This window comes from Sus scrofa, chromosome 6 (assembly GCF_054392235.1).
Source record: "Sus scrofa isolate SSC_HxYL_T2T_F1_AM1 chromosome 6, Sscrofa_HxYL_maternal_Yorkshire_Landrace_v2.0, whole genome shotgun sequence".
In the NCBI taxonomy this organism is placed as follows: domain Eukaryota; kingdom Metazoa; phylum Chordata; class Mammalia; order Artiodactyla; family Suidae; genus Sus; species Sus scrofa.
In genome coordinates this window covers 35,553,717-35,697,895 of record NC_139388.1, presented here as the reverse complement: position 1 = coordinate 35,697,895, position 144,179 = coordinate 35,553,717, and the positions used below count along the sequence as shown (strand labels likewise).

At 49.2% G+C, this 144,179-nt stretch overlaps 1 long non-coding RNA gene across 1 annotated transcript; it reads left to right on the top strand.

Annotated features, from left to right (window-relative positions):
- The first annotated feature begins 35,887 nt into the window (after positions 1-35,887).
- LOC146402300 (uncharacterized) lies at positions 35,888-93,569 on the top strand. The gene is made up of 2 exons (XR_014805923.1): positions 35,888-35,993; positions 88,426-93,569. It is a non-coding gene; the product is annotated as an uncharacterized LOC146402300 (long non-coding RNA).
- Positions 93,570-144,179: the final 50,610 nt, after the last annotated feature.

Genomic DNA, 144,179 nt, shown 5'->3' with positions numbered 1-144,179 from the left:
TTACAGCATGTGGTATTATCAAATGCTTTTCTAGATTTGTCTTTCATCTTTAGCTTCTTAGTCTGGTAGGAGGTTATGTTTATATCTGATTGAGGTAGGGAATCTGACTTTTTTTTTCTCTCCAAATGATGAACAGGATGTCACAATCTCATATATTGAAGACTCCATTATTTTCTTGATTTTTCTCTGTATCCATGTGTCTATCTCTGGACTTTCTATTCTGCTGCTTTGATTTCTTGGCCTAGTTCTATCTGCTTCACTTGCTTTAAAACACTTTATGATCTGTAATCATATTTGGTAGAACAAATGCCCAAACAATTTTCTTTTTCAAATTTTTCTTGCATTTTTCTCTTTCAAATGAAATTTAGCGTGGGCTTGTCCTGTTCCATAAAAACTCCTGTAGGGATAGTTCTTGGGTTGGGAGTGAATTTTACAGTTTAATGGGAGGAGATTTGACTTCTTTACCGTATTGAGTGTTTTCATCCAGCCCTCTGGTTGTGCTGTTCCATTTATGTGGGTCTTCTTTCATATTTCACAGTAAACGTTTCTAGTTTTCTTCTCATAGGTCCTGAGTGTTTCTTGGTAGGATGAGTCCCAGGTATTGTATACTTTTTGGTTTCATTGTCAATGAACTTGGAGGGTTTCTGGGATTGTTCAGGTTTGGTGAAAAGTTTCTAGCGCCTGAGTAATGGAGGCTGTACCTCCGCTTGGCAAATCAGAGGGCAAAGTTGCCCATGGAAGTGGGTTCGCGTCCCTTTGACCTGAAATGCCACCGTGGCCCCCTGCCCCATGCCACCGTGGGGCAGACCGACTCCATAGGCTGCAGTGAAGCCTTCTTCTCAACACAGTTATTTTCCTGATGCCTCTGCTCATTTTTCCACCTCTTGCTCTCTGTATTTTTACTCCATGAACACAAGGTTTCTTTGGGTCTTTTTTTCCTTTCTCAGTGGCTCTGGCTCTGGGGGTTTGCACTGTGGTTTCCTCTGCTCCTGTCAACACCGTTCCATCTGCTTCCCATCTTCCAGGAATTGTGGACAAGTTCTTGTTTCTCTAGCCTAGTGATGGATTGGCTCTTTCTTTTTAACTTTTTTTTGTCTTTTTTAAGGCATATGGTTGTTCCCAGGCTAGGGGTTGAATCCAAGCTGTCCCCGAGGCCTATGCCACAGGCACAGCAACTTGAGATCTGAGCCACCTCTTGCAGCAACGCTGGATCCTTAACCCAGTGAGCGAGGCCAGGGATCGAACCAAATCTTTTTGGAAAGTTTTTTAAATTAAAAAAAAAATTTTTTTTTTTTGGCCATACCTGTGGCGTGTGGAAATTCTACGGGCCAGGGATTGAACCTGAGCCACAGCTGAACTTGTGCCACAGCTGCAGCAATGTTGGATCCTTCACCGGCTGAGCCACAAGGGAACGTCCCACTCTTTTTTTTTTCTTTTTTTGGTCTTTTTTTGCTATTTCTTAGGCTGCTCCCTCGGCATATGGAGGTTCCCAGGCTAGGGGTCCAATCGGAGCTGTAGCCACCGGCCTACGCCAGAGCCACAGCAACGCGGGATCCGAGCCACATCTGCAACCTACACCACAGCTCACAGCCACGCCGGATCGTTAACCCACTGAGCAAGGGCAGGGACCGAACCCGAAACCTCAGGTTCCTAGTCGGATTCGTTAACCACTGCGCCACTACGGGAACTCCCCACTCTTTTTTAAATATGGATTTTCCTTTCAGGGATTTGGGGCAGGAAGCCAGGGATATGGGAATGCCTAACTTGTCTTCTGGGCCCTATTGTTCTGTGTGTTAGCCTGTCCTTTCTTTCTGTCTGTCTGTCTGTCTGTCTTTTTAGGGCCACACCCATAGCATATGGGAGTTCTCAGGCTAGGGGTCGAATCAGAGCTACAGCTGCTGGCCTGCACCATAGCCACAGCAATGCCAGATCCAAGCTGCATCTAAGACCTACACCAGAGCTCATGGCAACCCCAGATCCTTAACCCACTTTGCGAAGCCAGGGATCGAACCCATGTTCTCATGGATACAAGTCGGGTTCATTGCCATGGAGCCACCACGGGAACTCCCGTTTTTCTTAGGTCAGGGAAATCTTAGACATGCTTTCATGGTGGTGCAGAGGCCAACAGAGCCAGGAGAGTTGAAGTGCAGGGAAGAGGCGATGCCTAAGGCAGTGTGGGCCCCTGGGGAGCTTGAGGGGCTGAGCTCAGAGGTGAGTGGTGGGGCTGGATTCAGACAGGCAGCCGGGGTCAAGGGCAGGCACAGCTGGAGGCTGCCCATGTCTGGTGGTAGAACGTGACCTGTATTCTTAGTGGTTCCTCTCGTGTCCCCTGAGAGCTAGGACGTGAGGTCATTGTGGGGAGAGGGAGAGAGTTGAAGAGAGGTGCCAAGGGCTTCTGGAGAGAAGCGAATATTCGAAGTTATCAGCGAGGAGCGTGTGAAAGGGAGCTGATCAGGAAAACAGGCTTCTTGGGTTGAGCTGGGGGCCAGCTCTCCATCAAGTGTCCAGCCCACAGAGGCTGCCCCCTGGCCGGGCCTCAGCCACACGGAGCCGTGCTGGTTTGGAAGCTGGAGGACACGGTCAGGCTCTGGTTAGCCTTTTCCACCCCTGTGATTCTCTTTGCAAACCCAGGGGGCCCAGGACTCAGAAGGTGTGGGTTCAGATCCTTGTGCGACCTCTTGGAAGCTGTGGGACCCTGGGAACATTGTCCCCCTTCCGAGCCTTCCATTCTCGTCCGTTTGGAGGTAATGGTGACATTGACCTCACGGGGTGGCTGTGGGTGACACAGGGCATGGTGTGCATGTTTAGAAATTCTGGGGATATTGTAGTAAATTGGGCTGTAATGATACCTATGGCTGTAGCATTCCTTTCTAGCATAAAAAAAAAACATTGCTGGCGTTCCCTGGTGGCCTAGCAGTTAATGATTCAGCATTGTCCCTGCTGTGGCTTGGGTCACTGCTGTGGCAAGGGTTCGATCCCTGGCCAATTTCTGCATGCCATGGGCAGGGCCAACTCCCCTCCCCCCAAAACATTGTTGAGATCAAATTTGAGAAGAGAGATTGAGATGGGTCATAAAGTCACCCTCTGGTTAAACTGGGACACTGACTCTTGCTTCCATCCCACATTGAGGTCCTTTCCCCCGATTCCTAGGTGTCCCCCCAACTCATTGGCAGTTTAGGGACAGTTTCTTTTTTTCTTTTTTCTTTTTTTTTTGTCTTTTTGATATTTCTTGGGCCGCTCCCACAGCATATGGAGGTTCCCAGGCTAGGGGTCCAATCGGAGCTGTAGCCACCGGCCTATGCCAGAGCCACAGCAACTCGGGATCCGAGCCGCGTCTGCAACCTGCACCACAGCTCACGGCAACGCCGGATCGTTAACGCACTGAGCAAGGCCAGGGACCGAACCCACAACCTCATGGTTCCTAGTCAGATTCGTTAACCACTGCGCCATGACGGGAACTCCCTAGGGGCAGTTTCTTAGACGCTTGGGTCTGGAAGGGACACAGAGGGTCTTCCTACTGATACTGAGGCTTGAATCACGCTTCTGCCCCTGGCGGTGCCTTCAACGTGGAAGTCTCTCGGGGCTGGGTTCCTTTGGGAGATGAGCAGAAGAGGGTGCTGCCTTGTGCACAGCATTTCTGTTCCAGACACAGCAGGGTCCCCCTACAGATACTTCTTGCCCCTGAACCTGAGGATCTGGCTGAGCTGTGGTGATAGGGCGTGCTCTGGGCATAGCTAACCATATCCATGGAAATCTTTACCCACTGTAGATTTTTTTTTTTTCGTCTTTTCTAGGGCCATACCTGTGGCATATGGAGGTTCACAGGCTAGGAGTCCAATCGGAGCTGTTGCCACCGGCCTATGTCACAGCCACAGCAATGTGGGATCCGAGCTGCATCTGCAAACTATACCACAGCTCATGGCAATGCTAGATCCTTAACCCACTGAGCAAGGTCAGGGATTGAACCCGTAACCTCATGCTTCCTAGTTGGATTTGTTAACCACTGAGCCACGACGGGAAATACTTTTTTTTTTTTTTTTTTTTTTGTCTTTTTATTTTGTCTTTTTAGGGCCGCATCCACGGCACATGGAGGTTCCCAGGCTAGGGGTCGAATCAGAGCTACAGCCGCCGGCCTACACCACAGCCACAGCAACACCAGATCCCAGCTGCGTCTGCGACCTACACCACAGCTCATTGCAATGCCAGATCCTTAACCCACTGAGTGAGGCCAGGGATCGAACCTGCGATTTCATGGATGCTGGTCAGATTCATTTCCGCTGAGCCATGATGGGAACTCCTACTCACTGTAGTCTTAAATCCAGAGAGGGCTCCAGGGTAAACTTTCCAGATAAGTGTGGGGCGTTGCTGGCTGTGTCTGGACCTCACTCCTAGAAAGCAGGAGATGTTGAAAGAGAAGTTTGTGCAATCGGCGGGGAAGGTGGCGTTTTGGATGGCAAAATCCGCAGCTTCTGCTGCCAGCTCTGAGCTGGGGCTCTCTGTCTGCACCAAGTCTACCACGGGGTGGGACTCCCCGGAGTGTCCCCATGGAAAGCTGTGACTTCACTGGAGGAAGGAGAAAACTGTGCCCGGTGCGGGTAAGTTGGAAAAGTTTAACGGGCAAGTTTAACGCGTGATTCGTTCTTTCCCCCCAAATTCCTCTTTCTCCCCTTATTTAATTTTTTCCAGAAAACGTGTGATTTCATATGCTTTTCTCTGCATGTATTAAACAAATTGCACAGCTGAATAGCTTTTCTTAAAACCTGGACATTCACCAAAAAGAAGTTTGCCAGCACAGACAATTAAGCTTTCTTCTTTGAACAATGGAGTGACTGACTGGCACATTTGAAATGCAAGCCTGTTTTTTTTATTCCACTGTTCATCCTTCAAGCTGATAAACAGCAACAATGGGAAACAGCTGGGACAGGAAAACATTTGAGTTTGTATTTTCAAAGCAAGCAAGAAAGAAACCCGTCAGTGTGGGCCAGATCCCGTCTTCCGCCCGAGGGCGAGTCGGCATTTGGGGAGGGAAAAATACTATACATATTTCTAATCAAACATTACATATTTATTAATGTGCAGCTGGTGCATTGTATTCCGAGGGCTGGTGGGGGGGGGTGTCTCCCCCCCGCAACCCCTCACCATCCGCCTTGTTCCTCTAATGTGTCTTGTCTGGCAGGCTGGTATTGTTCTGTAACTGACATTACTTTATAAGAATCCAGAGCTGAGTACATTTCATAGGAGTCATGGAGACAATTGCTCTCTGAGCAGTTCGGGTCCGGTGACGTAGGTGCCACCTGAGCCTCAGTTTCTGTTCTGGGAGCAGGACAGGTGGGCAATGGAGGTATTTTTAGGCAGGTGCATCATGGGTACTGTACATGGGGAAGCCACCAGCACCTTCTTGCCCCCCACTACCACCTGCTGGGGTCCCTTCTACACGGGCCACGCCTTCTGCCCATGTGTCCGTGTCCTTTCTAAATGTGGGAGCAAATTTCTTTTGATGCTCGTGGAGATACAACTTGCTGGGCGTTTCATGGGGAGCAAGGGTTGCATCTGTTCATTAGGTGAGGAGGCTCACCTTGTCAATTTCCATTGAGCGCCGGCCGCAGCGATCACTTTATCATCATTTGTCAGCAGCCTCGACAGGTTTTACTCAGCTTTGATTCCTCCCGGGCTCTGCTGTCATAACTTCATTGGCTTTATGGTAGCAGCAGGGCTCCCTTGTGTAATCGTCTAATAGATCGACTTTGCCTTAATATTGCTAATACGTTAAATGCAAAAGAACGTGGAAGAGAGGCTAAAATGTTATACTCCAGACACGCCACACATCCTTGCAACAACCCCAGCCCCACCCGCAACTCGTGGCCCCATCCATCTCTGGAAATCCCATTATACTGAGGAAGGCAGAGACTCTGTCTCTTAGAGCTTGGAAAAATTGGAGCTGAGACTTCAGCCTCCCTCTGGTCTTGTGGCCAAAAAGAATTTAGGCGGGGTGGGTGGAAAGGGTCCTGGGCCAGTGGTTGGGTGCCCTTGGCTGCTGGGGCCTCAGTCTTCCCATCTGTTTACCGAGAGGAGTGAGGAGGATATCAAGGCTCTCATACTCGGATTCATACTGTGGCCAGGCAGCCCTGGAGATGAGCGAGTGGGCTGGGTGGGGACTGTGGCAAGCTGCAGCTGAATATTGCCAGGGGTGAATGCAAGCCCACAGATCTGGAGGTGTGGAGTTTTAAAGAGACACTGGAATTTTGAATTTTTAGGTCAGCTGTTTGATTTTTAGTGTTGGCACTGAATTAAAAAAAATTGAAAAACCCCACTCTGTTGGCTTTGATGAATTACGCTGATGATGAATGACAGTTAATATTATTGAGAGCTTGTCACATATCAGAAACTGTTTTAGACGGGTTTTATCCTCATAACGATGCTGTGAGACGGGTACTGATGCCATCCCTGGTTTACAGGTGAGGAAACAGAAGCACAGCAAGTAAACTGTCCACGGTCACTGTTCCTGCCGTCCAGCTTATCAGGTAATGGACTTCCTGTGTGGGAAACAGGGCTTGTGTCTGAAGACAGAGTTCCTGGCAGAGGCCAACCTACTTCAATATTCCATTTAGGAAAAAACTCCATGCTGTCCTTTAAAAAAAAAAACAACAAAAAACCCTATTTTCTGGAATTTTCTATGTGATCACCATCCTTCCGGGGTTTCCTTAAATACCAGGGAATAACCATGTCAGTTTCAAAAGCTGAAGGGCAGAGATTAAGGGACATACTTGTGATTTCTTGACTTCATTGAAACATACCTGCCCCCCCCCATTTTTTTTAAGGCTGTACCTGTGGCATATGGAGGTTCCCAGGGTAGGGGTCGAATTGGAGCTGCGGCTGCTGGTCTATGCCACAGCCACAGCCACGCCAGATCCGAGCCACCTCTGTGACGTACACTGACACTTGAGGCAAGATCGGATCCTTAACCCACTGAGTGAGGCCAGGGATTGAACCCACATCCACACAAACACTATGTTGGGTTCTTAGCCTCTGAGCTACAACAGGAACGCCTTGAAACATACTTTTATTCATAGCCTAAAGCTCCTTTTTGGGTCTGAAGAAAATTCCAGCTTCCTGCTCAGCTCCCCATAACGGAGCCTTAGGCCTCTTCACTGGTCAGTTACCTGAAACTTGTTAATCCCTTAATACACATTTGTGGGAGGAAGGTTTGATGAATTAAAAATTGGAATGTAAGGAGTTTTGAACAAGGATTTCTTTTGGGGGGGGCACTAACTGTGCTTAATTTTTCCCGGTCATTCTCTATGGCTGTCACTTTTGGCACTGACTCTCACATACCAACATACCCATGTGCAGTCACTTACCTGTGGTTCAACACACACCTGGGCACCGGCAGTGCTTACATGTCGACCAGTGTACACACGTGCCCACACATACATACAGTCCAACACGAATGTATGTATGCTTACATACGGTCCACCACACGCGTGTGAATGTACACACTTATATGTGGACCAACCCACACACGGATGCACACACCTACAGGTGGTTCAATACACACATGTGTAGGCACTAACCTTGGTCCAACATACAGATTGCAACACGCTTACACGTGATCCCACATGTGTGTGTTGCGCGCTTGGAGTGGTTCAGACACATCCGTGAGAGGGGAGTTTCATTGTATCCCCGAGGGACCCCAAATCCTGCCCAAGCTTCAAAGGGATGAAGTAAGTTCCTCTTGCAGGGGGAGAGGGTAGGAGCTGTTCCTGTTGCTCACCTGAGCCAGCACCTGCGGCTGCCCCAGTGAATGTTTGATGTTCACCCTTCCCAGAGGGTGGTGGATGAGGTTCACTGGCCAGTGTGACATCTCCAGGACAACCCAGTGCGTCCATCGGGGAAGACCTGTCCCAACCTTACAGGTGGGCAGATGAAGGTGGGGTTTTCTGGGGTGTGATATGGAGGTGGACCACACGGAGGGTGGCCTTTGTGCCTGAGCATGCGTATGCATATGTGTAAGGCAGAGGGTATAGACACACATGTGCTACCGAGGAGGGGATGCCTGGAGAAGGAAGGAGGGTCCCTTTTCATGCACCTGGCCAGGTGTGAACGCCCCCTGCTGGCTTGACCGGGGAACAGCATCCTCCTCCTGCCGAACAGGGGTCCCACCTGCCTGGCTGGCGAATGGCCTTATCTCCCTGGGGGGTGCGGAGGTTGGTCAGGGCCTGTGGACTGGGGGCCGTTAACCTTTCACCTGGGCTCATATTTCATTCCAGGGGTTTTGCGGAGGCTCTGTCTTTGTAAAGATGTGATTGAAACTCAGGCAGGTGGCAGGAGGTTTTGTTAGAGCGGGGAAGTTGGCAGCGTGGGGGATGCGGGCTTCCTGTCCCTCTAAACCCACTTCCAGGGCAAGGATGGAAGCAGGGACTGATGAGGGGAGAATAATTGAGGATAATCATCAAGGATAACAACTGTTGGTGATGCAATTTGTGCACTGACTATTTCCTTTTTTTTTATTTTTTTATTTTTTATTTTTATTTTTTATTTTCCCACTGTACAGCAAGGGGGTCAGGTTATCCTTACATGTATACATTGCAATTACAGTTTTGTCCCCCACCCTTTGTTCTGTTGCAACATGAGTATCTAGACATAGTTCTCAATGCTATTCAGCAGGATCTCCTTGTAAATCAATTCTAGGTTGTTGCACTGACTATTTCTGTGCTAGGTGATCTCATAGGTAATTTCTAATCCTGGCAACCACTCCAGGACTCATAGCTTGAACATCTAGGTCCATTTCTCAGAGGATGTAACTGAGGTTCAGAGATGCCCAATCAACTCATGCCAACTTACTTACACCACGTGAACGTGGGGAGTCGGTGTTTAAAAAACCTAGGGCTCTATGATGGCAAAGCTCTTTTCTGTCCGAGAGGAACCTCACCTCCCATGTGCGCCCAGCCCCCGCCCCCCACCCCAAGGCTGGGCCTCCCGGGACCCGCCCCACCTCCTCTCTCCTGGTTCTGAAAGTTGACAGAAGGGCAAACTTCGTTGGATCACCAGCCTGTCCTGCCCAGGACCCCACAAGCCAGAGGGGTCCCTCCACGGTGTGGGGAGGGCGGGCAACGCCAGCCTTTGCCGATCCTTTGTCATTTCCGGAAGGAGAGGAGTTGGGAGCGGCCTCGGGCTGCGGTCCAGCGTTCAAGGTTATCCCGATAGCTCGGGGCCTCATTTGCATGGCGGGGCGCTGCGGCGAATGCCCAAGCAGCGCTGGCCGGCAGGGCGCGCAGATAAGGTCTGGCGGCCCAAGTTTCGGGGTTGTTCTCGCATTATCACCGGCTTCCTTAAGCGCGGATGAATATGTAAATCTCTCGCCGCTGCCTCCTTGTTCCGCAGTCCTGGGGGCCGCCGCAATTCCGAGGGTAAAATTGATTAATATTTGTTTTCAAAATGACACGCGGTGATGTATGGGCCCTTTTACAACTTAAATTAATACTTTAAAGAGATGAATGGTCTCTACAGCGGGTGTTAAAGTTCAAGCCCGGGGAATTTGCATATTTATATTACAGCCAACTGATAGTAATTGTGGGAACGGGCTGTAATGCTGTTCGTTTGTCATTTTCAGCCGGGTGTGCTTCAGCCCCGGACCTCATTAACTCCCCAAGCCTCAGCCCCTCCGCCCCCGCAGGACACTGGCCGGTGGCTGGGCACCCAGGGCCTGTAGCCAGGCCAGCGTCTGGGCTTTTGGTCCCCAGGAGGCTGGGCCCCCTTCAGGCCTGGCCACCTGTTTGGGGGAGGGGTCCAAAAATGCAGACAGGGGTGAAGACAGGCAACTTGAGACTCTAAACCCACATCCTATTTGTCTTTTTTTTTTTTTTTTTTTTTTTTTTTTTTGGGCTGCACCTGCTGCATATGGAAGTTCCTAGGCTAGGGGTTGAATTGGAGCTACACCACAGCCACAGCCATGCTGGACCCTTAACCCACTGAGTAAGGCCAGGGATTGAATCTGTATCCTCATGAACACTGTTGGGTTCTTAACCCGCTGAGCCACAAGGAGAACTCTCCATTTGTCCGAAATGTATCCCCATTGTAGCTAGGGTCTGACCCCTTCTTACTATGTGCCATGTCCTCCCTTCCCCAGCCACCTTTCGCTCTCACCAGGGTCCTGCCATCCCTCTGTCTGAGTGAAGGGTCTCCCTGAGGCTTATCTCAGACAAGGGTGGGTGGCTCACGGTTTCTCTGGGAGGTGATCCCAGGCAATGATAGTAAGAGAAGAGGAGGTAGACCCTAACAGGTAACCGCTATGGTCTACTGCTGTCGGGCATGTGTTGGGAGTGTCCCAATCGGAAGTGGGCACATTTTTCTGTAACTTCGTTTGTCACAGGCTGAGGGCTGCTTTGTGGGTAGTTCCCAGGACCTCCCGCCCTCTAACTGCTGGCTGCAGAAGCCACCGAGATTCATAGGTGTCGCCACTGGATAAACAGCCTGGACCAGAGCCGCACAGGGCAGAGGAAGGCCAGCCTCTCCCAAGTGGCCTCCCTGCTTCTGCCCTGGCCCCCTCCATCCCCGTCTACTCTCCACTCAGCAGCCAGTTTGATCTTTTGGAAACACTAGTTAGGCCAGATCATTCCTCTGCCCCAGACCTTCCCCTGGCTTCCCTTTCTTCTCTGGAGTAAAAACCAAACTCCTTGCCAGCTCCAGCAAGGCCCTGGGCATCTGCCCCATTCTTCCCTCCTTCCTCTCCGACCTTGCCTCCTACTTTATTCCCCTTGCTCCTTCCTCTGTAGTCACACGAGCCTCCTGTTCTGTGGATACTCCAGCCTTGCTCCTGCCTCAGGGCCTTTGCACTAGCTGTTCTTTCCTGGATTCTGCCCCCACCCCAATTCCTTGGCCAGAGATCAGTCCCTCACTTCCTTCAGGTCCTTCATCAGAAGTCATCTTCGGAGTTCCTGTCGTGGCGCAGCAGAAACGCATCCGACTAGAACCATAAGGTTGTGGGTTCAATCCCTGGCCTTGCTCAGTGGGTTAAGGATCTGGCGTTGCTGTGGCTCTGGCATAGGTTGGCGGCTACAGCTCTGATTGGACCCCTAGCCTGGGAACCTCCATATGCCGTGGGTACGGCCCTAAAAAGATGGAAAAAAACAAAACAAAACAAAACAACACCTTCTCTGTGAAGCTTTTCTTGTCCACTCTAATTAGTATTCTGCCTCCTTACCAGCCCCTGGAGCTCTGCCCCCTACTTAAGTGTCTCTTTGTGCTTTGTTTCTTTGTCATAGCTCTGCTCAGTGTCTGACATAGGACGTATTTATGTATCTTATTTGTCTCCCACTCTGGAATGTAAGCTCCCTGAGGGCAGGGACTGATCTGTTCACTGCTGAATCTCTGGTACTTAGAACTGTCCCTGGGATGTAGAAGACACTCGATAAACCTGTATTGAATGAATGAATGAAGGTGGCCAGGCCAGGTGAGGAGGCTTGGTGGGCAGGGCTGGCATCATGAGCATGTGACCTGTGGGGGCCACTGCTTAGCAGGGCTGTGCGCTTGGTTTAGTGCTCTGCCGTCACTGTCTTTTGAATAACCTTGGAATAAGGGACTCTGCATTTGCATTTTGCAAGGGTCCTGCAAATTACGGAGCCCTTCCTGCAGGCAGGGTTACTGGAGGTTTATTCGTTCTACAACCAGGCTAAGCACTGGGTCTGGGTAGGGACTTTGCAAGGAGTTTCAAGACAGTACTGGCATCGGCGACAGGACTTTGCTTCTAAGAGGGGTTTGGGAGGATGGAAAAGTCCGCGTGAATAATTCCTGAGTGTGGGAAGCCTGCCGTGTGGGAGAAACCGTTTATTTTTCATGTACACGCACTTTACGTACGCATGTGCATAAAGACAGACCCAGGGTCCCTCACACCTTTGGATAAATTACTTGCAAACATGGTCCCCATTCTCCGACCTCTAGGGCAATGGGATTTTTGCCACTCCTTCTGTTGGAGAGCAGATTCCACTTCTCCACCCTTTGACCTTGTGAGTTGCTTGAGCTGATGGAGTCCAGGGGAAGTGACTTACCTGTTCCAGTTTCCACTTTCTTTTGCTTGGAGGGTGTCTCTGCCAAGAGAATGAGCTGAGACTAGCCTGCTGGAGCGCGGGAGACCACACAGAGCACAGCCGCCCAGCCGAACTGTCCTATCAGTCTTGGGAGGGAGCCCAGGTCGGATGAGCAGGGTTCCTTGTATGCAGAGAACAGCAGATGTGTCAGGAGTCTGGCTGTGCCTGGCTTCGATCAGAACTTGTGAACAGTAGGAAAGTGTTGTTAGGAGTTCCCATCGTGGCTCAGGGGAAACGAATCCTACTTGTATCCATGAGAAACAGGTTCAATCCCTGGCCTCGCTCAGTGGGTTAAGGATCTGGTATTGCTGTGAGCTGTGGTGTAGGTCGAAGATGTGGATCTGATTTGGCGTGGCTGTGGCTGTGGTGTAGGCCGGCAGCTATAGCTCCTGGTTCGTTCGACCCCTAGCCTGGGAAACTCCATATGCTGTGGTTGTGGCCCTAAAAAGAAAAAAAAAAAAAAAAAAAAAAAAAAAGAGAGAGAGAGAGAGAGAAAAACCGTTGTTAGATTAGCCACTGAGTTTTAGGGTAGTCCCGTATAAATCGTTATTGTAGCAAGAGGTGGCTCGCTGAGGCATGACTCCCACCTGATAAGCGGTTGTTTGCACAGGAGCAAATGGCCACATATTTGCACATCCGGGCAGAACCATTCCCGATCCCGAGCGGAAGGTGTGGGCAGAGCAGGGCGCGGGAAAGGGGGAGAGGGGCTGGGTGGCACCCCTCTGCTTGCCGGGAAGAGAGGGGTGGGATGCTTCCTGTCCAAGGGGCTCGGAAGTAGTTCACCCAGGGGAGGGTGTGTCACTCTGGGGGCTGATGATGCAGGGGCTCCCAAGTCTCTCCCTTATGTATCCAAGGAGGGTAAGACAGGCTTGAAAATGCTGGAGGGGCGGGTAGGAGGAGGCTGAGGAGGGGGAACGGTGACAGGTAACTAGCGCTGGGTGGCCACACCCCTGAGGTCAGACCCACTGGGACCGGGTGAGTCAATCCTCAAAGGGGTGGCTGGTGGGGGAGGACACCCACTATGAACAGGACAGAAGGCTGATGGCATTTTCTACTTAAAAATACTGTTTTGGGGGAAAACGTTCCTGCCTCTATAAAGTTGCAAGAACGGGCGCTCCCATTGTGGCTCAGTGGAAACGAATCTCACTAGGATCCAGGTTCGATCCTGGCCTCGCTCAGTGGAACAGAGATCCGGCGTTGCCATGAGCTGTGGCTGTGGCTGTGGCTATGGTGTAGGCCGGCAGCTGCAGCTCCGATTGGACCCCTAGCCTGGGAACCTCCATATGCTGCAGGTGCAGCCCTCAAAAGACCAAAAAGAAAAAGAAAAAGAAAAAAAAAGCATAAAGTTGCAAGAATGTACAGTGAAGGCTGGTTACTGTCACCCATAGTTACCAAGTGCTAGACTGTTGCTATCCTTGGGTTCTCGCTCCTTCTGCATGTTTCTAGTATTCTTTTGATAACTGCTGGCTCCTTTGAGAGAAAGTACAGGTGTGACCACCCTTCACACATTACCTATTTCAGGGAATATCTACCATCAGGCACTTTCCCTTATATAGCCAAGTATCATCATATAGGGAAGTGAATGCTGACACAGGATTGTGGTCTAACATACATACTCAGTGTTCACCAGTTATCTCAGCCAGGATCTTGAAAGCATTCCCCCCCCCCCCCCCCGCCCCCAGCATAGTGTTCAGCCGAGAAGCAAGGGTTGTATGAAGACGTAGGTGTGTCTCCTTTACTTTATGTTACTTTTTAATTTTATTTTTTATTTTTTTATAGCCACACTTTCAGCATATAGAAGTTCCCAGGCGAGGGGTTGAATCAGAGCTGCAGCTGCCGGCCTACACCACAGCCACAGCCACAGCCACAGCCACACGGGATCTGAGCTGCACCCGCACCTGCACCACAACTCCTTTAACGCCAGATCCTTAACCCATATGATTGAGCCTGGGATGGAACCTGCATCCTCATGGACACTATGTTGGGTTCTTAACCGGCTGAGCCACCACAGAAACTCCCACGGGTGTCCCCTTTAACCGGGGGCAGTGCCTCAGCCCCATCCTGCTTCCCCTTTTCTTTCACAACAGTGGTGTTGAGATGCTCAGGGCAGCCGCTTTGTAGAACAGCCCTCAATTTGGGTCTGTCCAATTGTTTTCTCCTATTATAGTTCGGGTTATACACATCTGGCAAGAATACTGGCTACACCATGTGGTGTGAGAGCATCCTTCAAGGCTGTGGACTGTGTTGTGCCAGCAATGACAGGGCTTTTTGATCATCAGCTCAAACATCCCTCCCCAGACCACTTTCTGGCCCCCAGGCTCCCTGGACGTTTTTCTTCCTTTGAGTTCATTCAGCAGAGCGATGTGGTTAAGTGGCCCAATTCTGGAGTCAGAATCCTGGGCTCAAAGTCCAGTTCCAATACTTACACCGTGACCTTGACCGCATGACCTCATCCCTCTGGGCCTCACTTTCCTCAATTTTATCTATTTATTATTATTTATTTATTTTTTGTCTTTTTAGGGCCGTACCTAAAAAGGAGGTTCCCCTTAGGCAGCGAATCGGAGCTGTAGCTGCCCACCTGTGCCACAGCCACAACAATGCGGGATCCGAACCCCGTCTGTGACCTACACCACATTCACAGCAATGCCGGATCCTTAACCCACTGAGCAAGGCCAGGGATTGAACCCACGTCCTCAAGGATACTAGCCAGATTCGTTAACCACTGAGCTATGACCAAACCCCTCAATTTTATAATGGGAATAATAGTCCCTGCCTCTTACACTTGTTGTCTGAATTAAATATGCTAAATATATTGTTATCTGAATTAAATATGAGCATTATGGGTAATGCATTTGGACAGTACCTGAAAGGGTGTTTATGGTGGTTATGAAGGAAGTTTAGTAAAGATTTCTGGCGCCTGCCTTATGGAAGTGTGGTAGAATCATACTTCCTACCCCACTTGAAGATGGGTGCATGGAAGTAGCTCTAGCCAATGAATTATTTGCAGAAATTCATTTGCTCTAGCCGATGAATTATTATGTCACTTCCTGGGGCCAGAGTGTTGAAATGCAGATGTAGGATGCCCCTTGAACTCTCACTGGCACCGTGACCAACATTTTTTGAGACAGAGGTGGCTTCCCTGTCCTGGGTTTTTAGAAACCAGGTCTTTTAGTCCCTATAATAAACAGTGTCTCCTCCTCCTTGCCTCCCCCCCACCGACCCCATGCCAACCTCCAATGAACGAGCATGAGCAGGCAGCAGTCCTTGGCCATTGAGATTGTGGGTTGGTTTGTTACAGCAGCATACCCTGGTTTATCCTGACTAATGCGGTGCTACATGAACGGTGGATGCCATCCTCATTATGATTCGTAATAGTATCATGATTATTTCCTTGCTACTATGTTATGATCATCTGTTTAGATTCTAGCTCCCTCTTCTTATCCCTGCTTGTGAATTTCTCAAGCACGGGCTCCGTGTCTTTCTGTCTCTGGGGTCCTAAAATTCCAGCTCAGGGCCAAACAGAGACTTACTGCTCAGTGTTCAGTGGGTGTTTGTTTAAGTCTGAGTTATAAGTAGTCTTAACCAGCATGGCTTTGATTTTAGGTTTTTTTTTTTTGTTGTTGTTTTTTTTTCTCTTTCAGGGCCGCACCTGTGGCATATGGAATTTCCCAGGCTAGGGGCTGAATTGGAGCTGCAGCTGCTGGCCTATGCCACAGCCACAGCCACAGCAACGCCATATCCAAGCCACAGCTGTGACCTATGCTGCATGCCGCATGTGGCAATGCCAGCTCCTTAACCCAGGGCTCAAACCTGCATCCTCGTGAACACTATGTCAGATCCTTAACCCGCTGAGACATGATGGGAACTCCTGGATTCAGCATTTTTAATTGCACAGACAATATTGTAGCAACAACCATGAGAATAAAAGACAAAAAGAGACATTCCAATCTCTCAGATGTTAAGGGTCTTTCCATGCTTTCTTTTGTCTGTCCTCATGAACTAGTGTTTATTTAAAGCTGCTCTTCCAGCCAGTTAGCATTTTGTATCCTGCTTCTCTCTCTGCTTAGAATACTATCGATAGGACACATTTCCGCGGAGCTTCTGAGACCTTTGTTCCAGAAGTTGCATATGTTCTGTGGAGTGGGTGAACCTCTGTGGCTTAGAGAGGCTTTGATTTTTTGCATGTTTAAACCTTTTCCGATTCCTTGCTGTTTCAGCCAACACTTCTGTGAGCATCTTGTCTGTGGGCTCTTCCCTCTCACTTCTACATCTTCAGGAGTGATGCATCTCAGGTCCCCCAGTTTGAGCACAACTTTCCACTACATTATGTTCCCTCCCCACCTGTCCCCCTGTGAGAAAAATATGTCTTTTCAGTGACTGTGTAGTCACATGATTGAATAATGGTATTAAAATAAGCTTTTTCTTAAGCTTTCTTCCTTTTTTTTTTTTTTTTTTTTTTTTCTTTTCTATAGCTGCTCCCATGGCACATGGAGGTTCCCAGGCTAGGGGTCCAATCAGAGCTGCAGCTGCCAGCCTATGCCACAGCCATAGCAACACCGGATCCGAGCCGTGTTTGCGATCTACCCCATAGCTCACGGCAACACCAGATCCTTAACCCACTGAGCGAGGCCAGGGATTGAATCCGCATCCTCATGGATCCTAGTTGGGTTTGTTCATCACTGAACCACCACAGGAACTCCAAACACACGCTTTCTTTCTCATTCGATGAGCTGTTTCCCAAATTTTTGAGCCCCTTGCCCCCAAAGCCATTTGCAGCAACGGTGGGCTCAGCATTGCTTCCTGGCCAGGTTGGGGGGATGCTGTGCCTTTTAATGTACCTTCTTCTTTGCTTTCCTAAACTGTTTCTCTCTTCATTCCCACCCCAGCCTTAGCAGGTGGCTTTTTGGCTTGGGACGCTTAGGGAGATAAGAGCTCTCATCTTTTCCCTAGAGTTATCCTTGATGGGTAAATGAGTAGAAGCCACCAGGACGCGTGTCCTGGGGCTGCCAGCCGCTCACCCTGCTCCCTCCTGCTCTGCATGCTCGGTGACACGGGACACCTCTCTGTGCCCCAGCCAAATGGCACATCAGCCACCTCATGGCTCCAGGGGCAAGAGGCCCGGTAGAAGATATTGTGTGCTGTGTCCTTAAAGTACCGAGCAGAGTCTGTACCTCCGGGTAGAGCGGGAGGCCGGCACAATGGAAGGGCTCTGGGCACAGGGCTGGTGTCTCTCCTGCTTCCTGCTGTGTCCCCACCACCCAGCTCTGGGCCTGGCCTGCAGCTGATGCTCAGTGACTGAATGCGGAGTAAATCATTGAATGAGAGGAGAAGGCTCCCAGGAAGTGCAGCATCTGCCCTGGGTCTGGTCAGGTGGAGTCAGTCTGTGGATGGAGGAAGGGAGGATGAAGAGGGAAGGGGAGCTTAATCCATCCATAGCACTGATGTGTTTGTGTGTGTGTGTGTGTGTGTGTGTGTGTGTGTGTGTGTGTCTTGGTTTCAGTTGCATGTGAGATTGGACAGAGAGATCATTCATTCATTCACTCATTCATTAATTCATCAAACATGAAGTGCCTAATACATACCAGGCACAAAAATACATCCTAGACAAAAATTCCAGCCCCCATGAGACTGACTTTCCTGTGGGGTTGGATGGAAGGGAGCACAGACAATAATTTGAGCAGTAAACCCTGGGGCACCGTGCACGTTGAGTGAGGAAAAGCACCACGGAGGCGATGACGTGGGCGCCAGCGGCCAGGCTCCACGCCCTGCTTTGGTTGCTTTCTCGCATTTTCCTTTGGTTTAAAACATGATACAGAAGAGAATGAAAATCTTTACAGGGTAAGAACTTCATCCAACACAGAAAGAGTGTGAAGGCCCTCAAAGCAAAGGGCCCTCCAGCCCTGCTCAGACCCTCTCTCTCCCCAGGGATCAGATGTCCATCCTTTCAGACCTTTCTCTCTGCATGTGTATCAGTATCTCCACACCCATCCAGGCATGGCAGGTTTTTTTTCCCCAAACAAATGTGACTGTTAAACGCATGGCTCTCGCTTTTTTTTTTTCACTCAACAAGATTTCCAGGACCCCCTTTTCATGTCAGAACACACACGCTCACCCTTTCTTGAAAAATGCTGCAGATTGATTTAACCCCTTCCCCACCGAGGGACCTTTGGTCGGTCCCTAGCCTGTTGAGATCAGCGATGCTGATGCTGCCATGAGCATCCTTGGGATGTGCCTTGCAGAGTGGATGAGAGCCTCCTGGTAGGATGGCGACCAGGATGGGGACTCACTGGGTTCAAGGGCGGGAGGGGCTTGCATGCAAAATTACACTCCAAACAGACTGCCCTAATTTCCGTCTCCACCCAGAGGGTCTGTCTGCCCTAGTCCCCCACCAATCGGCACCTCTTTATTCCCCTGTGTGCCATGCTGCCGGCTAAGCATCAGCGAGAAACAGTGCAGCTCATAGGGACTTTTGTGTCCAAGAAGGCTCACGTGGGCTCATGTGCATCTCACAGAGGTCAGAGTTGGAACGGTCTTCCAAGACCATCCAGTCCAACCTGCTCACTTTGAGGACGGAGAACCTGGGTCTAGAGAGGAGACAGGACTTCCCCTGAATGCAGAGCATGTGAAGGGCAGCCTGGGACTAGAAGCCAGATCTCCTCTCTTTGCTTGGAGGACAAACATCCAGACAGGCTGTGCAGATTCAGACTTCTGTGAGACGCAGGAGGGTATGATGACGGAGGGCCCGCGCTCCAGAGCCAGAAAGCCTGGAGTCAAATTCCAGCTGTCACAGCTGGGCAACTCAGGGCAAGGGGCTGAACGCCTGTGATCCTCAGTTTCCTCGTCTGTAAAATGGGTCTGACAGTAGTCCCTGTCTTAGAGGCTCTTGTGAAGACCGAGTTCAGACATGCAGCTCGCATGTCAGGCCAGGGCTTGGATACTTCGGGTTTTCATGGTTAATCCTGCTCCTGCAGGGGAATCGCCCTTCATTCTACATCAACTCCCTAGGTAATTACTCCACGCCACACACTGTGTGTTTCACAGCACATCAGCGAGGAGAGAGTGAGAAAAGTGGGCAACTGCTGAATCCAAGGTCATGAGTATGTACCTTTTGTTTTCTTTTAAATGTTTTGTGGTTTTGCCCTTACATTAAAATTTAATCCATTTTTGAATGAATTAAAAAAATTTTTTTTGTCTTTTTAGGGCCACTCCTGCAGCATATGGAAGTTCCCAGGCTAGGGGTTGAAGTGGAGATGTAACTGCTGACCTACACCACAGCCACAGCAACACTGGATCCTTAACCCACTGAGCAAGGCCAGGGATCGTACCCGAATCCTCACGGACACTAGTTGGGTCTGTTACCCCTGAGCCATGATAGATACTTCCTTGAATTAATTTTTTTAAATGGCAGTATCTATGGTATTTGAAAGTTCCCAGGCCAGGGAATCCTGGCTGCATCTGCGACCTACTCCACAGAGGTGGCAATGCTGGATCCTTTAATCCACTGCATCTGAGCCAGGGATCCAACCTGTGCTTCTGCAGTGACCTGAGCCACTGCAGTCAGGTTCCTAGCCTATGGTGCCACAGCAGGAACTCCTGAATTACCCTCATTCTTTTGCTTGTGGCTGTCCACTTGTTCCAGCACCATTTGTTGCAACAACTATTCTTTCTTCCTTGGAGAGTCTTGACACCCTTGTTAAATATTAGTTGACCATAGATGGATTTATTTATTTCTGGAGTCTCAGTTATATTCTATTGACTTAAATGTCTGTTTTTGTGCCAGTGCCATGCTGTCTTAATTCTGTAGCTTTGTAGTAAGTTTTGAAATCAGGAAGTGTTGCTGTACAGCACAAATTGGCAGAACATTGTAAATCGACTATAAATAATGATTTAAAAGAGGAGTTCCCGTCATGGCACAGCAGAAATGAATCCGACTAGGAACCATGAGGTTGCAGATTTGATCCCTGGCCTCGCTCAGTGGGTTAAGGATCTGGCGTTGTGGTGAGCTGTGGTGTAGGTCACAGATGTGGCTCGGATCTGGCATTGCAGTGGCTCTGGCATAGGCCGGCAGCTGTAGTTTCAATTAGACCCCTAGCCTGGGAACCTCCATATGCCGAGGGTGCGGCCCTGAAAAGACAAAAGACATACACACAAAAAAGGAATAATAAATGCACTGTAATAAAGATTTATAAATAAAAAAGAAAAAGGAATCAGGAAGTATGAGTCTACCTACTTCGTTTTTCTTTTTCAAGAATATTTTTGCTCTCTGCCATGATCCCTGGCAGTTCTTTATAATTTTAGAATCACTTTGTCAATTTCTGTAAAGAAGTCACCTGAGATTTTCATTGGGTTTGTGTTGAATCTGGAGATCATGTTGGGAAGTATTACCATCTTCATGATGTTAAGTCTTCCAACCCATGAACATGGGTTGTTTTTCCAATTATTTTAGATTTTTAGAAATTTCTTTTAAGAGCGTTTTGCAGTTTTCAGTGTGCAAGACTTGCACTTCTTTTGTCATTTTATTCCCATTTTATTCATTTTAATGCTATTACTAATATACTTGTTTTAAAATTTTGATTTGGATTGTTCATTGCAAATCTGTAGTAAGACAATTGGTATTTATAGATTGATCTTGGGTCCTACAACCTTTAATTTGTGCTAAGAGTTTTTAGTGGATTCGTTAAGATTTTCCATATGCAAGATCGTGTCATTGGTGAATAGAGATAGTTTCACTTTTCTTTTCCAATCTGGGTACCTTTTATTTCTTTTATTTGCCGGATTGCCTTGGCTAGAACCTCTAGTACCATTGAATAGAGAACATCCTTGCCTTGTTCTCAATCTTAGGGGGAATTCATCCACTCCTTTACCACTGAATATGATGTCAGCTATGGGTTTTTGGTAGAGGCCCTTTAATAGGTTGAGGAAGTTCCTCTCTGCTCCTAGTTTGTTGAGTGTTTTTTTTTTTTTAATTGTGAAAAGATGTAGGATTTTGTCAGACGCTTGTGTTGTGACAATTGAGATGATCATGCGATTTATGCTTTTTATTTTATTGATACGATGTATTACTTAATTGATTTTCAGGTGCTGAACCAATCTTGCATTCTTGTGATAAATCGCACTTGGTTATGGCATACAATTTTTTTATATGTTGCTGTATTCAGTTTGCTAATATCTCTGTTGAGAATTTTAACATTCATATTCGTAAGAGATATTATCTGTAGTTTTCCTTTCTTGTGATGTGCCCCCCCTGCCTCTAGCCTTCTCAGAATGCCCCAGAGTTCAGATTAGTCATCCAGCCTACCCTACTTGGGCCAAATGATCGGCTGCCCCCTGGGAGGGGCACCAAAGTATCTTTGCAAATATCTACACCACTGCCTGTGGAGAGAAGACCCACTGGCATCGGCTGAGTGCAGGGGCCTTTTGCACTCATTCTTTTATTTGACCCTCTTAACAACCTGCTGTGAGTATTATCACTTATGCCCATTGCACGGATGGGAAAACTACATGGTAGACCTATAAACTGCCCTCAGAATGGATGCTTTTGATGACATCTCATGATACAATAAAGGTGAGTTTATGTTGGAGCCCCCAAATCTATATGTTGAAATCTTCATTCCTTAAGGTAATGACTTTAGGAGGTGTGGCCTTTGGGAAGTAATGAGGTTATGAAAGTGGAGCCCTTATGAATGGAAGTCATGTCCTCCCATGTCCCATCTGCCGTGGGATTACAGTGAGAGGACAGTGGTCAGTGAAGCAGGAAGTGGCCTTTTACCAGACACGACCCTGCTGGTGCCTTGATCTTGGACTTTCAGCCTCTATGACTGTAAGAACTAGATTTCTATGGTTTATAAGTCACCCAGGTTATGGCGTTCTCTTACAGCAACCTGAATGGACTGAGACAGGATGCATAGTCAGAGTTATTTCACTTTCTTGTTTTTATTTCCAAGAATAATATCTTTTTTTTTTTTTTTTGTCTTTTTGCTATTTCTTGGGCCTCTCCAGTGGCATATGGAGGTTCCCCGGCTAGGGGTCTAATCGGAGCTGCAGCCACCGGCCTACACCAGAGCCACAGCAACACGGGATCCGAGCCGCGTCTGCAGCCTACACCACAGCTCACGGCAACGCTGGATCGTCAACCCACTGAGCAAGGGCAGGGATCGAACCGGCAACCTCATGGTTCCTAGTCGGGTTCGTTAACCACTGCGCCACGACGGGAACTCCCCCAAGAATAATATCGTAAGCATCCCTAGTCTCCCTACTCAGCTGTTATCATTTCTCATATTTACTCATAGTTTGCTTTTCCTCCAAGAAATAAGGTATTGCAAATAAAGCTCAAGATCATGTAACCGGCCTTCCCCAGCTCCCTGGTGACCACAATTATCCCTATTCTGGCAGTTAATCCTCTGAAAAGACAATTTTATGTTTTTTCTATGTATAATTATGTATCTAAAAATAGCATATACTTTTTTGCATTCATGGGTTTAATACATTTTATTTCATAAACACAAATATTTACGCAGCTTCGTGAATTTGGAGTGTTAATTTTACCAAAAACAGGATTATTTTTATACATATTTTCCTGCTTTTTGTTTTTCTTACTCTTCCGTATCTTGAAGAAATCCCTCTAACTTTGGCATGGCTCTAATCCAGTCTTTTTAATGGATGCAGAAGATGGATGTATTCATTGATTGATAATTTGATGGGGATCTAGTGTCCAGTCATAGTGAACCATTGTGCCACAAGCACAAGTGTATGTTTTTAGGTACTGGAGTTTTTATTTTTTAAGATATATTTCGTGGAGAGAGAGGGCCAGGTCAAAGAATATATGTATTTTTACATTATAACAACTGTTTCTGGAATGCACTCCAAAAAGCCTGAAATACAGAAATGAATCCGACTAGGAATCACGAGGTGGCGGGTTCAATCCCTGGCCTTGCTCAGTGGGTTAAGGATCCAGCGTTGCCATGAGGTGTGGTGTAGGTCGCAGACGTGGCTCGGATCTGGTGTTTCTGTGACTCTGGCATAGGCTGGCAGCTACAACTCTGATTAGACCCCTGGCCTGGGAACCTCCATATGCCGCAGGTGTGGCTCTAAAAAGACAAAAGACAAAACAAAAAAAAAAACCCAAAAACAAAACAAAACAAAAAGGTTGAAATAATTCCCACTTTCTAGCTTTGAAGAAGGGAACCCATTTTCTTATGTCCTCCTGGCAGTAGATGTTACTTCACTTAAAATATATCATCAGTCTGATGGCTGAAAAATAACAGCCGCTTGTTATTTCAATTTATATAGCCTGGAGTTTGAACATCTTTTCATATGTTTATTGACTTGTTCTGCGATTTGCTTATTCATGTGCTTATCCCAATTTAAATTTCAAAATAATTCCTTCTATTTTTAACAATTCATCGGCATATTATAAATATTAACTTTCTATTTTCTTTTCTTTCTTTCTTTTTTTTTTTGCTTTTTAGGGCCACATTGTGGCATATGGAAATTCCCAGTCTAGGGGTCGAATTGGAGCTGCAGCTGCCAGCCTAGGCCACAGCCACAGCAGCACAGAATCTGAGCCACGTCTGCAACCTATGCCACAGCTCATGGCAATGCCGGATCCTTAACCCACTGAGGGAGGCCAGGGATCAAACCCACATCCTTGTGGATATCAGTCAGGTTCATTTCCACTGAGTCTCGATGGGGACTCCAGCCTTCTGTTTTCTGTATTGTATGTATTTCCCCCAGACCTATTATTTACCTAAATTGATTTTATTTGTAATCTGACGCTAAAATAAAATTTTAATGTTACATCATCAAAATTTTTTGATAATAAGCAATTATTTTTCTTGTATTGTTTTGGGGTTTTCAGACTTCGGAAAATCATCTCTATTTATTTTTGGAGTGGTTTAAAAGGTCAATGGAATCATGCACTTTTGAGTTTGTTATGTAAAACTGTCAACAGTCATCAATCCATTTTTAGGGTGTTAGGGCCAATTCAAAAATAATGTAATTCACTTTGTAAATATTTATTCAGGCCTTGCTATTTATCAGTTTCCATAGGACTATATATATATTCTTTGCTGACTCTTCAAAACCTTCTCTGAGGTTTGGTACCATTATTATTTCCAGTTTATAGATAAGTAGAACGAGGTACAGAGAGGTTAAGTACCTTAAGATTACAAAGCAGGGGAGTTCCCATCACGGCTTAGTGGTTAATGAACCTGACCAATATCCATGAGGACGCAGGTTTGATCCTTGACCTCGATCAGTGGGTTAAGGATCCAGCGTTGCCATGAGCTGTGGTGGAGGCCACAGATGCAGCTCAGATCTCACGTTGCTGCATCTGTGGTGTAGGCCGGCAGCTATAGCTCCGATTCGACCCCTAGCCTGGGAACTTGCATATGCCACGGGTGTGGCCCTTAAAAGACAAAAAAAGATTGCAAAGTGGATTAAGTGGCAGAACTGGATTCCCAGTCTTCATCCCTGCTCTGCAGTCCACGTTCACTCCCCCTGGGCACGTAGCTAGAGAGGGAGGTGGGGTCTGCACAGGCCCCCGAACAGACACTGATGCTACCCAGGTACCAGAGGGTGGTTTCTGAGAACCATTTGGGAGATGTATGAGCAATTGTTGCCACTTAATAAGGTGGCCGCCTAGAAAGGCTCATGCTTTCCTCCCAACGCTCAAACACTCCTGCTAAATTCCAGAGGTGGTGAGGGGTTCTCAGGGTCAAGGTCAGATGAGTCCACCAGGCTTGCCGGGGGGGTGCAGGGGGGAGCGCCTCCTGGAGTGGCCCCTTCCTCTGTCAGAGAGAGCAAAGGGAAGGGATTTGAGGTTCCTGGAGGGAGAACTCCATTCCAGGCCCCGGGGTAGGTGCTTTTCCTCACCTTGATTCTCACATCATGTCTTTAAAGTGAATGCTGAAGTGGGTGATGCTGTCACCCTGAAAAATAATATTTGTAAGAAAGGGAATATGTTTATATATATATGCATGTGTGTGTGACTGGGTCACTTTGTTGTACAGCAGAAAATGACACCACATCGTAAACCAGCAATACTCGAACAAAAATTTTTTACATTTATTTATTTATCTATTTTTGCCTCTTTTAGGGCCACACCCAAGGCATATGGAACTTCCCAGGCTAGGGACGGCACTGGAGCTGTAGGCCTACACCACAGCCACAGCGACGCAGGATCCAAGTGTTGTCTGTAACCTACACAGCAGCGCATGGCAATCCCGGATCCTTAACCCACTGAGCGGGGCCAGGGATCGAACCTGTGTTCTCATGAATACTAGTTGGGTTTGTTACTGCTGAGCCATGATGGGGAATTCCAAAATTAAAAAAAAAAAAATCCGTATTTGTTTGAGTTACTTATTCCTTATAACGGGATGAAACAACTTATAAGTATATAAAGTAAAAGGAGACACTCCCACCTCCCATTCTCATCTCCTACCCTTTCTTCCCATCCGTGATGATGCAGAATGCAACCTTTTAACCTTTCCATAATATGGCTACAAACATACACACATGGGATTAAAAAACAAAAGTTTGGCAAAATATACCTAACATAATTTGCAGTTTTAACCATTTTTGGGTGTGTGTAGTTCAGTCAGTAAATCCTGTCACGTTGTTGTGATACCATCACCATTATCTACTTCCAGAACTTTTTCATCATCCCAACCAAAAACTCTGTACCCATTCCACTCAATTCATTAAATAAAAATGAAAATGCCCGTGTAATAAATGGGTGAATAAATAAACTACCCATAAAATAAAAATGCAACTATCCATATGGTAGTTTAATTTTTTTTGGAGGAACTGCCGTATCATTTCCCACAGCGGTGGCACTGTTTTGCCTTCCCACCAGCCATGTGCAAGGGTTCCAACTTCTCCACATCTTTGCTAACCCTTTTCTTTTTGCTTTTTTGTCTTTTTAGGGCCACATCTGCGGCATATGGAGGTTCCCAGGCTAGGGGTCGAATCCGAGCTGCAGTCACTGGCCTACGCCAGAGCCACAGCAACGCGGGATTCGAGCTGCGTCTGCAACCTACACCACAGCTCACGGCAACACCAGATCCTTAACCCACTGAGCAAGAGCAGGGATCGAACCTGCAACCTCATGGTTCCTAGTCGGATTCGTTTCCACTGTGCCATGATGGGAACTCCTGCTAACCCTTTTCATTTGCTTTTGTTGTTGTTGTTTTGTGATATCTCATTGTGACATACACAGGTTTTAATTTCACAAAAAATGGTGCCATACCACACACAGTGGTCAACAAACGTTCACTTAAAAAACCTAGCATGGTGCCTTTTTGTGGTAGCACATGCCTCTTTATTACCACTCTTCATGTGTCAGATGAGGAAACTGGGGGATGGGGAGTTCAGAGAAGATCCCTCTAGGAAGGCTGGGGCGGGGACCCTGTCCTGTCACTAGGGCTGCATAATGACAACCTCCATCAGACACAGTGGCACAGAACAGGCATTCGCTCCCAGGAATGGGGCCGGCTCGCCTCTTCTCTGGGAGGTCCGGGGCCTCCGAAGGGAAACGTTAAGGCTGCTGTATTTTCTACCGCTGCCGGAACAAAGGACCCCCGAATGGAGAGACTTAAAACCACACAAACTTAGTATCATACCTTCTTAGAGACAAGTCTGGTGGGGTCAGCCTGGTCTCAGCCTATGGTGTCCCAAGGCTGAAATCGAGGGGACAGCAGGCTGTCTGTTATCTTGCTCCTTCTGCTGGTTGGCGCAGTTCAGTTCCCTGCGATTGTAGGACGGAGATTCCCATTTCCTTGCTCGGGGGTTGAAACTTCTAGAGGCAGCCTGCATCCCTGACCTGTAGCTCTTTTCTCCATTCCAAGCGAGCATCATTAGGCTGATCCCTGCCCGGCTTTAACTCTCTCCTGCCCCTCCCTCCCTCTGCTGCATCTCTCTGCCAGTCTCTCCCTGATGGCCTTTTCGGCCCCTGGAGAAAGGGTCTCTGCTTGTACAGGAGCGTGCGGTTAGATGGAGGCGCCCGTCTAATCCATGATGCTCTCCTTCTCAGAGTCCACACCTCTCACTCCATCGGCAGTTCTCTTTGTCGTGTAATGGAAAATCTTCGCAGGCTCCAAGGATGAGGGCAGAGAGATCTTTGGGGAGCCAGTCTTCTGCTGGGGGCCGGTCTCCCTGAAAGGCTCATTCACACAGGTGTCTGCTGGCTGATCCTGCCTGGTGGCTGAGCCATTCCTGGGGCAGTCAGCTGGGACAGCTCTGCATGGTCTCTCCACACGGCCTGGACATCCTCACGACACAGTGTCTGGGTTGCAGAGGTGAGTGGAGAGAGAGACAGAGAGAGAGAGACAGAAGCTGTATCATTTTTACGTCCCAGCCTTAGCCGCCCAATAGCATCACTCTCTCCCCTCCAATCCTTGGTGGAAAGTGACAGATTCTTCAAAAGCACGTCGGACTTGAAAATAGTTTGGAGCTTGGGGTTGGTTGATGCAAAGTTTTACATTTAGAATGGATGAGCAATGGGTCCTGCTGTACAGTGCGGGGAATTCTATCCACTTTCTTGGGATAGACCATGATAGAAGATCATATAAGCAAGAGAGGAGTTCCCGTTGTGGCTCAGCAGGTTAAGAACCCAGCATAGTGTCCGTGAGGATTCGGGTTTGATCCCTGGCCTCGCTCAGTGGGTTAAGGATCTGGTGTTGCCCTGAGCTGTGGTGTAGGTCGGAGATGCGCGTAAGATCCTGTCTTGCTGTGGCTGTGGTGTAGGCGGCAGCTGCAGCTGCAGCTGCAGCTCCGATTTGACCCCTAGCCTGGGAACTTCCATATGCCACGGGTGTGACCCTAAAAAAAAAAACCACACACACACATATGTGAAAGGGAATGTGTATATACATATGTGTGTGTGTGTGTGTATATATATATATATGTTACTTTGCTGTACAGCAGAAATTGGCACAATATTATAAGTCAAGTATAATTTTTAAAATGAGGAAAAAAAAGAAAATACACTCTGCCATCCACTCCTACTTAGTACTTTTTTTTTTTTTTTTTTTTTTTTTTTAGGGCCGCACCTGCAGCATATGGAGGTTCCCAGGCTAGGAGTCTAATAGGAGCTACAGCTGCAGCAGCTGGCCTACACAACAGACACAGCGAAACAGGATCTCACCCCCATCTGCGACCTACACCACAGCTCAGGGCAACACCAGATCCTTAACCCACTGAGCAAGGCCTGGGATCGAACCTGCAACCTCATGGTTCCTAGTCAGATTCGTTTCCGCTGCGCCACAACAGGTGCTCCATCCACTCCTCGTTAGAGTCCCAGGACCAGGAGTAGCGAGCACAGCCATAATGGTAGTAGTATTTTTTCTGAGTTCTGGCAAAGTGTCGGGCTCTGTTCCAAGCATCATGTCATTTGAATCCCCACAGGCACCCTAGGCCAGAGTTACTGTCCTTATTCACCCTTGCAGATGGACACAGAAATGAACTTTAGCAGACACTGAGGTACAGACAGGGACTTGGAGGGAGCTCAGGGAAGAACGGGGTTTGGGGGAACAGATTGCAGAGGAAGCAGACTTGGTGATGGAAGCTGGGCTCGGGGAAGTGGAGGAGAGAAAACCTGCCTGGTGGGCTTGGGATAAGAGTAGTGGCTAAGTCCACACAGTCCCAGCTTGGGTGAGGCTTACACAGCTGGACTGGACTGGGGGCAGCAGTGGTGACAGGAAGGGCATTCCATGTTTGAGGCTCAAGTTGAATCAAAGGCCTGGAGGCCAGACATCCCATGGAGAGTAGGGGGGTGTGGGTATTTTGTCCGAGGATAGAGGGAGTGCTGGGATGTTGGGGAGATACAGGGAAAGGCCTTGAGGTCAGCTGGGATGTGTATACTTCTGCTGGGGACTAGGGAGCTATGGCAGGTGTAAGAGCAGGCAGGATGGCGAGAAGGGCTTTTCTGTTCTGGAGGGGCAGTCTTAGAGGAAGAGACTGAGATTGGACCCCTGGCAGGCCTGAAGTTTTCTCTTTTATTTACAAGCAATGCTCCAGCCACCCACCACCCCTTCTCTTCTGTCCTGGAGAGAGGGCCCCACAGGGCCTGAAGGCCAGCTAGGCAGTGGGCCAGTGGGGAAGGCATTGTGAACTGGGGGTTCCTCCCTCCCCTGCTCAGCTGGGAGACCCCTGCCCCACCGTGCTCCAGGGGCGTGCAGGGCTGTGCAAGGCTGTGCGCATCCACTGGGTTCCACGGAGCTCTCTCTCCTCTTTGAGAAATTCTCTTTGGCGCTGTGCCTCTGTTTTCCTTTATGATTCTCATCTTCCTGCTCTCATGCATCAGCATGTCTCTGGCTCTACTCTGAGCCCCTTTTACAGATGAAGAAACTGAGGCCCTGAGAGGATGCTCTTTTTTGTGGCTTTTTGCTTTTTAGGGCCCCACCCACGGCATATGGAGTTTCCCAGGCTAGAGGTCTAATCAGAGCTGTAACCACCAGCCTACACCACAGCCACAGCAGTGTGGGATCCGAGCCTCAACTGCAACCTACACCACAGCTCATGGCAACACTGGATCCCCAACCCACTGAGTGAGGCCAGGGGTCAAACCTGCATCCTCAAGGATACTAGTCTGAATCATTTCCACTGTACCACAACGGAAATCCCAAGAATCCTTTTTAGGAAAGTTGACGCCAGGGCTTTGAGGAGGTCGGTGTGCTGAAATCTCTGTAAGGCCTTCTGCTGCCAGAATGGATGCCATTCAGCAAAAGCTCACAGTACCTGCCTGGGCTTGTGCTGGCCTGGAGGGCAATCAGATGGCTCCCCTAAGGACCTTGGCCAGACATGGGTACAAATTGCTTAAATTCTCTGTGCCTCTGATTCTTTGTCTGTAAAATGGGAGTAATAAATGGGAGAGTACATGTAGAGTGAATGCTCTGGATATTCCCTGGCCCCTAGCATGAACTACATATGTATTTATAAATAAATAGGAGATTTTGTACACAGTTGAACATGGTGATTAGAGCATAGGGTTTAGAGTTTAATGCAGAATCACCACTTCCCAACTGTGTGGCCCCAGGTGGATTCTTTATTTTTTATTTTTATTTTGTTTTTTTTTAGGACTGCACCTGCAGCACATAGAGGTTCCCAGGCTAGGGGTCGAACAGGAGCTGCAGCTGTTGGCCTACATCACGCCACAGCAACGCCAGATTAGAGCCACGTCTGCGACCTATGCCACAGCTCACGGCAACGCCGGATCCTTAACCCACTGAGCAATGCCAAGGATCGAACCTGAGGCCTCATGAATACTAGTCGAATTCATTTCTGCTGAGCCACGGCAGGAACTCCGTAGGTAGATTCTTTATCCTCTCTGAGACTTGATTTCCTTTTCTGCAAAATAGGGATAGGTCAGATTTGGAATAAGGATCAAATGGATCATGCAGCTAAAGTGCTTAGTAGATCGTGAGTGCTCAATAAACAGGCCCATTGGGATCATTTTCCACCCCAGGTAACGGCAGGAAAAGCTGCAGCCCTTGGTCAGCAGAGAATGGGGGGGATGGTGGGAAATCCTTTTGGAGCATCAGTGATAGTCTTGCATGCCTTCCCCAAACCTCATTCCCAGGCAAGAACCTTGGCCCAAAGCAGCCTTCAGGTATTTGTCCCTCACAGCCCTCTCCCCTCTTCTCTTTTTTTGGGGACTGCTCACCAGCCCCCCCCCCATCCCCCCGCCCTCAGGCCCCACCCTGTGGTGATTCTGGTGGGACTGCCAATCAAAGGTCCTGCCTTTCTGCTGCAGGGCAGATCATATGATTCCCGCTGACTAATCAGGAGACCTCCCCTGCCTGGAAGCAGTGATTGGTCCAGAACTGGGCGTGTGATTCAAGGAGGGCCAATCAGAGTTCCTTTGGGAGAAAGTGCTTCTGGTGCTGGGAGAAAGCGGATCTTCTGAAATCAGAAGCTCTAAGACTGAGAAGGACCATGGTTCCCATCACTTGGATCAGGCCTCCTTGACATTTTAACTGACACAGAGGAGAGCATAACTAAGGCTTGGAGAGAGACACAAGTTTTCTTTCTTTCTTTTCTTCTTCTTTTTTTTTTTTTCAGCTGCACCCACAGAATATGGAAGTTCCTGGGCCAGGGATCCATCCGTCCATGCAGATCCATCCATAACAACCCCGTGGATTTACACAAGCCTATGGATTTGTGAAGCTGATAAGCCATTTTCATACCGAATCTCCTGCCTTGGATCCTTGTGGTGATTCTGCAGTGAGCCTGCTTATTTTAGAGAGGACAAAAACTGACTCAGAGAGGGTGAGTGACTTGTTCAAGGTCACACAGCCAGGACCAGGGTAAGAACCTGGGTTTTCTGGCTTTAAATTTCATCCTCACAAAACCTCAGACTGTCAGAAGGGAAAGGCTCTCCCTCACTCAAGCTTCCACATGTGCAGATAAGAAAATCTGAACCTCTGATGCAAGAGAGCCTGGGTGGTTGTTTGCCCAGTAGAGTAGTGATTTGCTGGTTGCACAGAACAGGTGTGAATGTGCGCACACACACACACACACACACACACACACGCAACATCCTTTCTCATTTGTGTGCTCAGGGAGTGACTAAAACCATTCAGGGTGATGGGGATGCGTGAAGCAGAGCCTCTGCCAGGAGCATAAACAGCAGATCTTTAAAAAATATTTTAGACCATAAAACAATGTTGTGTGGCTTCCCATGCAAAGCCCAGCCTCCTTCCTTTCTGCACGGCCCCAGGCCTGCTCCCCAGAGCCTCCACCCTCACTCCCAGCCTGGTCTCACTCTCAGCGCTGCCCATATCTCTAAATAATGCACGTCTGCCACTATTTCCTGATTCATCAGTTTTAGACATTATCTATTGACTTTCTGCTATGATGGATGAGGACGGCCCTCACACTCGGGCCACCTCCACTGGCCACAGCATCCCAGGGTTCATTTCCAGCACTTCCGGTGCTTAGCTTTCTAACTTTGAGGCTGCCACCTCCCCCTTAGTTTCTCAGTCTTGCAGGGCTGGCCGCTCCTCCTGCAGCTCCCAAAGCCCTTCTGGGTCAGAGGAGGCTCTCCAGGCCCCCGCCTTCCCTGCAGCTCCATACGCAACCCCCCACCCCCTGCCCCCACCATCCAAGCGCATGCCTGTGGGGACTGGCGGTCACGGCCATCCTTGGATCCCAGGGCTTGGGTTCCTCCTCCCATCACTCTGTTCTTCCCCTTGTGTTCTGTCCCCGACCCCAGGCTCCGCTACAGTCCCCTGCAGGGAGGTGGGTGTCAGCGTAGCTGGAAGTCCTTCCTGTGGACATTAAGCTTCTTGGAGTCCTATGGCCAGACGGTCTCTGATGTCCAGCTCCCCATCCTCCCCATCAGCGCCTGGAAACAGAAGTGACGGTCTCCGGGGGCTTTCTCTTATGAAATTATCTGGCTTTATTAGGTCAATGGCAAAAGAGAGACCCCAAACACACCTCCGGCCGAGGGGCATTTGACAAGCATCACTGGACAGAGCCAGAGTTTGCGATTGGGTAGTTCCCCCCCTCCACACCGTTTACCTTGAAAATCTGAACAATGGGGCCTTTTGTGGGGGCTGTCGCTTCTGCTGGGTCCTTCTGAGTCACTGCATATTTTTATGTGTTCAGTAATATACAGTGTGAGTCATTCTCCAGCTTGGGGGTATTTTGGGACTTGTGCTGTTTTCCTTACAATTGCAGGAAAAAAAATCAAATATTACAGAGGTGATAAAAAATACAGCAAATTCATATGACCCAGCTCAGTGTGTGCACCATGCCAGGGCTGGGAAGGGAGCTGGGGCGTGAGGTCATTGCGAAGAGGTCTCTGGGGTGGTGGGGGATGGTAAAGTCGGATGCCAAACATGACCCCTTTTTGCTGAAGTCAGAGGAGGGGGCGCGAGTATGACGTCGCTAACTAGGAAATCTTATGCCCAAGGCAGAATGTGCTGGCTTCTTGATCCAGTTCCTTGAGGGTCGAGGGAGAAGCAGTGGGTCCCTCCCTGCATAAGAACAGTGCCTTCCAGATTCCCTACACTGGTCGTATGGGATGGCAGGTGCTGGATGGAAGTGGGGATGGAGGGAAGGGTGCTGAATCTGCCCCCTCTCATGGTCCGAGGCTTCAGTGGGTGGTGCCCTGGCAGAGCCCCTGTCCTGAGGCTTGGGGGGCTCTGTGGCTGGCCCCAGCTGGGGAAGAGCCAAAGCGAGTGCATTTGCTTTGATAAGATTTATGAGGACATGGAGAGATGTTGAGTGGACCCTTCACAAGAATGGAGAGACTGAGCTATGGCGAGAGAGGCACCCGGGAGGGTGTCACGGAGCCAGTCCCTAAGACTGGGAAGATCATTCCCTCCCTCCCCCTGAATGTCCCCCTGCTGCCATGTTGCCTCTGTTGTCACTAGCCTTGGGTAGGTCACCTGCTTCTATGGACCTCAGTCTGCCCATCTGTAGTCTGGGACTAGAATAGGAAAGGCTGACCCAGCCTGGATGTCTTGCTTCTCTGAGGGCATCTATTTATATCAGGCTCCGGGCCACCGAGGTCAGGGCCCCTGTCCCTTTGGGAACCTGAGTCTGCAGGGCCCTGGAGGCCGGTCCTAGAGAACGAGGCGTGGCCCAGGTACTAGGGGTTCCAGTAGTAATTGCATTCCGAGCACATGTCTACCTCTCGGAGCTGCAGGGCCTGTCTCTTTCTATTAGTTTAACAAGCCCTGGTATTAATGAGATTGCTCTATAATTGAACCTTTTCACGGGTCCCTCGGTAATGAAATTATGCTAATTTGCATTCAGCACCACCAGGCATCCATCACGCGGGATCAGCCGGGAGCGGCCGGTGAGGCGGCGTGAATGCACCGCTAATTATCACCGAAATGAACAAACCCAGCAGTATTATTATTTCATCTTCTGCCCCTTCCCTTCCTCACTACCCGCCTCCCCCGCCCCATCCATATTTTTGTCTCTTCATCCACGTGATTGCCCAGGCCGAGGAGGGGAAGCGGGGGTGGGCGGGGGCGCGGGGACGATGTGGTGTCTCCACTGTGTGGCAGCACCGGCCCGGGAACTGCGTCTGCGGGTGTGCCGGTGTGTGCGCGGGAGAGCTCGCTGTTCCTCAGCACATGTGCAGCGTGTGCTGGTGTCTGAGTGTGCAAACACATCTGCGTTTGTGCAGGAGGCTGGGTGTGGACCTGTGGGTGTGTGTTTGTGCTGTCTCTGCCTGTCTGTGTGCTCATGTGCCTGTGTGACTGTGGTGCCTGTGTCAATCCTGTGACCCAGGGGGACAGCGTGTGTCTCTGATGTCTGGCTGAGAACGTGCGTGCATGTCATTGTTTGTGAGTGTACACATCTGCAGGAGCCACGTAGGGGAGGTCTCAGCAGCTATGGGCCATTGTGTGTGGTTGTGGGGTTTAGATCTAAGTCCGTTCGTGCATGGAGCCGAGTGAATCAGTGTATGTCCATATGTGTGTGTCCGGGATGCCTGGTGTAGTGTATCTTGTGTGCTGTGTCAGTGTGAATGGGGCTGCCGGTGTGTGTCTCTGTGCTTGTGTCATGTGTGAATTTCTGGGACTGCCTGGATGTGTGTGAACACATACATATGTGCATATGTCTGGCCACGTGTTTGAGAGCATCCCGGTTTCCCGGGAAACCCAGTGACTTGGGAATGGTGGGTGGCTGGAAGATGCAACACCCGGAGTGGTTCGCCCTAAAGCTGCAGGGGAACCACGGAGGAGGAGAAAATGGGACCGTCCCCCATACCCACCATCCAAATTTGCTGGGCCCCCCTCCTGGGCTCTTAGGTGAACCAAGAAATAGTTGAGACTGACTTTTGGCCAGGCCTGCTGCATGGGGACCTGGAGGAAAAGCTTGATTTAATTTAGAGAGCATAATTGGATGCAGTAAGACTTCTGGCTTCACTGGAATGTATCTGTTGGGTGTCCCTCTGCGCCAGGGCCCCCCGGCCAGTGCTTGGGGGCTATTGAGCTGGGAAGAAAGGAGGCCACCGAACCCTCTTCTGCCTGTCTGCCAGGAAAGAACATGTGCCAGCTGTGCCACCAGTCATCCCCTTTGGACAAGGCTCTCCCTTCTCTGAGTCTTCCCAGCTATCACGTGAGAGTGGGAGAGACATGCAGCTAGTTTACTACGGCAAGTTTTTGAATGGGTGTTACATTTTGTCAAATGCTTTTGACAAATCTATTATGATGGAATTTTTCTCCTTTATTTTGTTAGTAAGTTACATTGTATGCCTTTCAAATATTAAATCATTGCATACAGAGATAAATCCCACTTTGTTGCCATGATGTATTACCCTTCTTAGGTATTGCTGGATTCTGCTTGCTAGTGATTTGTTAATTGTTTCAGTGTGGAATAGAGAGATGATATATATTGCACAGGTTTATTGTATTATCTGTGTCTGTTTTGTGGTCTCATCATTTTTATCATATTTATAAAATTCACCATTTTAACCATCTTCAAGCGTACAATTCAGTGGCAGTTAGTATATACCTGATGTCATGGGGTCATTACGCCCATCTAGTTCCAGGATATTTTCATCACCCCCCAAAGAAAACTCCATATACATGAAATAGCCAATCCCCATTGTCTTCTGCTCCCTGGCCCCTAGCAAGCAGTAATCTATTTTATGTTTCTGTGAGTTTGTTTATTCTGGCTATTTCATATAAATGAATTATACAATAAACCTGTTGTGCTGGGCTTCCCTCACTTAGCGTACGTATTCAAAGTTCATCTGTATTATAATGTGAATAAGGACTTCATTCATTTTTCTTGGCTAAATAATATGCTATTGTATGACTATATTTTGTTTATCCATTCATTAGCTTCTGGACATTTGGTTATTTCCATCTTTTAGCTGGCAGGAACAGCGCCACCATCAACATTTGTGGACAAGCCTGGTTTTGAACACTTGTTTCCAGTTTCTCTCAGGTACATACTTAGGAGAAGAATTTCTGGGTCATATGGTTTAACAACATGTTAACTACATTTGACTTAACTGTGCGACTGCCAAACTGATTTCCAATGTGGCTGCATCATTTTCCATTTCCACCAGCAATGTGTGAAGACTCCAAATTATTATCATCATTGCCATCGCTTCTTATTTTCCAGGTTTTTTTTGGTTAACTATAGCCAAGTTATTTGGTATGAAATGCTATGATGATTTTTGACTTGCACTGCCTTGTCCCCTGACAGCTAATGACATTGAGCTTTATAGCATGTGCTTATTGGTAATTTACAAATATTCTTTAGAAAAGTATTTTTTTTTTCTCTTAGGGTCATACCTGTGATATATAGAAGTTCTCAGGCTAGGGGTCGAATTATAGCTGCAGCTGCCAGCCTATGCCAGCCACAGCAATGTGGGATCCTTGACCTATGCCACAACTTGTGGCAATGCCAGATCCTTAACCCACTGGGAAAGGCCAGAGATAGAACCTATGTCCTCATGGATACTAGTCGGGTTCTTAACCCACTGAGCCACAATGGGAACTCCCTTTTTTATTTATTTTATTTTATTTTATTTTTATTTTTTTGTCTTTTTGCCATTTCTTGGGCCGCTCCCACAGCATATAGAGTTTCCCAGGCTAGGGGTCGAATCGGAGCTGTAGCTGCCAGCCTACGCCAGAGCCACAGCAATGCAGGATCCGAGCCGCGTCTGCGACCTACACCACGGCTCACCGGCAACGCCGGATTGTTAACCCATTGAGCAAGGGCAGGGACCGAACCCGCAACCTCATGGTTCCTAGTCGGATTCGTTAACCACTGCACCACGACGGGAACTCCCCTTTTTTATTTTTTATCTTTATTTTTTAGAAAAGTATCTAGTCAAGTCTTTTTTGTTTGTTTGTTTGTTTTTTAGGGCCCAACCCAAGGTGTATGGAGGTTTCCAGGCCAGGGGTCCAATCAGAGCTGCAGCTGCTGGCATACGCCACACCACAGCAACGCTAGATCTGAGCAGCATCTGCATCCTACACCACAGCTCCCAGCAGCACTAGATCCTCAACCCACTGAGCAAAGCCAGAGATCGAACCCACGTCCACATGGATGCTAGTTAGGTTCATTAACCGCTGAGCCATGACGGGAACTCCTGGCCCATATTTTAATAGGTTTGGTTGTTGATTTGTAAGATAATAGTTACTGGATACCAAACCTTTATCAGACATATGATTTGTGAATATTTTCATCCATTTTAAAGGCTGGTTTTTTTCACTGTCTTGAGAGTGTTCTTTGATGCATAACATTTTCTCATATTTTTGTATATTCTTTAGAGTTTCCTATCTACAAATAGAGGTAGTTTTCCATCTTTTCCATTTTAAATGCTTTATTTCTCTTTCTCCCCTACTTGCTCTGGCTAGAGCTGTTTCGATGTCGAATAGAATCCTTGTCTTGTTCCTTGGTGGGAAACCTTTCTTTCTTTTCCCATTGATTATGTTGTTAGTGGTGGGCTTTTCATAAATGCTGTTTATCATGTTGAGGGAATTCACGTCTCCTCCTAGTTTGTATCATGAAAGTATGTGGGCCTATGTCAAATACATTTTCTGCATCAATTGGGAGTATTATGAGTATCTTCTCTTTCACTCTATTAATGTGATGTATTATATCTATTGATTTTTGAAGGTTGAACCCCCCCTTGCATTCCTGTGTTAAATCCCACATGGTTATAGTACATAATTCTTTAAATATGCTGCTAGTTTTGTTTGCCAGTATTTTGTTGAGGATTTTTGCACCTGTATTTATAAGTTATATTAGTCTATAGTTTTTTTTATTGCATTTGATTGGCTTTGCTATAAGGATAATGCTATAAAATGCAGTAAGAAGTCTTTCTTTCTCTTCATCATTTTGGAAGGGTTTGAGAAGATCGGTATTAATTCTTCTTGAAGTGTTTGGCATAATTCACCAGGGAATCCATTTAGTCCTAGACTTTTCTTTGTTGGGAAGTTTTCATTACTGATTCACTCTCTTTGCAGGTATAACTCAGAGATATTGCGGGTTCAGTTCCAGACTATCACGATTAAGTGAATATAACAATAAAGTGAATGACATAATTTTTTTTTGGTTTCCCAGTGCATTTAAAATTATGTTTATATTATACTGTGGTTTATTGTGTTATTATATCTAAAAATAAGTATCATTATATCTAAAAAAACAATGTACATGCTTTAAAAAATAATTTATTGGAGTTCCTTTGTGGCTCAGCAGGTTAAGCATCTGATATTATCACTGCAGTGGCTTAGATAGCTGCTGTGGCATGGGTTTAACTCCTGGTCTGAGAACTTTCACGTGTCATGGGCAGAACCAAAAAAAAAAAAAAAAAGAAGTACTTCATTGCTGAAAAATGTTAACCATCATCTGGCAATGCAGGGCTACCAGAACCCTTCAATTTGTAAAAAAAACACAGTATATGCAAAGCACAACACAGTGAAATGCAATACAATGAGTTTAGCGTGTACTTGTTATTGGTCTTTTGAGATTTCTATTTCTTCTTGAGTCAGTTTAGATAATTGTTTGGACAGATAGTTTAGATGTTAGATATATGTTTCTAAGATTTGTCCAATTTGTTCATGTGTTCATATACTCTCTTTTAGTTCTTTTTATTTCTATAAGTAATCATTTCAGTAGTAATGCCTCAATTTTTTTTTTCTTTTGACTTTTTCGGGCTGTACCCATGGCACATGGAGGTTCCCAGGCTAGGGGTCCAATAGGAGCTGCAGCTGCCGGCCTAAACCACAGCCACGGAAATACCAGATCTGAGCCGCATCTGTGACCTACACCACAGCTCACAGAAACGCCAGATCCTTAACCTGCTGAGTGAGGCCAGGGATCAAACCCATAACCCCATGGTTCCTAGTCAGATTCATTTCCGCTGCGCCACGATGGGAGCTCCTCAATTTTCATTTTTGATTTTAATTATTTATATATTCTTTTTTCTTTGTCAGCCTAACTAGAAGCTTGTGAAATTTTTTAGATCTTTTCAAAGAAGCAACTTTTGATTTTATTGACTCTCTCTTTTTCTATTTTCTCTTCTATTTAGCTGACTCTAGTATTTGTCATTCTCTTCCTTCTGCTAGCTTTGGATTTATTTTACTCTTCTTTTTCTAATTCTTGAATGTGTCAGGTTAAGCTTTTGGTTTGGGAATCTTTCTTTTTTTTAAAATGTAGACATTTAAGGCTGTAGATTTGCCTTGAGACTGCTTTTGCTGCATCTCATAACTTTTTGTAATGCTGTGTTTTCATTTTCGTTTCTCTCAAAATATTTTCTAATCTCCTCACTCGTGCTTCTTTGATCCCTTATAGGGGCTGCTTACTTTCTCGATGTCTGAATTTTCTACTTTTCCTTTGTTATTAATTTATTTCATTGCATGTGGCCAGCGACGATACTTTCTATAATTTCAGTCTTTTCGAATTTATTGAGACTGGTTTTGTGACTGCATATGTGGTCTGTGCTAGAGAATGCTTCATGTGCCCTTGAGCACATGTTTAGTCTGTAGTTGGGTAGCGTGTTCTGTGTGTCTCTGTTAGATCGAGTTGGTTTTTAGTGTTGGTTTAGTGTTCAAATCTACTTTCTTATTGATCTTCTCTCTAGTTGTTCTATTTATTATTGAAAGTTGGTATTGAAATTTCCAACTATTATTATAGAACTGCCTATTTCTCCCTTCAATTCTGTCAATTTTGTCTTCATATATTTGGAGTATGTGAAGACACACACACACACACACACACACACGCACACACACACACACACACTTGCACAACAATAGATACATATAATTGTTATATCTTCTTAATGGATTGACTCTGTTACCAACGTGTATAATGCCCCTCTTTGTCTCTGGGAAATTTTTTTCTACTTAAAAGTCCACATTGTGTGATATTAGTTTAGCCACCTCGTTCTCTTTTGGTGGTTATTTTCATGGATGATTTCCCCCCTACCCTTTCACTTTTAACCTGCTTGTGCCTTTGGATCTAAAGTGAGGTGTTTGTACATGGCATTTGGTTGGATCACGTTTTCTTAATTTATTAGGCCAAGGTCTTTCTTTCAATTGGAGGATTTATCCATTTATATTTACAGTGATTCCTGATAAAGATTTTCTCCTACCAAATTTCTATTTGATTTTTATACGTTATGCTTCTTTTTTGCTTTTTCGGTTCCTCCTTACCAGCCTTCTTTTGCATTTAACTGCTTTTTTTTTTTTCCTAGTGTGCTGTTTTGATTCCTTTCTCATTTCCTTTCCTGTATATTTCAAGTTATTTTCTTAGTGGTTACCCTGGGAGTTACAATTAAAATCCTAAACTTACAACAATCTAGCTTGAATAAATACCAATCTAGCTTCATGGTGTACAGACCTCTGCTCTTCTACAGCTCTGTCCCTTCCCTCTTGTATGTTGTTATTCTCAGAAATTGTATCTTTATGGGTTGTGTCCCCTTTAACATAAATATTGCATTTATATTTATCTTTTAAATCATATAAGAAAGAAAAAAAGGAGTTCCAAACAAGAAATAAAGTAATACTGACTGTTGTATTTCCCTCTGTGTTTAGGTATTCTTTACAAGCATTCTTTTATTTTTTCATATGGTTTCAAGTTACTATCTAGTGGCCTTTCATTTCAACTGAATATTGTTACTCTGATTCAGACAAGCACGGTTAACTTTATTCCAGCAAAAGAACATTTAAAATATTAAAACCAATTACCGCAAACAATAAAAGTGAGAACTTTTGTGCAGCTACATCAATATCAAAAAAATAGACTCCAAGACAAAGAGTATTTCCAAATAAAAGTAGGTACATTTCATAATTATGAAATATAAATTCATCAGGAAGACAACAACCATACATGCCTATAAACTTAATAACAGAGTTTCAAAATACATGAATCAAAAACTGACATGACTAAGAGAACAACAGACAAATCTGTAAAGATGGTAATTTATTTTAAAGCCCTTTGCATAGCAATTAATAAAAACACTAGACAAAAAAGTAAGGATATGTGAACAGGAATACCAACTACCTTGATTTAAAAGAGATGTATAAAAATTTACCCTGAACAACTGCAGAATTTATATCTCTTTCAACAGTCACCCAAATAAACCATATATTTAGCCAGATAATAAGTCCAAATAATTCCAAGATTAACATTTTATAGTGTACAGTCTCTGACAGCAAATAAGTTAATTTGGAAATCAATAACAAGAAGATATCTAGGAAATCCTGAGATGCATGAGAAGATCTTTGGTATTTACAGATCAGGCAGGTAATAACACTCTAGAAGAATCCACTGCTTGAATGGATTCCTCTAAAGAACCAGCTAGATGACTGTTTTTTGGAGTCACTCTTTGCAAAGTCTCTACTCCCTGCCACTGCCTCTGTGAAGCCCTCTATGATTGCATAAACTCAGGAATGGCTTGGGGTGGGTGGTGGCTACCCAGGGTGGAGATGTGAGGCATCTAGATACTTTGGGGGTGCTTGGCAGCCCTTGATGTCTCAAGGTACGCTTCCTCTTGAGATGCTACTGATGTCCAACCCAATTCTCATTTACCTGAGATTCCTTTTTTTAAAGCCTGGAATTTTATAAAGGCAGTAGAAGGTCGTGCTGCAAAAAGTGACCTCTCGTAGCGAGGGCTATCAATTACCCATGCCTTCTCATGGGGGTAGCAGAGTGGTGTCTATCTGAGTCCCCTCTGGATAGCCTCCTCTTCTTGCTGACTGCACATTCTGCATCCATGTGGACAGGACTTTGCTGGTAGGTGTGGGGGCACCTGCTAGTCCCTGAAATTCCCCCTTGACTTGTCTTCATCTCTTGCAGGGCCACATGAGAACATGTCTTTCCTACAGCCAAAGTCAGACAAGCTTGTGGCAAGGTTACCAACATTCTGCCCCAAATTGCTCAGAATTAGACCTCCTGACCTAGACTGCTGGAACTGGGGGTCTGAGCCTGTGCCTCTGTCTGTTCCAGCCTATGCTCTGGATGGCTAGTTCCAAAGACTGAATGGAATTCCCGAGTCAAAAAAGTTTAGGAACCTCAGGTTAAACAGAGTGAAACAGGATCATTTCTCGTGGGATTAGTCTTGCTCTGCTCACATGCATGGTGACTCTCCCACATGCGGGAAGCCGTGTTCCCTTGTGTGTCTACATGGTCACAGCATCTTCTTGCGGGATTCATGTTCGGCCCAACTCACCTGGGGAAGTGCTGGATTGAGTAATAACCATTGTTTACCTTTGGGGAAGCTGAATGCCAGTGGCTCTCTCTCTCTCTCTTTCTCTCTTTCTATTTAAATCCTTTTATTTCCAATAAATGGTTCTCTGTTAGTTCCTAAAGTGCTTGGAGGGCAATATTTCCTTGTCTTGTTCTGAGGGTTTTTGTTCTCCAGCACTGAGGCCAGATCTGCACACATAGGAGTCGATACAAACATTTGGCAGGAAAAAAAAATGGGACACAAACAGCCTTGCTTTGCCTCACGCTTCAGGCTCTCTCTGCCTGCCGAGCCCTGGAGGGATCCCACCCCACTTTCACTTGGAAAATGGAGCAAGTGAGGCCCACAGAGGGGACCCTTGGCCCAGCCTGGGCAGAATCAGAGGCCATGTGAATGTCCAGGTATAAGCCTATAGAGCAGTGCTCCTCGAAAGTGGCTGCATTTTATTTTATTTTTTTTTAATTTTTCATTTCATTTCATTTTACTTTATTATTTTTTAGTTTCTTTAGGGCCACACCTGCAGCATATGGAGGTTCCCAGGCTAGGGGTTGAGTGGGAGCTGCAGCTGCTGGCCTACACCGCAGCCACAGCCATGCTGAATCCAAGCTGGGTCTGGGACCTACATCACAGCTCACAGCAATGCCAGATCCTTAGCCCGCTGAGTGAGGCCAGGAGGGACTGAACCCGAGTCCTCACGGGTACTAGTTGGATTTGTGACTGCTGAGCCACAACGGGAACTCTCTGTGGCTGCATTTTATTTTTTTTTACTTTATTTTATTTTATTTTTTGCCTTTTCTAGGGCTGCACCTGCGGCACATGGAGGTTCCCAGGCTTGGGGTCCCATTGGAACTGCAGCCGCTGGCCTACACCACAGCCACAGCAATGCGGGATCCGAGCCGTGTCTGCAATCTACACCACAGCTCACGGCAATGCCAGATCCTTAACCCACTGAGCAAGGCCAGGGATCGAACCCGCAACCTCATGGTTCCTAGTCGGATTCGCCAACCGCTGCGCCACAGCGGGAATTCCTGGGGCTGCATTTTAGCATCACCCGAGGAAATTTGAAAAATCCTGGTGTCTAGACTGTATACCATACCAAGGAAACCAGAACCTTGGGTGAAAGACCCAGGTGTGGCAATTTTCCAGTCTCTCCAGTGATCCCAGTGTAGGGCCAAGCTTGAGAACCAGTGCTTGTTGTTCACAGGGTTCGAAGTGGTATTTCAGAGGGGCTGGGGCTGTGGGAAAGGGCAGGGGTCTCCAGATGCTCTTGTTTCCGCTTTCTCAAAGCCGCTCCGCTTACATGTCTTTATTTATTGCTGCCCTGCACACTATCACCAGGAGGAAAGCCCCCTTAGAGCGTCTCCAAGTCAACCCCTCCAGCTTCACTGACGGGGGAGTGGGGGGACCGGCTCGCCATCACAGGAGACCTTGACGTCCGCAGGATTCGAACCCCGCCTCCTGACGCCCAGCCTCAGGCTCTTCAGCCACCTCTGGCCCTCAGAATCTTTCCTTTTGAAATGATTCACCTTCCCACAAGTTATCCTCAAGCATCCTCACCTCTCCTTTTAATCCCACCGGCACAGCCGTGCTCTCCTGAGGACCGAATTCTTTGTCGTTTTGGGTCCTGCAGATTAATCAAGGATGCCCGCTGGTCATGGGGCACTTTGGGTAGAGAGAGTATGTCAGGGGCTGTGAGTCGGGGTGGGGGGGAGCAACTGACATCGAATTAGTCTTCATTTTGAGTTTTGATGCAGCAATTATGACTTCTGAATAGCAGTGGTTGTTACTGAGGATGGTCGCCTAAGCAGTGCACATAATTATTGTAATTACTGTGTACCTAATGATGCCTAATAAGAAGCAACATCACACAGAGGCGCAGTGGCTGCTCAGCCTGGTGGTCTGGGCTCTGGAGGGGGAGCAGCTGGGGTTCCGATGCCTGCGTGGGGCTTTTACAGGGACGCCAGGCTGCCTGTCTGCTGGAGACCAGGGGTTGCAGAGTGTGCAGGAAGAGAAAACTCCTGGAAAGAATGTGCTGGCCTCAGCTCAGAGGCAGCCAGCGTGGAGGTGGCTGAGCTGGAGCCGCCCTTCATCAGTCATTGACTTCACCGTCTTATGTCTGTGATAAGTTCTGGTCCTGGGGGAATCAGCTTAGGGAAGGCGGAAATGAATAGCACCTCAGGGACTGGGCGTGAGTGTTTGTGTGTGTCTTTATAAAAAATAATCACTTATGTTTCTAGAGGGCTAGATGCCAAGCAGTTTCCATTCATCACCTCATGTCATTCTCACATCATCCCCAGTTGACAGATTGGGAAGCTGAGGCCCCCTGATTGTCCCAAGGATAAACGTGGCTGCCATTTATTAAGCATTTCAACAGCAGTCCAATACTAGACATGGATTATCTCAACTGATTCCCACAATAATTTCATTAGATAAGTCTTTATTATCATTGTTTCTTATCTATCCCTATAATATAGATGAGAAACTGAGGCATGGGGAGAGAAAATGACTTGTCCAAGATAATACAGCTCTTACATGGAACAGCCAAGATTTGAATGCAGGCAGCCTGACATCTTTTCTCCCTTCCTTGTTTAATACGTACTGAACAACTAGCATATGTCAGGCGCAGGCCAAAACCGATTCCGTTCTAGTTGAGAAACATCAGCCAAAGTCAAATAAGCAAATAAGTAGATAATATTTCGGATATATGCAGAATAGCAGGACAAGGAGATGGAGAGAGGAAGAGGATCTGTTTTAAGTAGGATGTCAAATTTGAGTAGAGACTTGAACATAGTGACAGGAGGAGCCAGGAAGATATTTCAGGGAACAGTGGTCTAAGCAAGTGCTGCAGCCAGTGCAAAGGCCCTGAGGTGGGGCCATGTGCGGAATTTTTAAACAATAATGATGAGGAGAGACTGTTGTGGCTCAGCGTGTTAAGATCCCATTATAGTGTCTGTGAGGATGTGGGTTGGATCCCTGGCTTAAGGACTGGGTGTTGCTGCAAGCTGCAGCCTAGGTTGCATTTGCGGCTTGGATGTGGCATTGCATGGCTCTGGTATAGGCTCCAGCTGCAGCTCTGAAGCAACCCCTCGCTGGGAGGGGAAAAAAAAAGAAAAGAAAGAATAGTGACGAGGCCAGGACGTTGGAGCAGAATGAGTGAGAGGGAGGGATTTGCAAGGAGAGATCAGACAGGTGATTAGGAGCCAGATCCTACAGGACCTTATAGACTGGGTTAAGGACTTTGCATTTTATTCTAAATGTGATGAAAAGTCCTGGCAGGGTTTTGGGCAGCGGGGGGACTGGGATTAACTTTGGGTTTGTCCAGTTGCTGTGTGTGTGGAGAAAGGACAGTGAGTGTCCCAGAGATGGATGTGGCTTGGGCCGAGGGGAAAACAGTGGCAGTGGTGAGAAGCGGCTGGATGTTTCCATACGTTTGGAAGGAAGGGCTGGTTTTTGAATAGTTTGACTTGCTCCCTCAGGACCTTTATCTTCCCCGTCCCGCCTCTATCTAACCAGCACCGATTCTGTCCTAATTTCCAATTCCTTGGACAGAGGTTCTGATTGGCTCATCTTGAGTCACACCCTCTCCTGGTCCAATCAATGGCGATGGGGGTGGAGCCTCGTAGCACACACCTGCCGTTGCAAGGAGGGGTGTGGCCAAGGTTTCACCTGGTTCTTCAGGATTCTCCCACCTACTGAGGTTCCCAAGTTCCCATCTGGCACTTTCACTGTGCTTGGTGACAGAATGGGTGTTTTATAAAAACCATAATTCAGAAAATCTGAGTTCCGACCACATTTTCACCTATGAGCTGGGTGACATCGGCAAATTGCCTGATTTCCCTGAGCTTCCGTTTCCTTATCTGGTTGGACGTTGGCAGGAGGAGGCATGTCATCGGGGTTGCAAATAAAGCATAAACCCTCACATACCGGGCATCTAGAAGGAGATACTGACATTTGCGTCGTTCTAATTATACCGATTCCGACCAGGGACTCTGGGCACTCCTATCCAGGATTGGTCCGGCCCTGCCCTGTTTCTCTCACTCCCTCTCTAGTCCATGCTCCGTGCTGCGGGCTGGGACCTGGCCTCCCAGTAATGGGGCATTGTCCCTGCCCGCCGGGAACAAGGCGAGCTCAGCTGGCCTTAGTCACAGGTCAATTGCTTCATACAAATCCGCAGGGACTTGCAGATGCTCTGACAAGGGGCGGGGTGTGCAGAGCTCCATTTCAGCCTCAGACACAGCTCGGGTTGCCGGAGGCTGTAAAGCGGGGCTGGCAGCCCAGCTGTGGTTCCTGCAGTCCTGAGAACAGAATTACGGGAACGCCAGCGCTTGGGCTTTCTGAAGGAGAACAGGTGTCTCCTGAAAATAAGATTTCTCTCCCTCGGCGCTAGTGCTATGGACATGTTGATCCTGATAAGTCTTCACTGTGGGTGGTATCCTGTGCAGGAGGGGTGTTTAGCCTCCTCCCTGGCCTCTACCTACTAGATGACAGGGCAACCCTGCCTCCCACTCCCCCAAGTTGTGACAAACGATGATGTCTCTAGACATTGCCAAATGCTTTGGGGTGGGGGGCAGAAATCACCCCAAATTGAGAATGACTGCCTTAAAGGATGACGCTTGGTTTTCTGGATGGAGAGGTTTTCTGGAATAGGTCCCGTCCGACAGCCAGGAAGCATACCTGGGGTTGCCAGAGGGTCTGAAAAAGGGGAGGGCTTAGACCTGGCCATAAAGGGCCCACAGGCCGAGGAGGGGAGCACTTGGAGAAATGACAAGGGGCAGCCCTTATGAATGCTGGCACAGGGCTCCTTGGGAGGTGGTGTGGAAGTGGGCTGGCCCTAGGAATGGGCTGGATCAGGGAGTGGAGGCAGAGGGACATGCCAGGTGATGAAGAAAGTCTGAGCAAAGGTCCTGGGGCTGGAACCAAGTGTGGGGGCAGTATGAAGACAGGCCTGGACCCCAGCTGGGAAGGCAGGGAGTGGGAGTCATAATAAAACCAACCACAGCTACCTTGCTTTTGAGTACTGACCATGTGCCAGATACGTCCTAAGCCCTTTCCTTGCCATCTCATTTAATCCTCAAGAAATCCCTCTGAGATTTGACTACTGCTCTCATCTCACAGGTAAGGTGAGGAAACCAAGGTGCCAGGTGTTCTAGGGTTGGCTCAGGCTGCAAAGCCCATAAAGGCAGGTTTGCATTTCAAGCCAGGCTGTTGACCATCTGGCCTCACTCTGTCCTGCTCTTCTCTGTCCTCAGAGCCACCACCGTGCTGGGTTTGACTGGGATGGGAGCGAACACAGATGGCTTCCCTTAACTCCTCAAACCTGGGACCAGGGCTAATGCACCAAGGGAATGAATGAACATGTGAATAAATGAATGATTGCAGAGAAATCCCCTTCCCACCTGCCTCCTGGCTCCACCCACCACCCCCAGGCCTCTCCCTGGATTTCCTGTAGCTTTGGGGACAGGATGTGGCACCTCTGTGCTGGCCATTGCTTAGAGGGTGCTGCAGCATGAGTGCCCCATTAGCAGGGGTCACCTTTTCTTCCCTGGTCAGGGTGCATTTGAAGAAGAGAAAGAGAGAAACAGCTAGACACCTGGAAGAACTTCCAAGTGATCTTAAATACTGGGGACCCTTCACGAGCAGCTGGATGCCTATGAGGCTAGGAGCCCGCGGTGTGGAGCCAAGGAGAGCTTTGTCGCATTCCATTCACCACCCCTACCCCTGGGCCTTGGTTCCCAGCCCCGGGATGTCCCCACTGGAGGTGCGGTCACAGCAGTGCAGGGCAAGAGGGTCCCCCATTCACCTTTCTTATGCATGTGTCTATTTTCTTCTAAGCTATCCCGCGCTACCCCGTGTGCTCAGCCTCTTGGGTGCAAAGGGATTGCAGTTGACATGCGTCGTGCTGTCACCACCTCTCCTGGAGCTCTCAACCTGGAGCCTTGTTTGGGTCTCAGGGAAACTTTCTGATTTAAATTCCATTTGGTTCACATGCCGACAGTGTGTCTTGGCAGGGCTCTGGCCTGCCATCCTCATTATGCTCAGAAGTCAGGAACAAAGTGGGGACACCTAGGGAGCCCCAGGGGTCTCATTTGGGGACAGATGCCACTGCAGGCCTCTGCCATGTGCCAGGCTTCTTGGCACAAGCCACATGGGAGCTTTTGCCCAGGGTCTTTGCAGGCAGAGTCCTCCATCTGGCAGCATCTTGGATCCCAGCCTCTGTGGGCTGCGCCTCAGTTTCCCCATCTTCAACATGGACATTACAAGAGTTATGTCTCGGGGATGAAGAGACACTTTTAACGTGTTCCCCAAATTTCAGTGCCTGTTCTGTATCCTCATGAGTTTTACTATGGCCACATGCTGCCTGTATCATATTTATTTACCATCAAATAATTATTACTTATAAAATTCATTTTAATAAAAATTGTGTGTTTCACCTAAGAGAAATTATTCATTTTTCCTTTAAATTAACCTACTTTTAAAAGACTTTGATCTCTTTCAAAAGGAAATTTTCATATGATGTGCACGAGAGGAAAATGGGTATCACTATCACAAACGGAGAGCCATAAGCTGAAACAAAGACCACAAACAGTAACAGTTCATGTGCATATCAGTGATAATTCTTGCAACTAAGAGCAATGCTGTGCCTCCTGCATTTTGTGTGTGTGTATGTGTGCATTTTTGTCTTTGAGGGCCACATCCACAGCATATAGAAGTTCCCAGGCTAGGGGTTGAAGCAGAGCTTCAGCCACTGCCCTACACCACAGCCACAGCAATGCTGGATCTGAGCCGCATCTGCAATCTACACCACAGCTCATGGCAACACCAAAACCTTAACCCAGTGAGCGAGGCCAGGGATCGAACCAGCATCCTCATGGATGCTAGTTGGGTTAGTTAACTGCTGAGCCACAAGGGCAACTTATTTCCTTTCTTTCTTTCCTTCTTTCTTTCTTTCCCTCCTTCCTTCCTTCCTTCCTTCCTTCCTTCCTTCCTTCCTTCCTTCCTTCCTTCTTTCTTTCTTTCTTTCTTTCTTTCTTTCTTTCTTTCTTTCTTTCTTTCTTTCTTTCTTTCTTTCTTTCTTTCTTTCCTTCTTCCTTTTTCTTGCATTTTTTGAAGTACTGGACATAGAGCACTTAGCTGGTCTGGCACTTTCTTACTCCATAAAAGTTGGCTGCTATGAAGAAAAGCCAATATGGCATCAGCCCCCTGGGAACGTTGCTCTGCGTTGGTCAATTTTGCTTCAAGACGCTGCCTTAGTTGTTCTTCTCTGATAGTTAGAGCTACGTCATCCATCTTTGTGGTCAATTGCAAAAATGGTGACCATCCTTTATTCCTCCAAATAAGAGGTGGGGTCTATTTTTTGCCCTTTGGCAAAATATCGTACCCCTTGGACTGGCTGTGTGACTTGCTTCAGCCCCTGGAGTGTGGTAGGAGTGGTCGCCCACCAGCTCTGAGCTCAAAGGGAGAGGCCTTCAAAGAACCCTTGGGTCTTCCACCCTCTCAGGTCACAGACTGGATGGAAATATTTCAGCCCAATTCTCCTATAAGACACAGTGAAGGCATCAGAGCTTGCAGCCTCTCCAGAAACCTGACCCTGCAGACGTGCACTGATGCTCTGATGGTGGTTAATTCAAACCCCACAAGCTGCATGGCTTTCAATGGTGGGATCTCTTACCTGGGTCTCTCTATGTTTAGAAGAATTGAAATCATGCCACTGGCATGTGAACAAGACTGGGCCAACCCTAGCGGAGGATGAGAAACCTTGTGGAGCAGGGGAGAGGAGTTCCTCATATTTCTCCTGGATGGCTGAGTGGTCCCTAGCTGGGGTTCCTGCTTTTGGCCCTGTCCCTCTAGAGCCCCCACTCTGCAGCCCTCAGGGCTCCCAGCTTGACCAAGGCAAATCCCAAGTCCCTTTCCGTGTCCTGTAAGTTTCTATATCTGGGGACTCAGGCATACCAGGCATTTCTCCTTTTCCTTTATGAAATAACAAATGCATCACAATGCTGCGTACACTGTGCTGAAATGAAATTCATAGATAACACAACCCATCTCTACACATAATAGAAATAAATCCATATGAGCCGTATAATGTCCAAAGTGTAAGCTAGAGGAGAATGAAAAGTCAACTAGTTTATAATGAAAGAACACATCCCTCAGCATGGAAATATTACAAACAGCCCAACTCTCCTGCAAGACACGGTGAAGGCATCAGAGCTTGCAGCCTCTCCAGGATCCTGACCCTGCAGATGTGGACTGATGCTCTGCTGGTGGTTGATTCAAACCCCACAAGCAGCATGGCTTTCAATGGTGGGATCCCTGTAAAGGCGACCAGCTCCCGATAAACTCCCGACAGAATAGAGAATACCTTGATTTGCACACAAACAGCAGTCCTAGACAGTTCGGGGTTAAATAATATTGTGCAAAAAATAAAAACCCTTTATGTTAGATGTGAAAAAAAGTTCTATTCTAGGCTCCAAATATTATAACTAGGTCTTTCACCTGCCTTAAAGTTTAGGGGATAATTCTTTGTGTGAGCAGCTGTCCCCCCTTTGCAGGGGTTCAGGAAGGCTAGTCCCTTACCCGCTAAATGCTGTTAACATCCCCCAACCTTTGTAACAAGCAAAGCATCCGTAAGATTTTAACTGTCGAGCCCCAGCCGTAATTTGGCTACACTGCATTCCTCTCTAACTGTCTTTACTGCCCTGTTCCTCCCCCCTCATCTATTGCCCTCTAGCCCCACTGGTCTCCCAATTTGGGAATTTATCTGGAAGAAGGATGTTCTAAGCAGATGGAATAGCCAGTGTAAATGTCCTGAGGTAGGAATGCATAGGGCATGGCCTTGAAACAGTAAAGAGGCCAGCGTGAAACAGTAAAGAGGCCAGCAAAGCAGGGGAAATGAAGCAAGAGGTGAAATCAGAGGCAGCAGGGATTAGAACATAACACTTTGCCATCATTAAAAGGACCAAGTTATGGTTTTGCTTTTTTTTTTTTTTTTGGGGGTGGGGGGCTGTACCCAAGGCATATGCAAGTTCCCAGGCTAGGGGTTGAATCGGAGCTGCAGCTGCTGGCCTATACCACAGCCACAGCAATGTGGGATCCGAGCCGAGTATGTGAACTATACTGCAGCTCATGGCAATGCTGGATCCTTGACCCACTGAGTGAGGCCAGGGATCGAACCCACGCCCTCATGGCTACTCGTCAAGTTTGTTTCCACTGCACCACAATGGGAACTCCCAAAAGGACCAACACTTTAAATCCACATTGATAGCTTCTTTTGAAATGTCAGGAGATGTGGCAAGATGGGACCTCCATTCTTCTATATTTGTGCAGCAACCACGAGCCCAGATTGTCCCCTGTGGGAGGGAATGTTTGCTCTTCCCTTTACCGCAAGCCCCACCCATCCCTATTGCCTCACTTACCCACCTGCATTGCTCATCTGCATTGCTTGTCTGCCCCAGTAGGCATTTGCATTTGTAACCTCTGGTGGGAGAGGGTACCAGGAAAGAGATGGAGGGTGGATGTGGAGGGAGGAAGTAGTTCCCCCCTTCCTGGCCCTGGAGACAACAACCTCAGCCTCCAGAGAGGCTACGGGTGAGGTCTCCTCCCAGCCGCCGCTCTGTGTGCTCCTCTCCCAGGCCGCCTGCTGAGACAGCCTCTCAGCAGGGGAGGCCAAGGCAGGGGCACCCGTGAGGACGTCTCGAGGAAATAGTAAAAATATTTTCCCAGGGAAAGCCAACACTGCTATTTGTTTTCCTTGCTTAAATTATACGTGTTATTTATTTTTTAAGTGGTCTGTCATTATTGGTGAATGGGGAAGGCACCCGGCCTCACAATGCAACCAAAATTTTAGATATTGCTATGTAGTTATTAACAAATGAGCTTTTCATCTTTGGAGAAGGCTCCGTAAGTGAAGCCCTCCGGGGCTGGGAGTCTCATTATTGGGTAATTACAGCCCACAAAGAGGGGGTGGCTTGGGTCTTAGGAAGCAGACAGGGTGAGACTTGTCAGACCCCCTGCATCCTGGCTCATCCATCCATGTGTATATTCATTCAAAAATATGTATTGGGTGCTTGCTCTGTACAAGGTGCTGTTCTGGGTGCTGAGAACAAAGCAATGAATGGTGGTATTAACATAAATAATAAAAACGATCTCTTAGACGGTGCCAAGGTAGCTGCTATGATCAGTTCTGAGTGTTTTATCTCTGTTACCTCCTTTGATCACCCCAACAGCCCTGTGAGGTCAAGTTATCCCCATTGTACAGATAAGGAAACTGAGGCACCGAGACGACCAAGGGACACAGACTTCCTCTATAAGGGAGACAGACCACACCTGGGAAATTTCAGTGCTCTACAAAAAATAAAAATGGAAAGTTCCTGTTGTGGCTCAGCAGTAACGAACCAGACTCATATCCATGAGGACGTGGGTTCGATCCCTGGCCTCCCTCAGTGGGTTAAGGATCTGGCATTGCCGTGAGCTGTGGTGCAGGTGACAGATGTGGCTTGGATCCTGTGTGGCTGTGACTGTGGTATAGGCTGGCAGCTAGAGCTCTGATAAGACCCCTAGTCTGGGAACTTCCTTATGCTGTAGGTACCTCCCTAAAAAGCGGAAAAAAAAAAGGAACAAGAGCCACATAATGCAGAGGACCTGGGGGTGTCAGATGGCAGAAGAGATGGTCAGAGAAGGCCTCCGTGAGGACGGGGTGGTGTGGAGTCAACCCAGAGAGATCTTGGGAAGGGAAGAGTAAGTCCCAAGGTCATGAGATGGAAATCAGCTTGTGGGGAAGAGGCAGAAGGAAGGGACTGGGACAAAGCGAGTGGGGTTTTGCTGAAAGCCCGAGGCCTTCTGCCCCTGGGTCTTCTGATGATCTGGTGATGGTTATGGGCCGGGGGCCCCAGCGGTCTAGGCAGGAGCTGGGGATGGCTGGAGGTGTGTGGCGAGAACACTCGGTACTTAGTATGTTTCTCACATGTGGGTGGCTGATAGAGGAGGTGCTGAGAATTCAGGCTGGGTTTCTTTCTTCAAAAATGTAGTTGATTGTATAGTTGATTGACAATGTGTTGCCTTCTGCTGTATAGCAAAGTGATTCCGTTACACACACACACACACACACACACACACACACACACACACACACATGCACATTCTTTTTTTTTTAGCGCTGTACCTGTGGCACATGGAAGTCCCCAGGCTAGGGTCCAAGCAGAGCTGCAGCTGCCGGTCACAGACACAGCCCCAGCCCCAGCCACAGCAACACCCGATCCAAGCTAAGTCTGCGACCTACTCCACAGCTCAAGGCAATGCCAGATCCTTTTTCTTTTTCTTTCCTTCTTTTTTTTTTTTTGTCTTTTTGCCTTTTCTTGAGCCACTCCTGCGGCATATGGAGGTTCCCAGGCTAGGGGTCAAATTGGAGCTGTAGCCACCAGCCTACGCCAGAGCCACAGCAACGTGGGATCCGAGCCGCGTCTGCAACCTACACCACAGCTCATGGCAACACCGGATCCTTAACCCACTGAGCAAGGCCAGAAATCGAACCCGCAACCTTGTGGTTCCTAGTCGGATTCGTTAACCACTGTGCCACAATGGGAACTCCGGCAATGCCAGATCCTTTAACCCGCTGACTGAGGCCAGGAATTGAACCTGCCTCCTCATGGATACTAGTTGGGTTCTTAACCAGCTGCGCCACAATAGGAACTCCTGAAGCTCCATCTTCAAGGCGACCAGGCAAGCAGGTGGCGGAGCCGGGAGTAGAACTTAGTTCTGGGTGTCCATGCCCTTAATTACAGAGCATCACTGCTTGGATGCACCTTGGTCCTTTGGGCACGTGAGAAAGAAGGACAGGTATGGGGCACCTGTGTGGTACCAACAGAGTGAGCCCAAGACAGGAGGGTATGAGGCTGGACCACCCCCCCTGGTATTTCATGCTCCCCTGGTATTGCCAGAAGAGCCAGTGATAATCGCTCGATTTCAACGGAAATCATTTGTTTTTCCCTCCTTCCCAACCGGGCTCTCCCCAGAGACCGAGGTGTTAATGAAATCAAACAAAATGAAAATGGGGAAATTATTGCAAAGCTATGAACACCTCCGCGGGGCCACGCCTCACTAGTTTCCAATACCACCTCATTCGGGAGGCTGCCGGAGAAGCCGAGGCAATTTTGTCCCATGGGCGAGGTGCTGGGAGGGAGGGACAAAAGAGACAAGATATTGCAATCAGGAGGTCGCCGACCCAGGCTTTTGTATAATTATAGAATTTCATTTCGGGCCAACTGGGCTGATGGCTGAGCTTGTTGGCAAATTAGTGGCGAAAAATAAAGCAATTTTTAGCATCCTCAAAAGAGTCGCCACCCCAGTGGGGTGTCAGAGGCCCCGGATGGGGGAGGAAGGAGATGAATGGAGAAGAGAAGCCCAGACTGGAGGCAACCAGTCATGGGGACCCACAGGCTGACACATTTAATTCAGGACTGGGAGGATGGGCCCAGCGTTGTCCTGAGGGGATGAACCCCACAACTTTTGGGGTTGGTCTTGAGAGCAGAAGATGCTGAGTCAAGACTCAATTCCATGCTGCCCTCTTCTCCCAGAATCCAATGGGGGGGGGAGCCTCCAAATTGTGCCCAGACCTGTCCGATTCACATGCCTGGTTCTGCCTCACTTTTTTCCTTCCTCGTAACGTGGGGAACAAGAGCATTCACCTCATAAAGGCTACAACAGCCCAGTCTAGCACAGATGGGACAGTCCTGGGCCCATGACAATGAAATCTGTTCTCTATGTCTGTGAGTCTGTTTCTGTTCTATAGATAGATAGGTTCATTGGTGCCATACTTTGGATTCCATATATAAGTGATGCCATATGGTAGGTTGGGGTTGGTAGATACAAACTATTATGTTTGGAATGGATGGGCGATGAGGTCCGACTCTGCTGCACGGGGGACTGTGTCCAGTCTCTTGGGATAGAACACGATGGAAGAGAGTATAAGAGGAATGTGTACCCACACACACACACACACACACACACACACACACACGCACACACACACGCACACATATATAACTGGGTCACTCTGCTGAACAGCAGAAATTGGCACAACACTGCCAATCAACCCTACTTTAATAACATTTTTTTTTAAAGAGAAAACATTTTAAAAAATGAAATCTGGTATTGCTTGCTTTTATTCTGAAACTTACTCTCAATATGTCACAAATACATTGGCATCGAGCATCACTCTTCACACACAGCACGTCTTAGGTTTCTCATGCTTTGCTGAATCTGCTCTTGTACCAGTGGTCGAAGTGTCTTGTTGACCTTCTTCTTGAGATTGTCTTACTTTAACCACTTTTACTTAAATGCTCCCTGCTAACTCTACGCCGAGTCAAAACATCCATGAGCTCAGAGGTTTCATGGGCTTGAAATGTATATTCTTTTTTGCCTTTTATGTATTTTTATTAAAGTATAGCTGATGTACAATGTTGTGCTAGTTTTTGCTGTACTGCAAAGTGACCCAGTCAGACATGTATACATTCCTTCAAAGGAAGACCAGGATATTAAGCAGATGAATGTGAAACTCAAAGGCAACTGCAGAATTTCTAAGGCTGCTCGGAGAAGCAGTGGGAAGCCCAGGGCTTTCCTTCCAGCTCATGGCAATGCAGGGATACCTCTGATCAACCCCTGGACTCCTTTGGAGCAGCTGGGCAATGCGGACAAATGCCAAGGTGCCTCTACTTTTAACATGCCAAAGGAGCGAGTAGGGATGGGGCATGCAGAAGAATTCTCATTCTATTCATTTACTTTGGGGAAAAAAAGGGACATTATCCTCAAAATCATCCCCTTTGGGGAGCTGAGTCTTTGAGGGTCTCCTGGGATGGGCTAGCAGTCGGCTTCTTCCTTTATCTGGGCGCCAGGTGAGAGGTCCCTGGTCCATGGTGCTCTGACTCCAGCTCCTGAAGGGGGTTGCAATGGAGGAAGAGCTAAAATGCTCCCTTTTGGGACATGCCTGGGGTGTGGCTGGATGGGCACCCAAGGCTGAAGGAAGCCCGATGTTGCTAAACCTCCATGGAGGTTTGGTGCTCCTGAAAGAGGGTTGAAGGGAAGGCGTCAGTGGCAGCAGCGCATAGACAGATGTCATGGTCTCACAGCTCATCTCTTAGGGCTTCTTTAAGCTTCAAATTCCACTCACCTTGCAGGGTTATCAGTACCTCCGTTTTAGAAGGAAGGTTCCTCAGGATTGGAGAGAGGATGAGACTTTCCTGAAGCCATCCAGCCAGGTGTTTGTGGAGCCATGACTCACGGCTGGAGCCACAAGACTCCAAGGTACGGTGGCCGTGAATGGATCCATCCACTCAGGAAGCGGGGTCGTGGCTCCCCTCTTCTCCCTCAGGTACCAGCTGGCAAGTGAGCTAAACAGCAGAGGTTTGCAGTCCTCAGCCCATTGCCCTCTCACAGCTGCTGGTGAACTAGAGGGTAATGCTGGACAAGTGACATGGTTCTTGATGGTTCCAGAAAAGTCTAGAGGGGTCATGGGATGTGTCTGAATTGTCCTTTTTTTTTTTTTCTCTTTTTTCCTTTTTACTGTTGCACCTGTGGCTAAGGGTCGAATTGGAGCTGCAGCGGCCAGCCTAGACCCCAGCCAGAGCAATGCAGGATCCGAGCCTCATATGCAACCTACACAGCAGCTAGTGGCAATGCCAGATCTTCAACCCACTGAGTGAGGGCAGGGATCGAACTCGTATCCTCATGGATGCTAGTTGGGTTCTTAACCCACTGAGCCACAACAGGACCTCCATGTGTCTGAATTGAGGACTGAATTTCTAGGACTGGAGAGAAAATTGCAGCTGGGTCTGTAGGCTCTCTAGTGGGACTATGCATGGACATCTGGGGGCAGGAAGATCGCTTGTTGTTAAGCCATTGATGGTTTGATCACAAATGGCAACTCTGAAAGGGTCCCAGAATGACTCAGGGCCTGAGGGCATACCCAGGGGCAGAGTGCCCTTGCCCACCAGAAACTAGGAGCAGGGGGAATCCAAGGAGTGGTTAGAGAGTGTTATGAGATGGTATGTGATGGAGTAATATAAAATGTTATAAGATCCTATGGGCAGTGAAGGGCGAGAGAAAGACTGGAAAATTGGAGTAACCCCGGAGGGCTCCCTGGAGGAGGTGAGAGTTAATATGGGCCTTGGAGGAGAGTGCATTAGCCAAGACTCTAAGCCGCCAAGGTCAGAAAGCCCATCTCAACTTGGTTAAAGCAAAGGAAAAAGAAATGGAGGTGAGGTGGCTCATATAACCTAAAAGCTCAGGGTAAAGCACATGGACTCGGGGGCTCTGACAATGTGGTCCAAGCTCTGTTTCTGTCTGTCCATTTCCTATCACTCTGCATCCCTCAGGGGTGACGTCACTGTTTAGCAGCTGTCCACATGGGGCTGGAAAAGTGCCCCTGGGAGCCCCAGGTTGCAAGGTCCTTGTACCCTGTGCCTGGAAACGTCCCCATGGGATTTTAATTTATGGAGGCGACTGAGTGACAACACGAAGAGGTCAATGCCACTGAAAGAAGATGTTTATTACTTACAATTCCCAAGAGGAGGGGGCCGCATCGCGGTGCAGGACCACAGAGAAGAGCACCAGTTGTGATCAGGAGGCAGAGGGGCAAGGCTAGGCAAAAGCCTTTCCTGAGGTTTTTGCCAGAAAGACCGGGCAACAGCTTGGGACTGGCTAGTTGTTTGAAGAAGTCTGACAGCTTTGGGGTGTGGAGGGGGCCCCCCGTTTCTGGTATCTGGCTCTGGGGTATTTTCGGGCAGGAGACACGTTGGCTTGGTGGGTGAGAGTTAGATGGAGGAGGTAGGTGAGGGTATGGGATTGGGATGGGGGGATGTATGTGCAAGACGTATCTGCAGGAGGCTTGTTTCTTATTTGTAGGAATTAGCCAGCCCTGGGAGGGAGGTCTCCTTCTGGTCAGAGAGGTTAGGTATATTCATTGTCAGGGTACCAAGAATACAACAAAACAAGTAAATATAATTCAGAAGTTGTCCTGTCGATGAAAGGATGCCAAGGAGACACATACAGAATCTAAGAAACACAACTGGAACACCTGGGAGCAGGTCTGTCTGTCTTTCTTTCTTTTTAAATTTAATTAAAACAATTATACTTATTTTTATTTCTTTCTTTCTTTAGGCAATAAATTTTTCATTTTTTAATAAATTTTTAATTTTTTAAGCAATAATAATATATTGTTGCTTTTTAGGGCTACACCCACAGCACATGGAGGTTCCCAGGCTAGGGGTCCAATTGGAGTTACAGCCACAGCCACAGCCTTGCAGGATCTGAGCTGTGTCTACGACCTACACCACAGCTCATGGCAATGCCGGCTCCTTAACCCACTGAGTGAGACCAGGGATCGAACCTGTAGCCTCATGGTTCCTAGCCAATTCGTTTCCGCTGCGCCACAATGGGAACGCCCATAATTAAACAATTTTAATACAATTTTTAAAGGTTATATTCTCTGTACTATACAATACATCTTGTAGCCTAGCTTACACCCAATAGTTTGTACCTCCTACTCCCCGACCCCTATATCCCTGCTCCCCCACTGGTAACCACTGGTTTGTTCTCTCCTTTCTTCCTTCTTTCCTCCCTCTTTCTTTCTCTCTTTCTCCTTTCTCTCTCTCTCTCTCTCTCTCTCTTTCTTTCTTTCTTTTCTCTTTCTTTCTTTCTTTTCTCTTTCTTTTTCTCTCTCTCTTTCTTTCTTTCTTTTCTCTTTCTTTCTTTCTTTCTTTTCTCTTTCTTTTTCTCTCTCTCTTTCTTTCTTTCTTTCTCTTTCTTTCTTTCTTTCTTTCTTTCTTTCTTTCTTTCTTTCTTTCTTTCTTCCTTCCTTCCTTCCTTCCTTCCTTCCTTCCTTCCTTCCTTCTCTCTTTTCTTTCTTTCTTTCTTAAACACGTTTTTATTGGAGTATCATTGGCTTAGAAAGTTGTGTTAGTTTCAGGTGTACAGCAAAGGAATTCAGTTATATGGATATATATCTTCATTCCTCTTCAGATTCTTTTCCCATATAGGTTATTACACAGTATTGAGTAGATTACCTTGTGCTATGTAGTCGTTGTCCCCCATCTATTTTATACATAGTAGTGTGTATATGTCAGTCCCAACCCCCTCCTTTATCCCTCCCACCTCACATTTCCCCTTTGGTAACCATTATTTTGGTTTCAAAATCTTTGAGTCTGTTTGAGTTTTGTAAATTCTTTTGTATCCTTTCTTAGATTCCACATATAAGTGACATCACGTGATATTTGTCTTTCACTGTCTGACTAACTTCACTTAATATGATAATGCCAGGTCCATTCAGGTTGCTGCAAATGCCAGTATTTTCATTCTTTTGATGGCTGAGTAATAGTCCATTGTGTATATGTACCACATCTTCTTGATCCAGTCCTCCGTTGATGGACATTTAGGTTGCTTCCATGCCTTGGCTATTGTAAACAGTGGAGCAGGTCTTCCTTGATGGCTCAGTGAGGCAGAGTCCTCTGGTTGGCTGGGCCTGGCAGAGGTGCCCACCCCTGGGAGGCCAGGTGAACCCCACCTGGAACACAGGAGCAAGCTACTGTGATGGTTCCAGGGATGTCTCCCCAGAGGGATGCTCCTTGGCTGGAAAACTCGTATCTAGTGGAGAGAAAGGATTAAGCTTTGGGAGGACCGAGGGGCATTTGGACACAGAGATGGAGGGTTAGGACCCAAGTGTGAAGGATTTAACAAGTCTTCACTCACTCCGGCCTTCAAACTCTGTTGTGTCTTCCTTCCCTTGTCAATATCTCAGAGAGATGGTTCGACTTGCCTGTTAGCTTCATTTATTTATTTGTTTGTTTGTTTATTTTTTTAGGGCTGCACTGGAGCATATGGAGGTTCCCAGGCTAGGGGTCGAATCAGAGCTACAGCTGCTGGCCTACCCCACAGCCACAGCAACGCCAGATCCAAGCTGCATCTGTGACCTACACCACAGCTCACGGCACTGCCGGAGCCTTAACCCATGGATCGAGGCCAGGGATCAAACCTGCACCCTCATGGATGCTAGTCAGATTCGTTTCCGCTGAGCCTTGACAAGCTTTTATAATTCAGACTCACTTTCAGTTGTGAAAACATCCAGCCCTGTTTCTATGACATTCCGTCTCCCAGACCGGAAAGGAAATCCCACCACGGTTGGCGGCTGGGGAGCAGGGTCTGTCTGGCACCCTTTCTCCCTCTCTCCCCTCATCTGCTGCTTTGGGTGGCCTGCTCCCCGTCCTGGGTGCGGCCCTGGGTGGGAGGGCAGATGGCACACAGGGGCTGCGGTAAAGAAGCCACCCATGAGAAGCACCTGGTTCTGGCTTTCATGGGCATCTCTGTAGAATGAAGCTTTGGGACGTGTGCTGCCTGTTCTCTGACTGTCCTCGTGGGACCTTCCTTTTGCTCCTCTTCCTCACAGGATACCCTACAGGTGGCATACATGGTACCATTGTGACATTTCGAGCCTGCTGACCTGCCACGCATCTGTGTGGCTCCCAGGAAAGTCACGCAGCCTCAAGACAAGGAAGGACCTGGCACAGGCTCACGCGCCTGCCCTCTCTTCTCACCTTGGTCTGGAGGGCTGCCCAGCCCACCCTCCGCCTTTGGAGTTTCTTGGGCTGAGCAGCAGGCCTGAGGCTCTGTGTGTACCCGTCCTGGAGCAGGCATCTACCTAGCCCGGCTGAAACCCTTTGATGGCTTTCTACAGCCAGCACCTGCTACCCTCACCCTGAGTATTCTCTGGGGCTGATAGTGTAGCTTGATGAGCCAGGGGAGTTGCAGTCCCTGGGAGCAGCCCTCAACCCAGGATGGATAGGAGTTGGTGCTTAAATACCCCAGCTCCCTTGCCTGTGGGTGTCTGTATCCTGTAGTTTTCGGCGGCTTCAAGCCCAGTGCCCACTGCAGGAGCCTGCTCACTGCTGCCTCCATCCTGGCTTCCTTCCCACCCCACCTCTCACCTCTCCCTTCCCCTCCCAGCACTTCCTGGGATCATTTCTCAAAACTGCTTGGGGAGTTCCTGTTGTGGCTCAGCGGAAACGAATCGGACAAGTATCCATGAGGATGTGGGGTCGGGTCGATCCCTAGCCTCGCTCAGTAGGTTAAGGATCTGGTGTTGCCGTGAGCTGTGGTGTGGGTTTCAGATATGGCTCGGATCCTGCATTGCTATGGCTGTGGCATAGGCTGGCAGCTGCAGCTCCCATTTGACTCCTAGCCTGGGAACTTCATATGCTGCATGGTGTGGCCCTAAAAAGCAAAAACAAAACAAAAAACAACCAAAAATGTGCTTGCCTTCAAATCTTTAGCACAGGGGGAGCTTCTGGGGGGAACCCAGCCTAAGATGGGTGTCCCTGAATCCCCCAGGATGGTTCTTTTCTCATCTCATCCTACCCAGTAAGGGGGGTGGGGGTGGGGCTTGCAGATTCCACTGCGCAGCAAGCAGCCAGCCAATGGCGTCAGGCCAGTCCCTGCAGACACTCTCTGGGCTTGGTGGCCTGGTGGGCCCTCCGGGTCCCTTCCTTTTCCTTCCCTGCTCAAGAGTCAAAGCCTTCTCTGCTTAGACCAACAACTCTCAAAGCTGACAATGGTCTCGCTACCCCATGTTCCTGCCAAATGTTTCCCCATCTCATTAAGACTGGAGTGGGTGATGGCCGATGCCCACAGGACTTATGAAGCCACCCCGTAAAGAGTCTGGAGATTCTAGGAGAATAAGAGCATCCTACTGCTTTTCTATAGAATATGGGGATGCCCATCACCTATCATGTCCTAGCTCAGCCCTGGGGCTTCGGTCAGGGAGAAGAGTCCCATTTGCTAGCTTGTTTCCAAGTATAGCTGATGTACACACACCTTCTCTGGGACCTGTGATTCTACCCCTGGCTGTGTTCCCAGGAGAACTGTGTTCGCCAAGAGGCATGTACGAGGATGTCTGTGGCAGCACTAGTCTGGACATAGCACAAAACCAATGTGCGTAAACAGTTAAAAAAAAAAAACATAGTTACCTTGTGATAAAATCATGCAGTGGAATACTACAGAACAAGGAGAACCCGTGAACTACAATGTCCCTTCACAAGGTGGATGAAATTCACAAACATGATGTTGAATCAAAGAACCAGGATACAGGGGAAGACCGATTGCATGATTGCACTTGTGCGATGTCCAAGACCAGACCAAATTAACCCGTGGTGCTGGAGTCAGGGTCCTTCCTGTCTTTGGAAGGGGCAGCAGAGACTAGAAAGGGTCACCGGAGGGGGCTTCTGGAGAGCTGCTCATGTTCTAGTTCTTGATCTGGAGGCTGGATGGCTGGACGTGTTCATCTCATGAAAACCGATCTACCTGCACACTCAGGATTTATGTACCTCTCTTATGTATGATATGCTTCATTTTCTGTCTAAATATATGAACCTTGTCCCAGCATAAATCTGCTGGGGACATGCTGGGCCTGATAAGAGAGGAAAGAGATTGCCTTCTGAAGGAGTTGCATGAATTAGCAAGCGTTTCCTGGCAGGAGGCACGGAAGTACTCCTGGGATAGGATTGCTGGAGGGTTGGGTCAAGGGGACCAGAACGTAAGACTGAATAAGCAAGAATTCATCGAATCAGGAGGACAGAGGATTTAATGCCCCAGCAGATGCCCCAGGATATGGGGCAAATTCACTGCTGAGGGGGCAAAAGTGGAAGCCTGGAGAAAGCAATGGTCCAAGCTGATGTGAAGCCAAAATCCCTGAGCTGCTCTGGAAGATGACAGAGGAAGGAAGGATGCTGAGGGGATGGACGTGTGGTGTCACATGAACCGGGATCCCTCCCAGAGAACTGTATTCACCCATGGAGGGTTCAGAGGAAACTGTACTCACCCATGACCTTAGGAACCCACTTCCGAGAAAGACGGGCCACCAGCATTGCTAAGAAGCTGGCTGGAGGCTGTCCTCTGCAGGCCAAGGGGGAGAGGTGGCTGCAGAACTGGGCTTGTTAATAGTCATGGGCACAGGGGGTTCCTGATGTATCAGAAACCTGGAGGCTGCAATGATCATAATAACTTGCAAATTCAGAAGGGCCGCCCTGTGGCTTGATCTGCAGGGAAAAGAGAGACAATGAATAACAGAACATGATGTCCTAAGAGGCAAAATGGGCCACTGATAAGGCTGCCGCTTGGATTCTGCAAAAAGAAGAAGGCAAGTAGGGAGGGATCAGTCCAGAGAACAGCTTCCAGCCAAGATGGAGAGGAATGTCTCAGATTTCTCTTGCCTGCGAAACCCAAAGTGGACCACGTATATGGAACAATCATTTGCAAGACCCTTCAGGCAAAGAAGAAGAGCAACTCCTGAAAAATGGGAATCGAAGGAGGTAATCCCTGTGACCACCTAATGACCTTGAGAGAGTTTCCTGGTCAGGACACTCTTCCAGGAAGGATGAAGACAGACACCTGTGCTGAGAAGACAGAGTCTGGGAAGACAGAGGCAGCTAGAGTTTGCAGGACTTACTACTGGAGAGGAGAGAGCCACACAGAGGGACAACTCCAGAGAGTCACAGAAAGACCCCCCTCAAGTATTCAGCAGAGAACTGATTAGCCCACGGATGGCTGGATACCAAATAGACAAAGGAAACACAGTTGGAACACCCTGGGAGCATCTCTTTTTCTTTCTTTCTTTTTTTTTAAGGGTCGCATCCATGGCATATGGATGTTCCCAGGCTAGGGGGTCACATCAGAGCTGCAGCTGCTGGCCTGTACCACAGCCCCAGCAACATGAGATCCAAGCCATGTCTGTGACCTACACTGCAGCTCATGACAATGCTGAATCTTTAACTCACTGATTGGGGCCAAGGACCGAACCCGCATCCTTGTGGATACTAGTTGGGTTCTTAACCTGCTGAGCCACAGTGGGAACTCCAGCATCTTTTTCTGATTGATCAGTGAGGTGGAGCCCACTGACTGGTCAGGGCTGGGAGAGGTGCCTACCCCCAGGAGTTGTGAAACCCACCTGAACACAGGGGCAATCTACTGTGTTGGTTGGAAGGCAATGATGCTTGGCAGGAAAATCTGAATTCAGGGGAGAGAAGGAAATTAGCCTTGGGAGGGGCATTCCAGATGCAAGCTGATTACACTGGGCCCCTTCTATTCCAGAAGGATCCTTGGTACCAACTCATAGGGATAAATACCTATTCCAGGTATGGATCTGCCTTTTCTGCCTACAGAGTCTCAGCCAGCATAACTCTCTAGGGACTCCAGGAGTGCCTGGACCAGAGGCATGGACTCTGACACAATATAGCATTACTCCTGGGGACACACTTCCTAGTGAAGAAGGTGTGAGATTGTGCCTATCCGTGACATGTACTGGGTGTATCATACCATCCAGAAATGGCTGTCCTGTAGAATGGTAGCATGGCCTTCTAAATGCTCAATGGAAGTGCCAGCTTGGAGACTTCACAATTCAGTTGTGTGTATTATAAATATTATATAGACATAATATCTGAGATGTCAAATAGGATTGCATCCCCCCTCCCCAGGAAAAATACATGGACCTAGCAACCAAAGGATGGAGGGAAGAGTGACTTCACTTACTGTCAGTCCCAATGACCCACAGAGGACTCTGTGCTTCTCATCCTCCCAACTCTGGACTTTGCTGAGATGAAAGGTTCTGGGTCCCAAAGGGATACACTTTTGCCAAAGGACACAGCAATTGTGCCATTGGATTTCAAGCTCCAGCTGCGCAAAGGGTGCTTTGGACACCTTGAATCCATGGACCAGTAGGGGGAACGGACCCTGTCATCAAGAACGTTTACACAACGGGAACAGAGGAATGTGTGTGGATCCGGGTACCCACTGAAGTGCCTCTCAGGACTCTGAGTAGCACCTGCAGCATGAGAAAGGCATGATTACCAAGGGCCCAGACCCCTCGTTAACAAAGGCTGGAGTGACACCACCAAGTGAGTCTAAGACCTGCCAAGGATGGAGGGAATTTGGAAAAGATACTGGAGGCGGGAGGGGTAAGCGGCACCCGCGGGCCTGGGACCCGCCTCAGTGGTCAGGACGGTAGTTCATCCCACTTTCTTCTTTCTTCTAAGTGGCCCCTCATTAAGAGAAGCCCCTGGGACCACAGGAGGAGCTGCTTTCTGAAGGCGCACAGCGAAGCAGATCACCAATGGGTGAGCTGTGCTGGCCATGGAGGTATCTCGTTCAACTCTCTCTGCCAGGAAATCACTCGCTGCCGCCCAGTGGGATCCACGATGGCTTTTGTGCGGAGCCCACACATCCCCAGGGTCGTTGTGACTGAGTACAGCCTGAGTCCTGAGCTGGACCATTCACACCCGATGTGCACATGCTGCTTTGTGCATCCTACCCACTAACCTGACCGAGACTTTCTCAGAACCCGCTGCAGGCTGTGCCTCTGCTCACTCCAGCCCTCCTTGCTCACCTTTCATGGGTGTCAGGCCCGCATCACAGACCGAAGTTTCTCCCTTCTTCCTTCTGCTTTTGCCCCTTTTGTCCTTCACAGGCCTTTTGCCCAGTGAGTCTCTCACGCATCCTCTCCTGTCTCGGCGATGGCTTCTCAGAGGACAAATTGGCATTGCCTTTTCTGCCCATCCTGCCTGAAACATGTTCCCTTCTATATTTCTCCATCTCAGGCTTCTCTTTTTGCCCTTTCATAGCTCCAATCTGAATGTGTGATTTTTTTTATTTTTATTTTTTGTCTTTTTAGGGCCACACCTGCAGCATATGGAAGTTCCCAGACAAGGGGTTGAATCAGAGCTGCCAGCCTACACCACAGCCACAGCTACACAGGATCTGAGCTGCATCTGTGACCTACACGACAGTTCACAGCAGCACCGGATCCTTAACCCACTGAGCAAAGGCAGGGGTTGAACCTGCGTCCTCATGGATCCTAGTTGGGTTTGTTACTGCTGAACTACAATGGGAACTCCTGAATGTGTGATTGTTTAATATTTGGATTTGCCTGTTCATGGTCTGCGTCTCCCTCTGGACTGTGAAATTCCTACAGACAGGATGCTCTGAGGGACCCCATAGAGTTCACTGCTGTGCTCCAGTGCCTGGCACATGATAGGTATTCTATAGATTTTTGTTAAATGCAAGTTCAATAGGTGATGAGAATATTGGAGAAGCAGGAAACCTATGAAAATGCTTTGAAAATACCAAATATTCTGCCCCCACCCCGAAATCCCTGCTTATGACCTGGTGTTATTTCTAGTTTCAATCGCTGTGTCGCTGGGGACTCTCTCTGAGGTTGCTGGGAGCACATGCCCATTCCCAGCACAGGCAGACAGACACTGGAGCATCCTGGCTGCATCCCCTTCAAAGCTAGAGGCAAGTTCTTAAGGTCAAGGTGATGGGCCATCATCTTGCTGGAGCGGGCACTTTGGTAACAGTCCCCCTTGAAAAGCATCTCATTGGGATAAACACTGAACGGGGGAATGTGAAATGTATGAAGCGCTGTAATTAAACCAGCAGGGGTGGGGACGGAGCGTTAGCTCCAAATGGTTTCTTTGAAGATGAAAGTCATTAGATTTCAATGAAAATCTAGGATGCGGTATCCCACCGACACACGAATATTTAACCTACATCCTAGAGCGGGGCAAGCAATTGATAGTACGATTGATAATAACTTGATTGCAGTCATTGCGAAGGGGAATTTGAAAATGGTTAGATTAGCAGGAAGCAGGCAGTGAGTCGATGGTGTCTTTGTGGAGCCAAATTTTCTTAGCACGTTCAAGTTCCTCCACATTTTTTTTTTCCTTTTGGCTGGGAGAGTGCTGACATCTTTCTGTAAGTAGGCAATCCAGGATCTGGAGGGTCATAGACTCTCACCCAAACCATCCAGGGAAAATCTTTGTGGGAAAGTGTTGTGACTGGGGATCCCCAGCCACCTGGCGGATAATCGGGCTGTGCTGAGCACTGATTTGTCACTGCCGAGGCAGACTCTGTTGGCACCTGCCCACCCACGGCAAATTGTTCCGTGCACAATTCGGCTCTCGCTTTCGGCTGGAGCGCCTCTCTGCCTGCCAGGCGGCCTTTCTCAGCTGAGCACAGGGTGGACCAGAAGCGCCTGAGAGTGACTCCCCCGCAGCCCCTGGAGCTGCCCTCTGCCCATGACACTTGGGAATCAGCGGATACAGGCTCAGCTTCCTCCCCTCTCAGAGGAACAGCTCTTGAGGTGTGCTCCGTGTGGTCTCCCGAAGGCCCCAGGAGGCTCTGGTTCCTGTTGCTTCATGAGTGCACGGGGAGTTGCCTTCCTCACTCTCTGATGGTTGCTTCCTAAGATCATATTCATTAAAAGATCAGCACCCTAATCTTTATCTCAGGGTTTGCTTCAAGGGGAACCCAGAGTAAGACAGTGGGGGAGTGTTTTCAGGGGTGAGAGGCAAAGTAGCAATAGCTGATTTAACTGGGACATCACCCCATCAGAATGGATGCTAATCACAGTGCCAGGACTTACCTTGACCTTGCTCTGTGTGTGTGTGTGTGTGTGTGTGTGTGTGTGTGTGTGTGTGTGTGTGTGTTGGAAGAGTGGTAGGGGAAGGCAGGCAGAAAGCTGCCTAAAAGGAGAAGAAGGCACTTTCTTCCCTGAACTCAAAACTAAGACTGAAAGGAGAGGAAGGGAGCATAGGCAGGGCTTGCTAATTTGTTTTAAACTTTTCCCCTCTGATCTAAAGAAGTGCAAGTAACAGATTTGCAACTCAAGTTGACTTAAGCAGCAAAGGGAGCATGTTGGTTTTTATAACTACAGGAGAACATGGACTTCAGGAATGGTTGGATTCAGGTGCTCAGTGGTGTTGATACTTTCTCTCCCTTAGTACCTTCATCTTTGCTCTGTTTTCCTCTTGTCCATGTTCAGTTTCAGGCAATTTCTCTCCTTTCTTTTTTCTTTTTAGGGCCGCATCTGCGGCATCTGGAGGTTCCCAGGCTAGAGTGGAATCAGAGCTGCAGCTGCTGGCCTACACCACAGCCACAGCAACACCAGATCTGAGCTGCGTCTGTGATCTACACCTCAGCTCATGGCAATGCCGGATCCTTATCCCACTGAGCGAGGCCAGGGACTGAACTCACATCCTCATGGATACTAGTCAGGGTCATAAACGGCTGAGCCACAGAGAAAATGCCCCAGTTTCTCTTCTCAAAGTGATAAAATGGTTCCTAGTAGCCCTGGACACTTATCCTCCCAACTTTTGCCACTTCCCTAATGGCTCCAGGAGTCCCCTTATGATGTGAATTCACCCATATACCAATCACTGGAGCCGGTGGGAAGGGACTGCTTGGGACATGTGCCCAGGAACCAGTGAGAATGGGCTTAGTCCCACTCAACTACACAGACTGCAAATGGGGAGGGATGGTTTTGAAAGGAAAATTGGGATCCTTTCCTGGAAGAAAAGCGTGGCTGACAGACTGGCAGAAACTGCAGGAATTCCCTGCACACATCATGAAAGTGATGCGACATGACAGAACACTTTGGAAAAGGAAAAACAAAAATATCCACCTCTAACCTTAACACTGGCATTCAACTACAGATAGTATTTTAAATGGAATGCCACCCACCTCTCCCCCCTTTTTAATGCATTTTCAACTTATGCATAGGCACGGTGACATCCGTAATTAACTCAATTGTGGTGACGACTTCACAATGTGTGCACATATCAGATCGTCTTGTACACCTTAAATATATACAATTTAGTTTGTCAATTATCTCTCAACAAAGCCGGAAACAACCTACAGTGATGTACATTTGATATCTTGCTTTTTTCCCCATCTAACATTTTATTGCAAGTCCTTTTTTCCCCACATTGTTAAAGAGTCCTCATGGACATTAGTCTTAACGATTCCATAAAAATAAAGACCCTCCAGCAGCTGGAACTGTAGTAGGTGAGAAGGTAGTGACCTTCCCGGCACTGGAGGGAGGGCAGCCAGGACTGCATAACCACCTGTCACTGATTCCATGCAGGGGAATTCTGTGGTGGTCGGGAGCTTGGAGGCTCCAAGGATTTGGTGAGACCTGTGGTCCCCTCTCTCTGGTCACCACGGAGGCCTTGGGGAAAGACCTTGATCCAATCTGGCAGCTCCAGCTTTAGTCACCACCTTCTCTCTGGAGTCTGTGCCCTGAGGCCTGGCGGGTGCCAGGGGTAGGGGTAGCATTAGGCTTCAGTGTATGCTGGGCCTGGAGGCTCTGAATCACTTTTTATTTTAATTTTATTTTTTTGTCTTTTTTTTTTAGGGCCGCACCTGCAGCCTATGGAGGTTCCCAGGCTAGGGGTCTACTTGGAGCTGTTGCTGCCGGCCTACACCAGAGCCACAGCAATGCGGGATCCGAGCCAAGTCTGCGACCTACACCACAGCTCACGGCAACGCCGGATCCTTAACCCACTGAGCAAGGCCAGGGATCAAACCTGCTTCCTCATGGATGCTAGTCAGATTTGCTTCTGCTGAGCCACAGTGGGAACTCCGCCTCTGAATCACCTTATTGTCACCTCCTCCTGACAACATCACAGCCAAGAGGGCTCCAGATCACCTGCTCCTCTCCTTTCACCAAACAGGGACTCTGAGGCTTGTGGGAAGGTCTTGCTCTGTAAGAAAACAACACTGGAAGTTTGCAAACTTCTGGCCTAAACTCAGAGGCAGCCATGTGGACAGCCTGGTAGCTGGAGGTGTAACATGGCAGATTTGGGTGCCTGCATGTCTTACCCCACCTTGCAATTTGGGGGGCTGAAGTGAACCTCAAAAGGGCATTCAATCCAAGAATGACAGAGTTCAACCTATGGGATTTATTCCGATGAGGTGCCTGGAGTGCCGTGTTAAGAAGGATTCTGAGGCTGCGTTCCGCTTCAGGGCAAATGAAAGGTGCCATGGATTAGTAATGTCTGCCACTGTCTTGAAATTGGTACCCGATCATGTGCACATCTAGGATTTGCCATTCTTGGTGTGGTTCACACCCTCTTCCCTGATGCCAGGCGTTGCTCAGATCTCCGCCCTCGTGTCTCTTCAGCCATCGTTGCTTTGATAATGCAGTTTTGCAAATGTCTATGTACCACAGGCTGAGGAATAAACAAGGAATAAGGCATCGTACCAGTTCTTGGGCAATTCAAGCGTCCTGCTGAGGCCCTTGGGAACCCCGAGTTAGAGATGCGCTCTCAGCCTTCCTGTGTTATTTGCCTGTCATCGCTACGCTTTAGGCCACATCTTTGTACGCATGTACTGATATCCACTTATAATTATTCTTTCTTTTAAAAAATGTTATTGAAATATAGTTGATTTACAATGTTGTATTAATTTCAGGTGTACTAGAAAGGAATTCAGATATATATATATATGTATATAAAAATCTATTCTTTTTTAGATCCTTTTTCATTACAGGTTTATTACAAGATATGAGTAGAATTCCCTGTGTACAGTAGGCCCTTGTGAGCTATTTATTTTATATATAGAAATGTGTATATTTTAACTGCAAACTTCTCCTTTATCTAATGTATCTCCTTCCCTCACCTTTGGTAACCATAAGTTTGTTTCCTATGTGAATCTATTTCTGTTTTGTATATAAGTTCATTCGTATCAATTTTTTAAAGATTTCACCTATAAGCTATGTCATGTGATATTTGTCTGTCTCTATCTAGCTTACTTCACCTAGTACTCTTACTGTTAATCTTTTCTTTCCTTTTTTTTTTTGGCCGTGCCCTAGGCATGCAGAAGTCCCAGGCCAGGGATCCAACCTGTGCCACAGCAATGACAATGCCAGATCCTTAACTGCTAGGCCACCAGGGAACTCCATATTATCCTTTAAGTTAGCTTTTTATTTTTTAATTCCCTTTTGGGTATAAACTCTTTATTTTTAAAAGGAAGTTTTCTACAATTAACAACCTTAAAAGAGAAGTCTTTGTCCCTTGCATTAAATATGAGTAAATAGAAAAGACTATGTAGCAGTAAAGGTGAAAAAAAAAATATTAAACCTCAGATTCAGAATTTACAGACGGGACTTTCCTGTGCATAAGATCTACCTTCTTGGAAGGAGGAGGCAAGTGCTCACCTGTTTCTCAATTTATCAACGCTGTAAACCTTCCTTTATACACAACTGAGGTCCAGAGGGAGAAGGAGGCCACTAGCCCTCAGATGGAGGGGATGAGGTCGCATGAAACTCCTGAGCTTTGAAGTCAAACATTAGCAAACTTTGCCAAAACCTCTTTGGAGGAGGTGCTGATGGCTGGCATGTGGCAGGGCCCCAGCTGCTCAAGAAGGGACATCCTTCTATTAGACTGGAACTTTATTTCTCTGAGTACCGACAGGAGGGGCTGTCTTGGGGCCGCGGGACCAATTTCCTCATCCTTTTCCATCCCGTGGTGGTCTCCCTTTCCAAGGTAGACTTATCGTGTCTTGGGTATAGAGAGTGTTAGGGCCCGGGTGGTTCTAGCATTTTCTGCTTACAGGAAATTGAACTTTGGAGCAAGATGGGCCCCAGACAGGCACCGGGGGCCATGCCGGATGGGCCGCTTTGCACGGGCACCTAGCCATCGGCACAGCCCCACTTCTCGTGGGAGCTTGAGTTGTCCCAGGGTCACCCTGGGCTTGTTTCCCCTCTGTCACCTGCATGTCAGGGAGGCAGGTGTGCAGATGCAGGACTGTCTGGATTGCCACAGAAGCCCACCACCTCTCTGTTCCTTCTCCTTCCTTTTCCTTTTTGGCGGTTTATCAGAGGGACTCAGTTTCAAAGTTAATTCTCTTAATGAATTGTAAATAACCAGGCCAGTATGGAAAATGCTAACGATCCCCTTTGAAATTCTAAGCATGTCTGGTTCCAGCTTACAGGCAATTCTCTGAAGAGGTTTGGGGTGGAGGCCACCCGCTGTCTTATGAGGGGCAAGTGGTGCTCTGTCCCTCCTAGGTGACCGAGACCCAACGATGACAGTCAAGCCCTGTCTCTGAGAGGTCTGCTGGGTGCCTGGCAGGGGCAAGGGTCCATTTCCAGCCGCCGGGGTGGCTGGAACTGTCTGTATGGCTCAGGCCACCCTGTTTCTCCCCTTGTGACCGAGCTAGTGCCTCGTGGGCTCCTGGGCACACCAGCCTTTCTGTGTCCCCCATGGCTTGTTTTTAGGGAATAAACCTGAGCCTCCAAGACCTTTCCCCAGTTCCAAAGGGCAGGTTCAAAGGGTTGCTGATTAGGGAAGGGAGGGGATGCAGAGACCAGGCGGGACGGTTAAGAGACAATAGTGCAGTCTTGGGGCAGGGGCCTGGCTCCTTCTCAAGGAGTCTGGATAGCAATATCTTTACAGAAGTAACCGCCCTCCCCACCCCCCAACAAATGCACAATGTTAATGACGCCTTCTTTATTCCCCAAAGAAGACCACCAGACCACTGAACACCAGCTTTGAAAACCATGCAAACTTGCTTCTACCCTGATCCTTATCTGCAGTGCTATTTTTCACTCCCCAAACTATAAAACCACCTCCTGATCTCTCCTAAGGGGGGCACAGTCTTCGAGGCATTCGCCTGCTGTGATCCTCCTTTGCCTGGCAAAGCAACGAATTGTTTTTCTCCTTCACGCAAAATTCTGTCTCCCAGTTTCTATTCAGAACCCATGACAGAGGCTGAGTTCTGCCAACACCTGCCCTCCCACCTCCCCTGACGCCCACCCTCGGTTTTGCCAGAACCCCTGTCTTTCTCAGCAGCTTATGATGCCAAAGATGGGGGGTGGCTTCTGTTTGAAGTCCACCATGAAATGGATCTAAATCTGGGCAGGTCACTTTCTCTCTCCAAGGCTCATTTTCCCTAGTTATACCATGAATTAGACCAGGGGTTGCAAACTCAAAACCTAAGGGCCGGGCAGGTGTCATCAAGTGATGAGATTTGACGGGGCCCTGTCTGCAGGCCAGCTGCCCTTGGCCATAGCTGACTGTCACCACTGGGAGTGCCAACCCCATGGGACTAATTCTTCTGAGTTCTTAAAAGAGAAACTGTTTTTGTTTTTTGTTTTTTGTTTTGGTCTTTCTAGGGCTGCACCTGCGGCATATGGAGGCTCCCAGGCTAGGGGTCAAATTGGAGCTGTAGCTGCCAGCATACACCACAGCTACAGCAATGCCAGATCTGAGCCACGTCTGCGACCTACACCACAGCTCCCGGCAACACCTGATCCATAACTCACTAAGCAAGGAAAACTGTGTCCTCATGGATGCTAGTCAGATCCATTTCCACTGAGCCACGATGGGAACTCCAGAAACCATAATTTTATTTAAAATCTCTCCATTAAAAAATCTTGGCCCACTGGTTTTTCAAAATTCACACACTGCGTGGCTGTGGGCTGAATGCTGCCTGCGGGCCTGCAGTTTGAGATCCTGGGCCTGCTGCTGGCCTGTTAGAGCCTGTCTCAGGATTCATTTCAAGGGGCCAGGGCCCTCCCTTTGCTCCCCAGCCCTGGATCCCCCATCCATCCCTCCTACCCTGGAGCACTGTGCTAGTCATTAGGGCTGATCTCTGCTATCGGCTTCTTCTCCTGGAACTCAGGTGTGGTCATGTGACCTCCTCTGACCAATAAGATGGGAGCAGGTGTAACAAACGGGCAGAAGTGCAAGCGTCTTCACGCTCCATCTTCCTCTGCCACTGCAACCAGTATTGTTCCAGATGCTGGCTGCTCTGTCCTCCAACTCCCAGACCCACCTCCTCGCTGCCCTGCCGTGAAAGTTTCAGGTGCGTTTGTTACCACAGCATAACTGAGCTGCTCCTAACCCATCACCAGTACCCTCTCACCCACAGCTACTGTGTTCCCGGCCAGCCCTCCAGAGCCAGAGAGACTGGTAGTCGGAGCAGGTGGAAAGGGCTGCTCTTATTTGGTTTGCTTTGTACTCTGCTTCTGCTATGTCTCCAGTGCATTTCCCGCCCCCCCCCCACCCCCGGCTCATTTTTATTGAATCTATGTAACTGCCAAGGCCACTATATAGCACAAGGTCTGGCATATAGTAGGTGCTCAATAAATCGTTGTTCACTGCATGAATGTATTGGCCTGCGGGAAGGTTTCGAGCATCAGGCTGGGTGGTCATGGAGTCCAAAGGACGCTGCAGTCAATTGTAGGGTTTGGTGGCGCTTGGCTGGGTCCCTGCACCGCCTTCCCTCGGTTATAAATGACTCTCAAAGTTCTAGGAAAAAACAGGCCCTGCCTCCAGATTCCATGCATTTAGCCCTGAGGCTGCTGGAAAATCAGAAAAGTCCCTGAATACAACTCCGGTGCGGGTCTGCCCTTCGCATGCCATGAAGCTGTGGGCAAGACCCTCCGGGTCCCGGCTTCCTCTTCCCAACCTCAGCTCATCCCCTTGCCGCTTCGCAGCTGCTATTGCACCTATTCACTTCGTGCTTCTTTCTTTCCTTACACACTTCCTCTTCATCCCAAGCAGCATTTCTCATCCAGATGAAAACAAGCCTACAGCTGGGCAGAACTTTTCCGGACTTCTCGGTCTTCCTCTTAGACCACGTTCGGCCTCAAAGTTCTGTCAACACTGTTTCAGAAACACGTGCCTGCTCTGCGCCTGCTGCTGCTCCTCCCGGGATCTGCCCAGGCCCCTCCAGCCACACCAGAGGGGTGTCTTCCTGTAGCCGTGGGGGGACCTCTCTCCTGCTGGCTGCCTTTGCAAGAGCTGCTCTCTCTGCCTGTGACACCGCTTCCCTCCATCTTCCTCTGGCCGCCTCTTTGTCATTATTTCGGCCTCAGTTTAAATGTCGCCCAGTCTCTGTGTCGCTGCCCTGTTCTATTTTCCTATTGCCCGTATTACTGCCTGCTATTTTCTTGTCCATTTAGAGGTTAATTGTCTTTTCCACTGGAACAGCGTTTCTCATCATCAGTTTTATTGACATCTGGGCCAGATCTGTCTTTGTTGTGGGAGATGTCTCTGCCCTGTGGGACGATGAGCAGCAGCCCTGGCCTCCACGCCCGAGCTGATGCCCGCAACACCCTCTTCCCAGTTGGGACAACCCCAAATGTCCCGGGGGGAGGGATGGGCCACATCGCCCCTGGTTGTCAGGACTCACTCCTGGAAGGAATGGGAGTGTCGGAAGAGCAAGGCAATTACCTTCCTTGTTCATCTTGTAGCCCCGGCAACCAGGACAGGACTCAATAAGTAAGCGCTGAGCTGAATGAATTGGGAGAGAATCATGAAAACTGGGGGGTGGAGGGAGGGGACTTTGCGGGGAGCACCTGAGCTAATCTTGATGCCCTCGGAGGTCCTGGAGCTGCGTTGTGGGAAACGCAGGCAGCCTGATCTCCGAGGTTGCTTCCAGCTTGGCTGAGAACTCCAGGCGTCTCCCGGAGCCAGGGTCTCCACCGGGGCCGGGGCCAGAGTCTCAGACTGGAGGATCCCGAGGCTTTAGGTATCCTGATGGGCTGTCAGGTTTTTTAATGCAACACGGAAAGAAAAGTTTGCAGCCGCGCCACAGCACAATCTGAAGAAGATAAATCACAGTTACTTGCAGCCGGCTGACAGCAGTTTAAGCCACTGCAATCATCCGGCTCCCAGGGAGAAGCTTCTTTTATCTTACTAAATGCAAAAAGTAGAGCTGAAATTGGCAATATCGCGGCCCTCTCTGCGGCCGGGCTTTTTACATAAATATCAGCGAGCAGTAAGTAAATTCTGTTGACGAAATGTAATAAAACAAAGACTGTTTCAAATATGACCATTCCCCGATGCATTCTGAAGCCTCGTCCCACTCACTTATTACTCGCTGCTGAGATTATAAGGTTTGCTTTTATCTGTCAGAAATCAATATTTCAAACATCGGATAAAAGAGGAAATTGAACTGGGAATAGGCTGAAGTGCTGTAAAAACTACAAAGCACAATTATCAAAAAGCACTTAAAGTGCTTAATAGGACACACATATAAAAATGCTCAAATTAATGTCAGAGAGCCATAATGAGAACTTTTCCTATGCTTTTTCATCCCAACGCAGTGTAATTTGAAGACCGGCCAGTCCATCAATACGGTTTTCAATTTCTACGATGCCCCGAGGACCCTGAGCTGGGCATTTGTTAGAAATGAACCATTACATATGATTGGTTAATATTTCAGTTTATTGAAGATACATTATTTTGTATGGAGTGTTTAAGTTGTTGAGGCTTAACCATTACAAACAGTTATGACAAAAATAGATCTTGGGGTAAACAGCCTCCACGGTCATGCTTTTAATAAGCACAGCCATAACTAGGAAATTGGATTTCCAGGAGCTGGGAGATCCGGAGGGCTGGAAAGTTGTGGGGAGACCTGGGGTGATGGGGGAGGGGCCCTTGAATCTTCTCTGCACCCAGAGAACATGTGGGACAGTTGATGAGTGTGTCTTTTTTTTTTTTTAATTAATATTGTTTGGTTATCTGATGATTTTCCTCCCCAAAGAAAAGCACATCTCTCCCCCACCCCCTGGTGATGATAAACATATTCCTAGCGAAGGCTTGTTTATTTGGCGTCATTCTAGGCGAGGGATCAACAACATTCTTCTGCAAAGAGCCGGATAGTAAATATTTTGGGCGCTGCAAGTCCAGAGGCCAAAGCAAGGATGCTGTGTGAGTCTCAGAAGCATTAGAAATGGAAACGCCGTTCTCTGCTTGCAGGCGGGACAAACCCAGGTGGCGACCCCTGTTTGTTTTGTTTGCTGACCCTTCTTGGAGGGGAAGCGTGTGCTTACATAACTTTCATAAGAGTGTATTTCGTCGTCAGGACAGAGGCAGAAGATAAAAATCCACAGCCCCCCAGTCTGACTTCTGAAGCCCCGGTGACCTGTGACCTCTGACCTGCCCCCCTACCCCACTTCCCTCCCCTCCCCGCCACCGTGCCTCCGGCAAGAGCCATCGTTGCTCCGGGCCACGTGGGCCTCGTGTCTGCTGCTCCCTTCCCATCTCAGCCCTTGCACTTGCTCTTTCTTCTGCCTGGAATATTCTGTCCCCTCACTCCCTCTGGGGTGGCTGGCTGCTTCTTGAATTTGGGATCTTGGTTCAAATGTCCCTGCTGCAACCTCAGAGAGGCCCTCTCTGGCCACCTGGGCCCTCCCTCTTGCACATTCCAGCAAGGATTCCTGTTTGGATTTGCGTGTTTGTTTAGTTGTTTCTCATCTACCGCCTTCCCCTTTCCAGGGCAGGGACTGTCCGATTTGTTAACCTCTGTATCCTTACACCAAGAACGAAATGAATACGGTTTTCAATGTCTGTTTCAATTGTCTGAAGTTCAGTTTCACCAGGCTCAATACGTATGTGCTGAGTGAATGAATGAATGAATGAATGAAACCAGCAACAATAATCCTCAGTAGCTGGCCCCAGTTTGCTGACAAGAAATGCCGTGATCACAAGACTTTTTAGGGCTGCACCTGTGGCACATGGAGGTTCCCAGGCGAGGGGTCCAAGCAGAGCTGCAGCTGCCAGCCTACACCACAGCCACAGCAAGGCAGGATCCGAGCTGCGTCTGCGACCTACACCATAGCCCACGGCAGTGCTGGATCCTTAACCCACTGATGGAGGCCGGGGATCGAACCTGTGTCTTCATGAATACTAGTCGGGTTCATTACCACTGAGCCGCAACAGGAACTCCCAAAAGACTTAGTTTTGTTCCTGGACGCAGCGTCTCAAAAAGCAGGATGATTTCCTTTGCTTGCGGCGCTCCTTGTGGCTGGGATGCTCTGCCCCCTCACCCTCACCTCATCCCTGAATATCCAAATCCTCTTCATTTCTTGCATAACCTCTCCTCCAGGAAGCCCTCCCTGATCCGCAGACTGTGCTGATGCTGAGCCCGCCTGGGACCCTCTGTGTGTCTGCATTAAAGGCATGCCTACGAGATGCCTGGGCTCCCCTAGGGGCCCCTGTCCTCTCCATCAGCCTCCCTCCGGAACTTTGTCTGCAAGGGGCCGGTTAGTACTGAGTACCAGCCACTGAACAGCCAGCGGTGATGGTGCCGATCACCAGAACTGGGACCTGAGCTCCAGTCTTTTTCCAAGTCACATGGCCTTCGTTTGTACAGCAAAGTTGATCCTGAGGCCCCAACCACAGGCAAAGCATCAGTAGATGTTCCTCAGGCCCCGCAGTGGTGTTGAGACGTGTGCAAGAATTTGCGGCGAAAGGAGGTGTTGATGGCAAAAAGGAACAGGAGTCCATGCAGGTGTCTGGAAGAGGGACAGGAGGTTGGGGATGCGTCTCTCCGTGTGTGGTTGGTACCTGGCCTCTGGACAGCTGGGCCTCCTCTCTGCTCACAACTCTGTGCATGTGCCTCATTTTGGTTCTATGCCCTGGCATTTGAAGGTGTCCCTTTGGCACACAGAATGGGGAAGGAGGAGGCCCTGTAGCTGGTGGGGAGGTGGGGGTAAGCGCTCTTCTTGCTCAGGAATGCCCTTGGACCTGGGGGCAGAGCTCACGTCTTCCTGGAGCCCATGTCTTCTCCAGAGGAAGGCTGCTCTGGTTGGGGGAGAGAATGCCGTTATCCAGAGAGCGATCGCCCCCGGGGTTGAGCAGAGGAAGGAGAGGGATTTCAAGTGTGGAAAGGGACCAGTCTTGGAGGTGGAGCCATGAGAGCGGCACCATCTCCTTGGGTTGCCAGCAGTTTGCCACCAAAGCTCTAGCAAGCCCTGTATCACTTTCTTTCTTTTCTTTCTTTCTTTTTCTTTTTGGCTGTGCTGGTGGCATGGAGATGTTCCCAAGCCAGGGACTGAACCCACATCATAGCAGTAACGAGCCACAGCAGTGACTCTGCTGTGCAGAGCTGGATCCTTAAACTGCCCAGCTATCGGGGAACTCCTCACTTTGTTTTCTTTAACATGGGAAAGTGGGGGGTGGACCAGATGTTCATATGCCCCTTCACCCTGGCACACATCTGCTGGCATGAGCTGAGGAGGGGGTGGACTTCCACGTAGCTATGATATCAGAACTCTGTGGGTTGTAAGGGACAGAAACGGAAGTCAAACCAGCAGAAGCCCAGAGGGGCTGAATCTGAGAAGGGCTGATGGGTCAAGTACAGGAAAGGACTGAAACACACCCGGACCTCAGGATAATGGGACCACAGGCTCCCATTCTTTGTCTCCCCTTATTTCAACAAGGAAACCAGCAGTGTTGGGTGCCCTCTGTGTGCCGGGCATTTTTCCAGGACCTGGGGCATGGCCCCTATCTTCATGGGCTGATAACCAGCTTCCCTGTGTGTTCTGGCTTCTTTCTTGCTCATTCCTCCTTGGCTGGCTTCCGCTGTGCGGGAAAGACATGGCCGAAGACCACGGGCGCACCTCCCAGCTGCACAAGGCTCTCTTGTTCCACGTCCAAAGATCCCCAGGAAAGGAGGAGTCACGTGTCCCTTTCTGGACCAATCACTTAGGGCCGAGGCAGAATCCCCTTGTACGCACATGGATGCTTCACTGTGCACAGTGGGTAGTATCTCCTTTTTAGAGGCGTGACAATCAAGGCTCAGAGAAGGTGATTAATTTGCCAAAGACCACACAGCTATCGAGTGGGAGAGTCAGAATTTGAACTCAAGTCAGTCCGTCTACAGATCCTCTGCTGTCTCTACAGTAAAATTCCAAGAATGCGAGTCCATGGGGGGACAGGTTTTGTGTTGGCCAGGAGGGCACCCTCACAGAGGCATCAGGACAGCTCCCTGAGCTGGGGGTCCGGGGGAAGGAGAGGTGAATGCCAACTGAGGTTAGCAGAGACAGACGCCTGGCATCTTTGCCCAGGTCGGGAGGGCTGAGTCTGGGGTCGGAAGAAGGGTGACAATGCTCTGGGGAGCTAAGGGGCCAGTGGCTCATCCTCCAGATATGTGGCTTCTTGTGGCATCACTCCCACCCAGAGATGGAGCCTGGAGAGGCTGAAGTGGAACACCAGGGCCCATCCAGGGAGGCTCAGCCCCACACGGGGTGAGGAAAGAATATCTTTGCCGGGACCATTGAATTGCACTTTTGAAAATGGCCAAGTGCCTCTCAAAGAGGAGAAAAATGAGAGAGAAAAGAGATGTCTGCTCCCACAAAGGAGGAAGATTGCTCTAAGCAGAGAATTTTGTAATTATATTCATTTGAAATAATCAAGCATTTCCACTTATTAAGGCAGCTGTAAAAGAGGAGCTGGGGAAAGTGATCCAGCCATTTCCCAGGGCAGCCTCATTGTTCATGGGAAGAAAAAGGGCTGCAAACGAAGACTGGTTCCCTCTGGAAGAGGAGACGGGAGCCTCCATGGGGCAGAGAAGGAGAGTCCAGCCCTGGGGCACTGTGCCCTGGCAGCTCAGAAGCCTGCGACGGGCCACTATCTCCTTGGCTGGAAGGGATTGTTGGGCACTGGGTGGGTCCAGCAGAGGGATTTAGAGCCTCGCTGTCCTGGAGACTTTTACACGATGAGGCACACGTTTTATAAGCCTGGGCCATCCAATACAGCAGCCACTCGCCATGGGTGGTGACATTGGGACACCTGAAATATGACCAGTGTGACCAAGGAATTGGACTCTTCATTGTATTTACTTTCTTACTGTTTTGTTTGTTTGTTTTTGCTTTTTAGGGCTGCACCCGCAGCATATGGAGGTTCCCAGGCTAGGGGTCTAATCAGAGCCGTAGCCACCGCTGGCCTACACCACAGCCACAGCAATGCAGGATCTGAGCCACGTCTGTGACCTACACCATAGCTCACGGCAACACTGGATCCTTAGCCCGCTGAGCGAGGCCAGGGATCGAACCTTTGTCCTCATGGATGCTAGTCAGATTCATTGACCGCTGAGCCATGATGGGAACACCCATTCTATTTACTTTTAATTAATTTACTTTATTATTATTTTTTAGGGCCACGCCTGTGGCATATGGAAATTCACAGGCTAGGGGTTAACAGAGCTACAGCTGCCGGCCTGCACCACAGCCACAGCAACGCCAGATCCAAATCGCTGTCTGCAGCCCACACTGCAGCTCAGGGCAATGTGGGATCCTTAACCCACTGAGTGAGGCCAGGGATCAAACCCGCATCCTCACGGGTACTAGTCGGATTCTTAATGCACTGAGCCACAATGGGAACTCCCTACTTTTAATTAATTTAACTTCCAAGAGCCCCATGTGGCTAGTTGACCCAGAACTGGATGGTAGAGAGCAGAGCGTGTCCCAGATGGTGGGCTTGTGTGACCAGCTCCTGCCGGGTCAGGACATGTGACATCAACCTCAGTTAGCTTATTTGGGAACAGAACAAAAATCCTATCTTGCATTCTTCTTGCAAGAGGCTGTCCTCTTGGCCCATTTTTAGTTTAGCAGATAAACAACAGCCCTGGAGCTTCTAGGGAACCCTCGGGGCTCTCCCAGGGAGTCCCTTCTCTGCTTTCACTTTCTGCTTACATCAGGCAGCCCATATCCGTTGACTGCAACTAAGATCCAAGTGACACCCTTTTCTTCCAGTTGCCGTCCACGTGACTTTGTCCACCATGAGAAACGGATCCATGGGAATCCTCATGACTTGACTGTTCACCACCCCAGGCCCCAGGGTTGGCAGGTGGCAGAGATAAGGCTGCATGAACCCGTGGAGATATCCCTTAATGAACCGACCCCTTGTAAAATCCATACCCCGCCCCCTCCGGAATAGACCTCTGCTCTCATCACCAGTGACACCTTGGTTCATCAGTAAAGTGTTAATTGATTGCAAACAGAAATAGCCGATCTTCCAAAGATGCAGGATTTCATAAAGTCTGCAGAAGTGATATCGAAGAGCTGCTGGACCTCCCCCGCCCCCCCGTGCGCCCCCCGCACGGAGCCACTGGCCAGTGACGACCTGCTGGGACGAGACAACAATCGGCAGGACGACAATAGGCTGAGTGCTCCAATATTTGATGTTCAATAATTGATAGCTGAGTCCTTTAAATGTCAAAGAGGATGGACGGACTTCGGTAAATTGATGCAGCCTTTGAAGAGTTTTGCCCAAGTCGCCCTCTTTACACTGGGTTGTGAAAATCCATTGTGGGGAGAAGGATGTTATATTGTCCTATTAAACAATTTTGACTTAAATCTAACGCCCGCAATCAATACCTGAAGCGGTCTGTATTCTAAGAATGAATGCTGTGTTACCTTTATGGACTGTATTTTATCTCATAGAACATAAAGTCATGTTCATTAACTTTCAGTTTCTGTTTTTAAAAGAAGGTCCCCAGTCAAACCTTTTCTCCCCGACTATGAAGAAACGTTGGTTCCCATTTAAGCAGGCTTGAACAGGAACGGGGGACCCTGGGCTGATAGAGATATTGGGGAACAGCCTCTAGTCCGTGCCTGGCTCTCTACCAGGCGCCCTGGCCAGCCCGCCTCTGCCCTGGTCGTGGGGTCCTCCATCTGGGCTCTGGGTCCTGTTTGGCCTCTGAGGCATCTTTCCTAAGGCCATGTCACCGCAGCTTGATGCCCCATGGGGTCCTGGGTTTGGGACCATATGGGGGAAACCAGAATGCTCGGGTCTCTGGCCCCTCTGCTCCTTCCCAGGGTTCCCAGTCTGTCCTCCACGGCAGGCAGGAGCCGGGCAGCGATGGTCGCATCTGCTCAGCAGCCCAGGGCCACCCAGGGATTCGGGTCATCGTGGCTGCTCTAATTACTTTTTCCTTCGGCCTCCTTCGCGGGCACTCTGCATGCTGATGGTGTGGAGACCGGTCTCCGCTGGGCTGGAGTGGTATTTTTTTAGCGTCTCAACCAGTGTCCGGTTGACGGAGACATTTCGGGGAAGAAGCAGGTGCATTTACTTTTCGAGTATTATTTTACTAATCAATTGAAAAATTACCTTCATGAATGACAGAAGTGCAGACCTTTGGATTATTTCATTAAAAGGAGCAAACATTAATTACGAATCCAGCCCAACCTTGCACAGACATAAATTATGGGCCTGATCTATTTTCTCTGTGCTTAATTGCAAGCAGTGACGAGTTCTTTAAATTATTATCTGCTGGGCCTCCAACGAAAAGAGAATTTATGGAGTGGTGTCCTGAGGCCTTACTGGTGCCTACCCTGCTCCATGGGGGAAGTGGGGAGGGGGCAGCGGAGGTCCCAGGGTGGCATAGATGACCCCAAGGAACGAGTCAAAGAATGAAGAAGAGGCCATTTCCCATCACTGTACTTCTAACACCCTTTCTGGTCTGGAGTCTCAGAGGCTGGTCTAGGTCCCTCTGAAATGAATGAATTAGAGACAGGGACACCTTCTGAGTTCATTTACCCCCATCCACGAGTCATAAGAGCAATGACAAAGCGGGATGACCAGGCTGTGAATGGTGCCCCCTGCAGCTGTGCAATGCCACGTGCATAGAGCCCCCGATGGAGGCCCTACAAGACACCCATCAGTCAAAACGCAGCTCTCTCTTTCAGATGACTTCTGTCTGGGGTCTAACCCCCATCCTTGCTTAGTTGACATAATTGATGGGTAAAAAATTCCTGAGCATGGCGTTGCATTTGTGGCTCAGTGGTAATGAACCCAATTAGTATCCATGAAGATATGGGTTCAAGCCCTGGCCTTGCTCAGTGGGTTGAGGATCCAGGATTGCTGCAAGCTACAGTAGAGGTCACAGATGGGGCTTGGATCCTGCGTTGCTATGGCTGTGGCATAAGTCAGTGGCTACAGCTCTGATTTGACCCTTAGCCCAGGAACTTCCATATGCTGCAGGTGGAACTTTCATATTCCTGAGCATGTGGAAGTTCAGGCTTTTTTCTGGAGCAAAGGGCCTCTTTTCTGTGACTCAGACCACGAAGGCCTTCGAGGGTCATGTGAGCGCCCACGTGGAGGCAGGGCCTGGCCCTGGTGGCTCCAGTCTGGGATTCTCTCTGGAAGTTCATACTTCTTCATCAGGCATCCCAGACGGTCACATGCAAGCTCAGGATGTTCCTGGGGGAGAAGTAAGGGCAGAGCTGGCTGTGGCAGGAAGGAGAGCCAGGCTTCCTAGGGAGGGGATTCTGGCCCGCAGTGAGTCTCTCTTCTGGAAGCTCTGAGTGGGCATATTTATTGTCCTAAACATAGGCCCAATAAGTGTGAGCTCACGGATTTGGGAGCACGCTTCCAGCTCCATCTGCCTGCCTGGGGCGGGAGGTCGCGAGGGGTCCCAGGCTGCCCCATCCACCACCTGCTCTGCTTAGATTGGGGTTCCTGGACCGCTTGGACTCTGCAGGGAGGGCCCCACTGCAGAGGAGACCAGAGTGAGATCAGAAGCTGCCTCTTGCTCATCTCGGCCCATCTCGGCCCGGGCCATTTGCAACTGAGTCAAATGAGGGTCAAGCAAGAGTAGATGGTCAATGGGAGAAACGGGCGGCTCCCTTCTATGTAGGTGTTCAGGGTTCTATAGCCTCCAGGGTTCAAAGCCCTTCCCGAACCCGAATCCCATTGTGGGGCAGCCGGAGCCTGCCCAGCCTCTTGGTGTCTTTAAGGACTGGACGTTCTATTTTTGAGCCCTTGGAGTAGCTGTTTCCATGACGTCTTCCCTCAGTCGTTTGTAGGAACTCCCTGGTTTATGGCATTTTCCCCAACAATGACAGATCCGCGGCCAACTGGACAGGACCCAAGAGTCACAAGAATGCAGTGACAAGATTACCAGATGCCTGGTGGGGAGGGTGGGGGTGGGGGAACCCCACCAACATTCTGGTGTAGGAGTGTTTGATTGTCTTTAAAAAGATGTGAAAGATAATTCAAAATTCTGTATGATATTGCCTCTCAATATTGTGATGCAGATGATCTCTCAGTGGAATCAAGGTTTCTTCTTCTTCGTCTTTTTTTTTTTGTCTTTTCTAGGGCCACACCCACGGCACATGGAGGTTCCCAGGCTAGGGGTCCAATCGGAGCTGTAGCCTCTGGCCTATGCCAGAGCCACAGCAACTCAGGATCCTAGCTGCATCTGCTCACAGCAATGCCGGATCCTTAACCCACTGAGCAGGGCCAGGGATCAAACCCGAAATCCCATGGTTCCCAGTTGAGTTCGGCTCTGCTGTGCCATGACGGGAACTCCAATCAAAGTTTCTTTATATTGGTTAGAGTCCTGGCTGGGAAAAGGTGGAACACTCAAAGTAGGGAATGAGAGAAAATTTGGATACAAGGCCTCTTTACAAAGATGTAGGCGGGATGTTGAAAACCCACCTGGGGGAGTTCCCGTTGTGGCTCAGTGGGTTACGAACCTGACTAATATCCATGAAGATGTGGGTTCGATCCCTGGCCTTGCTCAGTGGGTTAAGGATCTGGTGTTGCTGTGAGCTGTGGTGTAGGTTGAAGATGCGGCTTGGATCCCGAGTTGCTGTGGTTGTGGTGTAGGCTGGCAGCTGTAGCTCCAATTGGACCCCTGGCCTGGGGTTTGCTGCAAATGCAAACCTAAAAGGCAAAAAAAAAAAAAAAAAAAAAAGAAAAGAAAAAAGAAAAAAAAAAGAAAAAGAAAGAAAGAAAGGAAGGAAGCCTACCTGGGATGGAGCAGCCCACGGGGCCGGGAACAACGATGGCCATAAACTCCTTTAAGCTGAAATCACCCCAGGATGGGGACAATGAATTGACCCTGGAGACAGATGGCTGTATAGAGAGGGCCACTGGCAGGAGCTGTGACCTTGGAGGGTGGGGGAGGCAGAGGAGGCAGTCAATCGTGGCACCTCTTGGGGGCAGATCAGCTTGTGCCTCCCATTGGCTAAACCCAACCAAAAGCCAAAGGATGAGGGAATCTCACTCCTGCAGCTCTTACATCTTAGTCTTCAGGGCCTCAGGGGGGAAGGGTGGAGAGAAGATTTGGAGCCTCAACCACCCAGCCCATTTTCCCCTGACTCACTCTATCTATCTATCTATCTATCTATCTATCTATCTATCTATCTATCTATCTATCTATCTATCTATCTATCTATCTATCTATTTATCCATCCTCAGTTTCTCCTCATTTCTTGGCTCTTCCTCCTCTCCCTGCCCCATTCTGTTGACTTTTTTTATAGAAAGGCTCCTTAACTTTAATGCAGGATAGCAGCCAGAAACTCTAGGATAACATTTCACCAACTTAACAAAAACAAAGGAAAGATAAAGCCTCTGTCCCAATAGTTTCAGCCAAAATCCCAGGGCTGACTCTTATTGGGCCACCTTGAATCACATGTTCTTCTCTGAACCAATTGCAATGGCCATGCAGATGTAATGAGCTGATTGGCCAAGTCTGAGACACATGCCCATCTCCCCCGGAGGCAGATGGATTCAGCCCCACCTAAGTCTCATACACTGAGAATGGGAAGGGAGCAAGTGGTTCCACAAAGAGAAATGTGGGTTCTTTTACCAGAACAGAAAATAGTGATGCAATCAGTGTCTAGCAAACATACACAGACATTTACTCTTGAGTGTGGCCTGTAGAGAAATGGTCCTGGAAACTTGGGGATGAGTCCCAGGCATTATTTAATACATGAAGGATGTTTCCAATGTTGGCATTTTCTATACACAGAATAACAGCCCCTAGCATCTGGGTACCCCAGACATGTCCATTTTTTCTGTTAATTTATCATCCATTATTCAGGCATCCTAGGATTTGGGAGCCCTGGGTCCTGGTTCTGGCTCTACTACTCTTCCTGTGTGTAACCCCGAATAAGCTTTTCCCTCTCTGGTTTCTCGTTCTGTGAAGTTGAGGGAAAGTATGAGTCAGATGGTAGCTGAGTCCCTCCAGCTTGGACATTTTAGGTATCTGCAGAAGACTGTCTTTGTTCAGATCTGGCAAACTCAGCCTGCATCTTGTCAGTACTAGAGGAAAATTGAATGAACGCTGGGTTGGTGCGGGGGATTCTTGCTAATCCTCGCTTTATTTTTGCAGCATAATTCAATTCAACAATTCAATTTTACAAATATTTATTGAGTGCCTATCAGAGTCGGGATAAGCCTAGCATTTGAAGAATTACTTTTATGTTTGCAAAATCTGTTCCCTGCTAACATACTATGTGAGGGGTACAGACGGAGAAGGGGGCAGGGCAGGCGAGGAGATCCCATTTTCATTTTTTCGTTTGTTTGTTACTTTTGCTTTATAGGGCAGCACCGATGCATATGGAAGTTCCCAGGCTAGGGGTCGAATTGGAGGTACAGCTGCCTGCCTACACCACAGCCACAGCAATCCAAGATCTGAGCCGCATCTGTGACCTACACCACAGCTCATAGCAAGGCTGGATCCTTAACCCACTAAGCGAGACCAGAGATCAAACCCACATCCTCATGGATCCTAGATGGGTTTGTTAACCGCTGAGCCATGATGGGAGATCCTGAGACCCCATTTTCCAGATGGGGACACTGTGTGGTTGTTGAATGCCCTGACACAGACTCTCATGTGCCTCTCCTGGTCAGAGGTGTCATTTTACACTCAGATGTGTGATTATTTGATTAATACCGATCTTTCCCAATAAGGTATTTTCTCTCACCAGGGAGGGATCAGGGCTGTGTTTACACCTAATGCAGTGCCTGACACATAGTAAGCACCCAGCACATGCTTGTTGAATGAATGCATGAATGAAGGAGGGAAGGGAGGGAAGGAAACAAGAGGTCACCGAAAGGAGTTCCTGTCGTGGCACAGTGGTTAATGAATCTGACTAGGAACCATGAGGTTGCGGGTTCGATCCCTGGCCTTGCTCAGTGGGTTAAGGATCTGGTGTTGCCGTGAACTGTGCTGTAGGTTGCAGACGTGGCTCGGATCCCGCGTTGCTGTGGCTCTGGCGTAGGCCAGTGGCTACAGCTCCGATTGGACCCCTAGCCTGGGAATCTCCGTATGCCACGGGAGCAGCCCTAGAAAAGGCAAAAAGACCAAAAAAAAAGAGGTCACTGAAAGATGTGTTTCTAACCCTCTGTGGGACCTCGGCCAAGATCCTTTTCCCTTCTGGGCTGAATTTTTTTCCCCTGTCAAATGAGGGGAAAATCAGTACACAGTGATTTACCAGCAGGCCTCACAGCAGAGTCACGGCTGGCACTGAAAAATGGTACGGTTGCCCTGGCTGCGCCCCAAATATTTTCTTTTTCTTTTTTTTTTAATTACAGGAGTTTCAGGTGTATAGCACATTGATTCCATACTTGTATGTCATAGGAAATGATCACCAAAATAAGCCTAGTAAACCTCCACCACCACACAGTTACAATGCTTTTTCTTGTGATGAGAACGTTCAAGGTTTACTTGCAAAGTACCTTTCAAACATGCAATATAGCATCATTAACTATAGCCGCTTTGCTTTCCTTTACTTCCCCAGGACTTATTTATTTTATCCCCAATTTTTTGATTCAGGATTTCTAAAGGTGAAGACCCAGTCGTCTGCATTTTTAGCAAGCTTCCAGGTGATACTACTGCAGCCCTGCCAGGCATCTGATATCTGGAACACCTAGGCAAGAAAGCCCCTCCGAACCTGCCAGTTCTGATGTCCTTGGAGTTCCACGTGATGTCCCTCCACTCCAAGTCCACGGCAGTGCCTCCCCCCGCCCCCCGAGGCTGGCCTCTCTGCTCCGCCGAGATGGCACCAACCGGACTTGCCCTGGCAGCTCCACTGCCTTGTTGCGCTCCAGCAAGCACCAGGTAATTTGTGTCAAATTTTACTCTCACCTCCCTCTCCTTCCCCTCCATCTCGGGGCTTTTTTGGGGCAAACTCCTGAATTTCACCTTTGGATCCCAGTACCCTCATGCTGTGCAAATTGCCTGGGGGGTGTGCCCATGCCAGTCGGCAGGTGCACACTCTCATCGGGGCATGGCAGAGCTCAGCCATCTCCCCAGCTGGGGGGAGACCGTGGAGCCGAGTGCCAGGGAGGGAAGCGGGTGCTCAGGCACGGCTGCCAGGACAAAGGACCCAAAGTTCCCCACCTCGGGCAGACACGAGCAGCCCTGGGAGGGGCAGAAGCTCAGTCGTGAAGTAACAGCTGCCCCTTAGGAGCCTGGGGCCCTCTGCCAAGCTGTTTCACAGGTGGTGTGGGGAATGGGAAGAGCCCTGCTGGACACTATTCCGCACTTGGAGCCTCAGCTTGCCCACCTATGAAATGGGACCACATCTCTTGTCCTATCGCCATCCACAGACCCCTTGGGCGGAGCAAAGGAGAAAAAAAATGTAATTGTGGTGGAGCAATCTCCAGCCGCGTGATATTCACACTACCGTCCGTGTCCCCTTCACCTCCTCGCCCCCACGGGCCACAGCCCAGCCATATCAACAGGTGGCTTTCGCCAAGTACTCAGCACTTATGATTACGCTGCCATTAAACGTGCGCCTCCCAAGGACGGGCCCTCGCCATGGTCACCTGTGGTCCCTCCGTATGTATCAGGCAACGCTGGAAAAGTGGTCGAGGATAAGGCCCTCTCAGACCTCGAGGAGGAGGTGGCCCTGCCGCCTGGGCATCCATCCAGTGTGAGTGCCCGGGGCTCCAAAGTCCCCCCACTCACCCTCAGCCCTCGTGAAGCGGGCACCCGCGTATCCCAGAAAAATTGACTTTGGATTGAGTTCATACAGCACCCAGGAAAGGAGAGCAATCTTTCTCAGAACTCAAATGCAAAAACATAATGTGGTTAATATTAAATAAAGAGATTGGGCAACCCTCCCCCTCCCTTCCCTTTTTATGGTGTGTGCTGATGTGTCCTTGATCGGGGACTGTTTTGTTTATGATTAATGAATGACTCACCTTGGGCTGCTTTCTGCTTAGTCCGTACTCATTATGAATTCAAAGAGGACGTGTCGAGCTTGGCACCCAAAGGGAAATCCTCAGGAATTGGGGGGAAATGTTGACAGTGCCAGAAGCTTTCCAGGGGGAAGTGGATGCCAGGAGACCCTCTTCCCAGCCTGCACATTCCCAAAGCAGGACCCTCGGTTTGTCATCGACCCCAAACCGTATACTGAGCCAATACCTGCGCTATGCCAGGGACAGCTCTGTCTTCACGGAAGGCTTGAAACAAATGAGCCCGCTCACCCCAACACGCCCGCACGCAAGTCATATTTCAGCTCAAGTCCTCGTTCTGCCTGACACCCTCCGTTTTTCTGCCAGAGCTTCGTCCTCTCTGCGACTCTCAGTTTTTCTGCCTGTATAATGGGGCTTTCTCTGTGGTCCTTCTAGCGCTGCTCTGTCCAGAACCCCAGAGCTCCTTGGAGACAGAGACCGTGTCTCATGCTGCCTGGCTGGTGCAGAGCTGGCTGATTCGATAAAGGAATAAAGACGGTGGTCCGAGCGTGGGCAGAGCTGGGCTCTCATCTCAATGTGACTCAGCTCTCAGCATGTGGTCCGGAGTGGCCCCGCCTCGCTCTAGGGGTCAGAGTTTTCAGCAGGAGCATCAGAGAATTGACTTGAGAAGCAGAAGACTGAGTCTGGCCTGCTGGGAGCGGCTTTGTATTTGACACAATATTACAGGTGACCGTGGATGAGTGCATTTGCTCCCCAGGTGGGTCCACGGGCCATCACCCCCCTGGGGGCCCCAGCAGGTCCACTCTCTCACACTGGTGACCTGTCTGGTCCTGGGTGTGTGACTCCCCCATTAGCCATCTCTTGGCACCTTTCCTGCTCTGACAGTCTGTGGATCTAGGAAGGGGCAGCGAGGGCGAGGGTGGTGCCCTTCCCACTGGAGCAGAAGGTTCGATTCCTGGGAAGGGCCCCTGTGATGGTTGATTTTGTGTGTCAACTTGAGGGGACACGGGGCTCCCAGAGGAAACATAATTTCTGGGTGTAGCTGTGAGGGTGTTTCTGGATGGGATTAGCATTTGAATCAGCGATTGAGTAACGCTGATTGCCCTCCCAGTGGGGGCGGGCACCATGCAATCCGTGGAGGCCTGAATAGAGCAAAAATGGGGAAGAAGGAGGAGCGTGTCCTCTCTGCCTGCACTTTGAGCTGGGACATCAGTCTTCGTCTGCTCTCCATTGGCTGGCCTGCCTTCCTGCCTCCCTACCTCCCTCTTCCCTGCCCCCCGCTTTCCTCCCTCCCTGCTTCCCTCCCCCCCCCTTTCTCTCTACTTATATGTATCCTGTTGGTTGCATTGGTCTCTATCCCATTGCTTCTGGAGAACGCTGACTAATACCGCCCCAAGCCCCCGGAGCCCCTCTCCAGCTGCCTGGTCCTTCAGTCTTGTCTCTGACCTGCCAGAACCCAGAGGGGCTCAGCAGCTCCCCGCCACCTTGCTCACCTTGCTCCAACCTGCTCTGAGTGAATGCACAGCCGGGGGCCGTGGAAAATACTTGAGCTGATTCAGCATGAAGGATGTGCCAGCCTCCCTGCCCCTCACATGGGCTTACAAACTGGCATCGTTAGGACAAGCTGGGTCCCAGGGGCCTGATGTGGGTGTGCAAGGAGGCTGGGACCAGTCTCCAGAAGCAGCATCAGAACAAGGCTCTTTCATCTTGGTTCCAGAGCCCAAGAAGTATTGGCTCTTTCTCCGCGCTTGCGAGGGGCTTACAACTGACCACTCTCTCATTCATCCAGCAGTCCCCAGGGTCCTAATGTCAGGAGGGGCGGGCCCTTGAAGGTCCTTTGGCCCACACAGTCTTGTCCAAGACCTTCACAGCATCTCTACTGAGTGCCTGGACAACCCCAGCTTATTTTTTTAAGCAACTCCCAGATGCCAGGCACATGAAAGTCACTTGGACCATGAAGGGTTCGTCCCATCGTGAAGGATTTTAATTGCCTCATGGATGCAAATTATTACCAATGGCAAAATCTATACAATGAAAAGGAGAGGCAGTCTGTATATTACTGAGTTTTCAGAGAGGAGAAAAATGCCATCTTCTTGGCAGTTCAAGGATATAGCATTTGAAGGATGGAGTTCCTGGTGGAGGATGGTGAAGGATGGAGCAGCCCCAATAACTGTTGGAGTCAGCCCTGTGCCAAATGTTTGCCTGGAAAGGTGAAGGGGCCAGTCCTGCTGGGGCCCCGTGCATTTGGAAAGGTCGCTCTAAGGCCACTGGAAGGTGATGGGAAATCTGAGGGGTCCAATAAAAATAATAAACACATTCCCATTTCCTATACTCTTCTCAGACAGCTCCCCCCCCACCTTTTTTTTTGTTTTTTGTTTTTTGTTTTTGGAGGCAAAGCTGTAGGATTGACAGCTGGGCTGGCTGCTCAAAGGGAAGAGATTCCTTGAAACCTCATGGTCTATCATTCTTGGAACCAGGCTGGCACCAGCATGTTCAGTACTGTTCTCAGGGCTGGCAGAACATAGCCCCACAAACTGGGTGGATTGAAACAACAGAAATGTCTTCCTTCGCATTTCTGGAGGCTGGGAGTCTAAAATTAAGGTGTTGGCAGGAGCCACTTTCACTTCATCTGGAAGTTCCAGGGAAGAATATTTCCTTGCCTCTTCCAGCCACAAAGGCTGCCTGTGATCCTGCCATCATTTTAATCACCAGCCTCGTCATCACATTGGCCTTCTTCCCTCTGTGACTGTCTGTGCGTCCTCTCCTCTCCAAAAGGACACTATATATATTGGATTTAGGGCCCACACGAATCCAGAATGACTTCATCTTAACTATAGCAGCTCCTCGGTATTCATGTATCGAACCTGTATCCTCATGGGTACTAGTTGGGTTCTTAACCAACTGAGCCAAAACAGGAACTCCAGGAATCTGCATTTTCAATATGATGACTGCTCTGCCTGGTGGCCCTTATTCTCTTTGAACCGGCCTTTATCCTGTAAAATGGGTGCATTGCCTCAGAGGGTTATGGGAGGATTAAATAAGAAAATGCAGTACCATCCTCCACACCATAAGAAGCTTGTAATAAAGATTAGGCAGAAGCAGCAATAGCAGCTTCTTAAACATCTCCATCTTCAAATTGGTATATTTTCCCCAGGGCACTGTCACATTGATCCTCCCATTTGGTTCCCTTAAGCATTATTTACAATAGCCAACACATGGAAGCAACCTGTCATGGAAGCCATTGACAGAGGATTGGATAAAGGAGATGTGGTACATATATACCATGGAATATTACTCGGCCGTAATAAAGGATGAAATAATGCCATTTGCAGCAACATGGATGGACCTAGAGATTGTCATAGTAAGTGAAGCATGTCAGACAGAGAAACACAAATACCATATGAGATCACTAATATACAGAATCTAACCAAAAAGATTCAAAAGAACTTATTCTTTTTACAGAAGAACAAAGCAGAAACAGACGCAAAGATTTTGAAGTCAAACATGGCTACCAAAGGGAAAATCTTAAGGGCAGGGATGGATTGGAAGGTCGGGATTGGCATATACACACTGCAATCTACAAAATCCATCAGTAGCAAGGACCTATATATAGCCCAGGGAAATCTATTCAATACTCTGTGATAGTCTATATAGGGGAAGAATCTGAAAAAGAATGGGTTTCTATGTATAAGTACTGTTGATTCACTTTGCTGTAACTTGACACTAACACAGCATAAGTCACCTGTACTCCAATAAACTTTACATTAAAAAAAGAAACTTATGAAATACACAAGACAGTGCTTGCTTATCCTAGACATTATTATTCCCCAATTTTAACTTTCTGGATGAACTTCTTGAAACTGAGAAGAATTTAAAAAATCTCTAGAGGAATGAAAAGAGACTGCTGCTAATTCCTGAACAGGCTTCTGCTTAGCCACTCCTCACTCCCACTTTACACTTCAATTGAACAAGAACTGGTTTCATATTAGAAGTAATGGGAAGCAGCTCATTAGAGACAGATTGGTGTTGGGTGCATGTTCCCAGAGGAGAGCAGGCAAAAGGGACAACTGACAGTGAGAGAGGAGACAGATGAAGTTTCCAAAGGAAGACAAAGCAACTCAAGAGTCGCTTTGGGGCTGCTTTGTTTAAGGTCTCTAGCTGTGCATTTCTTGGTAATCATGGGACTTCACTGCACAGTCATTTTCTTTAATAAGAAGAACTTTGGGATACAATGGGAGGAGTGTAAGCTTTAAGGGTGGCATAACTGGGCTTTAATCCCACCCCTTGTGAGCCTTGTAGGTTAATCAACCTCATAGAGCCTCTGCTTTTCCATCTGTATAATGGGAGAATAGCATCCACAGGGCAGTTAGATGACGGGTGATAATGATGCTTATAAAGCATCTGTCATAGTGCCTGGTGCTATCATTTCACAGTGATGTGTTAGGTTAATATAATACTTAACTATTTCCAAAGCATTTCTAAACATGCTCTCTCATTTGCTCCTCACAGTAACCTTTCATCCATCCATTCATTCATTCATCCGTCCAATCATCCATCTATCCATCCAACCATCCATTTGTCCATCCAAATATCCATCCATCCATCCATCCATTTGTCCATCCAAATATCCATCCATCCATCCATCCACTCATCCATCTATCCGTCAGTCCCTCCAACCATCCATCCATCCATCCATCCATCCATTTGTCCATCCATTTGTCCATCCAAATATCCATCCATCCATCCATCCACTCATCCATCTATCCGTCAGTCCCTCCAACCATCCATCCATCCATCCATCCATCCATCCATCCATTTGTCCATCCAAATATCCATCCATCCATCCATCCACTCATCCATCCATCAGTCAGTCCATCCAACCATCCATCCATCCATCCATCCAACCATCCATCCATCCATCCATCCATCCATCCATCCATCCATCCTCTGATTGGCACTAGATAATTATACAATAGTGAGTAAAACATGCAAAAATTGCTCACCCTTAAGAGCTTAGAGACCCTTGGGAGAGACAGACAGAGACAGGTGAGGAGGCAATCAAATGGCTATGGTAAGATACACGCTTTGTGACAGAAATAAACAGGGTGTGGCGAGAGAACGATGGGAAGGCTTTGGTTGGAGAGGGTGGTCAGCCATGACCTCCCTGAGGATAACAAGAAAGGGCAGCCAGGGGAAGACCCTGGAGAAGGGCATTTTAGGCAAAGGGAGCACACTCAAGGCCCCGCCTGGGGACAGCTCAGACGATGGCATTCATTCATCACCCATTCATTTGGAAACCATAGAGGCAGAGCCGCTCGGAAAGATTTTGCTTTCCTTTTGTATGTGAGGAACCCAGGGGGTTAAATGTGAGCTCGAGGTCCTGGGCCAGGAAATGGCCCATAGAGTGTCAGAGCCCTGGTCCCCACTGCACGGGGCGGGGGCGGGGAGGGGCACTACCAGGACATCAGGAGAGGCCTCCTTGGATTCGGTGTGTCTGCACAATACCGTGAGAGCCTTCTATGACTTTGGGCAGAAAATGATGAGTTTGGGCACTTTATAGGGGATAAAAGATTCACTGTCTGAAAGTCACCTGAGGGGAATCAATGCCACCCTCCCTCTTCCTGCCCTGCAAGGGGTGTCTTGCTTTACAATTAGTCCCTTGTACACACGGAGGAAGCCGAGGCCCAGAGAGGCCAAGAAACTTGACTCCATCGCTTGGCAAATTTAGGATGGGGGTCCGACCAGAGTCTCGGCCATTTGGCTGCTCTCCCAGGGTTGTTCCTTCTGCTGCTCAAGCCACAGCTCCCCTGCTCCATTCTCAGGAACCCCCAAAGTCCAGCCAAGCTGCTTCGGGTCCCCAGCCAGCACCTCCCACCACCTGCTCCTCTGTTTCTCCAACCCGGACCAGCCAGGCCATTTTGCTACTGTTGCAAAACCTCACCGCCCATGTTCAGGTCTTTCCTTCCAAGAGCAGGGCCACCTGAGGATCTCGATAAGCCTGGCTGCCCATAGGCCACTGTGTGGTTTCTGACTTTCCACCAACTTTATCCAGAATGATTTATGCTTGGACCGTTAATCTGTCACCCAGCATCTCCCTGCTGATCTGGGAAAACCACCAAACCTAGTATCTGAGCAAGGGGCTAATGGCAAAGCCACCCATCAACATGTCACTTTCCTGGCCGACGTGCAGATGTCACCTCTTCACAGGGGCCTCTCCTCAGTGTCTCCTGAGACTCTGCTCTTTTCCAAGAAGGGAGTCGCAGGGACAAAGATGAAGAAGAGGGGACTCTGGAATGACCCCCATCTATCTCAGTCACATTCAGTCCTGGGGGGGAGGACAAATGCCAAGCTTCAGCCGACATGCCCGGCCAAGTTTCATGGCAAGAGGGCAAAGATGTCCTGACTTGAGGCCCAGTGGCGCGTCCACAGGCCTGGCATGCCATAGTCTGGATGTTGCCCTCTGTCAGAGCAGCTGCCCGGGGCCCATCGCCACAGGCTGAGGCCCTGACTTCCTCCTTTCTGACCAGCGGCTGGCATTCCTGAGGGCACAGGGCTTGTGGGACTCTGGCATTAACCCTCTGCTGGACTCAGGTGGGTGGTGAGTGTGGCCTTGGGTAGCTGAGGTGCTTGGGTGACTAAACTCAGGTTTATGAGTCAAACGCCCTGGGCTCCAGGCCTGGCCCACTTGTCATGTCCTTGCAGTGGCTCCAAGCTTGACCTTCAGACCCAGACAAACCTGGTGTGCTTCCCCCTCTGGGTGCCTCGTGTTTTCATCTATAAAGTGGGAAAGTCATGGCATTTTCTGCTCAGGGCTTCTGTGAGTGTGAAGTGGGAACACAGGCCCTTTAGCAGGTGTGATCTGTCACAAGCAAACATTGATAAAGATTGTTGCTTGAGGAGTTCCCATTGTGGCGCAGTGGTTAACGAATCCGACTAGGAGCCATGAGGTTGTGGGTTCGATCCCTGGCCTCGCTCAGTGGGTTAAAGATCTGTGTTGCCCTGAGCTGTGGTGTAGATCGCAGTCGTGACTCGGATCCCATGTTGCTGTGGCTCTGGTGTAGGCGGGTGGCTAGACTCCTAGCCTGGGAACCTCCATATGCCACGGGAGCGGACCCATAAAGGGCAAAAAGACAAAAAAAAAGATTGTATCTTAAGGATGGATTTCCACAGCACCTGGGCTCCAGCAGTGACCCTGAGGCACATGATGATGGGACCTGGCCAGGGGGACAGATGAGGAGGGCCACCTGGCCTTGCTGCTGTCCAGCAGCCCGTGTCCCTGCAGCCACTTGGAGGATATACTTGGAGGATACACAGGCTGAGTCCCAAGTTGTGGCCGAGGACCCACAGCATGAGGTACCACATAACTGCCCTGATCTGGGACCATCGTGCCTCCCTAGCAGATCTGCGTCCCTGTCACCCATCTGAGTCGGCCTGTAGTTGCACATGGCTCCTGGTAGGCAGCCAGCATTGGCCTCTTTCTCTTTCTTTTTTTTTTCTCCAGCACCAAGGGAGTTTGCTCGGGTAAATTCCAGTGCAACCAGGTAAAGTATGTGTGTGTGTGTGTGTGTGTGTGTCTGCACACGTGTGGATGTGCCCTGGAACCACCTTCAGCCAATGGAAATAAGAATCAGTAGACAAATGGCCCAGCCCCACCTCCCCATCCTCCAGGGGGCTTATTTCCACGCGTCTTCCACGTGGTTCCTCAGAGGGTCCCAGTGGCAACAAGCCCCCATGGCCCATGGCCGTCCCAGCTCACTGACAAACCCTACAGTGGCTTTCCTTCCTTCCTGGCCTCGCCTTCCCCACTGTCTCACTAGGGCTTCCTGGAATCACCCCCCTAAGAACCTATCTATGTCCAGCAAGGATCTGGTTTAGAGGAACCTGAACCAAGAAAGAGCTGAAATACTCGCCCCCCAGTTTCTGGGACCCGCTACGTTCCTGCCTTAGCTCAGGGCTCCAAGGTGGCCGTCATGGGAGCTGTGTGCTGTGCCGGGGGCTTGCTGTCTGTTCGCTCCCCCGAGAAGGCCTGGATCCCTCCCCTGCCGCCCCTACCCCAGGCCCTACCCACCAGTGGGTGACTCGGCTGAGTGCTCCAGCCCCGGCGTTGGTGTTCAGCCTGCAGGTGCCCAGGTGGAAGGCGTGTCTTTTGCCCTGTCCTTGTGACCCACTGAACCCAAGGCACAGGGCCATCCCTTCTCTTCCTCCTTTGCCTAATCTGACCAGGTCTCTGAAGCCCAGATTCCTGGGTTTCTAAATGACAGCGGTGGCCTACGTGGAGCGATTTCATTGCCCTCGGCCCAACACACAATTGCCCTCGGCCCGACTGCCTCTTCCTCACGCCCGCGTCTAGTAGAGTTCGGGCGTTACGTTACTCAGAAGGGGTTAGTCCAGGGACACTGGGGGATCCAGAGCTGGAAAGCTTGCTTTTCAGCTTCTGCAGAGACAGCCCACACCTGTGGCTCCAAGACCACGTTCATGGCCAGTGTTGCCCACGCATCCCCCTTCTTTCCCAGAGGTAATGGTCTGATCACCCCAGACAAAGGGTGGGCAGGGCCAGGCCAGGAAGCAGGGAAGAACACAGCCTGGGGGACAGGGATGGACAAGCCAGACGTGCCTCCTGCTCTCGTGCAGCCTGCAGACTAAGGAGAGTCAATAACACACAAATGTGCAAAAGAATTTTAGGTAGAGGTCGGTGCCACCAAGCGGATGAAGCAGGGTCACCGAGAGAACGTGATGCAGAGGGAAGAAGACCGCAGGTCAGGTGAGGCCGGACTGGGTTCTGCGTGTGCAGGTGTGAAGAGCAGGGCAGAGGGCCTGGGGTAGGTGGGAACGTGGGGTCCAGGCCAGATTGGTGTCAGGAAGGACAGCACAGCATCACCTGGGGCCCGGACAGGGAGCTCCCTAGCCCCATGTAAGGACAAGGAGGTGTCGCGGGAGGATTTTCGGTGGGGGGGAATTAATCAGATTTTTTTTTTTTCCGTTTTTAACAATGGAGGTATAAAATAGATTCAGAAGATCCTCATACAAAGTGAAGTAAGTCGGAAAGAAAAAGACAAATACTATATGATATCACTTCTCTGTGGAATCTAAAACGTGCCACAAATGAACCTCTACAGAAAGGAAACGGATTCAGGATGTAGAGAACAGACCCGCGGTTGCCAAGGGGAGGGGGAGGGGGAGGGAGCGGGATGGAAGGGGAGTTTGGGGTCAGTAGATGCAAATGACGACATTTAGAATGGATAAGCAGTGATGTCCTACCCTACAGCACAACTCTATCCAATCACTTGGGTTAGCCCATGGTGGAAGATAGTATGAGAAAAAGGAGGTATAGAGATGCATGACTGGGTCACTTTGCTGTATAGCAGAAGTTGACTCAGCATAGTCAATCAACTACACTTCAATAAAAAATAAAATAGATTCAGGGAATCCATCTTGCACACACTCTAGTGAACGTCTTGAAACATTTTCATACGTGCACGCCTGCGTTGCACCCAGCTGAAAATACAGGACAGTTCTTGCACCCCAGGCATGTGTGTTCCTAAAAGATTCCTCCTGCTGCTCCATGGAGCATGCGCTGCAGGGGGATGAGAGTTAAACGTGGGGGACCGGGTAGAGGGGACCGTGGTCATCCAGGCTTGGCTTAGGGTAGACCCCAGAAAACAGAAAAATGCTCCAAGAGTCAGGATGCTTTCTGGTGCAAGAACTAATAGGAGTTGCTGATGGAGAGACTAGGATGAGTCAGAGCAGGGAGGAATGGAGACCTGTCAGATGTTTGGGCTGCAAGAACATGGTAGATTGTAGCGCCACAGGGCAGCCTGGGGAAGGGATGAGGTCGGGGATGGCAGAGGCAATCCAGACGGATAACGCAGAGTGATGCTGTCTACTGGTTCATGCAGGATGCCTCTGATCACCCTGTGCAGCCTTTTCCCCCAGACCCCAGAACAGAGTCTCCAGAAGATGAATCACAGGATGGTGAGAACTGAGAGCAAAACTCCCTGACAGCCCGAAGGACAGAAGGACACCTTCCCGGGCTTGCCCAAGGGCATCGGGACAGGTAGAGGAAATAGGGGAGGATAGCTTTGGGTGGACACCGTGTTCCTTGCAAACCTGGGTCACTGGCAGGAGAGGTGACGAGCAGGAGGTGACGCCTGCTTCTCACCCAGGAGCCATCTGCTCACTAATGCACACAGCCCCATCTGTCAGGCAGGGTGAGGAAAAATGACTGGGGCAGCCCCACCACGTAGCCCAGGGAGAGGGGTGCCTGGACCCATGAGGTCATTCCTGAGATGATGTATGGCCCAGAGAGGAGTTGGGTTAATGATCTTCAGCAGGACCCGGGAGTAAAACACAGTAATTTCATAATACAGCATGTGATGGATTAAGGCGTGTTCATACCAGGAGTATACATTAAGGGAAATGATCTCGCTGGCATACTAAATGGCAAAATAAAAGCACTTTTAGAAACTTCCGTGATTAATTGGTCTGCCCTTTTAGTTCTGTACCATGATAAAGTAAAGCTCACTTCTCCTGGTCACCGCCCAGGCAATTGCTCTCAAGCTCCCGGCTCTCCCAGGAGCCCCCTCTCCCCCGCCCCCCAGGGGAGGCCAGTCTGCAGCCTGGGACACGCCCTCACATCCTCTTCCTCCTCAGCAGCATCCCCTCCATCAGGGGAGTTCGAGGAGCCCTTGGGGGCCTTGACCCACGTGGAATAGCTGATCTTGGACAGTTTGAGACTAGGCAGGGATTACGGTTTCCCACAGTTCAGTCTCTACCACGAGTGCAGCCCTCTGCGAAGGAGAGGCAGGCGGAGGTGAGAAATGCGTGCTCTGCAGCTACACTGTCCGGCTTGGATCTCGGCTCCTTGGCTAGCAGTGCACAATCTTGGGCAAGTTGTGTTAAGTTCTTTGTGCTTCAGTTTCCTCATCTATAAAATGGGGATTAAGGAGGTCCCATCATGACACAGCAGAAATGAATCCAGCCAGGAACCATGAGGTTGCGGGTTCGATCCCTGGCCTTGTTCAGTGGGCTAAGGATCTGGTGTTGCCATGAGCTATGGTGTAGGTTGCAGGCGTGGCTTGGATCTGGCATTGCTGTGGCTGTGGTGTAGGCCAGCAGCTGTAGCTCCGATTCAACCCCTAGCCTGGGAACCTCCATATGCTGTGTGTGCAGCCCTAAAAAGCAAATAAAATAAAAGAAAGTAAAATAAAATAGGGATTAAAAAGGGACCTACCTCATGAAGTTATAGGGATCCAAAGAGGGGATTTATTTAACAAGGGCTCATAAAGCATTTACTGTATGCTGGGTGCTTGAATGCATGTCCAGGGCTTGGAACAGCACAGGTCCCCTAATAAGTGCTCAGTAAATATTAGCTCTTGGTGGGCTGGCTGGGTTGACAGCACTCGGCAGCCCTGAGGGTCAGGTACCATTTATTTTCCCATTTCACAGGTAGGAAAAGCTGAGGCACAGAGGGTTATGTAAATTGCCCAAGTTCCTATGAAAAGGCAGGGTTGGGATGAAACATACAGGCTGATCTCGCTCACCTTTAGCCAGTGGGCTCCCTCCTATCATGTCTTCGGGGAGAAACAGCCACTCTGGTTCTGTGCAGAGATGACAGTGATTCTAGACTCCGTGGCAGGGAGAGCCCCCGTCCTGCACAAAGATGGGATGCTGCTTTTGTTCATAGAAGGCCAGCTCCCCACCGTCACAGGTCCCCATCTTGGAGGCAGCCATGACCTTGTGGCAAAGAGGGCCAGACTGGAGTCGGGAGACCCAAGAGGAAGGTGCAGCCCGGCCACTTACTCACTTGGAGACACCTAGCTGCGTTTCTTCATCCCCTAGGGTGGTGCTGAGGCATTAAGAAGACAAGGCAAGGGGATGCTTGGTAACCTGCCAGGTCAAGAACAGATTCGAGGTAGGACTAACTAGCCCTGCCCCCTGCGTCTCAGAGAGGCTTGCCTGCCATCTAGCCACCCCCCACCTCTGTGGCAGGAAGACTGAGACATTTGCTCCCGAACAGCAGAGACCACAGGGAGCAGCAGGTGTCTGCTGCTGCGTCTGCCATCTGTGCCTTCCCAGGCTCCCAGACTACCTGACTGGCATCCATAGGTACCTTCATGCAGGTGCCTTCACCTGTCGAGATGCCCATACCAGTCGGCTCTCACCTGCGTCACCTCTGTGTCATCCTGGAAACAGACCTCTTTAGCCTCCTTATTTATTTGTCCCCTCAACAAACACTTCCTGGGTACCTTCTCCTGCTTGGGCCAGGTAGGAGGCAGTAAGAATGCAGCGGAACAGACCCTGGTTCTCATGAGCTTTTAAAAAATGTTATTGAAGTTTCGTGGATTTACAAGGCTGGGTTAATTTCTGCTGTATAGCAAAGTGATTCAGATATACATAATATATATATTCATATACATATGTTGTATATATATTATATATATATTCTTTTTCATGTCCTTTCGTATCACGGTTTATTATAGGATATTGAATATAATTCCCTGTGCTCTACAGTAGAACCTTGTCGTTTATCCATTCGATATATAATATACAGTGGTTTGCATCTGCTAATCCCAAACTCCCCATCCATCCCTCACTCACCCCTCCTCATCCTTAGCAGCATTTGTGGATCTAATATTTGAGTGGCTATAAACAGAGACATGCCATCTATTTCAAGGCTTACTCAGAGGAGATGAGAACAGACTTGGACCTCCCAGAAATATTTAGCGTGAGGGTGGTAAATGCACACTCTTCTCACAGGTGGGCAAGTGGTCTCCGTGAGTGAAGCAGGTGGGTGTGGAACAAAAGGGAGTGGTGAGGACTGGATGGCACGTTCCCATCTATCAGAGGCAACTGCTTCTTGGTACCAGCCAACGGCTGCCATGTGAGAATGTGGGTCCACTGGTTGCATCTTCTGATTTTCCTAGCTGATGGGAAAATCTGGGGTTTTGTTCCCTCGACATTTTTTGATTTTGAAATGCTAGCCATGAATTGAAAACAGTGTCAACACAACATAGATTAAATGAAACCCATCAGTGAGCCGGATCTGCACCACCACCTGGCAGTCAACCATCTCTAGTTTATTGATGGATGGATGTGTATATGTATTTACTTATTTATTGCTTTTTAGGGCTACACCCATGGCCCCTGGAAATTCCCAGGCTAGAGGTTGAATCAGAGCTGCTGTTGCCGGCGACACCACAGGCACAGCAACGCAGGTTCTGAGCTGCATCTGTGATCTATGCTGCAGCGCACGGCAACGCCGGATCCTCAACCCACGGAGCGAGACCAGGAATCACACCTGCCTCCTCATGGATACTATTTGGGTTCGTAACCACTGAGCTGCAGTGGGAACTCCAATAATCTCTCGTTTAGAGCATCACGATGCACTGGTATTCATTGGGTGACTGAGCCCTTTGCTCGCGTACATTATTCTGCAGTGTGGACAACACTCTCCCAGAAGAGACCTCATGTGGTGTCTATACCAGCCCTGGAAGGAAGACCACCAACTAAGCCTTCTCTCAGTGAACATGATCTGGCTACATGCCAGCCATTCGCCTAGGCCAGGGTGCCCTGGGTCAGTGAAGCCTTGGAGACATGAGGCAACCCCAACACGGTGTGAACAGGCAGAGTGTGGGAACAGTAGGGACCAGAGCTCTGATTCTCTGGGGTGTTGAAGTGTTCCTCTGTCTCTACAAGGCGCTGAATATGAATCCCATAGTGCCGGGTGGAGGCAAGGGCTATCAAGCTTGACAGGCCAGGTTCAAAGCCTGCCTCTGCTGCTCCACCAGAAACATATCCTCAGACTCTATAAGCCTCGGTTCCTGTGTCTGCAACGTGGTGACGATGATGGCAATAGCACCAATGTCCTAGGGCTGTGGCAAGGATAATGAAGAGGGTGCCCGGAGGTTTTGGCTCATAGCACCCTGTACGTACTGTCACTATGGTGGGGAGTTGTTCACCTGTGGAGATTGTGTGATCTGAAAAACCGAGTGGTTGGAGACAATGTCTAGGATGCAGGTTAAATGAAAAAGCAGGCACCACACAGGCTGACTTTATTTATTTACTTATTTATACGCTTTTAGGGCCACGCCCACAGCATATGGAAGTTCCCAGGCTTGGGGTCGAATCCGAGCTACAGCTGCCAGCCTGCACCACAGCCACAGCAAGGCCAGATCTGATCTGTGTCTGGGACACACACCACAGCTCACGGCAACGCCGGGTCCTTAACCCACTGAGTGAGGCCAGGGATAGAACCCGCATCCTCATGGATACTAGTTGGATTTGTTTCCGCTGTGCCACACCGGGAACTCCTAGGCAAACGTGAGTTTTGTACTCATAGGCAGAAGGCTGGAAGGAAACAGGGAGGGAGAAGATGTATCGAAACAGCTGTCATGTGGGGTGCTAGGATTATCGGTGATTTTAATTTTCTACCATATAATTTTCTAGATTTCCTAAGTTTTCCATATCAGCATGTATTAATTTAAAAGTTGGAGCAGGATAATTTATTTTGAAATATTAAGGAGTTCCCGTTGTGGCTCAGCAGGTTGGGAACCGAAGGTTTTGTCTGAGAGGATGCGGGTTCGATCCCTCGCCTCGCTCAGTGGGTTAAGAATCCAGCTTTGCCACAAGCTGAGGCAGAGTTCACAGATGTGGCTCGGATCTGGTGTTGCCAGATGTGGTGTGTCGTAGGCCCCAAGCTGCAGTTTCCTAGCCTGGGAGCTTCCATATGCAGCGGGGGCGGCCATACAAAGAAAAAAAGGAATTAAGTCCCCAGTCTTCTGGGAAAAAAAAAAATTCAGCTTTCAACTTTCATTCCCTGTCCAGCCAACTGCCTTCCAGAGAACCCCCTGGCCTCAGAAATCCCTCTTGTTTTGAATTCCCAAGGAAGAGCAGACTTTTCAGGGATCCCTGAGCAGCAGGGAGGTTCCCCCAGTGTCTTCCTGGCAGTGTGTCAGTCACAGCAAGTCACCTGCCTCCCCCAAGTCGGGAGAAACAGGAACCCCATCCCCGGCCCTTCCTGTCCACCGCCCACAACAGGTAGAACTGGCCAGCTTAGCCTGATGTCTCAGAAAACCCTCAGATTTTTCGCTGGTGTAGGCAGAGTACTTCAGTGTGATTATGCATTTTCCCACTCCTACAAGGCTCCTAGGAGCACCAATAAAAGGAAAGGAGGAGTTCCCACTGTGGCTCAGCGGCAACGAACCCAACTAGGATCCCTGAGGACATGGGTTTGATCCCTGGCCTTGCTCAGTGGGTTAAAGGATCCCTTGTTGCCGTGAGCTGTGGTGTAGGTTGCAGATGCAGCTTGGATCCTGCGTTGCTGCGGCTGTGGTGTAGGCCGGCGGCTACAGCTCCCATTCAACCTCTAGCCTGGGAACCTCCATGTGTCATGAGTGCGGCCCTAAAAAGACAAAAAAAAGAAAAAAAAAAAAAAAAGGGAAAGGAGATGAGAAAATCTGAAACAACCCAGCTCTCTTTCAATGTTCACATGCACCAGTGAGTGAATAAAGGGCGAAAGGAATGAACGGAAGCTTCGGTGGGGCTTTTGCTGTGAGACCAGGAGCTCCTGAAGGCAAATTCCTGTCTTCTACATCCCGTGCCCATTGGACGGAGAAAGAAAAAAATCAAATCTCTGGAGTCCGAATGTGCTTCTCTTCAAAATATGGAAGACAGGCAGATTGTACCATCAGACCCATATAACTTTTGAAGAGTATGAAGTTCTGGTCTAAAATTACATTTAATTATGGTTACATTTTAGACTTTGTAGGAAATCACAGCGCAGACGTGTGACTTTTCAAATTAGCATTTGAAAGTGTCTGTGAGGTAGGTGAAGGTTTTCACAAACTGTGGGGTTTGGAGCCTAAAAATTACATGACGTTTATTTGCAACCACAAAATTAGGCTGATCAGTTATTGTTCAGACTCCTCTGTTAGAAGAATGACTCTTGGGCTTTATTTCCAACCCCCCAACCCATTTCCCACCCATTCCCCCCGCCCCCCGCCCTGGCTCAAGCCAGGCACATCTTGAGCGGTCCTCGGTGTTGCGCCCTAACGCTGGTGACAAGGCCCCGCAAAGAAATGCCAGACACGAAGGAAGAGCCACTCTGCCTCATTATAGGACAACATCAGTGGCTCTTCTTCAGCCCCTTAATTCATTTCTTATAGTTTTTCTTGTCACATCCACTTGCTTTATAGCTTCCTAACTTGCAAGTTATAGTTGTAATTTATGGTCAAAATTGAGTGGTAGCAAATCAAGGAATATTTCCATTGATTACCCTAAATTGTCTAATCTCCTGTATGTTTTTAGAACCTGATTGGGTGGTATTTACTGATTGCCTTCATCTAATTTAAAAATCAATCAATAGCAAACAATGAGTGCTGGGGGATAAATCGAGTCTAATGCAACCTCACCGTGGCGAATATCCACCGCACAATCACATCTGTGGGCAGGTTTAATACATAAACCATAACGGCCTGGAGCTGGGCGTCCGGGGCAGACGCTCTGAAAATTCCCACTGGCATCTCATGCCTCTTGCATTGTCTATTGAGGGTGCTAAAGCACACATATTTCACTACAATAAAGCTGTAGCAAAGGAGATAAAAACAGGTTCTGATTGCGTTTCCAAGCTAACCAGTCCATCTTCTTCCCCCACGAGCTCTCAGAGGATATTAATGGGAATTAACAGAATGCCAGCCTTTTCTTGTTAACTGCCTGCACTAGCCCAGAGAGAAACCTTCATGAATTCGTCCCTTCCCCTCCCAGGAACATCTGTTTTTATTTCCATGCAATGCTTTCTGGTCATTTGCTATGGAACCGTTATGGTGCGTGACTTTTTTTTTTTTTTTTTTTTTTTTTGGCAGCGGCCGTGGCATGCTGAAGTTCCCGGGCCAGGCACTGACAATGCTGAGTCTTTAACCACTGGGCTACCAGGAAACTCCTTTTGTTGTTGTTGGTTTGTTTTGTTTTTTGTTTTTGGTTCGTGGCATTTTGATTCCTTATATCATTTAGTATTTAATGCATGCTTACGAAGGATGTACAGATGAGGAAGTCAGGCTCAGGTGAAGGCCACAGCAGGTCCCAGATCACGTGGCTAGGTAAATAGGAAAGCTGGGTCTTTGGGCTGCATACCACAGCCAGGTGCTAAACCCAAGGCATCTTGGAAAAGGCAAAAGGACCAAATCCAGGACCCCGGACAAGCTTACATCTAGCTTATAGGTCAGCCTGTATACAATTCACAGTAAGACAAAGCAGGATGAACTAAGTGCTATTGTCTGTGAGCCATGGCTTATTCTGGGACACAAAGGAGGCAGAGAGAATAAATTTCAACTTAGGGAACGAAGAGTCAGAAATATCATATTGTGGGTTTTGTTTTTTATTTTTTGTTTTTTGGTGTTTTTTTTTTTGTTTTTTGGACTGTCTAGTGATGATTGGGCTGTAATTTTTCCAGGCAGTAAGTAAGATCTTTGTATGTTTTTATTTGAACTGATGGGCAACATGGCGGAGCCACCATCTCCTTTGGGAACCTAGGCTTCCCCTGCCATGTTCTTCAGCTCTGAGCCATGCCTGGGAGGCCCTGCCCTCAGCCTCTTCTTTATATGGGAGGGGACCTTCGGACCCGGAGCCCTGGACCTCTGGAGGAAACCCCTCTGATGATACAACGAAACATTAGAGGCATTCTGAAAATGGGAATTTAAGAAGACTCAAACCTTGCCCATTCCTTTGCTGAGAAATACCACTTGGCATCCCTGGAAGGCTTTAGAAATTAACACAAACATAAATATTCCAAAGTGCTTCCTTTCACCCTAAGTGAAACGTTGCCTGTGTCTGGAGGCAATTCCCAGCCATTCCCAGTTGTCTCGGAATTGGCATCGAACACATTTTCCCGAAAAGCTCTTGGAAGTCCTTGAGAACCCGGGGAGCAAGAGGCAGAATCTCATCCAGAAGAGATCGGCCTCCCCACCCCCCATCGAGAACCACACCCCAAACCTGCACAGCTCCGCAAACCAAGAGCTGTCTTGCGTCATCATTCATAGAGAATCAGCTGCTAAAAATCAGCAATTACAAATCGGACCGAACCTAGAAAATGAGGCGTGGATCCTGGAATCTGGAGGAACCTCAGCAGGCTTTCTCCCTGTCCTTTTGGACTGTTAAAGATCTCAGAGCCTCCCAATACTTTTTCTCACCCAAAATATCATTAGACTCTTATCCCTGTGCTGTAAACCTCAGGAAAGCCCGGGCTCTTCCCACTTGGTTCTCTGAGATGTTTAAGGCATCTTTGCTTTTCTAAAGACTTTAATTTTTTAGACTTTAGGTTCAGAGCAAAACTGAGAGGGATAAAATGATATCCCATATACATAAACTCCTCTGTTATCTATGCCTTCACCAGAATGGGTACATTTATTGCAGGTGATAAACCTACATCATGATCACCCACGTCCATAGTTTATGCGAGAGCTCATTCTTGTGTTGTACATTCAATGGGTTTGGGCAAATCTGTAACAACACATTTTCCCACCATCATTGAGTATCAGACAGTGTATTTTCTTTCTCTCTTTTCTTTTTTCTTTTTTGTCTTTTTAGGGCCTCGACTGGGGCATATGGAGGTTCTCAGCCTATGGGTCGAAAGTTAGCTGCAGCTGCTGTGCTACACCACAGCCACAGCCACACAGGATCTGAGCCATGTCTTCGACTTACACCACAGCTCATGGCCATGCCGGATCCTTAACCCACTGAGCGAGGCCAGGGATCGAAGCTACCTCCTCGTGGATACTGGTCAGATTCATTTCCACTGAGCCATGATGGTAACTTCAGACTGTGTATTTGCACTGCCCTAAAACGCCTCTGTGCTGTGTCTATTCATCTCCCCCTCCCCCCAACACCTGGCGACAACTGACTTTTTTACTGGTTCCCTAGTTTTGCCTTTCCCAGAATGTCATGCTGTTGAAAGCATAACGTCTGTAGCCTTTTCAGATTGGCTTCTTTCATTGGTCATATACCCTTACGTTTCCTCCATGTTTTTTCATGGCTCGCGACTTCATTTCTTTTTTAGTGTTGAATAATATTCCACTGTTTGGGTGTATCATCCATGCATCTTTTTGAATGAGTGAATTATTGAACATTTTCCCATCGCAAGACTCTTTCATAGCTCAGTGGCAGCTGGCCTGCCTTTTCTCGAGTCCCTCAGGGACGGGGGTTGAGCACTTGAAGCTCACTCTCTGCTCTATTACTTTCTCCATGTGGCCTCCTTCCTTGGCCTATGTCCCTTGGTGGTGTCCCTTGGCTGAGAACCATGGTTGTCTGCCATATCTTTTTTTTTTTTTTTTTTTTTTTTGCTATTTCTTGGGCCGCTCCCGCGGCATATGGAGGTTCCCAGGCTAGGGGTCGAATCGGAGCTGTAGCCACTGGCCTACGCCAGAGCCACAGCAATGCGGGATCCGAGCCGTGTCTGCAACCTACACCACAGCTCACAGCAACGCCAGATCGTTAACCCACTGAGCAAGGGCAGGGACCGAACCTGCAACCTCATGGTTCCTAGTCGGATTCGTTAACCACTGCGCCATGACGGGAACTCCTGCCGTATCTTTTATCCCCTTCTTCCATAGCAGGAAAACGCCTCCATTTTAGCTGGGCCCAGAATAAAGGCAACTTTTACCAGCCTCCCTTACAGGTAGGTGGGCCAGGTGACTACATTTAACTTAGGGTATAGATGAAAAAAATTTTAAATTCTATTATAGTTGATTTACAATGTTCTGCCAATTTCTTCTGTACAGCAAAGTGACCCAGTTATATATATATATATACACACACATTCTTTTTCTCACATCATCCTCCATCATGTTCCATCACAAGTGACTGGATATAGTTCCCTGCTCTACAGCAGGATCTTATGGCTTACCCATCCCAAATGCAATGGTTTGCATCTCCTAACCCCAGGTACAGGTGAAATTTTACAGAGCTGTTTTTTAAAAAAGACTTGGTATGTTGCGCAAAAACCTGGATGTGGAGGTTTATAGCAGCTTTATTCGTGATCATGAAAGATCGGAAGCAACCGAGATGTTCTTATGATGGGATGAGAGTGACACTTTACATCTGTGGTCTTCCTCCCCCTGAAGCCGTAACTCTCGTTTAATCATGAGAAGAACGTCGGCTAGATTCCAATGAAAGGACATTCTGCAAAATATCCAACCCATGCCCCTCAAAACTGGAAGGCAAGGCAAGTCTGAGAAGCCATCACAGCCAAGAGGAGCCTAAGGAGACATGACAACTAAACGTGATGTGGCGTCTTAGATGAGATCCTGGAACAGAAAAAGGCCATCAGGTGAAAACTAAGGAAACCTTATACAGTGTGCACTTGGGTTGATAATAATGTACTGACATTGCTTCATTCATTTTTGACAAATTATACCATACGCACACAGATGTTAATACGGGGAAACTCAATGTGGGTGTTATGAGATCCCTCGGTACTATCTTTGCAATTTTTCCATAAATCTGAAATGAATTAAAAATGTATCAATTTGTTTAAAAAAAGTTGCTACACCCTCATCCCCAGCCTGCTTTGTCCTGTCATCCGTTTTACTTCCTGCTGCCATCTCGGAACATCCACGACCCTCAGGACGGCGGAGGGAAAGCAGGTTTCCCGAGCACTTCATGCAGCCGAGTGGTCAGCCACACCAGGCCTGGACAGCACGCTTCCTGGCTTTTACGTAAAAGAGAGATAAAGTCTGATCTTGTTTAAGTGTTGTTATTTTAGGTCTTTGTTTCTCACAGCCAATTCCAATTCTGATCCCGCCTTTTGCTTGTGTTTATTCGTGACACAGGTTCCCTGGGTGGAGGTCCAGGCTGGTCTGTGGAATGAGGGCTCCTGGCCCCGCCCCCGACCTCTTCAGACCTGGAAGCCCTTGTGGTCCCTCTGCCTGAAGCCCCTGCTGGAGACCACTGCTCTGTGGCACCGGTGTTATCCCCGTCCAGTGGTAAGGGACTCTACAGATTATAGAGCGTGTCCCGTCCGCAGGGGTACAGAACCTGGCTGGGAGCTCAATGCCCTCAGAGATTGTCCCGCCCACCCTTATGTTACAGCTGCGGAAAGAGGGGCCTTTAGAGAACAGGCCGAGCAACTTAGACCTGGGGGCAGAAGCCCATGGTCATGCCTCCTGATAACCATCTTTCCTCTGCTCCAGTAGTAGTTTCTGGACCGATTTCAGAGAGGGTCTCCCCCACCCCACGCCTCGGCTCCACAGAGATGGTGATGGTGACAAGGGGCGTGGCCTAGTGGGAGTGACCAAGGCGTGGCCGGGTGGGCGTGGCTGACCAACCTAAGCCCTCTTCCCAGCCTCAACAAGAGCAGCTGTTTTTATGTCACATTCTGGATTTCTAAGAATTCATGTTTTGCAAAGAAGGCAGGCGGGGGGTGTCTGATGGTAAAAATCATAAAAACATGTAAATAAAAGTGTGTAAACTCGGAGTTCCCGTCGTGACTCAGTGGTTAACAAATCCGACTAGGAACCATGAGGTTGAGGGTTTGATCCCTGGCCTCTCTCAGTGGGTTTAGGATCCGGCGTTTTTGCCGGGAGCTGTGGTGTAGGTCGCAGACGCGGCTCGGATCCCGCGTTGCTGCGGCTGTGGCATAGACGTGTGGCTACAGCTCCGATTCGACCCCTAGCCTGGGAACCTCCATATGCCACTAGTGTGGCCCTAGAAAAGACAAAAAGATAAAAATTTAAAAAAAAAATGTGTAAACTCATTCCACTTATCTCATATTGATGCTAAATAGAACTATTCTCCAGCATCCATGAGGCCACCAGCAGTGTGCTAGCCTCTCCCCGGGAACTATTTTGCTAAATTCTTACTACAGATATGCAAGGTAGGTGTTAGCCTCATTTTATCCAAGGAGAAACTGAAGTTCAAAGAGGTGAAATAATTCACCATTGGGGACCCCCAGATTTGCCTTATGCAAAAGCCTGAAATAACCACTAAACATACTGCCTTCCCAACTCTGGGAGTGAGAAGAGCTGGGTCCCTGCCAAGAGCTGGCTGGCCGAGTGGTCCCTGCCTTCAGTGTCTTTCAGAGTCTCCAGGTGTTACCGAAGGGCGAGGTGTCTGATGGTCTGGAAGTTTCCTGCAGCCCAGGGAGCTCCATGGATTGGCGACCAGTGACTAAAGAAGCCAGCTCACAGGGAAGCCTGGAGCTCTGGGATGTCACTTCTTCTCTCCTGAACCAGCCCCAGTCCAGGATGCCAGCACCTCCACGTGGCACGCGCCCTTCTGTCTCCCTCACAAAGACCTGGCAGAAAGATCAATTTCTTGTTCTCTTAAAAAGTGTCACCATCAGGTGTGGACACTGTTGGGGGGGGGGAATGTCCATTACCCAGACATCTCTCATCTGTCACTGAGGGGGCGCGCTCATCACTTACACAAATTCACCCCAAGATGTCAGGGTGGGCATCACTTTTAAAAAATTGAAAGGAGCCCATTACCATCATTAGGCCCACCTGAGAGCCTCTCTCCGTGATGGAAGAGGTTTCTGCTCTCTGGCCTCCCGCACGGCAGGTCATTAGTTAAAAGGGGAGTGTGTGCAGGGGGTGGGGGGGGGGTGGGGTGCAGGGGAGGCAGGCCAGGTCCAACCACGGGGCTCCCTTTAGGAGAAAGGAGCCGGAGACAAATGATTCGAGTCTGAATTCCATATACACCGGAGATTGCTTATCGATCCACATCAGAATATGCGGGCTGGCCCCGGGGACCGACCGAGTATTTTCCCAGGGAGTTAATAACGTGGCAGCTGAGCTGTCTTGTCCAATTCACTGAAGCCAGGCCTCTAATCAGGACAGAGTTTCTTATTTTGAGAATTCTTGCCACTTGCGCACGCCGCCTCCCTTCCACTCTGCTGGGCCCTTGTCAGTGATTGAAATGACAGCCCATGGATGGGGAGGCTAATCAAATTGTTTATTATCGACCTAAATCAATATGTATGGATTGTCGAAACATCACTGTCACGCTGCCAAAAAGTCATACTAATAATTCCCTGGCTGCAGATGTAATCCAACCGCGGTCTCTCCGACTGGAATTACATCTGAATTTAGGAGAGAGAAAACAATTATACTGGGGAGGGGGCCCAGGGTGGGAGGGGGGACAGGGTTCTGCCCTGGGAAGCGTGTTTACACAACTCAATACAACTGCATTAGGTATTAGTCGCCCTGCTTAAATACGAGTCTTCGGCTGGGAAGAGAGGGGCGAACCCACATGGAGAAGCAAGAAGGAATTGTTGTCAGATGGAAGGGCGGGGCTCTGCTGGCCTGCAGGGAAGAAGGGTGGGGATGTGGGACCAGGACACTCCGGGCCAGGCCCCGGGCAGCTGTGTCAGGGAGCCTGGCTCCAAGCTCTGGGCTGTTGACAGGGATCTACTGGGGAGACCCAGAGGGGGTCCCATCACACCCTCTCCCTCTGGATTCAGTAACCGCATGCGGCTTTGTTCCTTCCTTCCCAGGGGACTGGTTGAGCAGGAGGAAGGCTAGCCTTTGGGGGACTCAAAAACCATAAGGACTCATACTCACGGAGCATCTCAGATGTGTTGGTGTTCAAGAGTCAGGACACTGCTAGCCTGTGCAAATCTTGTTAGAAATGAGAAAAAGGCACCTGTCCAGGTGGATCACTGAGGAAAAGTACCCTCTGTGGGGCAGGCGCAGGCTCACAGGTGCAAGACTCAGCTTTGGGGAGGTCTCCGACCCCGGTCCCTGGACCTGGCACTCAGTGCCCCACCCCAGCGGGGCAGCTGCACCCAGCAAGGAATCCACCAGGCTTTCCCTGAATGAGCTCATTTAATCCTGATAATGGTCCTATGAGGTTGAGGCCATGCTCATCCCCAATTCCAGATGGGGAAGCTGAGGCACGATGGAGTAAGGGAGTTGCCCAAGGATATGGCTCGTTAGCAGCAGAGCTGGGATTTGAACTCTGGCAATTGGCTGCCAGAGCCTGGTCTGGTAACTAGGATGCTGGGTCAGGGCTGGCTGGGGGCGAATAGGTGAAGGAAGCAACTCTGAGGGTCCAGCCCTTGACAGCAAGCTCCTCCCTTCCCACCTCCTAAGCCACAGGGGCTCGGAGCCTCTTCCTATGCCTTTAGCTGTGGTGTCAGCCAGTTATTGAAGCTCCCACTTTCCTCTCCATAAATTGGGAAGAATTTTTCCTGAAAGCTGTCTCCCAGGGCTGTTGGGAAGGTTGAAGGAGGTGAGATGTACCTGGGGCTTTGCAAGCCATAGGACAGAGGGAGGACTGCAGTCAGTCAGCATCTGGACCTGGCTTCTGCTCTGTAAGGAGAGTCCCCTTGTTCCATATGGGAGGAGAGCCAGCCCCGGTGGCTGCTTCTCCCACACACACATGAAGCCCTTGGAAGCCCAGGGGCTTCACCAGCACCTTAGAGGTGGGGGTGCTTCCAGAACTGCTGGTGGCCACGCCTGTGTGAGGAGGGGTATCATCCTGCTGGTACTCACTGCCCACTGGCACTTGTGACATGGCTCCGATCCCATGGTACCCATCCCAACCAGGGCTGGGAGGTGATGTCACAGCATCGAGAATTCCCCAGGTCTATTCCTGCCTATCCCCCCACCCCCAAATCTAGAAGCAATGTCCAAATTACATCTGTCCCTTGGGGACGGACCTCTAGTTGAGCATGCTCTAGTTGTTGGGCAGGAGTGTGGAGGTGGCCCAGCCCTCGAGCATCTGTATCACTGTGAGAGGCAGGGATAAAGTCCTCCTTGTTCCTGCCGTGGCTCCCACTTGCAGCTGGAAGGCCAACTGCCATTCCTCAGCCCGAAGCTCACTGGCAGATTCTGTGGGTCGCCCAGGCTGTGCCACCTGCCATGGAGTGCAGGGCATCTCTGTGCAGATGGTCTGCCTCCGGCAGCAGAGAGAAACACAGGCAGATTTCCAGAGGTGCTTTGGGTTTCCTGTCAAACCTCAGTGATGACCCGGCTTGCTCGAGTCTTAAGAAATGACCTGATTCTGGCTTCTCAGTGCCCAGCTTGAACAGATGCCATTTGCTGGGAACTAGCGGCTTAGTATCCTGTGTGCTTTTTAATGAAATGTGGAAAACCCCCTTTCTGCGGCCTCACACTTTACTTTGTGCGGGGAAAGATGGAGAGGCGTTTCAGACTCCAGAAACCCTGAGTTCCCCTTGCAGTTCCCCAGCCTCTCAGGTTCAAGTGGGTTCTAAACTTGGCAAACACATGTCCCCCTGTCCCTAGAGGGAAAAAAAAGAAAAAAACTCACCAGCAAAAATACATTACACTGGGCATTATATTTCTGTGACGGAAATAACTCATTTTCATGACACACTATAATAATAGCAAATTATGGTACACAATGAATCCATTCTCACTAAAGTCTGTATGGAGAAAAGCAAAGAATACAAAATGTATACAATTGTTTAAAGGAAAAATGCCATGTAATATAAAAGATACTCTAATCGCTATTTCTAATTACAAAGAAGAGAAAATCACTAAAAATTTTTTTACAGCATCTAATTACCAAAAAAAAAAAAAAAAAGGCAGAACCACAAAGTAACGCTCTATAAAATTAATAACGAAGGAGGACTGTAGTTTCTCAGAATGGCTTTTCTTCCAATCGAAAAATAGGAAGGGAAGAGCTGGCCCAGCCATGTGTCACAACGGCTTTCCAAGGGTTCCTTTTTTTTCTTTCTTTCTTTTTCTTTTTCTTTTCTTTTTTTTTTTTTTTGTCTTTTTGCTATTTCTTGGGCCGCTCCCACGGCATATGGAGGTTCCCAGATTAGGGGTCGAATCAGAGCCATAGCCGCCGGCCTACACCAGAGCCACAGCAACACGGGATCCGAGCCACCTCTGCAACCTACACCACAGCTCACGGCAATGCCGGAGCCTTAACCCACTGAGCGAGGCCAGGGATGGAACATGCAACCTCATGGTTCCTAGTCAGATTCGTTAACTACTGCGCCACGACAGGAACTAACTCCTCAAAGGGTTCGCTGTGTGAGGTTAGTGGTGAGTATCTCTTTAGGCGTCAGATGCCTTTGGAAGTTTCTTCAGGCACACATCCCCTTGTTTCAGCCTCAGGCAACCTCACCACCTCCGTGTGGTTATTCTTCTTTACCATGGAGGAAACTGAGGCTCAGAGAATGTTAGTAACTTGCCCAAGATACAGGGTAACTGTGCGTCTCTGGCCAGCCCACAGCGGTGCCACGTCTGCCTATCATTCTCTCATCATCATCGGTAACAGTCCTTTCATCCGCTGGGACAATACATTCTGCGATCACCCAACCACAGTCATCAGCCAGGAAGCTGGGAGTCAGAACTTGAACCCAGGACTTTGGGTTTCAAGGTCCAGAGCTTTTGCACTGCAGATGTCGTCACCGAGGAACTCCCTCTGAGCCATCTGGGGATGTGGGAAAGCCACCTAATCTTCTTTGAGCCAGCCTCCCTCCCTGACACCATCAGCTGAAGGCAGATACCTGGAAGGGTCCCCTTTTATCTTTAGGAGCCAACTCCCTGATGCAGGCTATGCAGTGGATCAGAAGGAAGCAAGGCGTAGAGTAGGAAGCCTGTCCAGGAGGCCAGGTGGTCACTCGGTCATGAGAGGAAGGTGGCCAGGGTAAGGATGGCGGAGATGGAGAACTGGGAATGGATTTGAGAAGCACTTAACAGGCAGAATCCCAGGACTCGGTGACACATTAGAGGTCGGTGTGGTCCCCAGAATTCCTGCCTGGACATCTGGGTGGAAGATGAGACCATTAGCTAAGACATGGAACTAGAGGAGGCGCTTGCTTGAGACTGGAGGTGATGGGTTGGGTATTGGACATGTTGAGTTTGAGGGTCCCATTCTCTATGCAGCATCTCCACTTGGAGGTCTAAAAGGCAGCTCCAACTTAACTTGTGCCAAGCAGGATTCTGGAACCGCAGTTCCTCGCCCCACCAGGAATGTGCCCCTACCCCTTCAGCAGTCACTGTCTCAGTAAGTGGTCACACAGTTCTACCCAGGTACTCAGGTCAAAAACCAGAGTCACCCTACCAATTATTTCTTGCCTTCTGCGAGACATCAAGTTCATCAGCAGATTCTCAGCTCTTCCTTCACTCCACCTCCTCCATGGCTCCCTCCTGGTCCAAGCTGAGACCAGGGCTCACCTGGCCACTGCGACATCCTCCTAAGTGTATGCTGGTTTTCATCTCAGTCTTCTAGAATTTTCTCTGCCGCAGTAAGTGGAATGATCTTTATACAAAGGAAAGCAGATTATGTCAGGACACTGTTCACAGGTTTCCTGTGTCACCCAGTTTTATGACTTGAATTGACTCCCCCCCCCAAATACGTGTTGATATCCTAACCCTTCAGTACTTCGGAATGGGACCTTATTTGGAAATAGGGTAGTTGAGATGGAATTAGTTAGGATGAGGTCATACTGGCGTTGAGTGGACGCTAAATCCAATATGGCTGGGGTCTTTATAAGAAGACAGACACTCGAGGAGAATGCCAGGTATTGACAGAGGCCGGGCTGGGCATGATGCAAGCCAAGAATTGGTGCCAACCATCAGGAAGAGTCTAGGAAAGATACCACTGAATGAACATGGTCCAGCAAACACCTGTCATCAGCCTTCTGGTCTCCAGAACGGTGAGGGAATGAATTTCAGTTGTATTAAGCCACCCAGTCTGCTGTGCATGGTGAGAGCAGCCCTAGGAGCCTCCCAGACTCAGGACAAAATTGGAAGTCCTCATTGTGGCTCACGAGACCCCACACGAATTGGCCCCTTGTCACCTATCTGAAGGTAACTTCTGCAACCTCCTCCTCCCTCCTCTCTAGATGCACCGCTTCTAGTCCCTAGCTCCTGGTTCCTGCCTGGGGCATACGTGCATTCAGCTCCTAGCTATCTCGGGGTTCACACGCTGCGCCCTCGCCTCCTCCAGACCTCTGCTCACACGCCAGCCCCAGCCAGAGACCTCTGCCTGCCACCCTGCCTAAAAGAGCTCACAGCTCTATTAGCATTTTACTTTCATTTTTCTGTAGCAATTATCATTTTCTTAGTCACTGTCATTGCCTGAAATTACATTTTTAAAGCATTGTTCAATTTATCTTCTTCCCTAGAATATAAGCTCCTGCTCCAGGTCTTTGCTCAGACCTGGCATCTAGTGCTGGTAATCCAACAGACATGTGGACTCCACAGAGTTTCTGATTTGATCCTAGCAATGACTCAGGAATAATAGTAAAACCTAGGAGTTCCCGTTGTGGCTCAGTGTTTAACGAACCTGACTAGGATCCATGAGGACATGGGTTTGATCCCTGGCCTCCCTCAGTGGGTTAAGGATCCGGCATTGCCATGAGCTGTGGTGTAGGTCACCGATGTGGCTCGGATCTGGCATTGCTGTGGCTGTGGTGTAGGCCGGCAGTTACAACTCTGATTCGACCCCTAGCCTGGGAACCTCCATAGGCTGCAGGTGTGGCCCTAAAAAACAAAAACGAAAAATAGTCAAACCTACCACTTATGGTGGTTTCATTTTACCTTCATCCTCACGGCAAGCCTATGGATGTCCCCATTTTATAGATGAGAAAGCTGGAGCACAGAGAGGTTGGGGAACCTGCTTAAGATGACACAGCTAGTAGTAAGTAGTAGAGTCGGAGTTTGGGCCTAGCCAGCCAGCCTGCGGAAGCCTTGCCTTTCACTGCAATTTGACGTTCACTCTAGGAGCCTGAAGGGTTTGGCTGCTGTGTCATAGCAGCCCCAGGCCCCCATGCCCCCCGCCCCCCCAACCCCTAAACCACACCAAACCAAACCAAACTAAACCAAACCCACAGATGGAGGCTGTCCCCTCCCCTTTCTCTTGCATCTGTACCTGCCTGTCTGGGAGCTCCCTAGAATGAGTCCCAAGGAGGACTGGGCCTTTCTAAGCAGATTCTGATGGAAGGGGTGGGCGCTGGGGAAGGGATTTTGACAGCTTCAGCCTGGGTGCAGCTTTAAGGCCATGCTGACAGAAGGCTTGCCTTGTTCCCTCAATCCTCTAACCCCAGTTCCCTCCTCTGCCCTTTCTCCCCAGCTCTAGACTCAGAATCCTCCTAGATGGATGGCACCGAAGCTCCCCTCCATCACAAGCCCTCTGCTACTGATTGGAAGTCAGAGGTCAAGGGACCATGCACCTTATAACCCCTGTGCATGTGGTTGGCTATTATTATCTATCCTATTTTTGCTGAACAACTGTTGCTACTAGTCTGATGATGATTCAAGGCTCCGTGATAGGCTCTCGTTGGCCCATAATCTTGTCTGGTTTGCTCTGCATCATCCCTTTTCGACTGGAAACTCCCTGAGAACAGGAGAGGGGTCTTTCATATCTACATCCCCCACTGCACCCCCAGTTAAGAGCAAATTGTATTTCCCCTCTGATTTGACATTCATGGGGAAAGTCCGAGAACCAGCTCCTCTGGCCAAGTCCCCCTCACTTGTCCCCAAAACTTTTGCGTGTCTTGGAAGCCCACCCTCTGCCCCCGTCGGCTGTTCCTCCAACCTTCCCCACAGCTCGATGACCTCGCCTCCCCTTACCAACCTGTGCGTTTCTGCAAGATGATACTGCCTGGTGACAAAATATTGCTTTACAATGATAAGCATCTTGTAAGACAATATTTGGAAAGTTATTATCGCAATGTCTCTGGTGGAGGGCATGGAATGATATCACCCAAAGCCAGATCTGCTCTGTTTGCAGCCAGCACCTGGGGCGGCTGGGGACAGGACATACGAGGTATCGGGGGTCTGGATCTCCCAGCAATCTGCCATTGATTGGTCCCTATGTGGCTGATAAGGTCTAATCAGAACCAGAAGGGGAAGTCATGACACTTAGCAGTGCAGATGGGGGGACCCAGGGAGGAGGGAGAATTTGAGTGGGGAGCGTGGGTAACGGAATCCCCTGTGATTAATGAATTTCTGTGCAAGGCTCACCATGTTTACATGGCCTGCCACTTCTGGGAAGACACTTCCTTCAGTGACCAAGGCCGTGTTTCTTTTGTCCACAGCCAGCCAGTTCTCTGGGCTCAAATTCCAGAGGAGGTCCAGCCAGGGGGTCTGAGACTTTTCCTTGTCACCCTCTCCCCCTGCCCAAGTGACTGCAGGGCACCATCATCCCTTACCAGCCTCAGATGTCCATTGTCAGCTGGCTGTGTCTACATCACACATCCCAAAGATTCTTTTTTTTTTTTTTAAAGGGCCGCACCTGCCACATATGGCAGTTCCCAGGCTAGGAATGTCCTAGCTGCCGGCCTACACCACAGCCACAGTAACGCCAGAACTGAGCAGAGTCTTCAACCTACACCAGAGCTCACGGTAATGCCGGATCCTTAACCCTCTGAGCAGAGCCAGGGATGGAACCCGTGTCCTCATCACTCCTAGTTGGGTTCGTTACCACTGAGGCACAATGGGACTCCCATCCCAAAGATGCTAGAGCAGACCATCTCCAGCTCAGCACTACTGACATTTGGGCTGGGTCATTGTTTATTGGGGGGGCTGGTTCTGGGACACCGTTGAGATGTGTAAGCAGCCTCCCTGGCCTCCACTGGCTAGATGCCAATAGCATCTTCTCCCCTCTTCCAGTTGTGACAACCACAAATGTTTCTGGATGTGACCAAATGTAAACCACTCCCGGGTGAGAACTGTTGCTCTAGTGGGACAAAGTCTCTTCACTCCCACTATCCCAGCTGAACGGGGCAAAAATCCTGGCTGGGAGCCTGAGGAAGGAATGGTTCCCCTTTTGACACGGTGTTCACTGACGTTCAGAGAGGGTGAGTGGGTTCACTCGGCCCAACAGGAGCCGAGCTGAGAAGCCAAGCCATAGGCTCAGGCCTTCTTGACATGACTCTAATTCCCCTTGAAGTGATGGACCTCTCTAGCGATCTCACCACCACATCTGCAGCTCACCTGCTCCTGCAGCCCATCTTCTCACAGATGCTCACCATGCCAGCCTTATCCCTTTGGCACGAGGGCCACCTGGCACCACTTACCCATCTGCTGTTACCTTTGCAGAGCCCTTGCTAGGGTCTGGCTCATCTTCCCAGGAGCTATGGAGTCATGGGTCCCCTCTGGTGAGTTAGAAGTTGGCTATTTGCCTTATGTGGGTATTAAGGCGCATTTGAAGGCGTGGTTTGCAAACTGGGTTCAAGGCGACCCTCAAGAGTTTTCAGAAGTGCCTCTGGTTACCACGGTCTGCAGAGAGTCCTTTTTCCAGTTTATAGACAAGCCGCCTGCTTGAGGTATCTGCATAAAGTGGAAAGAGATTTCCTGTTTCTGCCTCTTTGTATAAGGGGCACTAATCCCCTCATGGGGCCCCGACCCTTTCACATCACCTAATCCTAATTCTCTCCCAAAGCCCCTACCTGCAAACACCATCACAACAGAAATTAGAGTTTCAACAGGTGAATTTTGTGGGGACACAAACATTCAGTTCATAGCCGTTGGCCACCTATAGCTCCAGAGTCAAATGTGGCCCAGTTGCCTGTGCTTGTACATGAAGTCTTATTGGGACACAACCATGGCCCTTCTACGGCTGCTTTTGAGCTATAAGCAGAGAATCTAGTAGATGCAGTGGAAATGGTAAGGCCTGGGAAGTCTCAAATGTTTTCAGGAATTCCTGTTGTGGCTCGGCAGGTTAAGAACCCAACTAGTATCCATGAGGATGTATGTTCGATCCCTGGCCTCGCTCAGTGGGTTAAGGATCCGGCGTGGCCATGAGCTGTGGTGTAGGTCACAGACACAGCTTGGATCTGGCATGGCTGGGGCTGCGGTGTAGGCTGGCAGCTGCAGCTCTGATTTGACCCCTAGCCTGGGAACTTCCATGTGCTGCTGGCGTGGCCTGAAAAGAAACAAAAAATTAATAATAAATGCAATAACATATTTTCTATTTGGCACTTTACAGAAAGTAAGCCAATTCCTGGGTTGTCCATTTACACTTGTCCATTTCTGTATATATCATTTGTTTAAAAAGGAAAAAGTTGAAAAAGGCAGCGTCTCTTCTCTGTAAAGATAGAAACAGAATTTCGTTTTGTAGGCAAAAAGACCTATAACAGGACCTAGAAAAAAGCAAAGTCACTCACCCCACGTCTCATGGCAGAGAAATGACTAGAGCCAAAGCTTTCAACCTTTTATCTAGCGCTCAACCCAGCCAGTATCGCACAGCTCTTGCTTGTGTGTGTCTGGGAGACCCTGGAGATGCCAACAAGCATCCACGGGCTGGTCCAGACTGAGATGCCTGCTGCTCTGCTCTGGTGATGCTGTGATGGGAGGACCTTCTGGCAGGACAGGCCAGGAGGAAGGGGAGGGTTGTAGAAGAGCTCCGTTCGCTCACCATGGGTGGGAGAAATACCCTGTGGCCAGTCAACCCCAGAATCTTGGGGTTTGGGGGTGCTGCCAAGGTCAGGCTGAGAGACTCTGCTCACAATACAGGGTCACTGGGAAGGAGGTCATGCCGGTCTGTTGCTGGCTCTCTATAAACAGAGTCAGAAATTGACAAGCCCCTCTGGTAGCTGGTCCCCAGGAGCCTGGTGGGCAGGGGCGGTCCAGGCAGATGCCAGCATGCAGCTGGGGAAGAGGGAGCGCGTGGAGGTGCCAGGGCTTGGCTGGGAGCTCAGTGTGCACCCCCCACACCAGTCCTCATGCTTTCCCTTGGCTGGGGGGGTGGGCGGGGCACAGCCCTTCTCACCCTTCCCATTTTGCAGGGAGGAGAGCGTGGAGATTCAGGGAGGTCAAGTGCATTCCTTAAAGGTGGAGTTAGGGGAGTTCCCATTGTGGCTCAGCAGAAACAAGCTGACTAGTACCCATGAGGTTGCAGGTTTGATCCTCGGCCTTGCTCAGTGGGTTAAGGATCCGGCATTGCCGTGAGCTGTGGTGTAGGTTGCAGATGTGGCTCAGGTTCCTCTCTTGCTGTGGCTGTGGTATAGACCAGCAGCTACAGCTCTGATTTGACCCCTAGCCTGGGAACCTCCATATGCCATGAGTATGACCTAGAAAGACAATTTAAAAAAAAAAAAATGTGGAGCTAGGGAATCCTGCGGGAGCTAGGAGCTAGGTTAGGGAAGTGCACTGGAATGTTACATTCCTACGGAGAAAACAGGGAGTGAGTGTTAGCTGTTTTCCAGGTACTTGGATCCTGCAGGTGCAGCAAAGGTGGAGACAAGATGACAGCTCTTTATGTCCCAGCCCTGTGCCCATAGCGACCGGGCCACAGAGTCACACCCAACAGCAACTAAAGTTCTTCTTTGGGGGGTGATCTCAACAAGCCCACACTCTTCCAAAGAGTGTTTAGAAGACCTGAAATGGATGCAGGTTCCTCCTTGGAAACTTCTAGACCAAGAATATGTGAAAAATACTGAGACATTGAAGTGGGGAGATGGACCGTCGACTCCCACTCTGTTGGATGACGCTCCCATCTGTCAACTCTGCCCGCTGCCTGTTTCCCACCCCTTAACCCTAGAGAGTGGGAGTGAATGGCGGGTGGCCCGAGGACGCCTTGGCCACAGTGGTGGGCAGGACGGCTCCTAGGTGGCACAGCACGAGGCGGGAGGGTGAAATAACCCAGCGTTTTCAGCTGGAAAGGAAACAGACAGATGTTCCATTTACAGGAACGTTAAAAAGTTAGCTTCTCCAAGAAATGAACTGAAAGTTGCATTTAGTGTTTGGAATAAATCTCTTTATTCGTCTTTGTTTTGTCTTTTTTAGGGCCACACCCTCAGCATGTGGCGGTTCCCAGGCTAGGGGTGGAATTGGAGCTATAGCTGCCGGTCTACACCACAGCCACAGCAATGAGGGATCTGAGCTGCGTCTGCCGCCTACACCACAGCTCACGGCAATGCCAGATCCTTAACCCACTGAGCGAGGCCGGGGATCGAACCTGTTATGTCATGGACACTCATCAGATTCGTTTCCACTGAGCCACAACAGGAACTCTGGGAATAAATCTCTTTAGAGCAAAAATGACGATTCAGTGATATTGTACAGGAGGCACGTGCTTTCAAGAACATAGGGACGCCCATACACTAAAAACTGACCAAAGTTCGGGGCACACCATTGGACAGCGCGATGCTCCCAGAACAGGCCAGAAAGAAGAAAGAGGGAGGCTGCAGGTCTGTGGGCGTTTCTAAAACAGTGTCTTATAACAGAATTTATAACGCCTCCAAGTGGTTTCCTGGGCAATGAAATTCCCTCATTGCCTAACAAATTTTCCCTTTGTGTAAAAGACCCTGGAGGGTGTGTTAGATCCCAGAAGCTCTGCCGTGAGTCAAGAACCACAGTTTGAAGGCTCTGTGACTTCCCGTCCCCACCCTTGTCCCTCCTGCTCTAACTGGGCAGCTTCTCCCCAGCGAACAGAGAACGTAGGTACGTTGTTGCATATTTTTCTGGAAACCTACTCCTGCCCTGCAGTCATAACGCCCCAGGAACAACCTCTTCCTGCAGTTCAGAAATCTTTTATAAGCCTATTTTAGGCATTTGATTATTGCCTGACTAATAATAGGGACTCGTTTTGTCAAAGAATAGACTGGAGGATATAGTGTAAATGGTGGCGTATAATTGCTCACTGGCTGCTGGTGACAATTCCTAGTTACTGGAGCAAGAGAGCCTCTCTCTTAGGTGAGAGGAGCTATTTTTTTCATGTAGTAATAATTCGGCTGGGAGAAGGCAAGCAGAAAACCCACCCAGAGAGCAAACGTACTCAAAAAAAAAAAAAAAAAAAAAAAGGAAAGAAAGACAAGAAAAAAGAAAGAAAGGAAATGAAAAAGGAAAAGAAAAGAAAAAAAAAAGAGGGGGGAAAAACACGCCTGAAACACCTGCTGGGGTCCATCACATAGCCTGGGGGAAGAGGAGGTTCAGCCAGAATCTGGGAGGACCCTTGGGCTAGTTGGGGCGGAGCCAGTGGCTTGGGTGGTAGGTAGTGGGCAGGTGAAGGGTGAACCTACAAAACCTTTGGAATAAGCAGTGAGCAGAGGGCCTAGGGCCCTTCCAGGAGAGTTCAGAGAACTTCAATATTACTCCACACACACACAAACACACACACACACATGCATGCACACAAGCATACACATGCACATGGACACACACAGATCTAGAAGGCTTTGCAGTGAATCCACTGGAATCAAAGTCTCTGAACTTCTGGGGTAGCTTTCTACCTTCTGGTGACCAGGCAACTACAGCAGAAAGTTTTGTGCAGAAGGAAAAGTCCTTAACAGACAAGCACCTTTCCAGCCCAATACTGCCCTGGACCCCATCTGAGGGGCCATCCACCATGTCCCAGTATCCAGATGATTAGGCAGTGTCGGGTAACAGCGTCAGCCTATTATCCAGGTAAATGACTACATGGCACCACATCTGGATTGCTTGGAATTACCCACCAGCAAAATTCTCTCCTATGACCTAGCGCTGAAGCCTGAAATTCTGAACATTTTGGCCTCTGATTTTCTGGGTTACGGTGTAGAGATTTCTTTGGTTAGACACTGTTCTCTTTGCATGTTTCATCCTGATAGGTGAGAAAACCCCTATTTTACTTTCTTTCTGTTTCTCATATGAATGAATGGAGAAGGAAGGGAAGAAAGAAAGAAAGAAAGGAAGGAAGGAAGGAAGGAAGGAAGGAAGGAAGGAAGGAAGGAAGAAAAAAGAGAGAAAGGAAGGAAGAAGGAAAGAAGGAAGGAAGAAAAAAGAAAGCAAGACAGAAAAAAGAAAAGGCTGTCACTTAACCAGTGCCTAAAACACGCTTGAAGAGTTTCATTTATTTTTTGAAGTTTATTTTTGTGTTAATTTCTGCTGTACAGAAAAATGATTCCTTATACACACATATATACATAAACATACATGTATACATTTGTAGGTGTAGGTGTAGATACAGAAATAGAGATAAATACATTCCTTTCCCAGTCTTTTCCATTATGGTGTATCAGTGGATTGAATATCGTTCCCTTTGCTAGACAGTAGGACCTTGCTCTTTATCCATTCTCTGTATAATAGTTGTGCCCACCGCGTTTTAAGCTCTAAACATGTTTTAACTCCTTTAACCTCCTCAACAATCCCGAGCTGGCCCCTATCATTACACGTACTTTGCAGGTGGGAAGACAGAGGTTGGGAGAGCGATGTAACGCAGGCTCCCCAACCTCACCGCAACACCCCACCACGCTGCCTGGCTCACCTTTGGTTGGAGGCAGAAACACTGCACCTTCCACCGCGTCTCCACGGACAGCACCGTTCCCACCAGTGCTGGGAGTGGCGAGGGTAGACGCGGGATGGCCCCACCGTGCTCCTGCGGGCGCAGCATCTCCCAAATCCCCTCACTGCCAGGACCAGGCTTCTTCCCAGCTCTGCTGTACCCAGCAAGGATCCCCAAGACACTCGCCAAGTCTCTCCCTGAGCTGATGTCTCTTAGCACATTGGGTGTTTCAGGAAACCTCTGCAGACCAAAAACTTTGCAAAAAGGAACCACGTTCTATACTTAAAATCAGGACTCAGAAAACCTCGGTCTATTTCCAGCCCCTTTACTGGTGATGGGATCATTTAACTTGCCTGGGCCTCTATTTCTTTTATCAAATGGGAGCGCAATGTCTCCTTGGTGACTGGATGTGCATGGCTGTCCCGCGCATCTCTTATCCTACAGGACTGTTTGTAGATACTTCGGCTGGGCTGGGGATGCCTCTGGCCCCCCAGGACACCCTTTCTTACCCCAGAGAGCCTGGATGGCCCTTATCTTAGCTGTGCTCTCATGGCTTGATGGCTCCCAGACTGGACCAGTTCCTCTTGGAGGTGGGTCCCTTCTGAGCTTGGACAAGGCTTTCTTCATCTTTGGAGAAACCCAGCTGTCTGATGTTGTTTATTTGTCCTTTGAGCTTTAATGACTGTTCGTTGGGTCTCCCCTTGCCTCACTGGTGAGAAACCCAAGCCCACCCTCAATGTCTTTAAGGGCCATCATGTTCTAGCTGCTCCTCTCTCTCACCCAGATTCTTGCATCATCTGAATTCTTGCATCTCTCTCTGTTTTTCACCTTTATATGCTTTAGCCTAGGGTTTAGCCCAGATTTAGCAACAAATACAGGACACACAGTTAAATTTGCATTTCGATAAACAAAGGATCATTTGTTCCCCTAAAAGAATGTTCTGGGCCCTCTTGGGAGAGTTCTTGTATAAAACAATGATTCCATGTTTATCTGAAATCCAAACGTAACTGGCCACCCCGTGCTAGCCCATCTCCACATCAGCGATCCAGAAATTGTCAGGATCCTTTCATTTCTCAAAACAGCATCCCTTGGAGACTGCACATCAACAGGTGTTACTGAGGTCGGGGATGTGGGGGGAAAGTCACATTGTAGACAGCAGGGCAAACAACCAGCAGGTGGAGGCTGCGGGTCCTGTTGTGCCCCTCGGTGACTCCTGAGACAGTTTACTCTTTCCCTGCTTATTGGCTCACAGGGCTCCAGCCTCCTGCATGTAGCTGGGCTCCCTTCTGTGTTCTGTGCTCAGGGTCTGCAAACCAAATTGTCCATTGTCGCATCATGGAGTGACGCAGTCTCTGCCACCTGTGCCCGAACCAACCCCCAGATCCACCTTGGCACCAGCTAAACCTCTCCCAATGAAGGGGCTTTGCTGGACAAAGGACCATGACCCCTGGGTGTGAGCAGCAGAGACTGCTTCTGGTCTTGGAGCTGACATTCCCCTGTGCTATGGCCACCCCAGAGGCCCAAGATTTTGCCTGGTTATAGTGGTGACTATAGGAGGATGCCGAGGTGACTGCTGTTAGATTGTTTTTTCATTTGTTTAAAGTTTTACTGAAGTAGAGGGAATTTATAAGGTGATAATTACGCTGCACAACAAAGCGATTTACATACACACGTCCATTCTCTTTCAGATTCTTTGCCCTCATAGATGATCCCAGAATACTGGGTTGAGCTCTCTGTGCTATTGGCGTGTCCCCGTTGACCCATCATTCCATAGACCTCTGTGTGGGGGTGCCGGTCCCAAAGCCCGGGTCCATCCCTCTCCCCTTGCCTGTCCCTTTGGTAACCACAAGCCTGCCTTCAAAGTCTCTGAGTCTGTTTCTGTTCTGCAAAGAAGTTCATTTGTATCCCTTTTTAAGATTTGGCTTTGTTGGTTTTAAGGGGTCACATTATTGGTTTTTTGTTTGTTTTTTTTTATTATAGCTGCTTTACAATGTTCTGCCAATGTCTGCTGTACGGCCGAGTGACCCAGTTATGCATATATATACATGTGCTTTTTTCCACATTCTCCTCCATCGGGTTCCATCAGGGGTCGTGTGATTGTGTTCCCCGATGTTTACAGCCCCACAGCCCGGAGGGTTTTTTTCAGTAGGTGTTTGGTGAGGGGTGAGGGGATGATCTGCCGAGAGAAGAGAGAAGCAGGAGCCAGGAACAGCTGAGAGGAAGGCGGAGGGGGTTCCTGGGGAGCCCTCAGGGCGAGACTTTGCTGCTTCCACTGGAGCCTCTCAGCCGGACAGGCCTCAGTAGACCCCTCCTCCAATCTTGATGACTCATTTTTTTTCTTTTTTGGCCACCCCGTGGCATACGGTGTTCCGGGCAGGGATCAGATCCTAGCCACAGTCGCGACCTACTGCACAGCAATGTCAACCCCAGGTCCTTAACCCGCTGTGCCAGGCTGGGGATCCAACCGAGGCCCCGCTGCTCCATAGATGCCTTCCTTCCCATTGTACCACAGCGGGAACTCCCAAGATGCTCGTTTTATAGATGAGTCGGGAACACGCCCAAGTGCACAAGTGGATCCAGCCAACCGACACGAGAGCTCACATTTCCTGGTGGTCCTGTTCCCTGCTCCCCAGGCTGCAAGCTCAACCTGGGCCCCCATCTGAGCCCTGGGCTCCTCTGTCTTGGCCCCCGAGGACAGCAGGCTGCACTGTTTGCTGGGGCCGCTGTAACAAAGTATGACCACCCGATGGCGTAACAACAGGAAATTTTCTCTGTCCGTTTTGGGGGTTAGCTGTCCAGGATCAAGCTGCCATCAGGGCTGCTTACTCCGAAGACCTCGTAGCTGGTCCTTGGCTTGCAAATGGCCATCTCCTCACTGGGACTTCACATGCTTTTCTTCTGCATTTGTCTGTGTCCTAATCTCTTCTCGTATAAGGACGCCACTCATATTAAATGTAAGTCCATCAAATGACCTCATTTTATATTTTTCTTTTTTGGCCTAATTTTATCTTTGTGTTGTTGTTGTTGTTGTTGTTTTAGGGCCACACCCATGGCATGTGGAGAGTCCCCCCTGGAGTATCAAGACCCCAACTCTCTCCTTGCTGGGGGAGGTGGGAAATAACCCCAAGACGTGTGCTCTCCACTGGCCCCAGGGCTCCCCAGCAGGGATCCAGCTCTGCTTTCCCACCGCAGTGACATGCTCACTCATGTGCATGTTTTGCTGGCCTTTGCGCCTTCCTCCTCTCATGCTTCTGTGCCCTACGGTCTGCCTGGAATCGTCTCCCAAATAAATGTCTTGTGTCCAAAACTTTGTCTCCATATCTGCCTCTGGGGGAACCCAAACAAGACAGAGTGAACTGCTGCATTTTCCTTTTGCAAAACAGGGAACACGCCCCATTTTTTGCTTTGTTCCTCTTTCTCCCTCTGTCCTCTGTGTTTTACCCTCCTTGCCTTCCATTTAGCAAATGTTTGTGGCACTGCCAGGACCTGAATTAAGGCTAGTGCTGCAGTAAAGAAGGGACAGGTCCCTGCCTTCCCAGCTGGGTACCAGGGGAGTGATGGAGTCAGGGCTTGTTGGCTGGAAGATCAAGGGCAATAAAAGTCTTTTCCACCCAGGAACAAGCTGCAGTCTCCTGGACAAGGCAGAAATCAAAAGCTACCCCAGCCCCCAGTCCTCCCCTGTCTCAGACTCTGGCAGCACCCTCACGAGCCCCTACCCCGATGGCTAGTGAGTTGTCCCCACCTGGAGCCTTAGTGCAAGTTAAAAGGGCAATTGTAGAAGAAGTGGACAATGATGTTGGAATTTCTGGCTGCATAGCAGCCACTGAAAAAGGGGTTTTAATATGAGGAGTCTGGGGTCTTGATTGTGGGTAGGTTCTGACCCATGGGGTGGGTGGCTTCCTTCCAGAAAATAGTGCAAAAGGAAGCAAGTGACTTGTAATGTTCTTTAGGAAGAGAAGTAATGTTTATTGAACATGTGTGTACTAAGCTTGATGTTGCAAATGGCTGATCAGTAGGCCATATACAACTAACGGATGTTTCTTAGACCTGTTCAGTGCTTAAAGGTATTTAAATCAATATTTAAATTTTAGGAATTTCATGTGAAAGTCTGAATTTCTGGCCTCGAAAAATTTGGCAGCTCTGGCCACACTGAGACTGCCCTAGGACCACTGGCTAGATCTGTATACGGACCAGCTTTTAGATTAGCCGTGGGATCTCCACTTTGCCACACTCCCCACCACTCCCTATAATCCCCCTTATGCCTGCTCTAAACACACTGTTGGTGCTTTACAGATTGATCTAGTTGAATTCTCATCATCACTTGATTAGATGGAGCTCTAGGCTGAATTGTGTCATCTTCCGCCACCCCCACATTCACATGCTGAAGCCTTAACCATGTGCCTTGAAGACAGGCCCTAGAAGGAGGCAATTAAGGTTAAATGAAGTCGTAACAGGGGCCCCTCATCTGATAGGATCAGTGGCCTTTTCATAAGACAAGGATAAGAGACATTGCTGTCATAGAAGCCATCATGTGAGCACACAGTGAGATGAGGCAGCCTACAAGCCCAAAGAAGAGGCCTCAGAATGAACCCTACTTTGTTGGCACCTTGATCTTGGACATCTCATCCTCCAGGACTGGGAGAAAGAATTTTCTGTTGTCTAAGCCCCCCAGTCTATGGCATTTTGTTATAGCAGCCCTAGTAGACTTATACCGATGGTTGTCTTAGGTTAGTCTAAGAGGTTAAGCATCATAGCATGCAGAAGCAATGAGGTCCTTCTGCACAGCCCAGGGGGCTCTATCCAGTCTCTTGGGACAGGACATGATAGAAGATAGTATGAGAAAAAGAATGTGTATATATATATACACACATACACACACATACATATATATATATATATATATATATGTATATATATATATATACATGAGTTCCTGTCGTGGCTCAGTGGTTAACGAACCCAACTAGTATCCATGAAGACTTGGATTCGATCCCTGGCCCTGCTCAGTGAGTTGGGATCCAGTGCTGCCCTGAACTGTGGGGTTGGTTGCAGACAAGGCTCTGATCCAGTGTTGCTATGGCTGTGGGTATAGTCTGGCAGCTACAGTTCCAATTCGACCCCAACCTGTGAACCCCATATGCCGCGGGTGTGGCCCTAAAAAGACAAAAAAAAAAAGAATGTATATATATGTATGCCTGGGTCACTGTACAGCAGAAAATGGCACAGCACTGTAAATCAATTACACTTTAATTTTTTTTTAAGTTTAAAAAAGAGGTTAAGTAACTTGTACAAGGAGGGAATAGCAGAGCTGAGGTTAGAATCCAAGTTTTTCTGACTCCAAGCAGGATGTCCTCTGAAGGATTAGGACCCTTGCAGAAGCCCATAGCCTCCCCCAGCTGACCTTGGGCTTCTCCTCTGTTTCTTTACATCTCACCTCCATCCTCCTGGGCTTATTATCCTGAAAAGACTTACTAATTCTAGCATCCATGCCACTGGCTTCCGGAGCTGTCTCTCCTGGGTTCAGAAGCTGTTCCCCTTGTCCAACCATGGACCATCACTGAATGCCTGGCTTCGCTGCCAAGTCCTCCTGACACCTGCCTGATGCCTCCCTTCATCTGAATTCTGGCCCTACCACCCCAATCAGCACTTTGCAGTGCTGTGTCTTTACCCCTTGTGGCCAGCCTACCGGCCCCTCCCAAGGTCACCTGATATCAGAGATGCATAGCGAGCATCCGTCCCCTTGCAGGCAGAGCCAGCTCTCAGCCACTCCAGGATAGCCAAGGGGAAATGCCTCCAGCCACTGGGCAGGCTCTGCCAGTGGGAGGAATAAGCTGAGCATAGATCTAGAAGGAATTGGGGGCAGGGGATGGGGGCAGGTAGGGGGAGTGCAGCGGCCTGGCACGTTCCAGCCTGTTTGCAGGCTGTTTCTAATGTTTAAAGGTTGGCCATGACTTCACATTTTTCTGAGCTTTGCTTGGACCAAACAAAACATATCTGGGCCTGCATCTAATGACAATCACGGACTGGGGTCGAGTTCGTGGCCCCTGTGACCCTACCTGGGCTGGTTCTCAACAGCCTGTAGGTCCGTAGAGGGGACGTGGGGGAGAGATAGCCGCTCTGGGGAGGCAGCCCTTGCCTTTCTTCCTCGGCCGAGCCCAGAAAGAGAACAGAGCTGTGGATGAACTTTCTACCCTTAGCCTGATTTGTGACCCGGGAGACAAATGATTCTCTCTAAATCCTTTGGTGACTCCTGTATCTTGTCCTCGGAGCCAGGGGGGGCAGAAAACCATTGCCTCTCTTGAAGGTCCTGGGATCCTGATGGAAGCCACAGGGGGATGCCGGTACCCAGGCTGCTGGGTGAGGGCTGCCACGGGAGCATGTCCAGCTGGACCAGCCAGGACCCCTCCCTCCCTGCAGCGGCTCCAAGCCTCCCTTGGCCTGGCTTCCCCTCTGGGCTCAGGGCACCAGAGGCTGTAGATTTGGGCTCTTGCAGATGATTTGCACTTGCAGGCTTCGGTGGCCAAATCTGCAGCCTGAGCCATTCAACAGATGCAAAAGCGCTGCAAAACTGATGACGGGGAGAAAGGCAAAGGAGGCCCGAGGAAGAGCTCTGTTTGCTTCATTCCCCCGACCCCATATCACTTGGTCACCCTGAAAAAGGGTTGCTTGGCACAGTGGGCTTCCATGGTCCTGCCTCTTTCAACGTCAGAAGGGCCAGGGCTTGGCTGAGAAAAATCCCCGGGAGGTAGATTTCCTGAGCATGAAAAGGCAAGGTCCCTCCTGGTTCTAACTCCCCAGGAGTCTGGGACCCAGATGTCTCTTGAGCTGTAAGAGGCTGTTGTGATTCAGGGAGGGGCAGGTGGTGGGAAGGTCCTGCCTCCCCACTCCAGCCAGGCCTGGGCAAGCATCGCCTCTTCCCCCACAACTCCAGGAAGCACGTGGAGGGCACTTTGCCCAGGCTTGGGAACAGAGGCTTGGTGCCAGGGAGAGAGGCCAGCCCATTACAACAAAGCCACAGATGGAGACAGTGCAGCAAGCAGCCTCAGCTGCCCTGCACCTTACTGGTGCTTTGAAGTCAGGTGGACCTGAACTTGAATCTCCAGGGGTTCTATAACTAGACTCCAGGACCTCGGCTAAAGTGGGAGGGGAGCAAAGACAGGGATCAAGAGACTGGATTCTTTTTTTTTTTTTTTTTTTTGCCTTTTTCTAGGGCCACTCCTGTGGCATATGGAGGTTCCCAGGCTAGGGGTCCAATCGGAGCTGTAGGCACCAGCCTATGCCAGAGCCACAGCAACGCTGGATCTGAGCTGCATCTGCACCCTACACCACAGCTCACGGCAATACCAGATCCCCAACCCACTGAGTAAGGCCAGGGATCGAACCTGCAACCTCACGGTTCCTAGTCGGATTTGTTAACCACTGAGCCACGATGGGAACTCCAATTTCATTCATTCTTGTATCCAACCAACCAAACAGTATCCATCCACTCACCCCTCTATGTCTCATTCACCTGTTCCTATCTATCCATTTTCCATCCATCCATCTATCCATTCATCCATCACCTATCATCCACCACTCATTCATCCATCCTTCCACCCAACCATACCATATATATATACCAATATATGCCCAATATATGCCCAGTCCTGTGCCAGGCTCCATGAGTGAAATAAGAATCTCTGCCTTAAAAAACCTTCAAATATAGTAGAAGTCCTGTGAACCACTCAACAAGAGTCAAAAGAAACTAGAAAGTAAGACAGATGCCCCTGAGAAAGAAGTGGTCCACACTGGGGCAGTTCAGACAGGAGGGAGACCACTGGAGACGGCCAGGGAAAAGGTGGGCTTCCCAGGGAACTGACATCTGGCCAGAGCCTTGAAGTTTCAACTTGATCCTGAGCCTCTGAGGTCAGGAAGTACTCATGCCGCATGGTTCCTCCTCCTAGGCTGGGCCAGAGGACAATCAGAGGACTCTTCTGCAGAGAGCATGTTCCTGGATCAGACTCACCTCCCTCTCTAGCCAGGAACTCTGTTCAAGACCTTTCTTGGGCTGGAGTTCCAGCCTCTGCTCCACGGCAAACATCTTTTACACTCTCTTTGGAAACAAGGAGTGGGAGACGGGGGCTAGAGGGTGCAGAACAAGAATCCAGCTCATACCACCTCATCGTTAGTGTTTACAAAATAATAATTGCTCCTTTGAAAAGTGCCAACCTAGAGGCACTTTCAATGAGTAGCCCCACACGTTGAGGGCTGACCCCCTCTCTGCCTGGCAAATGCACTTTCTGCTTTCCTGGCTGGGCCATAAATAACCCGGCCACCTCTAATTTGGCCTCCAATACCCTGACCAGCCGTGATTTATTCACAGACCAAAACAGGCATCTCTAATTTGCTAACCAATCGCTGCAATTCTGGCCTCGCCAACCAATAATTCTGCCATCTCTAATTTGCCAATAAATAATTCTGCAGCCTCAAATTTACTAACCAATAATGTGACCAATTTGCTGACCAATGGTTGTGTCAAGGCATAATGGTGCCCCTAGCAGATGGTAATTTGCTAAGCAATATTCGGACCTTTCCCCCTTCAGCAATAAAGAACCTTCCTGATCTTTGAATTCCAGATCCATTCCTTGGCTCGGAAGGATGCTGCAGGCTGCTGGGTGGCAAAGGGTTCTTCCCCTAAGCTCGCGCTTACCTCTGCATTCTCTCTAGAGTTCCTGAAATCACGGTGAGTAGCTTGGAATATGAGAGCTATCTCAGCTTGCTCATTTTTCCAATGGGGTACGAAGGCCCAGAGAGAGAAAGTGATTTGCCCAAGGTCACACAGCAAGCGAGCAGCAGAGCTGGAACTGGAACACCAGTCTCTGAGCTGCCAAGCCTGTGCCCAAGCTCCACCATCCTGGTGGGCTGACTTCCTTCCCCAGCATATCTGCACGAAGGCACAGGCAGACTCTGGTTGGGCTGGCTGCCACAGGACCTCGGTTTGGCTTCAGCCAAGTTCCCCTGCTGCCAGGGAGGGAGGAAGCTGACCTTGCTGACCCCGCCACCTAGGGGGTCTGAGAGCTGGACAGAAAGAAGGATTCACTGTGCCACACAGAGGATTTGGCCGGATTTCAGCCCCAGGGAATGCTGGCTCTCGGCAGAAACCCAGAGCCAAATCCCACAGTCCCTAAAAGAGCTGGCACCCACGTGTCCCAGAAGGAGTAAGAATAAGAGTTCAGGAAGGTAGCGCAGAGACCCTGCTCCCTAGTAGGCCCCGTGGAATTCAGGAGAATCCTTAGTGCTGAAAGACCCAGATACACCTGGGGCTGAGTTGAGCCACTGGGAGGAGCATCCATTCCACCCAGAGTCCAATCAGGCGACTCTACACTGGACCCTCCCAAATCTTTGCACAGCTAGAAAAGAAGCTGCTTCCCCTGGCTGCCGCTTCCCCTTGATCTGAAAAGATCTCTTTAGCTCATTTTTATGCTCTTGGCTCTTTTCAGAAATTAAAGCACATGATCAGAACCAAAAGTGCCTGGAGAATTGGAGGGAGAGTTCCTAAGGATGCCAGAACATGCCTGGCCCACCTCCCCCAAATGGCATCCAATCAGCTTCATGTGATTTCATCATGAGAAAGGAATGGCTGGTGATGGACCTGGCTGGACCTGAGATGTGCCTGGGAGCCCCAGTCTTCTCTCCCTAGGAGACACATCCCCTGCAATCCCACTGCCCCCGGGATCAAGTCCCCCTCCAACACTCAGCTCAAGATGAGCCAGTGAAGGAAGCAAGAGATGAAGGCAAGGTGACTGAGAGAGGGGGAAGGCAGAGGCTTGGGTTCAGCACACGATCTCTGGCTCTGGGCTGGGAGGGACCATCTTAGGACTGATTGCACTTGGCTCTCCTGGTGTAGGAGCCACTCCTCTCCACCTCCTTAAAGACAAGAGAAGGAGAAAATAGACAAACTGGAACAGCAGCCAGGCTCTGGTTGGACTCAAGGGAGAGCTGGGGGCAGATTGAAGACTCTAGTATAGCCTAGAAAGGGTGACGCAGTGGGTTATACTCACTGTGTGTATTCCGTTCCTATCCTCCTGGGGTGGCCTTTGAAAACTCAAGCGCTGATCTGGCTTTGGTCCTGGTCTAGTGACAGACCTCAGCTTAGATCTCACCTCTCCTGGGTGGAGTGGGTTGGGTGCCCACTCTGGTTCTCCTGATTGTGACATTTATTCGCCCTCAAAGCTTACGTTAGCAGGTGGACTCTTTCCCCAGTGCACTGGGAGCCCTCGATGCAGATCTTGTGACCTGCTCATTGCCTTGTTTGTCTATCGCTGCCTCTCTATGGACCCAGCATGAGCCGGTCCCAGCATCAGAGCATTTGTTGCACGGTTGGATGGTGAATGATCCCTATCAAGCTTGGGATCTCAGATGTCTATTTAGGAAGTTTCCTCACCACAAATCCTCTGAAAAGCAAAGCCTCAGACAAAGGCTTATGTTCAAGTTCATTAAGGAAAGATGCCAGAAGTAGGCAGTCAGGGCGGGAGGCAGGAAACGGGGCAGGTCAGAAGGCCACTGCAAGGAGGCTGCACGGTAATGGCCACCCATAGGGATGACTGAACTTGGTCCCCTGAAACTTTGGGGGAGCTTTCTGACATGCCACCTGGAGGATGTAAGAGGGAAATAGTAATCCATTGGTTTCCATCTCCATGGTCAAAGACATTCACTGCTGGGTTGTGAGTCCTGGGCATCTCATGAGATGGTGTCAGAGGAGCTTTGATGGGAAGTGAGACCGTCAGGGCACAGGTCAAGGTGAGGTGCTGTTAGGTTGCCCCTGTATGAAGCTATTGCAGCCTCTGTGGTACTGGCTGCTGCAGCCATGGCTGGAGTGAGACCTAAGGGTAAGAAGTTTGGAAGTGGCGGAGTTCCTGTCGTGGTTCAGTGGTAACGAACCCAACTCTGTATCCATAGGGATGCAGATTCGATTCCTGGCCTCGCGCAGTGGTTTAAGGATCTGGCGTTGCCATGAGCTGTGGTGTGGGTCACAGACGTGGCTCAGATCTGGCGTTGCTGTGGCTGTGGTGTAGACTAGCAGCTGTAGCTCTGATTCGACATCTAGCCTGGGAACCTCCGTATGCCAAGGGTGCGGCCCCTAAAAAAAAAAAAAAGGACAAAAAAGAGGTTTGGAAGTGGAGCACAAGGGGGGGGGTCTGTTACACAGACCCTCCCCTTTCTAACAAAGGAGTGGAGGGGGAGCACCCTCAGACCCAGAAAAGAAGGTGCAAGTGGCCTGCTGACAGCTTCCTGCAGGAGGGGGCTGGAGGGTAGGGAGCACCCTCACCCATGGGGTGCGTGCTAACACCATGCGCATTCTAGCAGGTACAAAGCCCCCATCCAGAGCCCCCATCCCCGCTGTAGCTCCCCCGACCGCCCCCACCCATCTCAGGAACAGATCCTGCCCCGCGGAGAGGGCTCTGTCGCTGCCACAGCATCAGCCGCTGGGTCCTCACACGAGGCTGCATTCCTTAGCGCCTGTGCCAGCCCCGCTCAGGGAAACCCCCGGAGAAATAGCGGATCCTGGGGTTCTGAGAACAGCGACGGGGGCATTTGCTCACTGGCACAGACAATGGAGAGCAAGACCCTCCCCGGTCCCTGCATCCTGAGGCTCCATCTCCCTAACCCCCCTATCTCCGTGTGACATCCTTGCCCCATCATAGTCTAAGCCAATGGTTCCCAAAGGGCTGCACCAGCAGCCACAGCACCAGTGGAGGACCTGGGGGAAAAAAATTCTCAGACGCTGGGGGCTGGGGACAGGGCAAGCCCCCCCGGGGGATTCCCGGGCGATCTGAGGTCCGAAAGCCTCTGGTTTAAACAAATGCTGTCCTGGAGTTCCTTATACACAGTAGCCCTCACACTTGTCCTTCTGGATGGAGCAAAAGCCCCCTTTTTCCAGCAGACATCTGGGTGGACTTGCAAACGTGCGGTCAGCTTAGCGAGGAAACCACTTTGAAACTCCACCCAGGCCCTAACGCGGCTAAGACTGTGACCTCTGGGTCACCTCCAGAGATGACCACCGGCTCCCCCACCCACACGATCCCACCCTGTCTCTTGGGGAGAGTGGGGAGTTATGACAATGGCAAGAGGCAGAATCATGGAAACAATGATGATACTTACCCTTTTTATTCGACACCCCATATGCATAAACCCTTGATCTCATTTTATTGCTACAGAAAAACACCCTGATGCTCTAGATTCTATCCTTTTTGAAGATAAGGAAGCAAAGGTATGAGTCGCCACAGAAAGCAAGAGGTTAGCTGCTGGACTTTACCCAGATCTGTCTGGTTCCAGTGACAACCTACATGCTCATAAACTCTGCTTCTTGATTCCCAAAATTGTTATATACACTATTTATATATATATATGTAAACACTTAAATGTGCATATAGGTACATATACAATATACATGTATGTATAAATGCGTATATACATAGACATGATTGTATTCATGTATCTATTCCTATTTGTATTCGTGTAGTTTTTAAATTAGGGAACAAGATTTCCAGGGCCAAATTCAGCTGAACAGCAGAGGGAGGGATAATCCTGTGAAGAGAAGACACCTGCCTTCCACCCACACTGCTAAACGTGTCTGTTTCCAGGAAGCAAGGCAGCATCCCAAGCGTTGTGGTTTCAGAGTCACAGAAGGACAGAAAAGAAAGTGGAGTAGGGAGTTCCCGCTGTGGCTCAGCAGGTTAAGAACCAGACATAGTGTCTGTGAGGATACAGTCTTGCCACAAGCTGAGGCATAGGTTGCGGATGCAGCTCAGATCCAGTGTTGCCAGGGCTGAGCTGTAGGCAGGCAGCTGCAGCTCCGATTTGACTCCTAGCCTTGGAAATTCCATATGCCGCAAGCACGGTCCCAAAAAGAAAGAAGAGAAAGGAAAAAGAAAGAAAGCAGTGTGATCAAAAGGAGGAAAAAGAAAAGGCAGAGGGTGTGACTAGGGTGTCCCTAAGTCTAGAGAGAGGGGGGCTTGGACAAGCACAGGGAAGTTTGGAAACAAGCCCCACAGTGAACATGAGAGGTCGCAATGGCAGATGCCCACAGGGACCACCTGGGTGATGATGGGCGGGCTGGGCGGACAGTAGGGAGCAGTGGGGACTGCGATGAGTTGCAAAGTGTGAGCCTATCGACCTATCAGAGCAGGTAATAACCCCTTCCAGCCAATTGTTGCCGTGTGAGAACACAGATGGTGCTAGATCTTCCCGTTTCTGAAAAGAAGGTGGAAATCAGATTTTTAAGCTAAATCTCCAGCCACTTTAAACAGTTTAATCAATAAAAATTTTAAAATGTTATGCAGACCAAAAAATGCCCCTAACCCCCGTTGCCCTGAGATCTGTATTTAGCTCTCTACGGGCAGGTGCTTAACTGCAGAAAAGAGCTTGTCCATGCAGTCTTTGATTTATCCATCACAACTCGCTCCTCCGGGTCTGTGAATGGGGGCAGTTCTGGGACGGCAGGAGCCCTCAGCCTCCCTACAAACTATATAACTAAATCACCCGTGTGCTTGGGGTTTATCATGTATCTCCCCATCTCCCACCCCACTATACTGGAAGCTCTGCGGACAGACGTTTTTCTCTTTCATTCAGCGATGTCTCCCAAGGACTTAGTAAAGTATCCAGCACATAGTAGGTGCACCACGAGCATCTGCTGGATGCACGAAGGATAGCAAAGAACCAGCTGGGCCTCTTTTCTAACAGGCCTGCCAGACAAGCACACCTGGGCCAAGCAATCCTATTCACCCCTTCCTGGGGGGCAGGGGGTGGGGTGGGGGCAGGGGCAATTCACCAGCAGCTCAGGCTAAAGGCTTTCCTCTCTTTCCTCCTAGGTAGGGTGTTATGTTTGGCGGGAGCTTGGAATGGGGACCCGCGAGGCCCTGAGTCCATCGGCTGGGGGTGAATGCAGCAGATCTGACAGAGGTTAAGGAGGAGAGAGATGGACAGACAAGGCAGAGGAGAAAAAAGAGAGAAAGAAAAATTGTCCCATGCCAACAACGGTCAAAATGCGTTATTAGGGTGTCCAGGAAATTATAGCTTATGTCCATTAGTTCTTTCAGGGTTAATATTGATGCAGATATTATTTCCATCCACGGCCCCATTTATTTGAAATATTATGACTGGGAGTAGCTGCCGCCGTGAATCAAATCAAGTGATGGAGCAGTTAGCTGTGCCACCAGGCCGCCTGCCCGCCCCCTCCCCCCGCCGCGAGCATGAAATATTCTGGAGATGGTTCCTTAAAGGGAGCACTTTGTCATCATTTGTCTGCAGGCCCCCGCTAGGACCGCCTTGCCCGGCTTCCCGTTGGGCGCGAAGAGCTGTCATAACTCAATCAGGCGACTAACGCGGCCGCCCAGCCCCTGCCGCCCACGGCCGCCGCCCGCCCGGAGCCCGCTGACAGCCGGTGGTCCCCGGCGGGGCCCTGCTGCTGGCCACGTGCAGGGGAGAGATATTTTGGGAGGTGGAAATGGGAGGCCTGTTTCCCCGTGCCACTTACCATTCTCCAAACACAATTTGTCATTTCACGCCACCAACCTCTCCGGCCCCCGGTTTTCTCAGCCTGGAGGGCCTCCTCCCCACTCTGGCTCTGTCTGTCCAGAGGCCCTGTGCTCTCAAAACAGGGGTTGAGACATAGATCCGGGGCCTGGTGCCGGGAGCGGGGCCCCTTCGGATGCCCTGTGCCCTGCCACCTTCAGGGCCAGCATCATTTAACTGTCGCCTCACAACAGTAACAATAACAATCCTTGAGTCCTGCGGCAGAAGTCAGATCGCCTGTGCAGGGCTGTAGGCTAGTAGTTGGCAAACTTTTTCTGGAAAAGACCAGATGGTAAATATTCCAGGCTTTGGGGGTCATAGGGAATCTGTTCCAACTACTCAACTTTATCAGAGGCGATGAGTGATGGAAGGGGCGTGGCCTGCCCTGCCCCCTAGTCTTAGTTGGCTCTCTGTTTTGAAGCTATTATCTCTCTTTTTTTTGCTTTTTTTTAGGGCCATGCCTGTGGCATGTGGAGGTTCCCAGGCTAGGGGTCGAATTGGAGCTGCAGCTGCCGGCCTTCACCACAGCCACAGCAATGTGGGATGGAGGCTGCCTCTGTGACCTATGCCACAGCTCATAGCAATGGCTGGATCCTTAACCCCCGGAGTGGAACGAGGGATCAAAACTACATCCTCATGGATGCTTGTCGGGTTCATAGCCTGCTGAGCTACAACGGGAACTCCCACTATTATCTAATTTAATCCTCTCTCTAGCCTCTGCTCAAATGTCACCTTCTCAGTAGTTTTCGCTATTTAAAATTATATTAAACCACAGCCCACTTTCTTGCTTCATTTTCCTCCAGAACTCACCTCATAGATTTTGAAATCTATTTTTGCTTTACGATGGTGGTTATAACTACACACCACACCATCATACCTGCGGCTGGAATGTCAGCTCTGTGAGGACAGGGTCTCTGCATGCTGTTTTTGTCACTTGCATTTCCAGTGCTCAATACTGTGCCTGGCTCGTGATGGGAACAGGCATCCTCATAATGGCCCCATTTTTCAGATGAGGCAACTGAGGATGGGAAGGTTGCAGGCGCTGTCCGAGGTCATTCAGCTGGGAAATGTTCCTGAGCCCATCCTTGAGTCCTCTCTGGGGTTTTATTTATTGATGGTTTTCAGTGTATTGATGTTTCAAACCCTCTTCCTACCACTGTAGGGTAGGAGATCCTGCTCGTATGTTCCCTGTGCAGGTGGAGATACTGGCTCAGAGAAGTAACTTGTCTCAGAGGTTAGGCAGCTGGTAAGTGGTGGAGTGGGCAATCGAACTTGCTTCATCGAAGTCTATTCTCTTGCAGCATTGGCATCCTTGTCCTATACTTTGTGGGCAGAACTGAGAACCTGGGGGAATATCTGGCAGGGAGGTGGGCAGCCCTGAACTTGCCCCTCACTGGCTTTTGGTTTACCTGTGAGCAGGGTGAAGTCATGGCCTCCCTGATCACACCTGGGCCCCAAGGGCTCGGGGCTGGGCGTGTACAGAAGATTCTCCCATGGTTCCTCCTCCCATCCCCATGCTCCCAGCACCCACACTGTCCTTCTGCCTCTCATGCCAGCAGCTTCTCCTCACCCCGCTTCTGCCTCCCCACCCACACTTCCCTCCACTGGGAGCAACTTTCCCCTGGCTCTTTCTCTTCAGAGTCTTTGCAACCTTGAACAAAGGCTGGAAAAAAAAAAAAAAAAAAAGACGTACTGTTAGCAGGTGCTGTTGGGTTGAGGACTGTCCTTTGGCTGTAAGAAGCAAAGCTTGAAACCCTCGTCCCCTGGGGCTGGACCACGCTGGGTAGAGAAAGGAAAAGAAGGGAAGCCCATTCGGAGCAGGATCAGTGCTGTCCTGCCACGTCCCTTGGGAAGCCCTGGAACACCTTCTCAACCTGAAGGCAACAGAGCTTGGATTTCCCTTGCAGGTAATTCAGAATTTGCCCCTAAGAAGCTTAGAGACGGTGATGGTTAGTTTTATGTGTCAGCTTGGCCAGGCCATGGTACCAGTGTTTGGTCCAACTCTAACTCTTCCCTGACTCTCCAGCCTGCCAGCCTGGCCTGGGGATTTCACACCTGCCAGCCCCTATAAGTTGTGGGAGCCATTCCTTAAAATAAACCTCTCTCTCTCTTTTGATACTTATATCTGTATCGATCTTATTGGTTCTATTTCCCAGGAGAACTTTGAATAAAATTATTATGAACACACAACTCTAACACTTCATTTAACAGAGAGGGGTACTAAGGCACAGAGAGGGCGATAAACTTACCTAGTGTCACACAGCAGATTAATAACTGAGCTTGGATTTTTCAAAAAGGCCCCCTAGGCTAAAAACTCTTGCTCTGTAGTGAGGGGCTGGGGTCCCCCCTCCAGACGTCCAAGCCTCTCCATCAGGCGGAGGGCAGAGATCACAAGTATTTGAAGAAAATTACCTTCTCACCAGAGGTGGGTGGGTGGGGGAATTAAAAATCAAAAATTCAGTGTGAAAATACAGAAATCTAGCGGCAGAGCCAATTTTCCATCACACTTAGCAACTCCATTTGATGTGATAGTTTGCTAATAAAACATGAGCATTACGGTAACATAATATTTTAAGTATCCATTAACTAATACGTAAATATAATGGAACCTTATGGAAATATACTTAAGCTGTCACCAACACCCCTAATGTAATATGCATGATTTCCAAGGCTATTTATAACTCCTTGGGTTCACTCTCTCCCCAGTGACTTTCACGGGCTCAATCAAAAGAGAATCTTGTTTTCTCTTCCCAGCCCCTGTCTCAACACACTCAACCCCGCTGCCCCTTTCCCCGTGGGACCGTTCGAGCCTGGCCAGTACCTATTGGCTCCACAAGGGCTGGACCCATGCCTGCCATGATCAGGGCCCAGCCTGCTGGCGTGGAGCTGTGATCTGGTGGACATACCACGTGGAAGATGAGAGTTCTCCAAGAGGAATGGCAGGGGGGTTGTTGGAGGGCAAAACGGGGAGGCTTCTTGGAGGAGGCGATGCTTGGGCAGCATTAGCGGGGTGAAGCAGGACAAGGGGAGGGAAGAGTGGGCATGATGGGGGATCCCCAAAAGCCAAGGCTCCAGGCGTGAGGAGCAGGGAACATCCCTTCTGGGGAGAGAAGCCGCGATGCTGATGCACAGAGGACAAGGGTCTGAGGGGTGAGACAAGAGGTGGGACCAGTGAGTAGGGGCCGGGTGGGCTGCAGAGGCCAGATGACAGGGGCAGACTCTCCTAAAAAGGGCAGAGCCAGCACCAGGGTTGGGCAGGGCTCTGAAGTGCTGTTTCTAGTCATGCTGACATTTCCAACACCGCCGAGTACCTAATTCTCCGATTCTCCAGACACCAGCTGGGTGTGGGACCACTCAACGAGATTCCTTTTTTTTTTTTTCCTTTGTCTTTTTAGGGCCGCACCCGAGGCATATGGAAGTTCCCAGGTTGGGGGTCGAATTCGAGCTGCAGCTGCCAGCCTACAGCACAGCCATAGCAACACAGGATCCTTAACCCACTGAGCAAGTCCAGGGATCGAACCCACATCCCTCATGGATACTAGTTGGATTCGTTTCCCCTGAGCCACGACGGGAATGTTTCAATTCAATTCTGACACTACCTCCCCAGCGTTGGGGTCAAAGGCATAGGTTTAAGAGCTCAGTCCCACAGCCCATCCCAGC